General features: G+C 40.8%; 3 protein-coding genes across 3 annotated transcripts in view; 2 read left to right on the top strand and 1 right to left on the bottom strand.

Annotated features, from left to right (window-relative positions):
• The window catches only part of dennd11 (DENN domain containing 11), a 51,517-nt gene extending 274 nt beyond the window's left edge, over positions 1-51,243 (top strand). Inside the window, exons 1-9 of the mRNA XM_073059394.1 lie at positions 1-20; positions 5,723-5,822; positions 10,122-10,280; positions 16,604-16,766; positions 18,454-18,592; positions 19,151-19,279; positions 30,163-30,313; positions 31,416-31,484; positions 46,166-51,243. The exon at positions 1-20 is cut by the window's left edge and continues 274 nt beyond it. Coding sequence (XP_072915495.1) covers positions 1-20; positions 5,723-5,822; positions 10,122-10,280; positions 16,604-16,766; positions 18,454-18,592; positions 19,151-19,279; positions 30,163-30,313; positions 31,416-31,484; positions 46,166-46,361 — 1,126 coding nt within the window. The 3' untranslated portion in view covers positions 46,362-51,243. The remainder of the gene's footprint in view (positions 21-5,722; positions 5,823-10,121; positions 10,281-16,603; positions 16,767-18,453; positions 18,593-19,150; positions 19,280-30,162; positions 30,314-31,415; positions 31,485-46,165) is intronic.
• A 12,769-nt stretch (positions 51,244-64,012) lies between these two features.
• Positions 64,013-125,907, top strand: LOC140734819 (protein mono-ADP-ribosyltransferase PARP12-like). Its single transcript, XM_073059388.1, has 12 exons — positions 64,013-64,396; positions 69,815-69,950; positions 75,380-75,644; positions 82,081-82,182; positions 85,402-85,525; positions 86,566-86,734; positions 88,842-88,932; positions 100,001-100,097; positions 108,213-108,306; positions 117,030-117,160; positions 120,694-120,848; positions 124,567-125,907. Exons 1-12 carry the CDS (start codon positions 64,062-64,064, stop codon positions 124,839-124,841), a joined length of 1,974 nt encoding a protein of 657 aa, XP_072915489.1. The 5' UTR covers positions 64,013-64,061; the 3' UTR covers positions 124,842-125,907.
• Positions 125,908-129,223: 3,316 nt separating this feature from the next.
• LOC140734035 (lectin-like) lies at positions 129,224-134,995 on the bottom strand. The gene is made up of 4 exons (XM_073057614.1): positions 134,771-134,995; positions 133,161-133,301; positions 130,883-130,994; positions 129,224-129,309 (listed from the first exon to the last, which is right to left on the bottom strand). Exons 1-4 carry the CDS (start codon positions 134,993-134,995, stop codon positions 129,236-129,238), a joined length of 552 nt encoding a protein of 183 aa, XP_072913715.1. The 3' UTR covers positions 129,224-129,235.
• Between the last annotated feature and the right edge of the window lie 9,184 nt (positions 134,996-144,179).

Raw genomic sequence — 144,179 nt, 5'->3', positions numbered from 1 at the left:
CACTTTCGACACCAGAGCAGGTGAGGCCGCCCGGGTCTTCGCGTTAAAATGGCTGCATCAAGCAGCAGGAAGATGGCCGCGAAAGGGTCGGGGGCGTGTGGAAGGGAGGGGAAATTTACGGAACACCTGTAGGGGATACCTGCTTTCAGGTGGGGAGGAAGCAGGCTTGGGAGCGGGATGTGCCGGAGGGTTGGCATCTGAAGGGATGCGCTGGTATTGTGCATATGGGGAGAGGATTCGAGCCTTGGATGTGGTAGGAGGATTTTTTAAAGTTGTAAGTATGACTATATAGCACTTTCTATCTTCATATGAATGAGCCTGTGAAAAATTGGATTGTCAGTCTCGCTGGATTGCCCTTATCGAAAAATGTTGAAAGCTGCAGATCTATCTTTCGCTCCAGATTGTGTCAGTTTGTTATCTGATCATAATCTCACTATGCATGACACATTAGGAATCAACTTAGTGAATCAATTTTGCACGTCCTTCTGGGTAGATCCATCCTTAGAATCCTAATCCAGTGCCTGGGTATCCAATGTCTTCACTACACGCCAACCCGAAATCCTCTGTCTCTTTGCAGTTTTTGTTTCCCACCCTACCTCACCATTTCCTCCTTCTGAGAAGGAGTGAAGAGGGTGTTTCTGATAGGGAAGTAAAGAGATATGTGTTGGCACAGGCACGGATGGTGTTCAAGGGAAGAAGAGTTGCTTGTTAGGCGTAAGAATTGAGTAACAGGATGCAGGGTTACCGTGTCCTGTGGCATTGGGCAATATTGTGATATGGTCATACCGCTGATTGGGCGTGTGATCTTCCTTTGCCAAAAGAAAATACCGCACAGAAGTCAGTTGGATTTGGCTTGGATCCACTCCTGTGCTTGGTAGCAGCAATTGCTTTGTTTGTTCTTAATTTAATGAATCAGACTGGAGTTCAATGGGAAAGGATGATGAAGGGTCTCACCCCAAAACTTTGACTATACTCTTTTTCTATAGATGTTGCCTGGCATGCTGAAGTTCTCCAGCATTTTGTGTGTGTTGCTCGGATTTCCAGCATCTGCAGATTTTCTCTTGTTTGGGAAAGTTTATTGTTGCCATCATTTGTCATTGTAATAAAGTCAAATTTTACTGTTAAGTTAGTGGCTGCCAGTTTTATAAATAGTACATCTCATGTATTAAGGTATTTGCATTACAGTCATAATACTTAATGTAGTGAGAGGGTCTTGGCCTAAAACGTTGACTGTATTCTTTTCCTAGATACAGCCTAGCATGCAGAGTTCCTCCGGCATTTTGTGTGTGTTGCTCGGATTTTTAGCATCTGCACATTTTCTCCTTTGAGACTGTTAATCCGTCTGTTTTCTTCTTTCACTTAGATTTAGTTTTGGATTTAATTTTGTAATAGAACTTCAACAACTTCATTAAAGAACACACACAAAATGCTGGAGGAACTCAGCAGATGAGGCACATCAGGCAGCATCTATGGAGAGGAATAAAGAGTAAATGTTTCAGGCTGAAATATCTTGCTATGATATTTAATTGCTGAATTTTGTCCCTATTTTTCTCCTTGGCCTCAATCTAATAATTGTATTTGTTTCATGTAATATGAAACACGGAGGCAGACCTGAAGGGCAGCTAGAATTAATTGAGGTTGTTGCACCACTAGCTTTCTATTTGTATCCTTGACCACTGTGAAATCAGGCTTAATTATTGATTTAGTATTGTGCTTGGAATTTTTTCTTCCTCTGTTGCTTGAATTTAATCCATTTACCCACTTTGGAGCTCAGGGATGAAGTTTATAACTCCCTAATAAATCAAAATTATTGAATATGTGATTTATTGTACATCAGCTCCAGAGGCATGGAATACTGAGAGGGAATGTGGGAACAAATTTACAGTCAAAATTCAAAGTAAATTTATTATCAAAGTATGTATACTTTATACAACCTTGAGATTTGACTCCTTCCTTACAGACAGCCACGAAAAAGGAACCCCAGTTGAACCCATTAAGAACAGACTGTCAAACACCCAGTGTGCAGAGAGAGAGAAAAAACGAGTAGTTCGTCCAATTTTTCCTAGCTAATAAAGTGGATCGACAGTTGAACCTGTAGCTTCCTCTCCAAAGCCTCACTATAGTATAGTGACCAGAACTGCATACGTTTCTACAAATGTGACTAAAATAAAGTTATGTACAGCTGAAAAATGACTTCCCAACTTTGTTCCTCTGTGCTCTGAGTGAAGAAGACAAGTGTGGTGCATATCTTCTTTACCACTGCCACTTTTACAGAATTGTGGCTTTTAACATCAGGATCTCTGTACACCAATGTTCCTAAAGATCTTGCAACTTGCTGTATATTTTTCTCTTGCATTTGATTTGCAAAATTCATCTGTTGTCCAAATTGAACTCAATCGACTATTTCTCCCCCCAGATTTCCAACTGACATATAATTTCTCAAGTGCCTTCAATAACATAAAGCCCTCATTGCTGGGGGAAATGCTCCATTCCATACAGATTGGCACTTCCATTGTATCCTGGATAATGGACTACCTGACTGGCAGACCACAGTTTGCGTGGCTTCAGAGATGTGTGTCAGACATGGCTATAAGCAGCACTGGGGCCCCACAGGGGACTGTATTGGCTCCCTTCCTGTTCATCCTGTATACCTTGGATTTTAGATAGAACACGAGTCGTGTCATCTGCAGAAATTCTCTGATGACTCAGCAATAGTTGGGTGTATAAAGGGAGGACAGGAGGATGACTACAGGGCCCTGGTGGAGACTTCGTCGAATGGTGCAAGCTGAATCATCTGCAGCTCAACATTAATAAGATAAAGGAGATGGTGATGAACTTTAGGAAGGCTAAGCCCACACTGCTCCCTGTTACTATTGATGGTGAGGACATGGATGTGGTGAGGACCTACAAATACCTGGGGGTGCACCTGGATGAACAAAATTGAGTGGAACAGCAACACGGAGGCTGTGTACAAGAAGGGCCAGAGTTGCCTCTACTTCCTGAGGAGACTGCGGTTCTTTAGAGTATGTAGGCCTCTTCTTCACATGTTCTACCAGTCTGTTGTCACCAGTACAGTCTTCTCTGGGATGGTGTACTGGGGCAATGGCATCAGCGAGGGTGATGCCAACAAGCTCAATACACTGATTAGAAAGGTTGGCTTTGTTGTAGGAGTCAAACGGAACACACTGGTGGCTGTGGTAGAACAAAAGACCCTATGAAAAGTCCTGGCAGTTCTGGACAATGTTTCTCACCCTCTGCATGCCCCCTTGGCTGAACACAGGAGCACTTTCAGTAATAGACTAGGACAAATACGCTGCTCCAAAGAGCACAATATGAGGTTATTCTTACCTTCGGCCATTGGGTTCTATAATGAGTCAACCTACAGCCGGGGAAGTGATGACCTCCTCATGTAAGACTGTTTGTGGTAACTTATATTTTTTTATTCTTTCTACTTGTAATATTTATATCTGTGCGCTTGCAATGCTACTGTGATACTGTAATTTCTTTTGGGATCAATAAAGTATCTATGTATCTACCTATTATGTCCTTTTACCAACTTCATCACTGTTCTTCAATAATGAGGAAATCAACTTGGCCAATGTGTTTCCTGCTTTTGCTAGATTCCTTCAGATCGTTCTGACATACTCTGTTTCCACCATCCTACTGAGTTTTGTTGCTTGCTCATTGTGAGGTATTACCATGTATTTTGCATTGAAAGTACAATATAAATGCAAATTCAATCAAATTACAGATTCAAGTAGGAGGAATTTGTGAACATATCAAATAGGTTTTAAGATAATTCTATGCCAATTAAAGCAATAAAGCCAGGAAGCATTCTCTGGATGTACCCCTACCAGCATAATAGAAATGTAAATTATAAAAGTAGAGAGCTGTGTTGATACTACTTATGGAGTCATAGTGCACAGAAATGTGCTCTATGTCTCGTCTGTACTGATCAAGCTGTCTTCCTGAGGTTGGCCTATTTACATACATTTGGCCTATATCATTCTAACCCTTTTCAATAACTCGAACCTGTCCAAGTGTATTTTAAATATTGTAATTGCACTTGCCTCTACCACTTCCCTTGCAATTCCTTGCATATAAACTTGTTCCTAGGGTCCTCTTTAAATTGCTTTCCTCTAGTTTTAGACTCCCCTACCCTGGGAAAAAGATTGCAACAGTTTATCTCTTCTGTGCTCCATCATGATTTTATAAAATCCGATAAGGTCAGGACTCGGCCTCTTTTGCTCCCATGAAAAAGGCCTCAAGTGTATCCAGGCTCTCCTTATAACTCGAACCCTCCAGTCCCAGCAACATCCTCATGTATCTTTTCTGTACAATCTACAGTGTGGAGGATCAGAGGGATCTTGGGGTCCGAGTCCAGAGGACACTTAAAGCTGCTACGCAGGTTGACTCTGTGCTAAGAAGGCATACGGTGTATTGGCCTTAATCGTGGGATTGAGTTTAAGTGCAGAGAGCTAATGTTGCAGCTATATAGGACCCTGGTCAGACCCCACTTGGAGTACTGTGCTCAGTTTTGGTCGTCTCACTACAGGAAGGACAGGGAAACCATAGAAAGGGTGCAGTGGAGATTTACAAGGATGTTGCCTGTATTGGGGAGCATGCCTTATGAGAATAGGTTGAATGAACTTGGCCTTTTCTCCTTGGAGCAACGGAGGATGAGAGGTGACCTGATAGAGGTATACAAGGTGATGAGAGGCATTGATCGTGTGGATAGTCAGCGGCTTTTTCCCAGGGCTGAAATGGTTAGCACGAGAGGGCATAGTTTTAAGGTGCTCGGAAGTAGGTATAGAGTAAATGTCAGGGGTAAGTTTTTTTTTATGCAGAGAGTGGTGAATGTGTGGCATAGGCTGCTGGCAGTGGTGGTGGAGGTGGAAACAATAGGGTCTTTTAAGAGACTCCTGGATGGATACATGGAGCTTAGAAAAATAGAGGGCTATGGGTAAGCATAGGTAGTTCTAAGGTAGGGACATGATCGGCACAGCTTTGTGGACCTCAGGGCCTGTATTGTGTTGTAAGGTTTTCTATGTTTCTATGATCTGTAGTAAATTAGATTAAGAGAACTCCATAGCTGTAAATACAATCAAGGTCTTTTGAAGAGAATTGCCCTTCATGTTCAAGTTTGTCATTCAATTGTACAGGTGAATAAAACAATTTTCCTCAGAGACTAAAGTGTAAAACTGTACATATATTACATACAGGCCTAAAGTAAAATTAATACAATAATATTAACAGTTAAAGTAGTTTGTAGATGCCTTTAGCTGCTAGTTTTTATTTACACAATTAATAACTGTCAAACCATGATATGTATTGTTTTAATTTCTGGAAAGTGTGATGGTTGCAATGTAATATAACACATTTGAAGAACTCTGTTAACAGGCTTTAGCTCTTTTCTGCTCTTATTTTTAACCCTATCTACAGAAGGAGAGTGATACATGAATATTGTTGTCAAATCTCTGCTGTTGTAACTGTCATACTTTTGGCATTCTCAGGTGTTTTAACTCCCAACACAGTGTGAACAATTACTCTCAAAGATGCGCTAAAGGAGATGAGTGTAATTATTGAGCTTACAAATCATTAATAAGTAACTGCCTTCCATGAATTCAAGTTTTTCTGTAGGCTGGAAAGGAAAAGACAAAATTTGTGATGTAAGGTGATTAATTCAATCTGCTGTCTTGATAGTTAATATTTTTCTCCACAGGTAACATTGTTGAATGGCGTTTGCCACAAGAAGTGGACTTGGAAGGAGTGGAATTTAAATCCATGGCGAGTGGATCTCACAGAATTAACTCTGATTTTGTGTAAGGAGATTTCTGATTCTTATTTTCTGATGTAAACTTGTGTAAACATGGTTTATAACATGAAATGCATCATTTGGAGTCAGTAAATCATAATGGTGGCTTTGTGAAATGTTTACATTGTGCCAGTTTGAATTAAAACAGTAGGAAGAACTTCAGATTTCCATTTTGTTTATAAACTTGTATTCTGGTTGGTAATGTAATGCACTGTGGTAACATTATTAGTATGTAATCCAGAGGCCTCTAGCAATAGTTCAACAAACATGACTTTAAATCAAACATGGCAGTTCGAGAATTTCAGTTCAATCTGTAAATAAAGAGCTGACATTATTAAAAATAACGATGGAAATGCAGATTATAAGCAAGCTGCTTTTGTAATCACATAGCTATTTGAGTAATGTGCTATTTGGTACAGAAATGGCTATTTTTACCATTCTTGTTGGGGACATTCCTCCAAACCCACCCAGTTAACATCTGCCTGAAATAGCTAGTTCTTGAGCAAATAAAATCTGACATTGATGGTGGGAACGGCTTAAGATGACTCATTTGGTGGGATTCACCTCTGATATGGTTTTATGCTTATGTGTTCGTTAAGACTTGGAAGAGCAGGAAATGAGGGCATAAGATTTATTGTTAGTGAGAAACTTCAGTTTTCATCACGAGAATGACTGGGTAGTACCACTGTTGGCATATGGAATTACAGCAGGATGTGTTCTGCTTCTCTAAGCCTTCTCTGCCAATCTTCAAAATAATTGCTGGTCTATTTTCTTCATGCCACTTTTCTAGCAGTATCACAATTTCTCTTACTGCCTTTGAACTATCTTGAACGAACGACTGAGTCTCCACAGCCTTCTGCAGTGGACATTTCCTTCGCTTTCTGTTTTAAGTGGTTTACCTCTTTTTCTCAAACTGCCCCTGGTCCTAGGTTCTTGAGTCAGGAGAAATGTGCTTTTTGCAACTAGCCAGTAAAACCCTTTAAAATTTTTTTTTTTTTTTTTGAGATCTCTTTCTTCTAACTGCTGGAGAATATAGTTCAATATTCTCAATCTCTCCTCTTTGCATTCTCCAAATCTTCATTTTCATTATAACATTCAAGAAAATTGTATGCATTTAAATTCTTTGTAGTTCTTTAACTTGTCGAAGGAGTGAAAGTGTTTCAATTTCACTTCCGCCCATTTCTGGCATTTCCAAACCTGAATGCTTGAAACTGCAGTGAGCAAAACAGTTCTGAATTATCTTACTGCTTATTTCTTGCTAACCATCAGTGACAAAATCATTACTTTTTGAGCACAAACATATGCAACTGACTATTTAAAAACTGTTCTCCTCAAGCATGGTGTATTCTAATGGGCGCACAAGTGCACGCAACTGACACTAGATAGAAACTTCGTCAACAGTCTCCTGTCCCAATTAAGTGGTATAGTGTCCCAAGTAAACAAAGGGAATCTCAACTATTTTCTGGATTAGTTTTTGTTCTTTAAGAGTTGTCCCAAATAGACAGCTGTCCTGATTAACCAATGGCTCAGTTATTCAGAATGTACTGTACTTCCATTTCTAGCCTTGTTCCTTCATGGTTAACTTTTGATGTCCTTTTACCCTAGCACTCTGCTATACACCTGCAGAATACTGTGCACCTGTGTGGGGCAGATCACCCCATGCAAAGAAAATAGACCTGTTGCTTAACAAAGCCTGCTGAACAATCACGGGCACACTGCGCCGCACACCCTTTAACATCATTTACAGACTTGCAGGCATTGCTCCCCCAGAGATCCGAAGACACACTACAACAAAAATTGAAAAAGGTAAACAGAACTTGGATCTACGGCACCCACTACATCATCATGTGCCAGTTTCCAACCACCTAAAATCGAGGAAAAGCTTTGCTACAGTGGAGGACCTACCGCACGGAACGTCCCCCCAAACATACAGGATTGACCTCTGGCAACAAGCAGAAGCCAGAACCCCACCAAACAATACAATGCAAGACTGCACAGAAATGTTGCCAGACGGGGCACTGCTTGACAGACGGAAGTGGTGCACTCACAACAGAGTGAGGACGGAAGACAATATGGTGAAGTGGCGTTTAAAGACCAGCAAATCCTGTGAGTGTGGCAAAAGGGTGCAGAACGTTGAACACGTTCTGCATTACTGCTCACTCTCACCTGATTTAGCTGACACTGACCTGCTCAACATCAACCAAACAACACTAGAGTGGCTGGCTGTCTGGTGTGACAAGCTATGATGATGAACTTTTGATATAAAACCTTAGTTTTGCATTGAACTTTCAAACAAAGTAAAATTCTCTCATGTTGTGGCTGTTCCTTCTCAGAAGCCCTTCAGCACAAGATCATTAATCAACCCTTTCTCAATACATAAAACAAGATGCAAAGTAACCATTTCCCATGTTTTTTTTTGTCTATATATATATATATTGATCTAGAAAAACACCTTAGAAATGTTCCATGAATTCATTTTCCTCTTTATTACAGGAAATTTTATTCATGCATCCCACATGTAGGTTAAGGTTTCCTGTAATCAAGGTATTACTTCTATTACATTTAATTTTGTAATTTTAATATTCCTCTTACCTTGTTGCCCACCCTTTACCTTTTTTGTGGCCTGACTTTGTTCTTGATATTATATATTTCAGTTCTTACTTTTGCATGTTCCATGCCCCGGAACCATTTCAGTATCTAGTTATACTTGAAAGATCATTACTAATGCATCCATTATTTCTTCAGCTACCTCCTTCAGAACCCTAGGGTGTAGTCCATCTGGTCCAAGTGACTTATCTACCTTCAGACTTTAAGTTTCCCAAGCACATTCTCCTTAGTAATAGCAACGACAATTACTTCTGCCCCCTTATACTATCAAATTTCTGGCATACTGCTGGTGTCTTCCAAGGAAAACACTGACACAAAGTACTCATTAAGTTCATCCGCTGTTTCTTTGCTCCCCCTTTGCTGAGCTAAAAGGTTGGTGGGAAGGAAACCATAACAATGGGTAAACATATTTGATCTCATTTTTGGATTCTTCATTGACAGTAATCCTTGTAGGGACAGTAGTAATGCTACTGGTAACTTAATTTCTTTCCACATATGCTGCTTTACTGGCCGAGTTCTGGTATTTCTGTTCTTGTGGAAACGGAAGTCCAGTTTTTACCCAAGGTGCCCTGCATCATCTCTGGCATTACTGTTGGGCTAAATGGGATAGCCTCAGATCTAGCAGCAAAGCTGAGCATTCAGGAGGTGCAGCGTGCTATCAGCTCTGATTTCTTTTCCACTATAACTTTTTGGTCTGTTATTTCTTTTGCCCTCCTGATCAAGATAGGGTACCAACCATAGTTCAATGAAGGTCATGCCAAGAATATATCTAAAATGGAGTGTCAACTTGGTGGAGTAGTAGCGCAGAACTACATGTTCTAAACTGCAAAATAAGAATGCAGTAGGTGCAGCTAAGAGATGTCACAGCCAGTCCTATTGCATTCATTTGTAATCTGCAATTCCTGTCTACAAGCTGCTTCATTACAGTTAAATCACTTCTATTCATTTAACATTGGCATATTAGTTTATTAACCTTGTTAATCACAGCCCAATTGGTCTATTCTCAATTGTTAGACAAATGCATGTTTTTAAAGCAGTATCTGTTCATCTCTGTTCTGGTGAACTTTCTGGCGATCGCTCTGCCCAGGCCTAATTTGTTCCTTGGTCCAATCTTGGATAGAATGGTGAATTCCAAACATGGAGTGCCTTGTAAAAATACTACACATTGACATCGAAAGGAAAACAACAAAATGGTGGATATTGTGTGTTTATCAAAGTAAAATTTTTTGGGAGATTTTTGTCATTTCAAACTTGCTTTGTCAATATCCTTCCTTCAATCATAAGATTAACGGTGGGTATAATTGCCTTTGATTGTGTAATGTTGAATTCTAACTGCAGTTTCTCAGAAAATGTAGCAATCTATATCTATGTGCAGCAAGACGGATATTTGAGCATAGACTGATCAGTGACAAATGGCACTCATGCTTATTATCTACTATTGTATTTTAGTCAATATGGCCTCTTGGGAAAGCCCGCTTCAATTGTGGTCTAGCCAATGGTGTACTTGGTTTACAAATACTGAACTGCTTCAGAATTGAAGCTGTCAGTTGTGTCAATGAAGCCTGAAATAAACTCTGGTTATTATCCTTATTGTATATTTTTGTTATCTATAGACTAGCTCTGAGTACTGCTTACAGGTAAAATACTACTTCTGTTCCTATGTATTCCTAATCAAATAGCTATCATTTCATGTTTCTAGCTACTTTCGGAAAGGTAACTACTTTGGTATGGCATGTTTTGCCAACATGCCTGTCGAGAGTGAACTGGAACGAGGTGCTCGAATGAAGTCTGTTGGAATTCTTTCCCCATCGTATACACTTCTGTACAGATACATGCATTTTCTGGAGAATCAGGTCAGGTGAGAGCTCTTATGCTAGTTTCTCTTAATATGTGATGAATCAGCTTAACACTTAAAGGGTGAAAGTGCAATTTTTTAATTAGATTTCCTCTGGTAATAGGTATTAAAGATCTCTTACTGATTCTTAAAAGTGCCACTTGTGTTCATAATTCATCTCAGGAACCCAATGTTCTTTAACTCGTACTTCTCGGTGTAATTGTTGTTCAAATCAACACCAATAGATTTGATTTTATAGAGAAAGATTAAAAGCTGTTGTTGCCTGATTTGTGCTGATGTTGCTCTCTAATGACGGTTATTGGGTTTTCACTTTACTTTGCCCTTGTGCCATTTGCTTATGATTTTGGGTGCCTGGTTCTGTTCATCTTGTCTTTTCACCAGTTAGTTACTTTTATGACTGATTGTGGCTTATCCTGTAGGGTGAAGGCAACCATTTTCATACTGCCTTAGTATATGAGGGAAAAACAAACATGGCAGTGCTTACAACTGAGCATCTATTTCTCCTTCAAAGGCCTTAGCTTCTTGCTAAAATGCTGACTGTTGTGCAATACTTTCTGTCGATTGTACTTTTAAGACAGTAAGATCAGTATTATGTTTCAACATTTTACCACAAAATGGTGTTCAGTTAAGTCAAAATTTACCATCGAACAAAATGGTCTCCATTGTAGAATTGCAAAGAAATTATCTTTCAGATGACCGGATTGAAAAGGCTTGTTTAATAGAGACTGGGCTGCCAGGCAGATACAAGATTTGAGTGCTCCACAGCATTTCTACCCATCTGAAAACCATTGCACCTTTCAGAAACTAGTATTTTCTGTGTGTTACAGTCAGACATTAGTTTTATGTTTGCCCATTCATTAAAAAGATCATTCTTGTCTGTTAATCTTTGGAAGATAACTTGTTGGTAAGTAGCAAAGCTATTTTAAACATCATTCTATTTGGGCATGTTTTTCAACAAGAGTTGTTCTGTGCATTCAAAGGCTAGTTTACATGGAACCAGTTTCTATATTCCTCCTTGCTAATTAACAGACCATCACTTAATACCACAGGGATATATTTGTGTCTAATGTAGTAAATATTTCTCCAAGTCTCTGTGCTAAGTTTCCTCAAATGTCACAGATGTATGGCGCAACTTCAGACACTGACAATTCAGTTTTCTCAATAGTTTCTCTTCTGAATAGAAGCTGTTTGGTTACAAGAAAAGCAAACCACAAACAGGTGCAAGGATCTATAAGGATTTTTTTCAAAAGCTTTGAGTACTTCCCTTGTAATAGAAAATATTCCCTCATTGTTCCTAAAACATGCTTTCATATTCCTCATAGAAGGAAGCTATTCACTTTTGGGCTCTTTCAGCTGTAGAGGTAATATCTGGCCCCCCATCTATTTCCCTGTAATCACTTCTGTCTTGCGTGAACACCCGTTTCATTTATCTCCTACCAAAACTGGGGACAATTTATTATGCCTAATTAACAATAATCATCAAACTTTCACTGGCCCCTCCCTCAACCCCAGGGTGCAAGAGGAACATTGGCCACAGAGAGAATGTGCTGACTTCATACCGGCAGCACACAAGGTCAGAATCAAACCTGAGCTATTGGAGCAGTGAGACAGCTGAATTCCCTGTGCCACAATTGCACCACTCTCTCTGTGCATCTGCACTGTCCTAAAAATCATCAAAATTCTCTCTAGGGCTAGTCCAAGAGAAAGGAACTCAATGTTTTAGCTATTAAGAATGCTCAAGGCTCACAGAACAGCCAGAATTTTTTAGGCCTTCTACACAAATAGTATTATAGTGGAACATTTATAGTCTGTTTTAGTAGAGAATGGAATTGGCATTGAATGGAAGACAGTGAGCTGTGAATTTTATTTAATTTAGAGATACAGCATGGCAACTATGGTCTTTCAGCCCTGTGCCACCCAATTGCACCCATATGACTAATTAACCTACTAACCACCATAACTTCGGAATGTAGGAGGCAACGGGAGAAATCAGAGGAAACCCACATGGTTACAGGGCAGTTGTACTAACTCCTTACAGACAGCAGTGGAATCGAACCCGATCACTGATGCTGTAATAGTGCAATGCTAGCTGCTACACTACTGTGCAGCCCTTGATATATGAACCATATAAATAGCAAAATAAGTAACAAATGTTTCTCTCCGTGGTTTGCCCAGTGATTATCACTGTGTGTTTTCTTCAACTCCTTTTAACACCAGCAAATTTGTTTTGGTGTTGTCTGCCCTGATAACAATCACTTCATGTGGATGATTTCCCAACCAATTGAAGAAAATAATGTAGCAAAAGGGAGAACAGCTTTCGGTATTGTTTAAGGGATCCAAGCTAACTGAAATAAATGAGCCCTCCTTTAAATCACATAGTAGACCTTTGTTTAACATTGACACCAGTACATTGTAAACGATTGCCTCAAATTTTATGTAGATCAAACTTCTCACTGGTAGAAATATTTTAATGAACTATAATGTACAGCTAATGGATTGAGAACCATTTGTGACAGGCAGAAATGAATGTAAACAGTGGTCACTCACTTAGCAAAACTATGAAATGCCAGGAGTTGCACATTTTTATTTTACAACTCCTGGCATTTCATATTCTTTGCAAAGTGAGTGAGCCCTGTTCCTATTCATTTCATATCTTTAAAGATTTTGAGCAGTATCGTTTTATGGGCCATGAAAGATTAAACTTTTCCCTCCATGTGTTGAATGACAGTACTATCAACAGAATAGAATAGAATTTTATTGTCATTTAACATTGTAGAACAATTCAGAGTGGCAGAGACAACTCAATGTGAATTTCGTGGACTTTGAAAAGGCTTGATACCATAGGGAGAGTCTCTGGTGGATTCGCAAATGATACAGGATACCTTCCAAAATTGTCTAGCTTATTCAGAGTTTCTATGCTAATTTCACCTGCACAGTTGGGGACTGCAGTTTACGCTTTGAAGTCAAGACAGGAGTCGGGCAAGGCTGCATCACGACAACGATATTGTTTAACCTATTGACTGGGTTATGAGGCAAACAACGAAAGATAAGCAAAGAGGCGTTAGGTGGACTATTCTCTACTTTAGAAGACTTTGACTTTGCAGATGGCCTTGCATTACTGTCACATACACACCAGCACATACAAGAAAAAAACTCGGTGCCTGTGTACCTTTGGTGGACAGGTTGGACTCAAGAGTTAGCCAGAGAAAGACTGAGACCCTAACCCTCTAAATTTAGAGTTCTCCTCCTGTCAAGGCATATGCCATTGACTTACCCAGCATCTACCTGGGCAGCATCATTTGGCAGGATGGTGGGACCAAGGATGACATCAATGAAGACTCAACAAAGCTAGAAATGTCTTCAGATCAATGAGCAACATATGGGGATCAACCAAGGTGAAGCTGTTCCAGAGCTGTGTTCTGTCCAACTCTTGTACGAGTCAGAATGCTGGTGCACGACAGAGTGCAACCTTGCCAAGCTCTCATCATTTTAGGGGACCTTCATTGCTCTCCTAAACCCCAGCAGCATAACGTGCAGCAAGTTATTGCCATTGCTCAAGATGACAAGTTTGCAATGCTACTCCAGTCCGTGCAACACAGATATTTACAATGCATGCAGTCAGGCTTAATTTTTTTTAAAAATCACTTTTATGTGCAACAAGTGACTTCAATAGTCCATTAACACTCAAAGGCCATGGGCACATTAGGGTGTAGTGTTATTCAGCTGCACAACAGCCTTCAGGAAGAAGCTGTTTTTCAGTCTTATTGTCTTGGCTAAGATGTTTCTGTATCTCCTACCAGATGGTAAGAGATTGAACAGATGTTGTCCAAGATGGTATGGGTCCTTAATGATGTTAGGAGTGTGCTGTAGGCGTCGAAAATTGTTGATTTTCTCCAGGTCTTGCCTAGTTTCACTGTCTGTGTACAATTAGTGAGAGGTCCAAGATCCAATTACAGGTTGTTGTGCCGAGACCTAGATTGTGGAGCTTGATAGTCAACTTGTTTGGTAGTATGGCGTTAAAGGCGGAGCTGTAATCAATGAGAAGCATCTTGAAGTAGGTATCTTTGTGCTCCAGGTGTTCCAAGACAGTATGAAAGGTGATAGATCAACTGAAGACGCCATTTCTATTTGCCTTGTAGGCAAATCGAGGTTGCCCGGATTACCTCTTTGATGTGGGACTTAATCAATCCTTCTAAGCACTTGGCAACCATGGATCTGTAATCATTAAGACATGTTGCAGTTGACATCTGGGGGATTGGTATGAAGATTGATGCTTTGAAGCATGCCGAAACCATAGCCTGGCACATCAAAGGCTTGTGAATACCAGTCTGAACTTCCACCAACTGGTCAGTGCAGCCCCCGAGGACCCATCTGTCTGTGCTCCCTGGTGCCGCTGCTCTGTGCGTGCTGACTTTATGGACTAGATGCCTCACCTCTTGTATGTTCCTCTGTCCAATCTTAAGGCTCTCATCACTGGTTCCTTGTTGTCTTTATCAAAGTGAGCAAAGAAGTTGTTTAGCTCTTTTGATAGTTTGATGTCACTATGAGCAGAACAAGAAAGCTTTCCGTTGTAATCTGATATCTTCCCCAAACACATCGGGGATCGGTGGCATTACAGGAATATGTCTCAATCTACTTTATGTCTACACTTGGCAGTCTTGATGTCTCTGTTATGATTTAATTTGTAAGTAGTGTCCCGGATTTGTAAGTAGTGTCACAAACTCTGAGCAGGTTTATTCTTCGTTGTTCATCCATGGCTTCTGGTTCGGGAATGCCTGAATACTTTTGGTACTGCTACTGATGTATCTGAAGATTTCTGTGTTTCTTGGCCTTACTAGAGTAAAGAAAAGTATATACCGTAGATTTCGCACTACAGAGCGCACCTGATTAAAAGCCGCTGGCTCTAATTTTAGAAAGAAAATCAATTTTGTACTTGTACAAGCCGCACCGGATTTTCGGCCGCAGGTGTCCCACGTTGTAATATGAGATATTTACACAGAAAGATATTACACGTGAGAATTTTTTAACTTTTAATTAAATCCATATGGTAACATAAACAAATACATATTGCAAATGCTTTTTTTCGAACCGTGCCTGTAACGCGGCTACTTTTAAATATACGTTGCGTATACTTTTTTACTGAACAACATTCCAATATCTCCTAACGACTGGTAAAAAATATATATACTGCAGCCTACCAGGAAAAGTTATTGATCGCCTTTAACTTAAAAGCAGCGTTCGCTCAGATCTAATGCCGCTCGCCCCCACCTTCCCGTTTATCGCAAACCGGTATTTCCCACAAGACGCGGCGAAACCGGATGTGACGTCATAGCATCCCGGGATGTAGTACAGAAAACAAATATAGTTAAAACACTTCTAACTTTAACTAGAAATTACTAACAAATGAATTACTAAGCGAAAATATTATAAACTAAATAACTGCCATAAAGGCAGCACCATGCTTTTCTTCGAGTGTTTTCCATGTTGATGTGGGTGAGTACAAATGACTGATTTACAATAATTTAATTGTGAAAGTGCGCTTGATTTATCGTACAATTTCATTGGACCTCTGTGAACTACTCATCAATTTTATTGGTCTACTGTTACGAGGCAAAATGTTTTTGGCGGCATGAAAAAAAATCATGCATTAGCCGCACCGTAGTAAAGGCCGCAGTGTTCAAAGCTGTTCAAAATGTGGGAAAAAAGTAGCGGCTTATAATCCGACATCTACGGTAACTTTTTATTTGTATTGTGTCATCAGTTCATGGTTTAATCTTAATCTTGGTGCCAAAAAAGTCCTGTTGACAGTCAATTCACAACATGTATATGCATATTCTGCTATACTGAGTGATTGTTAATGTTGATTCTTATGTTTGCAGAATTGGTCAGCCTACTGTTTAATGGCTATGGATTACATTAATTAGAAAACAGAGAAGAACACAACCAAAATCCTGAAATTTAATACTTGTGCAGAGAGAATAGACTTTCATCAAATATTCCCTTGATTTTGATACAGAGGAACATGTGACCATGAATGAGTCAGATGTTTTGCTGTGATCTCATTCCGATGAGAGTTGTTTGCAAAATCCAAGCTCTAAAACCTTTATCTAAGAAAGGAGCATTATAAGCCTTTTTTTCCTGTGACTTTTGGTTAAAACCTGGACCCATTTGTAAAATTTCTCAGTTGGAACTCTGAAACGAATTGAGTAATTTTTTTTTTACTGGCAAAAGAGACAGAATTTTTTTAAATAGTCTGAGCCAACAGGCAAATTTCACAAAATGGTAGAATCTTGAAATACTCATGGAATATATTGTAACTTTTACAGACATCAACTTGAAATTCCTGGACATTATGCACAATTAGAAGCTTTTTATGAAGACAAGAAAGGTATTTTACCTGTTGGATTGAGCAGCAAAGGAACCCCTACATCCATTCAGCCCCTTCACTGGTTGCCATCAGTTAACAAGTACATGTATCCAGAGATGAAGGTAACAAAATATATAGCTATTTCAAACATTTAGATAGGTTATTCCAAGGTGATGGAAAAGTAAATGGCTTGAAACATTTAAACAAAACAAACCTATTAATATACCAACTCCTTATGTGAGACATTATTTATCATACTGGTGCACGTAGAGGAATGACACTTTAATCATTTGAAATTTAAGCCAACCCTGACCCAAGTGTGTTGCATTTCTATTCCATCAATAAAAGACTTTTTATACTAGTTCATACTAAAACTGATTTATCCCAAAAAAATTGTGGAGAATTTATATTCTTTCTCAGTGTTTGTGAGGAAAGGGTTTGAATGGTTTAAAGAATATTATAACTTGGCCATTTAAGGTGACAGATAAATTTAGCACAACAATGCAGCCTCTGGGTTTTGCTTTAAGATAACCTTCATGTTTTTCTTTAACATGAACAGTAAATTGCATCTCTCATAGGCAGCAGATTTATTCTCCATATACTTTTCTTTAAATGAGAAGTCTTAGAATAAAGAAAAAAGATGTATCAGAGCCATATTAAAAGGATAAATCTAATCCTACTGGAGGTTAATTACAAGTGAGTTTAAAGCAACATTCTGACATGGAGATGAGGTCTGGACACTTGAGAGGAAATAAAACAAGAAGAGATCAAATCTGAAAATTCCCCACGCTTAAAGCTATTTATATTAAAATATTTGTTTATGCCATCTAAGACAATCTATAATGGATATGAATAGGCATTCCAGCCTTTCCAGATCAATCTGGAGTCTCCTGGAATTGAACAAAAAAAAAGACAATCCTGAAGTTATCATAAATAAAACATTCATAATAAGATAGGAGTTAATAGCAAAAATAGAGATAATTGGACATGATCTGATAACCATGGTTGATTAGTTTAATAGTTTGCATTATACAGGTAGTCCCCGAGTTACGAACGTCCGACTTACGGACAACTCGTACTAACGAACGCAGTGGTTTAATTATTGGAATACATACGTTTCTTAAGTGTTTTATATGCATAGAAAGGTAAAATATATACTATCTACTAAGACAAATGTTTGACTGATGCTAAATAATACTGGATGTACTTGTTCTGACTTCCGTACAAATCCGACTTAAAGACGGACTCAGGAACCGAACTCGTACATTACCTGGAGACTGCCTGTAATAATGTTCAGTGTCTTAGTGAAAGCATGTTAAACTCCAATTATTTAAAAGTTTTTACATGTGCCTTAATGTCAGAGGGGGAAAAACCTTCAAAAATCACTCTCGACTCTCATTCGGTGATTTGAAGCAGGACTTTTCAAGTTATAAGAATTTTCATGTGAGTTTTACAGCTCATACTATTCATATTACCACTCAAGAGCCTGTTTTCATTAGTGTGTTAAACATTCCAGTGCTGCCAGGTTGGCCACCACTTCTAGATTAAGAAATGCTGGCATGGGGAAATAAATCATGGGTGGTTATACCAGGCAGTGTTCTCCAGAGCCGTGGAATGTGGCCCATAGTGTTTAGCAAATTGATTGTATTTGGAATCAATTGCAATCTGTAGAGGGAATTTCTACTCCAACTTTTGAGTATAAACACAGGTTCCTACTTAGAACATTCCTAGTCTATCCACGTTATCTATAAGTTTTATTCATTTCATAAAATATCAAGTAACACTGCTGAAATTCTTGTCTTCAAACAGATCACACACCCTGCAGGATGCATGTCACAGTTCATCAAGTTTTTTGGGGAGCAGATAATGGTCCTTTGGAAGTTTGCACTTTTAAGGAAGCGGATCTTGATTTTTTCGCCACCTCCAGTTGGAGTTGTCTGCTATAGAGGTGTGAGTTTTAAATAAGTTTGTCTTTTAATATAACTTATATTTCATTTTTCTTCAGCAATACAGTATCTATGAACAGATTAAACACAGACCATTTTACTGTTGTTTGGTCAATGTTTCTCTAGTGCCAGTTATTGACAGGAAGACACATAATTACTACAAGGTACCTGACAACTTAATTTGGCAGAAACTTGGCAAACTTAAGTATGTCATGTTTAAGTAAGGCTGTCAGTTTTATGCAGCTAAATTGAGTCATTGATTTAATTTTTACAATAACTGGTATGCAATATTGTAGAAAAAATGTAATTCCTGGTCCTGATTTTCATTGAACTAAAATGCTTGGATATTGTTTCACATCTAAGCTCACAGCTGCTCAGAACCATCAGGGAGCTGAAAGTTCATGTTTTTGATGGCCTTTTAGTGTCCCCTTTTATCACTGAGTACCTTTCAAAATGTATGCTGCAATGTTTTATAACCATCCGTTCTTAATCTGTTTTAACTAACTTAACCAAGTTGTCTCATAATTCTGTATTTGTTTTCTCCCAAAATTCCATTCTAGTTTACTGTTGTTGTTGTCTGGCGAATGTTTCACTACCTGGGATTGGTGGCGTTCCTGAATCCAAACCTTACTTTTATATCAGTGTAGCAGACATAGAAACCCTGGAGAATGAGATGTCCTATGTAGCCTGTAAGTATTAACAAATATTCGTATCTGTCGACAGGCTATAATATTGTATAACAAGTGAGTAGTCGAGGAGCTGTAAAGAACAGGAGGCAGGGATAAATAAGTGATGGGTCTGATCTCAACCTGTTCCTGACTCAATGCCAAATAAAATGTAATATGCTAGAAACACTCAGCAGGGCAAGCAGCATTTGAAAAGAGAAACCGAGTTCCACTTTCAGGACTAAGAACCGTCACTCAAATAGTTCTGGTGACGAGTTTTGGGTCTGATCAGCTGGTTGTTTCTAGCGATTTTTAATGTCAGATTCCAGCATTTGCAGCTTTTTAAAATTAATTTTGTGGATATTTCTTCCTGGACCACCTTATTGCCCAAGTAATTTAAAATGGAATGTCAGTCTAGCTAAGGAGTGCATGTTTAGAATAATTCCATACTAAATGGTGTGCCTCAGGGATCTGTACTGGGTCCAATGTTGTTTGTCATATACATTAATGATCTGGATGATGGGCTGGTAAATTGGATTAGTAAGTATGCAGATGATACTAAGGTAGGTGGCATTGTGGATAATGAAGTAGGTTTTCAAAGCTTGCAGAGAGATTTAGGCCAGTTAGAAGAGTGGGCTGAACAATGGCAGATGGAGTTTAATGCTGTTAAGTGTGAGATGCTACATTTTGGTAGGAATAATCCAAATAGGACATACATGGTAAATGGTAGGGCATTGAAGAATGCAGTAGAACAGAGTGATCTAGGAATAATGGTGCATAGTTCCCTGAAAGTGGAATCTCATGTGGATAGGGTGGTGAAGAAAGCTTTTGGTATGCTGGCCTTTATAAATCAGAGCATTGAGTATAGGAGTTGGGATGTAATGTTAAAATTGTACAAGGCATTGGTAAGGCCAAATTTGGAGTATTGTGTACAGTTCTGGTCACCGAATTATAGGAAAGTTGTCAACAAAATAGAGAGAGTACAGAGAAGATTTACTAGAATGTTACCTGGGTTCCAGCACCTAAGTTACAGGGAAAGGTTGAACAAGTTAGGTCTTTATTCTTTGGAGCATAGAAGGTTGAGGGGGGACTTGATAGAGGTATTTAAAATTATGAGGGGGATAGATAGAGTTGACATGGATAGGCTTTTTCCATTGAGAATAGGGGAGATTCAAATAAGAGGACATGAGTTGAGAGGGGGCAAAAGTTTAAGGGTAACACGAGGGGGAATTTCTTTACTCAGAGTGGTAGCTGTGTGGAACGAGCATCCAGTAGAAGTGGTGGAGGCAAGTTCGGTATTGGTCATTTAAAGTGAAATTGGATAAGTATATGGACAGGAAAGGAATGGAGGGTTATGGGCTGAGTGCGGGCCAGTGGGACTAGGTGAGAGTAAGCGTTCGGCATGGACTAGAAGGGCCAAGATGGCCTGTTTCCGTGCTGTAATTGTAAAATGGTTATAAATAACCAAATAGAGCAGAGGTAGCTGAGAAGTGATGTGTTGTAGCTGCAGCACGTGAAAGCTAATGGAATCTGTTGTGATTTATGATGATCATATCTGCAGCAACTGTTGGCTGCCTGAGGAAATTTGTTTCAGAGTTCTTAAGCTGGAATCCAGACTTCATTCACAGTGATATATCAGCAAAGGCAAAGGTGTCCTTTTGGGTTAATTATGTTGAATATGATCATTGGCCAGGAAAAGAAAGGTGTGACTGTAAAAGAAGTAAATCGAAGAAATTGGCATATAGTTCTGAAGAAGCTTTACACCTTGTCCTTTCATGAAGTTTGATGTTTTTGCAGTCTTGTTTGACCAAGACTGCGGGAGGGATGTGCAAACTGTTTTGGGGAGTGATGTTGTGATTGAAGTTGGTGGAGAAAAGAGAAATGTTATAGGCAATAGTATAGTTAGGGCTAGGTGCTCTTTCCTCTGCTGCAAAGTAAAATTACCAAACATTTTGTCCCTAGCACACTGCCCAGTTTAGGACATCTTTTGCAGGCTTGTGAAGAACTTGGGAATGGGGAAGAAGGATCCATTTGTGGTGATCCACATAAGCACTAATGACATGGGTAGGACTGGCAATGAGTTTTTGTTGAGGGATTATGAACACTTAGGGCAAAATTACAAAGCAAATATGATGAACCCTGGGTCAATAATTTAGCCAAGTGTAAATTGGCAAAAGGTAATTAAGATTATAGAAATGTTGGTGCTAAGATTTTGTAAGGAGAAATGGATTCTGATTTTTTTATTGGGCATTGGTGCCAGTACTAGGAGAGGAGAGAACAGTTCTATTAGAATGGGCTGTATTTGCATCATGTTGTCACCAGTGTCTTGGTGAATCACAAAACTAGGGTAATAGATTGTGTTTTTAAACAACTGCAAAGAAAATGGGAGGGTTAATAATTAAAAAGAAGTGTATGAACAGTAATACAAGTGACTGAAGGTCAAAGCATGACGCGTAAGAGGAGAAATATAAGCAGAAGATTGTAGTAGGAACAGGAACTAGAGTAAGAATCTTAAACTTCAGGCCTTAACTTAGAGTACATGTCATTTGTAACAAGATAGATGAATTGTTTGGACAAATCAAATGAGTAAGTTGAGCTAGTAGCTGTTATAGAGAGATGATTGGGCACAAACTCAGTATATAAGGTTCTTGGACATTCCAAAAGAAAAAAGCAGGAAGAGTAAAGAGAGGGGGGTTTGGTTCTTAATTTAAAAAGTGGTGACCAGATACAATGGATCATGATGTGAACTCTTTTTGGGTATAAATAAGGAAGAGTAAGGGAAAGAAGAGATCGTAATGATCAGTGGGACAGGCGGGGAAGTATGAAAGGTGAGAAAGAAGGTAATCACAGTTAATATCGGTGGTTTTTAATCTACATATGAATTGGATTTATTAAACTGATGCAGGAGCTGGAAGAGGAATTTATAGGGTGTATTATGCTTTTTTTTTGGAGTGATAAATTGCAGGGCTCATCAGGGCACAGGGTATTTTAGAATTTTTTGTATGTGATGAGGTAGGATTAATAGATTGTATACTTAAGATTCTTCCAGGAATTAACAAACATAACACTTTTATTCCAAATAGAGTTTGAAGCTGAACACCTTGGGTCCTCAATAAGCGTTTTCAATTTATAAAGACAATTTCAGGAAGAGTTCCTTTGTATCACTGAAATTGTCTTTATAAATCAGAGTGGACTAGGAAAATAGTTAAAAGAAAGGTCTGGATCAGTGGCAGATATTGGAACAGCTGTTTGTAATAGATTTCTGCTCAACATTTCAAAGTTTAGCAGGAATTTATCACAATCAGAAAGGACTTGATGAGAAAGATAATGGATTGTTGGCTTTTTTGCAAAGTTTGCAGCTGACATGAAGATAGACAGAGGGGAAGGTAGTTTTAAGGAAGTAGGCTACAGAATGACTTGGACAAGTTAGGAGAATGGGCAGATGGACTACAGTGTCGGGAAGTGTATGGTTATGCACTTTGGTAGAAGAAATGAAAGGGTTGACTATTTTCTAGTGGAGAGAAAGTACAAAAATCTGAGGTGCAAAGAGATTTGGAAGTCCTTGTGCAGGATTCCCTAAAGATTCATTTGCAGGTTAAATCTGTGGTGAAGAAGGGAAATGCGATGTTAGCATTCATTTCAAGAGGACTAGAATGTAAAAGCAAGGATATAATATTGAGACTTTATAACTCACTGGTGAGGTCTCACTTGGAGTACTGTGAACAGTTTTGGGCCTCTTAGAATGGATGTACTAAATCTGGAGAGGGTTCAAAGGAGATTTCACGAAAATGATTCCAGGATTAAAGGGCTTGTCATATGAAGAGCACTTAATGGCTCGGGGCCTGTACTCGCTGGAATTCGGAAGAATGGATGGTGACCTCATTGAAACTTGATGAATGGTGAAAGCCCTTGATAGAGTGGATGTGGAGAGGATGTTTCTTATAGTAGGAGTGTCTAACACCAGAGGAGACAGCTGCAGAATAGAGAGGTGTCCTTTTAGAACAGAGATAAGGAGTGATTTCTTTAACTGGAGAGTAGTGAATATGTGGAATTTGTTGCCACAGGCAGCTGTGGAGGTCAAATCTTTAAACATATTTAAGGCGGAGGTTGATAGGCTTGATTGGTCAGGGCGTGAAGGGATATGGGGGGGGAAGCAGGAGATTGGGGCTGAAGGGAAAAAAATGGATCAACTATGATGAAATTGGGGAGCAGACTCAATGCCAAATGACCTAATTCTGCTCCTGTATCTTATGGTCTTATAACTATCTACGGATAGCAGAGTAGGTCAAGGAAACTGTTAAATCTAAAATCTAAATATATTAAGTGGCAAAGGCTAGTAGTAGATCAGAGGATTGGGATATTCTTATTTGAACCAGCATTTTTTTGGACCAAAAAGTTAATAAGATTGAAGAAATTAATAAAGTACATTTGAATAATGGCAAGATCTTCAATGTGTGCAACTGGGAAGATTAATGATGGGAAATGGCAGATAATTTACACTAATAATTTGGATCACAGTGGAGAATTTTTTTAGATATTGCAATGATAATTGCTGGGCTATTTTCAAATTGTAATAATCCCCGTGGTAAGGGACAAAATATTGAAAGAGTAGGAAACTAGTTTCCAACACCAAATGGCTCGCATCCAAAGAATTAATGGAAGGCCCATTGATTTGAAATTTTCCAAAACACATCGAGCTCTAAGAGGGTAGCAGTGAATTGCAAAACACGATGAACAAGAAAGGACAAAGTAATAAATGGGAAATTAAAAGAACAACAAAAGGATCAAGTTTAAGCTACCCAGCTTCTCAAACCTGTTCCATCATTCAGTTTAATCATGACTTGTATGCTTCAGTTGTCAAGTCCTCCCAGTTCCCTGGTCTTTCAGAAAATTATGTACATCTATTGTAAATAGTTCTGACGATCTAGCCTGCACAAATCTCTTGAGATATTTTGCATACTTTCTGCACAAGGAATTTTTATGCATCTTGGTTTTAAATAAATTATCCTGTAATTTTGTCCTCTCATTTGAGATTCTATTAGTAAAAACATTTAAAAATATTCCATATTGTGCCCCATAGGGATCCTTTGTTTCAGTAAGATCACCGTCATTCTTCTAAACAAATATATATAAGGCAATCCCTTCATCCCAGAATATCAGACTATACTCTACCATTGATATATTAACTTATTTTTCAACTCTTACCTTCAAGAAAATCCAATATCTTATTTGCCTTCTTAATAACTCACTATGCCTAATTTGGAATTTGTGTGCAAGAACCCAGATTACTCTATACTTTGATCTGTAGATTTTATGCCTTATGGTAGATTCTTTTGCTGAAATTCATATCCTCCCTTTTTCCACATTAAACTTGATTTACCAAGTTTTCACCCACTCTCATATATATGCCAGTTAGCTGTTGTAGGGAAGATGCTGCAGTAAAATAGCTAGTCAGTTTAGAAAAGTTTAATGAAATCAAACCAAGTCAACATAATTTTATGAAAGAGAAATCGTGTTTGCCAAAATTGCTAGAGGTCTTGTGAGGATATTACAAACAGAGCTGACAGAGCAGAACTAGTAGATGTGCTGTATTTGGAAAATCATCTTTGTTGGACTGGAGTGCCTAAATATCTGTTACAGAGTTGTAGAGTCATAAAGCAGAGAAACAGGTCCTTTGGCCTAACTGGTCCCTTTTGACCAAGTTTCCCATCTGTACTGGTCACATTTTCTTGTGTTTGGCCCTTACCCCTCTAAACTTTTCTAATCCATTAGGCTTGTCCAAATGCCTTTTGTACTTGTCTCAACCACTTCCTCTGACAGCTTGTTCCATATTGAGCACAGTTAGGGGTAAAAATGGGTGCCCCTTAGGTTCCTATTACCCTCTTACCTTCAGCCTATGCCCTCTAGTTCCTGATTCCCCAGAGGGGAAAAAAAAAGACAAGGTCATTAACCCTATCTGTGCCCCTCATGATTTTATCTGCTCTTGATTGGAATTTACTTGCTGTCATTGTTAATAACTTGTGGAGGTGAAAGAGTGTAAGGTATTCAAATGTTCGTGATGAAATGAAACTAGGTGGATGGCATGCTGTGAACAGAGTATTTGCACTATGGACCATGTTATTTAATGAGTGCTCAAAAACTTGGCATGTGAAGTTCTGTATAGGAAAATGATATCATGCACTTTGGTAGGAGGAATAAAAAGATAGACAATTACCTCAATAGCGAATTGTAAGGAAAGAATTAAATGTGATTCCTCCTTGGTATATACTAAAATAAAATGGTAATCTTTAAGACAAAATGGTGTAGGCTTAGAGTGGGATTGTTTTGAGCAATGCAAGAGAACCAGTCCACAACAGTGTTTTGAGAAAGTTAAGGGAATAAAAGTCTGCACCACAATAGTGGATAATGATGAGAAGTGTGTTTGCAAAGGTGAGATCATTGTGCCGGTGCTGTTACCAAATGCATTGGAAAGTACTACGTAAGGGGTTTTGAAGGGTATAAAAAGGAGTGATTCCTTTGTGAGAGAGATAAAAGAGAAGGAGGGTGAGGAAGAATCCTCTAGACTAGAGCTAAAGTTGGAGAAGGTAGGGACAAATATGTCAAGAGGGTAAGAGTATGTCGAGAGAGAGAGAGAAAAGGCTGTGTGAACATTTGTCAGCATTCTGCAGGTCTGCTCATTCAGTGGATAATAATTATTAGTTACTTTTTTGTCCTATTTATTAATTATTTGTTTTCCTTTTTATATTGCATGTTTTATATAATTTTAATATAGTGATATCTTGTAATTTAACACGTGGACAGTGTCTGCTTTGTTTGCAAATGCATATGCAGGTGCCTGTTGCTGAATCAGGGAAGAAAACAGAACAGATTTTTAAATAATTTTTGTTGTACATTTGGATTTGTTGGCAGGATTCAGCACAATGGGTACTCTGTTTCACAAACAACATGATGTACCCATAGGCATGAACGGGTATAGTTTTGTGGCAGTGGCCAGTGCAGCATATTGTCCACGTTACCCTCCCACTTGTTGGAAGGCTGAGATGGAAAACAGTTGTGGTCATGGTAGCCACTGTACTAATTAAGATAGGATTTCCAGAATGTGAGGAGAGCAAGGCTAAGGCTTGTTGAATCTTGCTGTGTGCTTTGGAAATAGTATTTGACAGGTATTGGGCTGCAGAGCAAAAGAGAGTCTACCCTTAATGAGGAAATGGGAATTCTAAAACTGCAGAATGGCATCTTAACTGAATCAGTTAAATCGGCCGACAAATGAGCTGACAAAGCTGAAACCCAGTAAACCACCCCAGCATGTAAACAGCTTGAAGCACAGCAGGAAGATTGGGCAAAGATGTTGGATCGTGTCCTGGATCCCATCAAAGTGAGCCTTTTAATGGTGGGTTCTCGACAGCTGGGATGATGATGTATGGTATTGTGTCAACAGTCAGCATGGTGATCTCCCACCAAGGTATGAACAGAATCTTATATGTGAGAACCCAAAAGTATGGACTCCCAGTAACAGTCCATAATCATAGGATCACAACAATGCCGGGAGGTGGTAGGATGTTACAGGAGGAAATAGTAACTAGGGCAGGGAAGTGTGGAAAAGGGGTCCATGTTAGATAAGTATGTGTAAAGGAATGAAGAATGGAAGAAAATTTTGCTGCATTGTTAGCTCAGTTGCTGGCATGGTGCATTTGGCTCCTTTCTCAACAGAAAGTGTTATTAGTAATAAAATGCAGAACAATAATGATGACCTTACAGATTTGTTCTTGTGCGTTCAACTTGTGTTGATGATGGAGTTCAACCCAGATAAGTGTGAAGTGGTTCATTTTGGTAGGTCAAATATGATGGTGGAATATAGTATTAATGGTAAGACTCTTGGTAGTGTAGAGAATCAGAGGGATCTTGGGGGTCTGTGTCCATAGGACACTCAAAGCAGCTGCGCAGGTTGACTGTGTTGTTAAGAAGGCATACGGTACATAGGCCTTCATCAACCATGGGATTGAGTTCAAGAGCCAAGAGGAATTGTTACAGCTGTATAGAACCCTGGTCAGACCCCACTTGGAGTACTGTACTCAGTTCAGGTCACCTCACTATAGGAATGATGTGGAAACCATAGAAACGGTGCAGAGGAGATTTACAAGGATTTTGCCTGGATTGGGGAGCATGCCATACGAGAATAGGTTGAGTGAACTTGGCCTTTTCTTCTTGGAGCAATGGAAGATGAGTGGTAACCTGATAAAGGTGCATAAGATGATGAGAGGCATTGATCGTGTGGATAGTCAGGCTTTTTCCCAGGGCTGAAGTGGCTAGCATGAGAGGGCACAGTGTTAAGGTGCTTGGAAGTAGGTACAAGGGGATGTGAGGGGTAAGTTTCTTACGCAGAGTGGTGAGTACGTGGAATGGGCTGCTGGCGACTGTGGTGGAGGCGGATACAATAGGGTCTTTTAAGAGACTCCTGGATAGGTACATGGAGCTTAGTAAAATAGAGGGCTATGGGTAATCCTTGTACATGCGCTTGCAACACTGTGTGTCAGACAGAGTGGTCAGCAGCACTGGGGCTCCACAGGGGACTGTCCCGTCTCCCTTTCTCTTCACCATCTATACCTCGGACTTCAACTACAACACAGAAGCCATCTTCAGAAATTTTCTGATGACTCTGCCATAGTTGGATGCATCAGCAAAGGAGATGAGGCTGAGTGCAGGGCTACAGTGGGAAACTTTGTCACATGGTGGGAGCAGAATCATCTGCAGCTTAATGTGAAAAAGATTAAGGAGCTGGTGGTGGACCTGAGAAGGGCTAAGGCATCGGTGACCCCTGTTTCCATCCAAGGGGTCAGTGTGGACATAGTGGAAGATTACAAATACCTGGGGATATGAATTGACAATAAACTGGACTGGTCAAAGAACACTGAGGCTGAAGGGTCAGAGCCGTCTCTATTTCCTGAGGAGACTGAGGTCCTTTAACATCTGCCAGATGATGCTGAGGATGTTCTACGAGGCTGTGGTGGCCAGTGCTATCATGTTTGCTGTTGTGTGCTGGGGCAGCAGGCTGAGGGTAGCAGACACCAACAGAATCAACAAACTCATTCGTAAGGCCAGTGATGTTGTGGGGGTGGAACTGGACTCTCTGACGGTGGTGTCTGAAAAGAGGATGCTGTCAAAGTTGAATGCCATCTTGGACAATGTCTCCCATCCACTCCATAATGTACTGGTTAGGCACATTCAGCCAGAGACTCATTCCACCGAGATGTAACTGAGCATCATAGGAAGTTATTCCTACCTGTGGCCATCAAACTTTACAACTCCTCCCTCGGAGTGTCAGACACCCTGAGCCAATAGGCTGGTCCTGGACTTATTTCCACTTGGCATGATTAATGTATTATTTAATTATTTATGGTTTTATATTGCTTTATTTCTTCACTATTCTTGGTTGGTGCTGCTGTAATGAAACCCAATTTCCCTCGGGATCAATGAAGTATGTCTGTCTGGTAATTTCTGAAGTAAATACATATTCAGCATGGCATTGTGGGCCAAAGGGCCTGTATTCTATGTTTCAATGAGGGTTGATCCCTTTGTGGTAGACTGGGGATAGCAGGGTACACATTAGCACACTAGATGAAGGAATTGCAATGCTTCGAGTTATTGTTAATCATATGGGCATTTATCATAGAATGGGGTTGGATCGTTTGGTTGAGGAGATATCCAGTCAGGGGCATATAAGCAGAATGGTTTAATATGTGTCCATACATTTAAAGAGAACCTTCCGATGGCATGTGGGATAGACCATGGGTGAGTCACTGGATAGGATGGAGGTATTGAGGAAGATTAACAACATGAAAACAAGTGTCAAAAGTTTTGAAGTCGAAGGGATGGGGCAAATGTGGAAAAGGAGACTTGGATGCTACTGTGCATAAAATAAAACACATGCAGACAAAGCAGGTAATTAAGAAAGCATTTGGCATATTGACCTTTGTAATTAGGGATTGAATCTTAAAAATTGCTAATCATTATTGCAATTGTATAAATGTTGGTGGGGTTATGTCTGCTGATTTAAGAAAGAATATTCTAGCAATCAGAAGAAATTCTAGGTTAATTTGTAGGATGAGAAAGTTGAATTAATCAGTGCCGTATTTTTGAAAGACATACAAGATCCTAAGTAGGTTTCAGCAGGTTAGATGTGTAATCTTTTAAAATTAATGTACTTGGAAATTTCTTCTCAGAGTGTGGTGAATCTCTGAAATTATCTACTCTAGAGTGCCGTGAAGGTACTTAATGAGGAGAAAGATAATTTTTTGGAAGATTAATATGTGAATTAATCACATATTAATTGTGAATGCAAGCAGGCTTTTTCCACTGAGGCTAGGGGAGAAAAAAAAACAGGACATGGATTAAGGGTGAAGAGGGAAAAGTTTAAAGTTTAAACATTGAGGGGGGGCTTCTTCACACAGAGTGGTGGGAGTGTGGAGTGAGCTGCCAGATGAAGTGGTAAATGCAGGCTCACTTTTAACATTTAAGAAAAACTTGGACAGGTACATGGATGAGAGGGGTATGGAGGGATATGGCCCAGGTGCAAGTCAGTGGGATTAGGCAGAAAAATGGTTCAGCACAGCCAAGAAGGGCTGAAGGGCCTGTTTCTGTGCTGTAATGTTCTATGGCTCTATTAGGAACTGAGAGCTATGTGGAACTGGCACAGAAGAGCAGATGAGGTCTGGAACAAATCAACCATGATCAGATTTGAATGGTGGAGCAGGCTTGAGTGGCCAAGTGGCTTCTGCTCCTATTTTCTTGCATATAATAACATTTATTTTGCTTTGTTTGATCAGAAACTGAATTTGATGAAGAATTTAAGTATCTTGTTCTACAAGGACACCACTTTATATAAGTCACTTGTGTTTTCATGTTTTAAGGCACAACGGAAAAGATATTTGAAGAAAAGAAGGATTTGTATGATGTTTATATTGATAACCAAAATGTGAAAACTGACCATGAGCATCTACAGCAACTGCTGAAAGTTAACAATGCTGATAAGGACAAATACCGGAAGCTCAATGACCAGAGGTAAACTGAGTACTTTTGCAACACCATCTTCATGCCTTCCTTTTCTTAAATCTGAAGCATTGGGAAATTTTAGAACTGTACTGCTGCCCACGTGAAAGCTGGAGGTTTATATGGATACTGTTAATGGGTATTTCCCTCATTGGACAAAGTTGTGATTAACTGTTTTTTTGAATGGCTAAAATCTTTGTGGTGAAGATACATTAAAGGTATGCTCGGCAACAATGAAGAACAAGCACCTCCATGACAGGATCATGTATCTGGAGGAAAACACAAGAAAACAATGTTGGGTTTGCTGTTCCATCCTTTTAGCTGGAGACTTGCATTCTGGCATTCTGATTATTGGCAGAGAAACCTTTGAGAATTGCTGTAGGGCATCCAGAGATTGGACACCCTATATCCACAAGGTGGACAGTGTCAGTCTTCTGTAGTGCCTCTACTTCATCAAAACTACCTGCCCCTCCACCTATCTTCATATCATCTGCAAACTTCATATCATTTGCATCAGTCTTCACTGTGGAAGACACTGGCAGTATGGTGGAAGCTCCAGGTGTCAGGGAGGATGAAGTGTGTGAAGTTACCATAGCTAGAGAGAATACTATATTCTGACATCATATTTGACCAATCAGAATGAACCACCTCACACTTATCTGGGTTGAATTCCATCTTTGTCCACATCTTAATTAAAGCTACACTGAAGTCTGGACCCGAATTGTCATGATGTTATCCTTGTGTGCCATTTAATAGTATTGTCGGTGACCCCTTCCCCTTGATGACAGATGGTAGGTGGATTGAACAGTAATTGGATGAAATCATTGTCCTTTTTTCTAGATTTTTAAAAATTTTTGTAGATGTTTTTGTTGTAGCTGTTTATAAATGTCATATTAAGTGAACTGAATTAGCTGAAGATTGGGTGATGGTTGTATTTAGGACTGGGCTGAGATCCATTATTCATATGACTAAAGATGATGCTGTAATTCATGCAATAAATTAACTTTTCCATTTGAAATCTTGTTTAAGTTTATCCTGCCAAATTAGATTTTGCATGTGCGTGTCTGCTAAGTGAATTGTGGTAGCTATAAGCCATTTTAAATCTTTCCAACAGACAAATGCTGCTTTATTCTCAGGAGGTGGGGGGAGATTGCAGCACCAATGAAGAGGACCTGTTCATTATGTAAGTAATTATCTTTGCATTGGGGGAGAGTAAAGAAATTTTAGACCTAATAGAGCTTTGACCAGCAACCAATCTGGACATTAGAAGTTTGAGAGGAGATGATTTCATTCAGCTCCTCTGCCCGAATAGAAAAAGGGAGCAGTGTGTCGCTGCAGTGAAATTGATCTTTGACCAGCAACCAATCCGCATTTGAGATTGATTAGCAACAGCAAATTAAAGGAAGGCAGGGCAACTGCAGTGGCCATCATCTGAGTGGATAGAGTCCGAGTGGAGAACTTGAGGCTTTTTCTCTTCGAGGCTACAGCGAAGAGAGGCTTCAGTCAGAGAAATCAAAGAAACAAAAGTATCTAGGTTTTCTTCCTTCCCTTCTTTATTACTCAGCTATGACAGTAGAGAGTCCAGGCAAGATAGTGGAATGCTCCTCTTGTAGGATGTGGAAAGGCAGGAAGACCTCCTGACCACTCAAACTGCAAGAAGTGCACCCAGCTGCAGCTTCTATTAATAAATATGTTAAGGAGTTAGAGCTGGAAGTAGTTGAACTCCAGACTACTTAGAGGCAGAAGGGGTGATAGATAGGACATAAAGAGAGGTAGTTACACTCAACGTGCCAGACACAGGAAACTAGCTGACAGTCAGAAAGGAAAGGGGTTAAGGAACCAGTACAGAGTATCCCTGTGGCCATCCCCCACAACAACAGGTCTATCACTTTGGATAACGTTGGTGGGTTTGATCTGACAGAGGAAAGTCACAGTTGTCAGTTCTCTGGCACTGGGTCTGGCTCTGTGACTCAGAAGAGATGGTGGGGCGGCAGAAGAAGAGGCACACTTTGGTGATAGGAGATTTGTTAGGGTGGTGGGAGGTTCTGTGGATAAGAACAAAATTTCCTGATGGCATGTTGCCTCCCAGCTGCCTGGGTCTGGGACATCTCGGATCGAGTCCTGACCATTCTTAAGTGGCAGGGTGAACAACCAGAGGTTGTGGTCCACTTAGGTACCAATGACATGGGTAGGACGATTGACGAGGAGTTCAGGGAGTTAAGTGTTAAGTTAAAGGGCAGGACCTCTGGGATTGACTGGATCGAAGTGGCTGGATGGGAGATGCCAGAGAGTAGTGGTGGATAACTGTTTGTCAGGTTGGAGGCCGGAGACTAGTGGTGTGCCTCAGGGAGCTGTACTGGGTCCAATGTTGTTTGTCATATACATTAATGATCTGGATGATGGGCTGGTAAATTGGATTAGTAAGTATGCAGATGATACTAAGGTAGGTGGTGTTGTGGATAATGAAGTATGTTTTCAAAGTTTGCAGAGAGACTTAGGCCAGTTAGAAGAGTGAGCTGAAAGATGGCAGATGGGAGTTTAATGCTGATAAGTGTGAGGTGCTACATTTTGGTAGGAATAATCCAAATAAGACATACATGGTAAATGGTAGGGCATTGAAGAATGCAGTAGAACAGAGTGATCTAGGAATACTGCTGCATAGTTCCCTGAAGGTGGAATCTCATGTGGATAGGGTGTTGTATGCTGGCCTTTATAAATCAGAGCATTGAGTATAGGAGTTGGGATGTAATGTTAAAATTGTACAAGGCATTGGTGAGGCCAAATTTGGAGTATTGTGTACAGTTCTGGTCACCGAATTATAGGAAAGATGTCAACAAAATAGAGTACAGAGAAGATTTACTAGAATGTTACCTGGGTTCCAGCACCTAAGTTGCAGGGAAAGGTTAAACAAGTTAGGTCTTTATTCTTTGGAGTGTAGAAGGTTGAGGGGGGACTTGATAGAGGTATTTAAAATTATGAGGGGGATAGATGGAGTTGACGTGGATAGGCTTTTTCCATTGAGAGTAGGGGAGATTCAAACAAGAGGACATGAGTTGAGAGGGGGCAAAAGTTTAAGGGTAACACGAGGGGGAATTTCTTTACTCAGAGTGGTAGCTGTGTGGAGCAAGCTTCCAGTAGAAGTGTAGAGGCAGGTTTGGTATTGTCATTTAAAGTAAAATTGGATAGGTATTTGGACAGGAAAGGAATGGAGGGTTATGGGCTGAGTGTGGGCCAGTGGGACTAGGTGAGAGTAAGCATTCAGCACAGACTAGAAGGGCCGAGATGGCCTGTTTCCGTGCTGTAATTGTTATATGTTTATATGATTGTGATCTCAGGATTGCTACCAGTGCCACGTGCTAGTGAGGCCAGAACTAGGAAGATTAATACGTTTAATATGTGGCTCAGGAATTGGTGTAGGAGGGAGGCCATAAGATTTTTGGATCATTGGGCTCTCTTCCAGGGAAGGTGGGGCCTGTACAGAAAAGATGGTTTGAACCTGAACTGGAGGAAGGTCTTTTAATACTGCATGGTGGAGTTTAAACAGAGGGATGGCTGGATCAGTTAGTGGAGAGGTAAGGCAAAGGTTGGTAAGACCTCCAACAAAGTCAGAAATCAAAAGGTTAACCATGGTGTGACTAGTGTCCTGAGCTGATTATATTTTAATGCAAGAAGTATCATAGGAAAGGCAGATGAACTCAACTAGTGAGGCATCATGGGTGGAACTGAGAAATAAGAAAGGCATGACCACATTAATGGGCTTATATTACAGACCACCCAGCAGTCCTAGGGATTTAGAAAAATAAATTTGTAAAGAGGTCACTGACTGTTGCAAGAAACATAAGGTTGATATAGCAGGTGATTTTAACTTTCCACATATTGACTGAAAATCCCACACTGTAAAAGGATTAGATGGGATAAAGTTTGTCAGATGTGCAGGAAAGTTTCCTTAATCAGCATGTAGAAGTTCCAATGAGTGAACATGCGGTACTGGATCTGCCATTAGGGAATGAGATGGCAGGTGACAGAAGTTTGTGTAAGGGAACATTTTGCATCCAGTGACCACAATGCCATTAGTTTTAGACTAAATATGCAAAGAGATAGGTCTGGTCCATGGGTTGAGATTCTAAATTGGAGAATGGCCAATTTTGATGGTATTAGAAAATGATCCAGCAAAGGTGTACTTGGAAAGTGAGAGGCCTTCAGAACGAAATTTTGAGTACAAAGATTGTATGTCCCTGTCAGAATAAAAAGCAAAGATAGTAAAAACAGGAAACCTTAGTTTTCTAGAGGTATTGATACCCTAGTTAAGAGTAAAAAGGAGGTGCATAGCACATATAGGCAAGTAGGAACTGTTAACGTACCCCGTAACTGGGTCACTTACCAGCAAAGATAGAGAGGTCCGTTGAAGTCTGATGGTACTATTTTTAAAAGTCTTTATTTATAAAGGGGCACAAAAATAAGGTTAATACAAACATTCAGATAATATACGTCGTCAATACGCAATCTAAAGCGCGGGTATAGTAATCATCAATAAGAAATCGCTCTATCATTTGTCTAGGGGATAAAATATTGTCCGATGGAAATATAAAAGTCACTCAGTTTCTGCAGGCTTCAGCCTTTGGGGACCGCTGGGTTTTCACTTGTTGGAGAGAGAGAGATTTGTGAGAAAAGAAACTTGCCCGGGTCTTTTGATGAGGCCAATCCGTTGAGTCGGGGGAGTTGGTTCCCCGTTATTAGTTCAAGAAAATCGTTTCTGTGGTACCCGCCACCGGCTCCCAGGCAAAGGGAAGCAAACGCACGTGGCTTCCTTCAAATGGCTGCCCGCTATTATGGGATCGCTAGCGTGTCTACTGCTGCGTCTGAGGGGGCTGTCCCTACAGCCCCTCTTTTATCCTGACTTGCAGGGTTGAAGATGTCAATCAGGTTGGTGGATGATGCAATCTTTCCCCGTCACCCAGCCCACTTTGCCCTGAAGGCTGTCACGTAGTATAGGATCGCAATCCACAAAGGTGTCTCCAAGAAACATTGGATATGTCCCGGGATTTTACATCGCCGGGGACGTGGCATCTTGCACGTCCCTCTCTCATTTCCTGGGTCTACTGACTCACCCTCCCTTTAGTGCTCTTGCGATTCTCACAAAGGAGGGGGCTGCGGTCATAACACCTCCCCCCTTAAAAGCATTTTTTACCAGCGGTTAAAAACGGAGTAGTACAGAGTCTTACAGGATTTTAGAATCTAACACAATACAAAAGCTTTTCTTTTCACTACAGAGCAATACAGTTATACATTTAATTCAGCTTCTAAACAGTTAACGATTACAGTGTCACTTCCTTTACTAGCTTAACATCTTGTACCTTACTAAAGTCTTATAGCATCAGACTTCAACTTAATAACCACCTATTTTTTTTTCTTCAGCAAACAAAACTAACGAGTTGTGATCCCCAACGGGGAGCCAGGCAGGCTTCCAAGGGGTTTGTCTTTATTATTCACATGCTTTGCTGAAATCCCGTACAACCGGCTGGGCTATTTAAAAATGGTGCCCTTCATTTGGCGTCTCTTTTCCAGTGAGTTCCTACGGGAGGAACTCGGGTAGTTTGGCGAGGTAAACTCCCGCCCGCCTCGTTCATAGGGGTTATTTTATCAACACCGTGTCCCAAACTTAGACCATTTCCACCCAATCCTTTAATTTTACACAGGTGGCTAGCCCTCTCGTCAGGACCCTTCAGGCGATTGGTTTTTAATTTGAACTCTTTGTTCAAGCAGCATTTCAGATTCTGCCTTGTCACACCCCATTCTGGAATAACAATAGGGTGGGGGGCCCCGGCATCTGTAAGCGATATGCAGGGTTTAAAATTTCTTCATTCGATTTGGGAACTGCAGATTTCCCGTTTCCTTCACTAATAATATTTATCTCCCCAGTTTGGAGCTCCGCATTAAGTTTCACCACCCCTTCGAGCACAAACCTCGGGGAACCCTCACTTCCCACGATTACCAGGGTTAACCCCTTTTCCACTGAACCAAGTCTATCTGACCCAAAAGGACGGCCGTCTCGTTCAGCTGAATCAAATACCTCAGACTTTTTCTGAGCTCCGTGACTAGGTTCAGGACCACGTGCAACCCCATCTTGGACACACTCAAACGGGACATTGACCTCTTCCAGGCTTTCAATACCCGTACCTTTTTCAAATTCTAAACTCCCCTGATCCTCCCAGTTTCTCTCTGGGCAACTCCCTTCCGGAGTAAACTCAACCCCATGGGCTGAAGCAACCTCATCTGCCAACCCAGCAGACTTCTTCAAGGCAAGGACACTCTTTTCATCTAGGACTGCCCTCATTTCATTGTCGGGAACACCTTTAGAATTTTCAACTTCGTCAAACAAGTCTGCCACACCAGACAGATCATCCATGTCCAACTCTGGACCTCTTAACCGCTCTAACGGTTCTTCATCTTTATTTTCTGCCTCTAGAACCTTGCCCCTCATTAAGGGAAGATCTACCTCCTCTCCCTTACCCTCTTTCACTTTGCTACTCTTCACTTTACCACCCTCTAAACCCTCGTGGCATAGGGTTAGTACAAACGTCTCAGCCAAATCGAAACTGGCCAGATTTAGACTGCTCTCGTTCTCAGCTGCCGCTCTCAACAGGCTGCGAGTGACTGCGCATGCGGGATAGCTCTTGGAAGCTAGGGGCGGAGCCTCAACACTCACAGGCGGTTTTATCAGTGTCATGGCTGCCCAAACCTTACCCCCGGCTAAATCGTTACCAAGAAGGACGTCCACGTCAGTTCTCGGGAATTCTGATGGCACCCCTATTTCAACTCTCTCACCTAGAGGGGGTCAGTTGTGCTGTGAGGATTACATTCCTTGACTTCTCTAGTGCCTTTAACACCATCCAGCCCAAGATCTTAAGGCACAAACTAACGGAGATGGGAGTAGACTCTCACATGGTGGATTGGATAGTGGACTACTTGACAGATAGACCTCAGTATGTGCGGTTGGGAGACTGTAGGTCTGACACGGTGGTCAGCAGCACAGGAGCGCCGCAGGGAACCGTACTCTCTCCGGTCCTGTTCACCCTGTACACATCAGACTTCCAATATAACTCGGAGTCCTGCCATGTGCAGAAGTTCGCTGATGACACGGCCATAGTGGGGTGTGTCAGGAATGGACAGGAGGAGGAGTATAAGAAACTGATACAGGACTTTGTGATATGGTGCAACTCAAACTACCTGCGTCTCAATATCACCAAGACCAAGGAGATGGTGGTGGACTTTAGGAGATCTAGGCCTCATATGGAGCCAGTGATCATTAATGGAGAATGTGTGGAGCAGGTTAAGACCTACAAGTATCTGGGAGTACAGTTAGACGAGAAGCTAGACTGGACTGCCAACACAGATGCCTTGTGCAGGAAGGCACAGAGTCGACTGTACTTCCTAAGAAGGTTGGCGTCATTCAATGTCTGTAGTGAGATGCTGAAGATGTTCTATAGGTCAGTTGTGGAGAGCGCCCTCTTCTTTGTGGTGGCGTGTTGGGGAGGAAGCATTAAGAAGAGGGACGCCTCACGTCTTAATAAGCTGGTAAGGAAGGCGGGCTCTGTCGTGGGCAAAGTACTGGAGAGTTTAACATTGGTAGCTGAGCGAAGGGCGCTGAGAAGGCTACGGTCAATTATGGATAACTCTGAACATCCTCTACATAGCACCATCCAGAGACAGAGAAGCAGTTTCAGCGACAGGTTACTATCGATACAATGCTCCTCAGACAGGATGAAGAGGTCAATACTCCCCAATGCCATTTGGCTTTACAATTCTACCGCCAGGACTTAAGAACTTTTTAAAAGCTATTATTAATGCTTTTTGAGATAGTGATTTAGATGCATATCATATTTTTTACTGAGTTAAGTATTGTATGTAATTAGTTTTGCTACAACAAGTGTATGGGACATTGGAAAAAAGTTGAATTTCCCCATGGGGATGAATAAAGTATCTATCTATCTATCTATCTATCTAACTGGTCCGCACACCAGCTCACAATCCATAATGACCTTGTGTAAGGACACCATTTCTATCCTTTTATTTATCCCCTTCACCGCCACCATTCTCGTCTTGCGACCAAACTCGAGTACCTTACTGCTGATCAACGACAGCTCAGCCCCCGTGTCTCTCCAGATTCGTACGGGAATTGGTGGGTCCCCCTTCCTCAAAGACACGGTCCCGTGTGACAGACAGGTCTCAGACCCTTCTCGTACTCTGTCTACCCAGGGCTCTCTTGTCGATTTACTGATTACCACGGCACATCCGATAGGGACCGCTGCTTTCCCTTTTCCCGTCTCCCTCCTCGAAGCAAAGCACCGAGACGCAACATGCCCGCTCTTCCCACAATTAAAACAGGTCAAGCCCGGAAATCTCTGGCCGTCTGGCCTTTCACCCTCAACCTTACCACTAGCTCCCGGCGGGACCTCTGCCTCAGCCGGCGGACTTTCTCGATCGTTCCCACGGTCTCTCGGGTAACTTTTTGTCGAGGAAAACTTTGTCTTGTGGGTTAGGGCATATTCATCTGCGAATCTAGCAAATTCTGATATGGACTTATTCGGCCTCTCATTCAAATACATCCGGATCTCCTCCGGAACACAACCTTTAAATTCCTCAATCAAAATTAACTTCCTGAGACGCCCATGATCCTCGCCCACTATTTCTGCGGTGCACCAACGGTCCAAGAGCACCCCCTTCTCATGGGCAAACTCGGTATACGTCTGATTCCACCCTTTCCGTAAATTTCTGAACTGTTGTCTATAGGCTTCAGGTACTAGCTCGTAACCACGGAGAATGGCCGCCTTTACTTGGTCATAATTCTCGTCCCCTTCCGTGGACAACGCCGCATATGCCCGCTGTGCCTTCCCTCTTAACACACTTTGTAACAACGCCACCCATTGTGCTCTGGGCCACTTCTGATTCACTGCCACCTTTTCAAAAAGCAAGAAATAACTATCAACATCCGTCTCCTCGAACGGGGGTACCAACCTCAACGCCCGACTAACATGAAACCGCTCCTCTCGGTCCGACCCCTGACTTCGTGGCTCTTGCTTTAACTTCTCCATCTCCAAGGCATGTTTCCTCTGTCTCTCTGCATCCCTCTCCTTCTCGGCCCTTTCCTTCTTCTCAGCTGCTTCCAGCTCTTTTAGCTGAAGTTCATGCTTTCTTTGCTTCTCAGCTCTTTCCTGCTCCCTGTCTTTCTCTCGGCTGCTTCCAGCTGCTTTAACTTAATTTCATGTTCCCACCTTAATTTCTCCAACTCTAACTGAGCCATCCCACTAGCTGGTACCTTTTCAGGGATATTTTCCAATACCTCAGCTGCAAACACCTTCTTCTCAATGTAATACTGAGTCATGGCCCTTCGCACCTCCTGCTTTTTCATTGACGACCTCAGCTCTGTGAGGTTTAACCCCTTCGCCAAATTTTCCAAGTCTGATTTGGTGGCTGCCTCTAGCTGGGTTTCCCCATAAATTCATCCACGTCCATCTTAGCTGGTTTCCCGTCTGGCTACCCGCGTACCAGATCCAAGTTTGGACTTACAATCCCGATTCACTGGCCCTCAATTTTGGTATCAAATCCTGAGAGGAGATCCCCAAGTTGTTACGTACCCCGTAACTGGGTCACTTACCAGCAAAGGTAGAGAGGTCCGTTGAAGTCTGATGGTACTATTTTTAAAAGTCTTTATTTATAAAGGGGCACAAAAATAAGGTTAATACAAACATTCAGATAATATACGTCGTCAATACGCAATCTAAAGCGCGGGTATAGTAATCATCAATAAGAAATCGCTCTATCATTTGTCTAGGGGATAAAATATTGTCCGATGGAAATATAAAAGTCACTCAGTTTCTGCAGGCTTCAGCCTTTGGGGACCGCTGGGTTTTCACTTGTTGGAGAGAGAGAGATTTGTGAGAAAAGAAACTTGCCCGGGTCTTTTGATGAGGCCAATCCGTTGAGTCGGGGGAGTTGGTTCCCCGTTATTAGTTCAAGAAAATCGTTTCTGTGGTACCCGCCACCGGCTCCCAGGCAAAGGGAACCAAACGCATGTGGCTTCCTTCAAATGGCTGCCCGCTATTACGGGATCGCTAGCGTGTCTTCTGCTGCGTCTGAGGGGGCTGTTCCTACAGCCCCTCTTTTATCCTGACTTGCAGGGTTGAAGATGTCAATCAGGTTGGTGGATGATGCAATCTCTCCCCGTCACCCAGCCCACTTTGCCCTGAAGGCTGTCACGTAATATAGGATCGCAATCCACAAAGGTGTCTCCAAGAAACAATGGATATGTCCCGGGATTTTACATCGCCGGGGACGTGGCATCTTGCACGTCCCTCTCTCATTTCCTGGGTCTACTGACTCACCCTCCCTTTAGTGCTCTTGCGATTCTCACAAGGGAGGGGGCTGCGGGCATGACACCTGCGATTCTCACAAAGGAGGGGGCTGCGGTCATAACAGAACAAATGAATTGCTTATGGACTACTAGAAATACAAGAGAACATTTAAGAAAGAAATCAGGAAGACTAAAAGAAGGAATGAGGTTGTTCTAGCAGACAAAGTGAAGGAAAATCTTAAGGGATTCTACAGGTATGTTAAGAACAAAATGATTTTAAGGGACAAAGTTGGTCCTCTGGAAGACCAGAATGGCTTTCCATATGTGGAGCCAAAACAGATGGGGGAGATGGCAAATGCATTCTTTGCATCTGTATTTACTCAGGAGACTGATACAGGGTCTATAGAAGTGAGGCAAAGTGGCATCAAGTTCATGGACCTTACAGAGATTACAGAGGAGGAGGTGCTTGCTGTCCTGAGGCATTTCAGGGTAGATAAATCCCCAGGGCCTGACAAGGTGTTCTCTTGGGCTCTATTCAGGAGGCAAATGCAGAAATTGCTGGGACCCTAGCAACAGGACAGGGATAACCAATAATTTTCTGCTGTTTAAAAAAGACTCTGAACAGAAACCAGGAAATTATGGGCCAGGGAGTCCAATATCAGTTGAGGGAAAGTTATTGGAAAGTATTCTAAAGGACCGGATTTAAGACCATGAGATATAGGAGCAGAATTAGGCCATACAGCCCATGGAGTTTGTTCCACCATTCCATCATGGCTGATCCCAGATCCCACTCAACCCCATACACCTGCCTTCTTGCCATATCCTTTGATACCCTAGCCAATCAGGAGACTATCAACTTCTGCCTTAAATATACCCAGGAACTTGGCCTCCACTGCAGTCTGTGGCAGAGCATTCCACAGAATCCCTGCTCTGTGGTTTAAAAAAAAATCCACTTTACCTCTGCTGTATGAGTATTTCCGATATATGAGTATTTGGATATTCACGGACCGATTAAGGATAGTCAGCATGACTTAGTGCATGGCAGGTCATGTCTAACTAATCTTAGTTTTTCGAGAAAATTACCTGGAAAGTGGATGAGGCCAAGGCAGTGGATGTTGTCTTCTTGGATATTTGACAAAGTCCTACATGGGAGGCTGGTCAGGAAAGTTTGTTCGCTCAGCATTCAGGATGAGGTAGTAAATTGGATTAGCTATTGGTTTTGTGGACAAAGCCAGAGAGTGATAGTGGAGGGTTGACTCTCTGACTGGAGGCCTGTGACTAGTGGTGTGCTGCAGGGATCAGTGCTTTGTCCATTGTTGCTTGTTAGCTATATCAGTGATCTGGATGATAATGTGATTAACTGGATCAGCAGATTTACGGATGACACCAAGATTAGGGTTGAACTAAACACTGAAGAAGGCTATCATGGCTTGCTGAGGGAAAAATAGATGAAAAATGGCAGATGGAATTTAATGTAGGTACAGTGGCATGCAAAAGTTTGGGAACCCCAAGAGCTTTGAGCACTCATAACTTTTACCAAGGTCTAAGACCTTAATTAGCTTGTTAGGGCTATGGCTTGTTCACAGTCATTGTTGGGAAAGGCCAGGTGATGCAAATTTCAAAGCTTTATAAATACTCTGACTCCTCAAACCTTGTCCCAACAATCAGCAGCCATGGGCTCCTCCAAGCAGCTGCCTAGCACTCTGAAAATTAAAATAAATGATGCCCACAAAGCATGAGAAGGCTATAAGAAGATAGCAAAGCATTTTCAGGTAGCCGTTTCCTCCGTAATGTAATTAAGAAATGGTAGTTAACAAGAACGGTGGAGGTCAAGTTGAGGTCTGGAAGACCAAGAAAACTTTCGGAAAGAGCTGCTTGTAGGATTGCTAGAAAGGCAAATCAAAACCCCTGTTTGACTGCAAAAGACCTTCAGGAAGATTTAGCAGACTCTTGAGTGATGGTGCACTGTTCTACTGTGCAGCGAATCCTGCACAAATATGACCTTCATGGAAGAGTCATCAGAAGAAAACATTTCCTGCATCCTCACCACAAAATTCAGCATCAGAAGTTTGCAAAGGAACATCTAAACAAGCCTGATATATTTTGGAAACAAGTCCTGTGGACTGATGAAATTAAAATTGAACTTTTTGGCCGCAATGAGCAAAGGTATGTTTGGAGAAAAAAGGGTGCAGAATTTCATGAAAAGAACACCTCTCCAACTGTTAAGCATGGGGCTGTATTGATCATTCTTTTGGTCTTGTGTTGCAGCCAGTGGCACAGGGAACATTTCACTGATAGAGGGAAAAATTACCGTAGATTCCGGATTTTAAGCCGCTACTTTTTTCCCACATTTTGAACAGCTTTGAACACTGCGGCCTTTACTACGGTGCGGCTAATGCATGATTTTTTTTATGCCGCCAAAAACATTTTGCCTCGTAACAGTAGACCAATAAAATTGATGAGTAGTTCACAGAGGTCCAATGAAATTGTACGATAAATCAAGCGCACTTTCACAATTAAATTATTGTAAATCAGTCATTTGTACTCACCCTCATCAACATGGAAAACACCCGAAGAAAAGCATTGTGCTGCCTTTTTGGCAGTTATTTAGTTTATAATATTTTCGCTTAGTAATTCATTTGTTAGTATGTTTTCTGTACTACAGCCCGGAATGCTAGACATTACATTTGGTTTCGCCGCGTCTTGTGGGAAATACCGGTTTGCGATAAACGGGAAGGTGGGGGGGGGGGGGGAGCGGCGGAGCCAAAACGCTGCTTTTAAGTTAAAGGCGATCAATAACTTTTCCTGGTAGGCTGCAGTATATATATTTTTACCAGTCGCTAGGAGATATTGGAATATATATGCAACGTAATTTGTGTGTTACCGATACGTATGTATATTTAAAAGTAGCCGTATTACAGGCACGGTTCGAAAAAAAACATTTGCAATATGTATTTGTTTGTTACCATATGGATTTAATTAAAAGTTAAAAAATCCTCACGTGTAATATCTTTCTGTGTAAATATCTCATATTACAACGTGGGACACCTGCGGCCTAAAATCCGGTGCGGCCTGTACAAGTACAAAATTGATTTTCTTTCTAAAATTAGAGCCAACGGCTTTTAATCAGGTGCGCTCTGTAGTGCGAAATCTACGGTAATTCAGTTAAATACCAGCAAATTCTGGAAGCAAACATCACATCGTCTGTTTAAAAAAAAAAGCTGAAGATGAACAGAAGATGGCTTCTACAACAGGATGATGATCCTAAACACACATCAAAATCCACAATGGACTACTTCAAGAGGCGCAAGCTGAAGGTTTTGCCATGGCCCTCACAATCCCCGACCTAAATATCATCGAAAATCTGTGGATAGACCTCAAGAGCAGTGCATGCAAGACGGCTCAAGAATTTCACAAAACTAGAAGCCTTTTGCAAGGAAGAATGAGCGAAAATCCCCCAAACAAGAATTGAAAGAATCTTAGCTGGCTACAGAAGGAGCTTACAAGCTGTGATACTTGCTAAAGGGGGTGTTACTAAGTACTGACCATGCAGGGTGCCCAAACTTTTGCTTCGGGCCCTTTTCCTTTTTTGTTATTTTGAAACTGTAAAAGATGGAAATAAAAAAGTAATTTTGCTTAAAATATTAAATAAATATGTCATCTTTAACTTTATGCCTTTTGGAAATCAGGTCATCTTTTACTCGCTTAGCTATTCACAGTAACAGAAATTTTGACATGGGGTACCCAAACTTTTGTATGCCACTGTAAGTGCAAGGTTTTGCACTTTGGTAGAACCAACTATGGTTGATTTTACACAATGAATGGTAGGGCGCTGAGGAGTGTGGTGGGATCTGGGAATATAGGTACATAATTCATTGAAAATGGCATCACAGGTAGACATCGTCATAAAGAAAGCTTTTGGCTGAATGACCTTCATAAATCAATGTATTGAGTACAGAAGATGGGATGTTATGTTGAAATTATATAAGATGTTGGTGAAGCCTGATTTGGAGTATTGTGTGTAGTTTTGGTTACCTACCTATAGGACAGGTGTAAACAAGGTTTGAAAGAGTGCAGAGAAAATTTACAAGGATGTTGCCAGGTTTGGAGGAAAGGTTGCGTAGGTTAGGGCTATTCTTTAGAATGCAGAAGATTGAGAAGAGATTTGAGAGGTATACAAAATTATGAGGAGTATTGATAGGGTAAATGCAAGTTGGGTTTTTCAACTGAGCTTGGGTGAGACTACAACTAGAGTCATGGGTTAAGGGTGAAAGGTGAAAAGTTTAAGTGGAACATGAGGGGGAAACTTACTCAGAGGGCCATGAGAGTGTGGAATGAGCTGCCAGCATAAGTAGTGCATGTGGACTTGATTTTAACGTTTTAAGAGAAGTTTGGATAGGTACATGGATAGGGGTATGTCCAGGTACCGGTTGTTGGGAGTAGGCTGTTTAAATGGATCGGCATGGACTAGATGGGGCAAAGGGCCTGTCTGTGCTGTACTTCTCTATGATCTATGCAATTCAGGAAAGTTAGCATAAATTAATTCTCACAAAACATACAGGCTCGAATAAATTTGATCAGTGCCATTTTATTTTTAAAAAATGGCATGGCACTTCATGTTTTATGGCACAGCTTTGTAAGACAATTAGTAATGCAGAATTGCATTTAATTATGTTATTTTGCAGAAAGTAAATAAAAGGTTATTGGAACCAATATGAACTTTCAATAATGGAGAATATAGGTAGATCAGAATATTGCCTGTAAGGTTGAAAGGTAAATAATACAAATATCTTGGAGTGAAGCAGAGCTCCTCTTTCAAGATTTTCTGAGAATTAATCCTTCCCTATGTTGCTGGGATTTTCTGGTGAACCAGATTTTTTGTCAGTGAGATGTTGCTGAAGCACTTGCACATGGCCTGTATTGTCGAAGCCACACTCAGCTTGGACAAACACCTTGTATTCTGTCTGGGTAACCTCCAACCTGATGGCATGAGCATCAATGTTTTGAACTTCCGGTAATGCCTCCCACTCCTTCACCATTCCTCATCCTCTTTTCCCTCTCTCATCTTATCTCCTTGCCTGCCTATCTCCTCCCTCTGGTGCTCTTCCCCCATCTTTCTTCCATGGCCTTTGGTCCTCTCCTATAAGACTCCTCCTTCTCTAGCCCTGTATCTCTTTCTCCAATCAAACTCCCAGCTCTTAACTTCATTCCTCCCTCTCCTGGATTCACCTATCACCTTGTGTTTCTCTCTCCCTACCCCCCACTTTTAAAATCTACTCCTCATCATTTTTCATTCAGTCCTGCCAAACGGTCTTGGGCCAAAATGTTAACGGTACTGTTTTTTCACAGATGCTGCTTGGCCTGCTGAGTTCCTCCAGCATTTTGTATGTGTTGCTTGGATTTCCAGCATCTACAGATTTTCTCTTGTTTGTGTAAGCACTTGCACACATTTGTTGCCTTTAAATCATTTGACAAGCAAGTTAATCCATTTTATTTTTGATAATTTCTTGCAGGTTCTTCATGGAACAGAATAATCGCATTTTTCAAATGTTGTTGGAAGTTTCAGCATGCCAAGATAAAACACTAACAGCTGACCATGTAAGGAGTATGGGGCTGGACCCCCAGGGGGATCGCATCTTCTTGATGGACCTGCTTGAGGTTTATGGGATTGATGTAATGCTGGTTATTGACAATCCCTGTTGTCCATGATCCAGGACTTGTGAACTGCTGTACAAACTAGACGGGTCCAAGATACTAATTGAATTGATATGTAACATTTAAAAAAATATATAGAAACCAAGTGCAATTGTACCATGGCACACAACAATTTCTTGAGCTATGCCCAGGGCAGTTCACAAACCACTAGTTTTCTCCCTTTTCCATTGTCAAAATACTTAAAGACTTTGAAGAATTAATCTATGGGATAAATCAGGATGGCTTCACTGCAAGAAAAGCTCATTTGAAGGAGTTTTTTTATATAGCAAGTGTTCTTGATTATTGCCTTCTGTTGACAAAGGCTAATGTGATTTTTTTTTTGGTTGCCATTTTGTGACTTGTACAGTAGCAGTTATATGGTATATGCACATGTGGACTTTCACGCACATACAGAAATCCATTTCCAGTGCACAGAGACACCGTACTTTTCCACTGAATTGCAGGGAGATGCCTTTTTGTATTGCTCTTCAGCCAAGATTGGATTCTACTTTTTGGAAAGTTGTTTAGTTTGATTTCATATGGCCACCACTAAGCTGTGTTGACTAGTTACATGGTATTGGCAATCACCCACTCATTCTTAAAGTGAAGATTTTGACCACTAAATAATGAGGTGCACTGTAGCATGATAATTAAGAAAGAAATAATTTCATTGAGCTTCCATTTTAAATATTGTACCATCAGACTTTTAAATTGACCCTGAATATAGCCTCTAGTTTTGTTATCATTACTTCACCTGTTGCAGGTAACTTTATAATGTTACGTGCAGGTAAATTTCACCAATTACCACATTTCAAAGCATTACAAATTATTGTTCTGAATGCGATTTGAATCATACCATTTCAGAGATAAAGAACGGAAGACATTTGGTGTCACAGTCCAGTTGTCATTAAACATCTGTTTAGTAATTGGTTTATAGGTCCGGTTAAATCTTGTAATTTATTATTGAATAGAAGCTGCAAGGTAATATTGGAGCATGTTGGCAAAAGGTTCACTTAATTGATCAAGTTGGAAAATGTTTCTCAGTATTACTTTTAAGGCCATTAGGAAAGCAAGTAATAAGATTCATTTTTTTAAACTAGTATTAGCATCTTTGTTCATTTTGTATGAAGGCATGTTCAGTATTGTGCTAGAAGTTATCCTCCTGTTGGTAGAGTTGTTTGCAATTTTTTGCTGCTTTGACATTGTTTATTGGATGAGTAATAAAAGTGACCAAGTAACAAAGCTAAATTATAAATGATTTTATAGCAATTGAAGGAATGATGAAGCCTTATGTCAGGAAATTAAATAAGGTGTGATGGAAAATGCCGGATGTCAATTGTGAGTGTGCGCTCATCTCTCCTCAGTGTATTTTTGTAAGAATGAAAACATGAAAATTGGAACTGATGGTTGAGGAGACAACTTCACTTCAGCAAGTACTAAGAAACATTAGTGGAACTCCAAATTAAACAAGGTAAATTATAGGCCAATTAGATTAAAAGCCAAAATAGCTTAAAATTATTTCTTGTCCAGTCTGATTACAGCCTAGTTACTGGTTACCTAATTTTAAAACCAATAAACAAATTGATAATGTGTTAGAAAGATTCACAAAAGTAATATCAGGAATCAGAGATTAATTATGAGACTCAAGAAATTATTTTCTCCTCCCACCGGGAAGCAAAAAAGTGCAAAAGAAAGTCTGATAAAAGTACTTAAAATTAAGTGATAGTGTTTATTAATAAATCAGTTTAAGATCATCACAGAAGTGTCTGCAGGCAGTTGCTAATAATACAAATAATCAGAAACGTTCAGAATGAGAATAGAAAATACAGTAGAAATGAATAAATTTGTCAAATGAATTGGATGTAGTGGATAAACAACTGACATGAGAATAGTTTTCTTTGGTGTGAATAGTTTTAGCAAGGACATTGGTAAAAGCTACTGCAGTGATTAAATTTTCCAGATATACAAAGCAGTATGGTAACAGCTTATAAAAGAATTGAACCTTTAGATGGAGCTCAATTTAAAAATTTGATCACTTTCATTAATTTTATTGTTACTGAAGCAATACACAGTGGATCATGGGAAATGTATTAGTAAAAATGTAAAATGAGTATTTCTTGTGTGGTTATCAACCACCTTTTTGTCTGTCAGTGTGAGACTGTCAATATAGTAAAGTGCAATAGACTTATCAAAGGTATTTGTATAATTTAAGTTCATACCTAAAGTATTAATTTACATTCCCCATAACTGCTCAAAATTAAATTAGTCTTTCGGATTTTTTAACTGATTTTTGTATTGGTTACTTTTACTGAAGGATGTTGACACCACCTAAAGGTTCAGAAAATATAAACCTGCACTACTACATATGCTGCTGACCTTGTATAAAAACATAATTTTAACAATTTACCATTGATGTTGAATAGTGTATAGCAGTTTTTTTGTTATCTATTGAGTGCAAGCTTCACATTTTCCATATTTAGAATTGTTTCTATTATCCAATAAGTTTGTTTGTTTTTTGAAGTGAAATTTTACTTCAGGTGTGCAATCAAGGTTATGTTCTCTTGTTTGAAGTTGAGATAAACATACTATAAAATAAAGATATAGGTCCATTACAGATATGTTCCAATGGTGAGCCACACCTGATGCATTTTTAAGTGTGCAATAGTAAAAGTGGGAGGACGTTACTTAATGCTGAACTGATAGTACATTGAACATTGCTGTGCTGCACTTTGAAATGACTACAGGACTTGACACCTACTTGTGCATTTAATCCTTGTAATTCTTATGATTTTGCTTAATTCATGGTTGGCCTGTTTCGCTAGGTCTGAAGGTAACTTTTGGAAATATTTAGTTAAACTTGTGTATGCTACTGCCTCACGCATGGGAGAGAATAGACACCGAAAGTTTTATCCATCTGTGCTGTGGTGGCATGGTTTATCTGTGGGTCTGTTCTGTTAAATTAGTTTTGGGAGCTATAGTTAAGCATTGCACGTGCTTTTTTAAATGATACCAGTGGTGATGTTTACATCTATCAATTCAGTTCAGCAACCAAATTAGCTATTTTGCTGCCTTATTTAAAAATTACTTCGACAGCTGGCTATATTTTTTTAATGCTAATATCAGTAAAAGCAAAGCATTAATTCTTTATCACTCCATTGTTTTAACATGAGCCAACACTTTTTGATGTCAAAATCATGCTATTAAGCAGTAATAACTAACATGTAAATATGATCAGTGATGTGAGGGAGTGAGAGAGTGCAAGTTAAGCCTGAAGTGCGACAATTCAGTTGGAGTAAGTGTGATGTTGCATTTAACCTTCCAAAAATCTGTCCTTGCAAAGCAGATACAAGTTCTCATCATCTACTCAGGTTTTTTATTTTCAGTGATATTCACCCTAAATTTAGATCAAAGATATACAGGAGATTTATAAGATAAGACTTGATTTGGGCATGAAGATTGTTTGTACATTCTTTTTCATTTTAAATCTTTTTGTTGCACTTCTCTTTGGTTTGTCTATGGATGTCAGTGTCCTTTTTCTGCATTTGTAGATGTTTTTCCATCTCATTACACTGCCCAGATGTATCATTATGCCCAACCATTGTGCATCTGCAATAATACTGAATCTGCCTCAGGCACTGCCTAAGAGATAAGCAAAGAAATCTAATTCTATGAGGTAATATTGTAATTCTTTTCCAGATATGGTATGATGTAGACATCAACATCTTTAATAAAACATTCCTAAAACTGTATAATACTAAACAGTTAATATATTATTTTAAGTTGCTTTATTCTGAACTGTAAAATGTGTTATTAAATAAATCCAAGAAGCTGAGGTCAGTAAATAATTCTGTGACTTTGTAAAGTGTTTCTGTCCAGTACTAATAGATGTAGTTTACGCTAGATGAAGCAGAAACATTTAGAATTGATGCACCAGTCTGTGCTATTGCTTTGTAATGACTTCTTTGTTGAGGAAGCTGTAAATCTTCAGCCTTTGTCCAGTGTGGAGACTGCTTTGGTTCTTGGATATCAGGATCTTGATTAGGTTTATTATGGCAGACTTTAATTTGTCTTGGGTTATTAATGAGGTAAGAAAAATTTGATATTTAAAATAAATACTAATTATCAATGTATTCGTGTGATAATCGGCCCTCTTTCACTCTTGCCTCCACTCTTTATATGCACTTGTTACAGAATGATTAGTGGTGATAAATTTGCTCAACAGGTTCTAAAATATATGCTTGTTGAAATGCGTCAGTTTTAATTTGTGTTAAACATAATCAAAGTGCAAATGGCATTTGATGAAAGAGACTGAAGTAGGGGAACATCTATATTGCCACTGGCCTGCCAGGAACATGGTGGAAATTAGGCTCTTGATCTATCTGTTATGCACTTAAATATAAAGTTTTGAAGAACTTTTGTTAATCTGCTTAAAACGCTGGATTCAGAATTGTTGTATTAACCAGTGATAATGTTCTAAAGCTAAATACTGCAGATGCTGGAAATCTGAAATAAAAACATTACCAGATGCAGTCAGGTCAGTCAGTATCTGCAGAGAAAGGACTTGTTGGATCCCTAATGTTTCAAAAGAAACTTGTTTAGATCTGTTGAGTATTTTTAATATTTTATACATTTAGATAAGAAATGTAGAGATCTTTGTTCAGTTGTTGCATAAAACACACTGTGAAGATTGTGTGTTCTTTACTGATGGGAGTTGAGAGACAACGGACAATTTGGACTTAAAAAGAAAACTGCTGTCAAGGTTATTAAAAATGTACTTTTAAAATAATAGGTATATGTGAAGGAATGTAAATTTCTCACTGTCTTCTGTTAATTTTGTACTCTGTAAATCTGAATAGATGTGCCTAATATATTTTCTAATTAAAAGTTCTGTAGTAAATCTTGTCAGAAGTGATGTATTCTTGCCACACTGATATTTCTGTTTGAGCCACATTATGCACTTGTAAAAGAGCCCCAGTTTTAAGTGGGCCTGTTACAACATGCTGTGAATGTATAGCACTATATTAAAATATACTTCAGCTTTAGTCTACTTACCATTTGTGTGCCTTTAATATATTCGGAAACAGTTGGTGAGGATGACTCCAAAGATAATGCAGATCGGAAATCTTCAATGTTTGATTCTGTTAGACTATTAGTGTTGTACATCAATACCATGAGAATGAGCACCACCCTAATTTTTGTTCTCTGATCTCATTGGGACTTGAGTCTGTGAGATTCAGACTTCATTGGGAATGCTATCAACCACAAATCTGGCAGGTTTCTATCAGATGGATGTGAGTGAAATATCAACTTCAGTTTCCCTCTTTTTTTAAAAAAAAAAGTGGGATGGGGAAGGCAAGACGGTATTTACATAGCCATTTGTTATGAGATGCTTTGTGATCATGGAGCTTTATTGGTGTTACATGAGGATTGTAAATGCTTTGAAAATGCATCTAAAATGAGTTTGCAGATGCCAGATACTTTATTAGAAAAGCTACATTTTAGGTAACAAGGTTGTAATGAGGATTCATCTCCATTTTTCAGAAAATTCCATTATGTTTGGAATCTGGAACCATTAGCCTGAGGGAATGGTGGAGGCAGATACTCTCACAACATTGAAAAATTATGTAGTTGAGTGCTTAAAACACCAGGTCAATGAGGGTTATGGGCCAAGTGCTGGAAAATGAGACTAGTATTGAGAGGAATACACACAAAACATTGGGGTATTTATGAAAATTTAAACAGTTGATGTTTCGGGCTGAGATCCTTCAGGACTGGAAGGGAAGGGAGAAGATACCAGAATAAAAAGAAGGAAGGAGGACTAGCTAGAAGGTGATGGGTGAAGCCAGGTGGGTGAGAAAGGTAAAGGGCTGGAGAAGAAGGAATCTGATGGGAGAGGAGAGTGGACCATAGAAAGGGAAGGAGGGGCACCGGGCGAGGTGGTAGGCATATGAAGAGAAGAGGTAAGCCAGAGTAGGGAATAGAAGAGGTAAGGGAAGAATTGCCAAAAGGAGAAATTAATGTTCATGCCATAAAGTTGGAAGCTACTTAGATGGAATATGAGCCATCCTGAGAGTGGCCTCATTGTGGTAAAAGAGGAGGCCATGGACTGACATGTCAGAATATAAACCATTAGCCACCAGGACATGGCACTTTTGGCAAATAGAATGGGGGTGCTCAACAGAGCAGTTCCCCATTTTATATTAGGTTTCACCAACGCAGAGGAGGCTGCATTGCGAGCACCGGATACAATAGATGAACCCAAACAATTTGTAGGTGAGGTGTTGCCTCACCTGGAAGGACTGTTTGGGGCCATGATGGAGGTGAGTGGACAGGTATGGCATTTCTATTGCTTGCAGGGATAGTTGATGGGGGGAGATTGGTGGGGAAAGATGAATGGACAAGGGAATCATGGAGGGAGTGATCCCTGTGGAAAGCAGCGAGTGGGGGTGGGGTAGGTAAAGTTGAGTTTGGTGGTAAGATCCCATTGAAGATGCTGAAAGTTATGGAGGCTGATATGTTGGATGCGGAGGTTCATGGGGCGGTAGTTGACTACAAGAGGAACTTTATCCCTGTTAAGGTGGCAGAAAGATGGAGCAGGTACAGATGTTGGGAAATGGATGAGATGTGGGTGAGAGCAGCATCAAAGATGGAGGAATGGAAGCCCCGTTCTTTGAAGAAGGGGGGCATTTCTGATATCCTGAAAAGGAAAGCCTCAACCTGGGATGAAGGAACTGGAGGGAAAAAAAGGAATGGCATTGTTACAGGAGACCTGGTGGGAAGAGTTATAGACAAGATAACCATGGAGACAGATCAAGAAAGGGGAGAGAGGTGTCAAAAATGGAGTAAGTGAATTTAAGGGGCAGGGTGAAAGTTGATGAAATTGACAAGCTCAGCATGGGTGCGTGAAGTCAATATAGTGCAAAGAGAATTAGGGAGCATTGCCATGGAAGGCTTGGTACATAGACTGTTCTACATAGCCAACGAAAAGACAGGCATAGATGGGGCCCATGCAGGTACCCATGGCTACCCTTTGTGCTTGGAGGAAGTGGGGAGGAGCTGAAGGAGACATTGTTGAGGGTGAGAACCATTTCTACCACATGGAGGAGGGTGGTGATGGAGGTTACCTAGTTAAGTCTTTTGTTGAGAAAGAAGCAAAGAGCTTTAAGGCCTACTTAATGGGGGATAGAAGTGTATAAGGACTGGACATTGATGATGGGGGGAAAAAAGGCGGTTTGGGTCAGGGAATTGAAAGTTGTTGAGATTGAGAGTATGTGAAGTGTCATGGATGTAGGCAGGAAGGGATTAAGCCAAGGGGCAGAAAGTAAGTGGACACAAGTTCAGCGAAGTAGGAGTAGGGAGAGACAATGAACCTACCCATTCAGGTTTATAGATCTTGGTTAGGAGGTAGAAATAAACTGTGGGGGGGGGTAAGGGAACTATGAGATTGACAGCTAGTATGAAAATGGTGGACTGAAGGGCCTGTGCTATGCTGTACAACTCTTAATTCTTAAAAGCTGTTTCTCGTTATTGTTTGAGAACTATACACAACCCAATTATTTTATAGCTGTGAACTCTTAATTTATAGAGTGACCATTCAGTGTATCGACAGCTAGTTCCTGTTTATTGCCAAGAATGGGATTTTAAGTCAGTGGATGTGGAGGTTAAGGGAAGCTCAACCTGAGGCTGGCCCAGGCAGCCATTTTACAGTGGATCAAACTGGGGTCAGGACTAGCATTTACAACTCCGATTACATTTGATCTGAATTCTGATTTGATCATACTTTTAGTTACATGTGCTGCTGACATTAGTCACTGAAAATATTAATTGTATTTCCTTTGGTAAACACGACATTAGGCTCTGAATAAAATATTTCAATTTTGATCTGGAGTAAATTGGCTATCATTCATATAATTCAAAAACACAATGCAAATATTTAAAATGTTTATTAATATTTAATAAGTTTGGCTATGTTGAAGCAACTATATTAATACAGCAACATGTAACTATTATCCTGTGATGTATTCAGTACAGTGAGAAGCAGCAAATGTTCTGCTTCAGCAAAAGCAATATAACTTCTAACTAAAGTCTTTATACAATTTCTCATTTTAACAATGCATACAGAGGTGGTGTTTTTTTTTAAAAAAAAGCTTTTCAGCTCACTGACTCATAACACAGTTGAAATCCAGGCTCTGTGAAATGAGCTCAATCCACACAGCAGTATCAAAGTCGCCCAGCTGTCATCAGGAAGTACAGGCACACTTTAATTCTTTTCCTCCTGTATTGCATTATCTTTGCCTCCTCACCAGTTGACGTTGCTTTGCTCTCATGTCACCCCTCCCAGTTTGTTTCTCTCCCTCTTTAAGGGAGGAAGGCTGGGAATATTGGCTTGAACAGCAGGAAGAGTGATTTCATTACTTTTTAATGTTGATGTACTGTATAGATAATAATAGTTACAGATACCACCATGGCCTTCTATTTTGAATCAACCATGTATTAAAGCATTAATGCATTTAATAAACATAATAAAGCTTTTAAATACCTGAAAGAAAACAAGAATAGCTAACAAATAGATAATGAGCATTGATTAGTTAGAAGATCATGTATTTCAGACTGGACGCCAACCCGAACATTATCCCTCCCCTTCATCCTTTCCTTCAACCTCTCCACCCTCCCCCTCTTCAGGTTACTAATGCCTCAATAATGAGCTGAACTCCTGCGCCATATCCCATGTGACTGATAAGAATTTAATGTTTGTACAAGCGTCAGTGTAGAAACAAATGAGAGATAACAGTAGTGGCAACGCTAACAACACAATACCACAGAGAATTGCTCCCATGGAGTTTCTAGGAATATGGCTGCTCCAATAGCAATCGACTATTGTTGATTTCTAAGCCAAGGTATCTATCCCAGACTTCCTACATTCCCTGGAGGTTCAGTGACTGGGAGACAGTTAGCATGTCTCATGTTTTTATCTCATTTTCAGACCTCAGACAGTCAGATTGGCAACAAAATCTCCACAATCTCCTACAGCATAGGTGCTCCATAAGGCTGTGTGCTTAGCCCTATTCTACTCTCTTTACACTTGTAACAGCTCCAATGCCGTCTTCCAGTTTGCTGTGACACCACTGTCATAGGGTGAATCAAAGGTGGTGACAAATCAGCATATAGGAGGGAGACTGAAAGTCTGGGTGAGTGGTGCCACAGCAGTAACCTCTTAATGTCAGCAAGACTAAGGGGCTGATTATTGACCTCTGGAGGATGACACAGAAGGTTCATGACCCAGTCCTCATTAGAGGTGGAGAGGGTCAGCAACTTTAAATCCCTTAGTGTTATAATTTCAGCAGATGTATCCTGGGGTCCAGCACTTGAGTAAAATTCAAAACAAAGCACGGCAGCACGTCTACGTACCTAGAAGTTTGCAAAGATTCAACATGACACCCAAAACTTGAAAGAAGTTCTATAAATCCTGGTGGAGAGTATATGGACTGGCTGCATCACAGCCTTGTATGGGAACACCAATGCCATTGTATGGAAAATCCTATAAAATTGTGGATACAGCCCAGTCCATCACAGGTAAAGCCCTCCCCATCAGTGAGCACATCTACATAGAGCATGGTCTCAGGAAAGCAGCATCCATCATAAGTGACCCCCCACCACCAGGCAATGCTCTTTACTCGCTGCTGCCATCAGAAACCTCAAGGTACAGGACCTCTAAGACTATCAGGTTCAGGCAAAATTATGGCCCTTCAATCATCTGACTCTTGAACCAAAGGGGATAATTTTACTCAATTTCATTTGCCCCATCACTGAAATGTCTCCACAACTGATGGACTCCCTCTCAAGGACTCGTCATCTCATGTCGGTCTGGTCCGGTCCAGGTATAGTAGGCTAAGCATACATCCTTGAGGTTTTGTCAACGAGGAGGAAATGTTCATAACAATCTGCACTGACTGGGATCTGCTGATGAGGAAGTCTGAGATCCAGTTGCAGAGAAAGGTATAGAGGCCTGGGATTTAAAGCTTGTTGATTAGTATTGAGAGGAGGATTATGTTAAATGCTGAGCTGTACCAACTTCTGTCTGAAAAATATTCAAAAGCTCTACTGTCTCAGCCCTTTGCAGGAGTGTTGGAAACTCTCTTCAGAAGGAAAATACTCACATTTCTGTTGGTATTATGCTTTTCCTGCAACATTAGGCAAGGGACATAGGTTAAAATACCGGATGAATGGATCAGGAAGCGATGACTTAAAAGTACAGCAGTGCCATCTAGTGATGAGAGTGCACCAGTGGTTTTGTAGAGTGAGGCTTTATATTCCTCCAGCTCTTAGCAATTTGTTGGTTTTGAGGGTGACTCGCTTACACTGAAGTTCTGAATTAACTGAGACCATTGTAGTAACTGGCATAATTTGGGCACCAGGTGCCCTGTGGGGTGAATGGGTAGATAGTTTAAAAGGTAGTGTCCTACTTTTGCCATTTTCATGAAATTTCAAGTTCAAGTTTATTGTCATCTGAGTACACATGTGCAATCAAACAAAAGACTGTCCCTCCAGACCACAGTGCACGCACAAAACATGTATCACTAACTGCACATAAAACAAAATATTACCACATAAGTTAATAAAATATAATTCAGAGTGCAGGTAGTGCAAAGCACAGGTAAGTAGTAATAGGTTGCTTTCCTTTTAACGAGATGTCAGATGCAGCAGTGTTTGAGGGAAGGAGTCTGGCTATCCTAGTCCTGATATTCGTGTACCTCCTTCCTGATGGTAGTGGGCTAAAGAGATTGCGGGATGGGTGATAGGGATCCTTGAAAATGCTTCAGGCCCTTTGTACACAACACTCCCAGTAAATGGCAGAAATAGGAGGGAGGAAGACAAGATGGAGTGGAGGGCCAAGGCTATGGCATCATCAGTGTGCTAGGTTGAGTGGTGGGCAAATTGGAAAGGGTCCAATGTAGCTGGAAGGTGGGATGTTATATGATCCATTACCAGCCACTCAAAGCACTTCATGATTGTTGAGGTCAGTGTCTCTAGGTGGTAATTGTTTAGGCCAGTTACCATCACTCTTTTGGACACCGGAATGATGCTGACTGTGTTGAAGCCTGCAGGGACAGTGGACTGTTGCAAAGAGATATTAAAGATGTCTGTTAGTTAAGACCTGTGTTAGCTGAGCCGCATATTCTCTCAGCACCCAACCAGGTATGTTGTCTAGCCCCGCAACTTTGCGTGGGTTTACTCTGGCTAAGATCCTCCTCACCTTGGCTGCTCCTCAAGGAGAGAGGAGGTTTCCCTCACGTGTGACATCATTCATTGCATCAAATCATGTGTTAAAGGCATTCAGCCTGTCAGGATGGGAGGTATTGCTGTTGTTATTGCGTAGGGTGGATTTGTAATCAGTTATGGTTTGTATATCTTGCCACATGTGCCTCAACCCTGGTGTCACAAAAGTGCCTGAATTTTCTGTGCGTGCTCTCTCTTTACCATCTTGATGGCACATAAGAGTACAACTTTTGCTGACCTTAGAGTCATTCTGATCCCCGATCTGAAAGCAGCGTCCCAATCCTGAAGCAGTACACAAACCTCTACGGTCGACTAGAGTTTCCGGTTTGCCCTAGCAGTGTAGTGCTTAATCACAGCCACATCCTCAATGCATTTTACTGTGTACAGTAGTCAGTTCCCAAACCTGCATTTTCATCAATGTTGATGTGATGGTCGTAGGTAGCCACCTTCTGGCCAGATCCTGGTCTTCCTGCAAACTGGTTTGATTCACTTAACCAATGGTCTGTATGCAGAGATTAGCAAAATGGATATGTGGTCAGAGTATCTGAGATGAGGGCAGGGGGGCAGCCTTGCAGGCTTCATGAATGTTGGTATAGACAAGGTCCAATACTTTTTCTCCTCTGGTTGTGAAGTGGACATGCTGGTAGAACTTTGGCAGAACTTAAGTGTACTCTATACAAATGGACTTAAAGTTCTCAATGTCATCCCAAATGTTCCTCTGTTGTGAACAGTCATAAGGTACACATTCCCAAATTCAGGAGGGGCATATCACCTTTCTCATGGATAAAGGCAAGCAAACAATATCCTGCCCACGTGAAAAGGCTGAGTATATTTGAGAATGTTGATCTTTGAGGGAACATGAGTTTGCTTATCTTGCTAGGCGTGATCTGGAGGATTTTGCAGAGGCAGTGTCGCTATTATCGCTCCAATCATTTGAGGTACTGTATTTCTTGTAGGCATTCCACAACTCTGAACTACACAGGCAGACAAGATTATTCCTGCCTGGTATACTAGGAATTTGGTTCAGGTTTTGAAGTTTGAACTTCTTTTCCTTAGTGGGCCAAAACTTGTCTCAGCACAGTCAAGATGATGGTGAATTTCATCATTGATCTCTATCATTATTGAAAAGTAACTTCCAAGATATGGGAAGTGATCCTGGTGTTCTTCAGTGACTTGTTCTGGGAGCTGTGTTGTATAACAGTAGTCAGATTGGTAGATTACCTTTATTTGGTGAATATTACATCTTTATATTTTCTGCACTTCTCTTTAGCCTCCCTTCATATAGTTCATCAATGCAAGTAGACATGTTTCAATAGTAATTCTGCAGCAGGGCAGAAAGTTGGTTTGTTCATTTCAAATGAATGATCCATACGCTTTCTTAATTGTATCAAGTCTGCCACTGCTGAACATTTAGAAATAAGCTTTATCACTTCACTAAAGTACATATATTCATTTGGTTATCACCTACTGACTAACCCAAACAGGAGGCTGTATGATCTGACATCACTGTCCCTTGCAGGTTCTTGCCATAAAACCATTAAAAAAATAGGAGCAGAATTTGGCCTTTTTGCTCTTTGAGTCTGCATCGCCGTTTCATCGTGGCTGATCCAATTTTCCTCTCAGCCCATTCTCCTGCCTTCTCCCTGTATCCTTTCATGCCTTGACCAATCAAGAATCTATCAACCTCTGCCCTAAATATATATAAAGACTTGGCCTCCACAGCTGCCTGTGGCAAAGAATTCCAAAGATTCATCACTCTTCGGCTAAAGGAATTCCTCCTCATCTCCATCCTAAAAGGATGCCCCTCTATTCTGAGGCTGTGTCCTCTGGACTTGTCCACCTTAGGAAACTTGCTCTCCACAGCCACTTTATCGATGCATTTCACCATTTGATAGGTTTTAATGAGGTCACTCCTCCTCCTCCTGAATTCTAGTCAACACAAGCCCAGAGCCATCAAATGCACTTCATATGACAAGCCATTCAATCCTGGAATCATTTTCGTGAACCTCCTTTGGACCCTCTCCAATTTCAGCACATCCTTTCTAAGATAAGGGGCCTAAAACTGCTCACAATACTCCAAGTAAGGCCTCACCAGTGCTTTAAAAAACGCTTAACATTACATCCTTTCATGTAAAGTCTAGTCCTCTTGAAATGAATGCTAACATTGAATTTTCCTTCCTTGAAACAGACTCAGTCTACAAATTAACCTTGAGGGAATTCTGCACAACTATTCCCAAGTCCCTTTGCACTAATTTTTTGTGTATTTTCTCTCCATAGCTTAGTTAAGGCTTTAGATATCATAGTAGCAATACTGAATGCAGGCCCATTAGCTCCAATTAGCCCATTCCTTCAGGGGTCTTCTAGTATCTCCTGCCTCATTCTCTGTGAGTAGCGAAACCTTCACCGACTTTCACTCGATACCACGTATCCACTATTACCTTGCAGCATGCTGTTACTGTATGCAGACATGATTGCTGGTTATCATGGAGGCACCCTTGGAACAAGCTCCATTATCTTTCAATAGATTAATACAAAAACACTTAATGATCTTGTAAATTACTGTGATGATAGCTATCTCTGAAGACCCACAGCTTGTGTCACCATGTCATCATTTTGCTACACGTCAGGTTACTTGATGGAGTAGAAACGCATGTGTCTTGCACAGCTGGCAGTCATATATGGTGTTTTATGTCATATTTACTGCAGTTAGATTAACCCTAAATCCAGATTATCCTGTGTGTGTGATCTCACCACCTCATGGGGAAATTCTCAAAGTGAATCAAGGTAAAATGTACTATCGAAGTGCATATATGTCACCATATACAATGAGATTCATTTTCTTGTGGGCATACACAATAAATCTATAAAATAATAACCATAACAGAATCAATGAAAGACAGCCCAACTTGGGCATTCAACCAGAGTGCAATAGACAACAAATTGCAAATACAAAAAGAAAAAAATAAAATAAATAAATAAGCAATAAATTTCAAGAACATGAGATGAAGAGTCCTTGAAAGTGAGTCCATGGGTTGTGGAAACAGTTTAGTGATGGAATGAGTGAAATCATCCTCTTTAGTTCAAGAGCCTGGTGGCTGGGTGGTAGTAACTGTTAGTGAACCTGGTGGCCTGAGTCCTGAGGGCAACAGTGAGAAGCGAGCATGTCCTGGGCGGTGGGGGTTCCTGATGATGGATGCTGTTTCCCTGCAGCAGTGTTTCAAGTAGATGTACTCAATGGTGGGGAGAGCTTTACCCATGATATACTAGGCCGTATCCTCTACTTTTTGTTCGATTTTCCATTGAAGGGCATTGGTGTTTCCATACCAGGCTGTGATGCAGTCAATATACTCTCCACTACGCATCTATAGAAATTTGTCAGCGTTTTAGATGAAATGCCGAATCATTGCAAAGTCTGGAGGAAGCAAAGGCACTCCTGTGCTTTCTTTGTAATTGCACTTGCGTGCTGGGCCCAGGACAGGTCCTCCAAAGTAATAACAAATTGTATGCTGCTAACCCTCTCCACCTCTGATCCTCCGATGAGGACTGGCTCGTTGTCTTCTGGTTTCCTTCTCCTGAAGTCAATACTCAGCTTCCTAGTCTTGCTGACATTGAGTAAGAGGCAGTTGTGATACCACTCAGCCAGATTTTCAATCTCCCTTCAATATGCTGATTCGTCACCACCTTTAATTCGGCATAAGACAGCGGAGTCATCAGTAAACTTGAATATGGCATTGCAGTTGTGCTTAACTATACAGTCATAAGCATAAAGTGAGTACAGCAGGGGGCTGAGCACACGGTCTTGTGCTGATGGAATTCTAAAGTAAATTCTAAACCAAGATGTACCAACACAGTTGTAGAATGCATCCAACAATTCCCTCATTGTCCTCCTTATGAGCTACCTTAAGGAAACCTAGAATTTTATATTATTTTCTCTTTGCTATGTTCATTTTGGTTTGACTTTCACTTAAAAAAAACTTCTTATAAGTTTATAAATAACTTCTTATAAATCTATATGCGTGCAAGCTACAGTCGGTATTAAAAAAAACTATCACCAATGAGCAAAGCTTTTGTAATACTTCTGCTCATATGGTAAAGAAATATAATTATTCGCACAACACACACAAAATGCTGGAGGAACTCAGCAGGCCAGGCAGCATCTATGGAAAAGAGTATAGTCAATGGTTCAGACTGAGACCCTTCATCAGGACTGGAAAAAAGGCAGTCAGAGAAAGAAAGTGGGGGAGGGAGGGAAGAAACACAAGGTGATAGGTGAAACTGGGAAGGTGGGGAGGGGTGAAGTAAAGAGCTGGGAAGTTGTTTGCTGAAAGAAATATGGAACTGCAGAAGGGGGAACCTATTGGGTGAGGACAGAAGGCCATGGAAGAAACAAAATGGGGAGGAGTGCCAGAGGGAGGTGATAAGGTGAGAGAGGGAAATGGGAATGGGGATTAGTGCAGAGGAGGGGTGAATTACTGGAAGTTCATGAAATCTATGTTCATGTCTTCAGGTTGGAGGCTACCCGGACAGAATACAAGGTGTTGCTCCTCCAACCTGAGTGTGTCCTCTTTGTGACAGCAGAGGAGGCCATTGGCTGACGTCAGAATGGGAAATGGAATTAAAATGGGTGGCCATTGGGAGATCCTGCTACTTCTGGTGGATGGAGGGTACATGCTCGGTTAAGTGGACTCCCTATCTGCATTGGGTCTCACCAATAGACAGGAGGCCACACTTTGAGCCCCGGGTACAGTACATAACCCCAACAGACTCACAGGTGAAGTGCCACCTCACCTAGAAGGGCTGTTTGGGGCTCTGAATGGTAGTGAGGTAGGAGGAGTGGGGTAGGTGTAGTACTTGTTCCATTTGCAAGATTAAGTGCCAGGAGGGAGATCAGTGGGGAGAGACGAATGGACAAGGGAGTTGCGTAGGGAGCGACCCCAGCGGAAAGCAGAAAGTGGGTAGAGGAAAAGATGTGCTTGGTGGTGGGATCACACTGGAAATGGCAGAAGTTATGGAGAATTATGTGTTGGACGTGGCGGGTGGTGGGGTGATAGGCGAGCTCAAGAGCAGTCATAACCTTGGGATAGCAGGAGGATGGGGTGAGGATAGACGTGTATGAAATGGAAGTGATGCGGTTGAGGGCAGTGCTGATGGAGGAAGGGAACCCCCTTTTTAAAAAAAAGAGAATGCCTCCTTAGTTCTCGAATGAAATACCTCATGCTGAGAGCAGATGTGACAGAGGTGGAGGAATTAAGAGAAGGGGATGGAATGTTTACACTGAACAGAGTGGGAAGAGGTACAGTTCAGGTAGCTGTAAGAATCAGTGGGTTTATAATAGACACTAGTAGATAAACTGTCTCCGGAGATGGAGACAGTGAGATTGAAAAAGGGGAGGGAAGTTTTGAAAATGGACCAGGTAAATTTGAGGGCAGGGTGGAAATTGGAGGCAAAGTTGATGAAATTGACAAGCTCTGCATGGCAGCATCAGTGTAGCGTAGGAAAAGTTGGGGAAGTGATACTAATGTAGTCTTGGAACATAAACTGTTCCACATTAGCCAACAAACAGGCAGGTATAGCTGGGACCCACACGAGTGCCTATGACTACATGTTTTATTTGAAGGAAGTGGGAGGAGCCAAAAGAGAAATTATTAAGAGTGAGGACGAGTTCCACCAGATGGAGGAGAGTGGTGGTGGTGGGGAACTAATTAGGGCTGGTGTCCTGAAAGAAACTGCGAGCTTTGAGGCTTTTTTGGTGGGGGATGGAGATGTATAGGGACTGAACATCCATAGTGAAAATAAGATGATCAGGACCAGGGAGCTTGAAATCATTGAAAAGATCAAGAGTGTGTGAAGAAGTGTCATGGATATAGGTAGGATGGGACTGGAGCTGGGGGATAAAGTACAAACTTTGTAGATTTGAAGTATGCATATAAATTTAGTGGGACAGGAACAAGCCAAAACAATAGGTCTACCTGGATAATCGGATTTGTGGGTCTTGGGTAGGAGGTAAAACGGGGGAGCGGGTTAAGGGAACTATGAGGTGGGTGGCAGTGGATGGGAGATTCCCAGCGTTAATAAGGTCTGTGATGGTGTGGGAGACAGTAATTATTCACATAGCTTTTACAGCCTGTAAGTAACTGATAGAACAACATAAAGCAGGCCAGATATACTCATACTCAACTAAATAGCTATCCCCATCGCCTATATTTACAAGTACTCAATATAAGAAGTATTCATCATTACCTCCCAATGTACTGCTGCTACATACAGACGTGCTCCTGGAATGAATATGAATGATTTAATTAACCTTCAGCTGGTGGCTGCATAGTCACTCCCATTAATCAATTATACTATTCCGTCACTGAAATAGTTTCACTTTCATTTCACACGTTTCCGACTAAATTGGACTTCCTTTATTTTGAGTTACAAGTAGGAGAAGCAATGTCTCTCTCAAAACTCTCTAAGATTATCTTCAAAGTTCTCTGTTCAAATAATGGGTCTTTGGATTATGAGGACCTCCTCAGTATAACGACTAGCATCTCTACAGTGTCTGATTTGGATCTGAATAGAGTATTGTCAAACCACCAGCTTTTCCTCGTCGTCCCAGGAACAGGGAGTGACCCTTCTCCATCTGGGATAACCTTGGATAGTCGAATAATTTCCACTTCCTCCGTAAGGCTGTGTAAAAAATATCCAAACAAGGAATGCCAAGATTGTGGAATGCTTCACCTCTGCAGGTTTTTTGTACTTGGCAATTGCAAGTTTGGAGTAAAAAGGTAAATTATGTTGATAGTAATGTACGGATATTGAACCAATATGAGTTTCTAAGGTAATCTAAAACAAAGTAACAAAGTTACCGATCATAGTAATAAGCGATAATTATAGTTCTGCATTATCGACTTCCTTACAGCGTGAGTTATAAGTAAAACGTTCACCTGTAGAATCAGCTGGAAATCTTTCAGTTCTTTGTGAAGCCAGTGGTGATTGGACCCTGCAGTGAGGGTAAGGAAGCAAGATTACCTTCACTAGCAAATAGTTTACTGCGGCAAGTAGCAGTGACTGCAGGGGTGACAATCACCTGCTCTATTCTGTACGTCAGCACAGGACTGTATCAACGCCCAACAACAATAATAGCAAACTACCAACATACCGTGACTGTATTTGCACCATGAACCAACGAGGTGATAGGAAGTTCCTCCATTTGCATTCCATTCGGAGGACAGCACAGTGACAGTTCTCGTAAAACTGCGGCTTGACGATCCAGAGACCCCGGTTCACTCCTGAGTTCGTCTCCCCCCACCCCCACCATTCTAAAGATGTGTGTTGGTAGGTTAATTGTCCATTTGCAACTAGTGTAGTGATTAGAGGTAGAATCTATGGGAACGTGGGGAGAGCTAAATAGGATTAGTGCAGATTAGTATCGATGGGAAATTAATGGCCAGTTCTGATTTGATGAGCGACGTGACTGTCTTTATTATGGTTTTATAAAAGAAGCATTCTGCACGGACAAATACTGTTCTTGTATCTGCCCTACCTACTCGCGGAACTTTGCAGCTTTTGGACATTCCATTATTTAGAGAGTGAGCAAGTTCCAGCAAGGTTTGTTTTCCCTAAGTAAAGTATTTTCTTTAAAGCACTTGCTTCAACTTCGCTATAATGTTGGTTTAGTTCGCTGGTTTATTGTGGTGGTGTGGTGAACTGTGGCTCCTCCCACAGACCCCTGCTGACTGCTCCTGTGGCTCCTCCCACAGACCCCCGCTGACTGCTCCTGTGGCTCCTCCCACAGACCCCTGCTGACTGCTCCTGTGGCTCCTCCCACAGACCCCTGCTGACTGCTCCTGTGGCTCCTCCCACACCCCCCCTGCTGACTGCTCCTGTGGCTCCTCCCACAGACCCCCCGCTGACTCCTCCTGTGACTCCTCCCACAGACCCCTGTATACTTGGCGTGGCCTCTCAGTCACCAGGATGTAGTGTGGTGGTCAACCACTGCTTGTTCCTTCTTCCAGTCAATAAAAGCCGATATCTCGTTTTTACGCCTCAGAGTGAGTTATTGATGGTGCATCAGGTGGTACCACAATACAGTGAAAAGTTTGTCTTGCCAACTGCTTATACAGATGAAATCAGTATTGGGAGCTTCCAGTAACTGCTCATAGCCATTAGCACGATAGTATTACAGATCGGGGCGTCGGAGTTCCGGTGTTATCTGTAAGGAGTCCGTACATCCTGCCTGTGGACGGACTGAATTTTCTCTTGGTCCTCTGGTTTTTCTCCACAGTCCAAAGACGTACTGGCTAGACCAGAGGGTTAATTGGTCATTACAAATTTTCCTGCGATTAGGGTAGGGTTAAATCGGGGGTTGCAGTTCGAAGGGTCGGAAGGGTCTATTCCGCGCTATGTCTGTAAATTTTAAAAAGCGCATTGAGCTCGAATAGGGTATAAATAATAGTAATGCGGAATAAAGAGAAAAAGCTACTGAAAAAAATTCAGCGCAGGTAAACGACAAGTGCAAGATTATAATGAGGTAGATTGTGAGGCCAAGGGTCTATTTTTATTGTACAAGGGGTCCATTCAAGAATCACAGAAACAGAAAACCTACAGCACAAAGCTGTGCCAAACATGTCCTTATGTTAGAAATTACCTAGGGTTACCCATACCCCTCTTTTTCTAAGCTCCATGTACCCGTCCAGGAGTCTCTTAAAAGACCCTATCGTTTCCACCACCGTCGCTGGCAGCACTCACCACTCTGCGTAAAAAAAAACACTTACCGCTGATATCTCCTCTGTACCTACTTCCAAGCACCTTAAATCTGTGCCCTATCGCATTAGCCATTTCAGCCCTGGGAAAAAGCCTCTGACTGTCCACATGATCAATGCCTCTCATCGTCTTGTACTCCTCTATAAGGTCACCTCTCATCCTTCCTTGCTCCAAGGAAAAAGGCTGAGTTCACTCAACGTATTCTCATAATGCATGCTCCCCAATCCAGGCAACATCCTTGGAAATCTCCTCTGCACCCTTTCTATGGTTTCCACATCCTTCCTGTGGTGCAATGACCAGAACTGAGCACAGTACACCAGGTGGGGCCTGACCAGCATTACCTCTCTATAGCTGCAACCTTACCTCTCGGCTCCTAAACTCAGTTCCACGGTTGATGAAGGCCAATGCACCATATGCTTTCTTAACCACAGAGTCAACCTGTGCAGCAGCTTTGAGTGTCCTATGGACTCGGACCCCAAGATCCCTCTGATCCTCCACACTGCCAAGAGTCTTGCTATTAATACTTTATTCTGCCATCATATTTGACCTACCAAAATGAACCACCTCACACTTACCTGGGTTGAACTCTATCTGCCACTTCTCACCCCAGTTTTTCATCCTATCGATGTCCCACTGTAACCTCTGACAGCCCTCCACACTATCCACAACACCCCCAACTTTTGTGTCATCAGCAAATTTACTAACCCATCCCTCCACTTCCACATCCAGGTCATTTATAAAATCATGAAGAGTAGGGGTCCCAGAACAGATCCCTGGGGCATTCCACTGGTCACTGACCTCTATGGAGAATTTGACCCGTCTACAACCACTCTTTTCCTTCTGCGGGCAAGCCAGCTCTGGAACAGTGTAGCACTAGTAACAGTGGGATAGAAGCCTCTGGCACATGCTTTCGGGGTTTTGTATCTTCTGCCTGATGGGGGAGGAGAGGCGAATGTCTGAGTGGGTGGGGCCTTTGAGCTGGCTGCATTACGAGGCAGTGAGAAGTTTTACCAGATTCCATAGAGGAGAGGCTGACTCCTATGATGTCCTGCGATGTGTCCTCAACTCTGCAGTTCGTAGCAGCCGTGTGGAGATCAGTTGGGATATCAAGCTGTTATGCATCCAGACAGAATGCTTTCTGTGGTGCATCAGTCAAAATTAGTAAGTGTTGATGGAGACATGTCGAATTTCTCTAGCTTCTTGAAGAAGTAGATCCACTGATGAACTTCTAAAAGAACTGAGCAGGTCAGGCTGCTATTATGGAAATGAAAAGAGTCAACGTTTCAGACCGAGACCCTTCATCAGGACTGGAAAGGAAGGGGTTGGGGGGTGGGGGAAGAAGCCGGAATCAGAAGATAGGGAGAGGGGAAGGAGCTCAAACTGGAAGGTGATAGGTGAAGCCAGGCAGTGGGGGAGGGGGGAATGAAGTAAGAAGCTGGGAGGTGAATGTTGGAAAAGGTAAAGTGTTGGAGAAGGAATCTGATAGTAGAGGAGAGTGGACCATCAGAGAAAGGGAAGGAGGAAGTCTGCCAGGGGAAGGTGATAGGCAGGTGAGGAGAAGAGCTAATGGAGGGCCAGAGTGAGGAATTGAAGAAGAAGAAGAGAGAGGGAATTTTTTTTGCACTACTTACTTTAACTTAACTATTTAATAGACACATATACAATTTAATTCAGTTTTTTTCTATGTTTATTTATTGTGTATTTCATTGTGTTGCTGCCATAAAATTAACAAATTTAAAGATATATGCCGGTGATAATATATATATATTTTTTTTACTTGAAGTTGGGGAAATTGGTGTTCATGCTATTAAGTTAGAGGCCACATAGATGGCGTATGAAGTGTTTGCTCCTCCAACCTGACAGTGGCCTCATCATTGTTGTAGAGGAGGCCATGGGCATACATGTCAACATGGGAATGCGAACTGGAATTAAAATGGGTGGCCACAGGAAAATTCCGCTTTTTGCAGATAGGGTGGTGCTGCTCGACAGAGCGGTCCCCCAGTCTATATTGGGTCTCACCAATGTAGAGGATGCTACATCAGGAGCACTGGATAGAATGGATGACCCCATCTGATTCACAGGTGGTGTGTTGCCTCATCTGGAGGGACTGTCTGAAACCCTGAGTAGAGGTGAGGGGGGACATTAACAGGCAGGCATTGTACTTCTGCTTACAGGGATATGTGCCAGGAGGGAGATTAGTGGGGAGGGATGAATGGACAAGGGAGCAGTGGCTGCAGAAAGCTGAGAGTGGGTTGGGGGGGGGGAGTAATGATGAGATGAGTTTGGTAGTAGGGTCCTGTTGAATGTTCAGGAAGTGGAGGAGATGCAGTTGAGGGGAGGAAGGTAGAGGGAGGGAATCCCTGTTCATTGAAGGAAGAGGACATCTCTGATATGTTCTGATGTTGAGTACCTTTGCTTTATCCACACAAATAAAAAATACAGGATTTCCCAGTGGCCAACCATTTTAATTTCTATGCCCATCCCCATGATCAGGCCATTTTCAGGCTGGAGAAGCAATGCCTCATATAACTTATGGATATCCTCCAACCTGATGGCATGAGCATCAATTTCTCCAACATTCGGTAATTTTTCCCTTTCCTCTTCTTCCATTCCCCACTCTGTCTCCCGTTAGCCCTTCTCTTCTTCTCACCTGCCACTGGTGCTCTTCCTCCTCCTTCTGTTTCTTCCATGGTTCACTCTCCCCTCCTATCAGATTTCCCCTTCTTCAGTCCTTTACCTTTTCCACCTACCACCTCTCAGTTTCTTACTTCAAACCCCCTCCCCCACCCACCTGGCTTCACCTATCACCTTCTGGCTTCTACTCCTTCCCCTCCCCCCTTCCTTTCCAGTTCTGATGAAGAGTCTCAGCCCGATAGGTTGACTGCTTATTCATTTCCATAGATGCTGCCTGACCTGCTGAGTTCTTCAGGCATTTTGTGTGTGTTGCTCTGGATTTCCAGCATCTTGAGAATATAATAAATGTGTTTATGAGGGATTAGTGAGCCTTCTTGGCCGTGACATTGATGTGGTTGGACCAAAATAGGCTACTGGTGATGTTCCCACCTACAAATGTTCATTGAACTGAGCTGGAGTGAAAATGCAAAGTGGTAAGCAGGGACGGAACCCTGGCTTGTCAGGAACAGTGCAGGAGGACACATCTGGGCACATCTAACCTCCAGCACGTTCCACACATCTGCTGCACTCTGCAGGCTATAGAATGCAAAGCACAGTCTAGGAAGCAGTGCCCCATGGACCCAATGGTCAGCCATCAGCACACTGTCTTAACCAATGAAATCATCTCTCGTTCTCCTAAACCTCCTCCTTGGACTGAGTGGGTTTCCCACCAGGAATGAAAGTTAGGCTATGATCTCTTGGTACAAAAGTAATTGAGTAGACCAGTTTTCTTTCTCCCTTTATTAATTGTTCCTTATTTATTTCAGCAATTCTTGCAAACATTCTCATGACATCCATGATTTCCACAACTGGAAAGTCATCAGCATGAATTCCCTCCAGGAACTGAGTGTGAATGAATTGCGCATTCTTCTGCTTCAGAATGACCCATCGCTTCTACCTGAGGTAAAGTCATAGAACCACGTGTGCTCTTCAGCTCATTGTAACTGTGCCAACCACCATGTATGGCAGTCTATGCCTTAGCTTTTCAAGTGTTTATCTATATACCTTTTAAATAATGTGTTCCCGCCTCCACTCCTCCACCAGAGGTCTATATTCAAAATTTGCTACACTCTACATTTGACAACTGAGCAATTCATGCCTTTCTAAAAATTCCAATTACTAAATATGATGAAATGTTTTCTGTCTTCTTTAATGTCTATATTCTGTGTTATTATGAAGAGGCGGAGGGGTTGGGACCATTTTAAAGTGATTGGGGTAAGTATAGAGAGGGGGTCAGAAGAAAGTTATTTCCACAGCGTAGTGGGTGCATAGGGCATCCTGCCAGGAGTAGTGGTAGAGGCTGATATGGGGATTTATGAAAATCTTAGATAGGTACACGAATGATAGAAAAAAATGGAGGGTTATGTAGGAAGGAAGGATTAGATTAATCTTATAGTAACTTAAAAGTTTGGCACAGTATCATGGGCTGAAAGACCCTTTCTGTGCAGTTTTGTTCTATGTCCTATATCTATTGGATGCAAATGTTTATCTATTTTAATATCTTTGCATGTAGAGCTAGGGGTGAGAGTTATAAGTTAGATGATGGAATCAGACAATGGAACATCTGAAGTGACAATAATCAGTACAACTTAGTTTGAAAGGCTATAAATATTAGGTGAGGCAATTGAGCTTTATTGAATCTCTTAGATACTGATTCAGTTTGATCCCATCAGACCCAGCAGTTTTTTAAAACTCAAATATGAGGTTAACACCTTTTCTTAAACAAGGCTAATGAACTTGATTTGAGGTTATTCTACCACCAACGTAGTGCCTCTCTGACAGCCTGGATCACAACATAGAGCTCTGTTCTCTGAGGTGAAGTTGCTGATAACTTAACTCCGTATTGGGCATGGAGCTTTGCCTGGCACATGCAGAACTTGGAGAGTATATCTCTTATCTACTGATCAGCTTTCAGTGCCATTGATGGAGCTTCAAGAGATTATTGATTTCTTGTTGCCATTGAAAAAGAACATTGCGTAGATCAAACCACTGTTTGATCTACAGTAGTCAGGGTTCCTACTGGCAGTTGTGGTGTGAAATTACTAGAGAACTTGAATCATATTTCATCCCCTATCTCAAATCCTTCCTATTCCACCTTCGTAGTCTCCAGCCAGATAATCTTTGATTTCTCTACCTTCCAGTAAGCATTCTCCACCTTTATCCCTTTATTTCTTTTCATTTCCAATCCCTTGTAAAAATTCTGATTTACATTTTAGTCCCGATAAAGGTTCTTGGTCTGAAATGTCGACTGTTAATTCCTATCCATAGATGCTGCCTGACCTGCTGAATTCTGTCAGCATTTTGTGTATGGTTGCTCTAGATTGCCAGCATCTGCACAATCTCTTGTGTTTCCATTTTAGAATTTCCCAGTCAGTATCTGCAGAGGGAAATGTTGAAGTTTTCAGTAGAGACTCTTCATCAGGATTGGAATTAAAGGGGGGAGAAGCTGATATATAATGTAGGGGGAGGATGTGGAGCAAGATCTGGCAGGTGATAGGTGGATCCAGGTGAATGGGGTGATAGGAAGGCAAAGGAGGGGGCAGAGACGGAATGACGTACACAGCTGGGAGGTGACAACGGATTCTCATAGGAGAAAACAATGGAACAAGGAATAAAGGGAAGGAGGTGGGGGGAGGATCCAGTGGGGAAAGTGTCATGTTGATGGACAGATTGATAGAACATGAGAGGAAAGAAGTGGCGTTGTGGGGGCTAGTTGGAGGGAAAAAATAAAGGAGGAAAGTATTTACTGGAAGTTAGAGAGATCAATGTTCATCAGGTTGGAGACTACAAAAGCGGAATATGAAGTGCTGGTCCTTTAACCTGTGACTAGACTCAACTTGGCAGTAGAGGAGGCTATGGAGGCTGTGTCAGTGTGGGAATGGGCCATGGAATTAAAATGGTTGACCACTGGGAGATCCTAGCTGGTAAGGCAGACAGAGTGAAGGCAATTGGTGAAATGATTTTCCCCAACATGTGCACGCTCTCAGTGATGTAGGCAAGGCTGTACCAAATACACTGGATGCAGCAAACAACCCCATTGGATTCACATGTAATGCAAGGACTGGTAAATTACCTATCTCCCCTCTTCTTTTCCAGTCCTGATTGAAAAGACTTGACCTAAAACATCGCCTGACCATTTCCCTCCACAGACGCTGCCTGACACACTGAGCTCCTCCAGTTCCTTGTGTGTTGCTCCAGATTTCCAGCATCTGTGGACTCTTGCGTCAGGCCCTTTATGTTAAGGTTCCCATCCTAATCCAGTTTTATATCTACTGCTAGCAATATTTGTAATGGATCCTGTTCCTAAATTGAGCCAGGATTAAATATACAAAAGGGCAGCTTCTATTCACAACAGGAGGTAAAAAGTGAGATATACCAGGCAAGTTTGCTTAACAGTTGTCACTGGGAAAAAGCTGGAATCTATTATCAGGGAAGTAATAGCAGGACTTTCAAAAAATCCTGGTACCACCAAGCAGTTGACGTGAGAAATTTATTTGAAAAACTTGTTAGAACTCTGGATATATAACAAGCAGGATGGATAAAGGAGAACCAGTGGATGAAGTGCATTTATACTTAAAAAAAACATTTGGTAAGTATCACATATAAGATTATTATGTGCTCTTGGTATTGGCATAATAAATTAACAAAGATACAGCAACAGAAAACAGAGATCAGTGCAAATGTGGTATGTTCAGGTGAGCAAGCTGTAATTAATGAGCTGCCACAGGGAACAGACCATGGACTTCAACTAGACACATTTCACATTAATGACCCAGATGAGGAGACTGAATTTATTGCGGTATGATTTACCAAAGAAGTACAGGAGGAAATATTATGAGGAGAGCACAAAGCCACAATTACACACCGATGGTGAGAGGCTAACTGCTAAGTAGGTAGCTGCGGCACAAGAATCGGCCCATTCACAACTTCCATATGTGAACCAGTTCACCCTAAGATGACAGACCTGATACACTTTATACCTCTCCCCTCCACTTTGGGCCAGCCATGTCAGCTTTTTCATTCATTTGAAAGGGTTACCAACCTGGATGGATATTGTCAGTGAAATTCTCAGTCTTCTTTAATGCTAATTAATATTAATGTTCTTAATTAATTTGTTTGAAGAAATTATTTAAAGTGAATGTATTCTTGATAAATATTCTGTTTTACATTTCAATCTGTTTCAGTTGATTATAAATGCCTCTGAATGTCAATGATATTTAGAGGCAATTGAGCAGGTTTTTGATTGATTCCACATACAATTCCGGTGGTTAGTTGGCAAATAAAAGCTTGTGGCAGCAAAGGCTAATTTCAAACTAATCTACTTCCTAAGAGGGATGGTACTGAAAAGATGTGAAGATTTTAATTAAAATATGTATGATGAGTATAAACTCACAAGAAAGTAATACAAAATATAAATGAACTGTTCTAACATTCTAGATTTATACCATTAATATAAATATAATTGGCATCTAGTTTGCAATAAAATTATTCACACCATTTATTTTATCTGATCTCTACTGTCTCAAGGGGGATTTGTACTGGCAATGGTATAAGAACTCAGATATTTTGCATATGATGAAATTATTTAACCACACACATATATAGTAATCCATTCCAGTCATAACTGGTGGCCAAATATATTTTTCCATCTTGAAGGCTGAAGCCAATTGCGGTGGCTCTCCTCCCATTCCAGATGAGGTCATCTAACCTCATCCAAATGAAGTGTTGTTTCCTAGTCCTTTTAATGGGTTAGAAACCAGCTATTCAGAAGTAAATTCAGACAGCTACAGTATATGCCTACAGCACATGACCTCAGAGAACACACATAATATAAATTGCACGTAGATTAGACATGAACTTGAGCTATACAGTGTAAAAAAAAACCACTGCACGCACAAGACCTTAGTGCAAAAAAGGGCAATCAAAGTCACCTTCATAGTAGTGTAAGAGTTTGCAGTGTTTTGCGGCTGATTTGGGGTTAGGGTTTAGAGTTAATTCTAGGAAATAGCTGTTTCAGAATCTGGTGCTGTGGGACTTCAGGCTTCTGTAACTTCTCCCTGACAGTAGCTGTGAGAAGAGGGCATGACGCAGTTGGCGGGGGATGTTTGATAGATACTACTTTCTAGATACAGTCAATTTATCCTAAGTTCCCCATCAGTCTAAACTGCACAAAATGTAGGGAGCCTGAATATAAAGCATTTCCTTCTTTCCACATTACTTTATGACACAGAAAGAAGCCACTTCAACGTGTCTAGACTCGGCTGTCTCATTTAGCACTATCATTCCCTACTCATATGTCCTGTGACCTATTCCCCTAGACTCTAACATTCACCAACAAACGAGAAACAAATCACAGTGACCAACTCATTTACCAAACTACAAATACTTGAAAAGAGGGAGCCACCAAGAACATGCTGGTTTTCAGAGTGATCCTGCAAGCTGCTGTGGAGTCAATAGAACATCAGCTGCACCAGTGGTACTGCCGTTCTCCCCTTACAGCAACTTTCAATAGGTTTCAAAGGTACATTTAATATCAGAGAAATGTATACAATATACATCCTGAAATTCTTTTTCTTCGCAAACATCCACCAAAACAGAGGAATGCCCCAAAGAATGACTGACGGTTAAATGTTAGAAACCCAAAGCCCCCCCAGTTCCCCCCACCCACGCATAAGCAGCAGCAAAGCAATGATCCCCCCTCACCAGCAAAAAGCATCGGTGCCCCCCACCGAGCACTCAAGCGTGCAGCAAAGCATCAGTAAAGACACAGACCCAAAGGACCCCAAAGACTACTCATTCACCTGGTAATTCGCCATACCACAGGCTCTCTCTCCCCCTAATAAGGGAAAAAAAGGTGTCTCCGTTTCACAGCGAGAGGGGAGACGTAACAAAGCAACTTTCTGACAGCAGCCAACTGGCTGCTTTCGATCTTCTGTCTCCCACGATGCACCAGGTGGCGGCACTGACCTTGGGTCCACCCGCCTCCAGAGCCACGGAAGTCCAGCGCCCTGAGGCGCGCTAGTCTTCCTGGGCCACGTCCTTGGCGTATCAAAAAACGCCAGCCGTGAGACCTCGAGAGTTGGTCCCATTCCTGTACAGAACCAGTCAGTGCGTAACTCCAGGTCAGGGACTTCAAAAGAATCCTGAAATAGAAAAATAGAGGAATTAAAGATGGAAATAGAGCTGTTTCTGAAGATGCAAGCAAAGGAGTCGCCGTTAGGCACCATCGTCCTCCTAAGCTCTGCCTTTCAGTTGCAGGGAGTAAAAAGTCTGAAAGCAGCAAAATACCTTTCACTACAGTTCAAGCTAATATTGAATTTGAACTCTTCCAGATCTGCTTGCATTACAATAAAGGAAGTGAAAACCTTCACTATGGTATCTGTTCCCGTAAAGAAGCCTGTAATAAACTCCACATCTGCTCTCACTACGTCTCAGGAAGTTGTAAATTTGGGGATCAGTGTCGACGTTCTCACAGTTTCGATGATGATGACGTTAGTGTGCTACTCAATAAATTATGTTTGGATGAGCATGTGATGCAGAATCTGCTGAAGATATATCAGAACAGGAACTACATTAAGCAGGTTAACAGCACTGTTGGTAAGTGTGGGACATTTCTAATCTTTTTTGCATGTACATTGGAGCACATCTCTGTGCTTCCAAACCATCCTGCAGCCTTTATTGATGTCAGTTTGAGCCCTAGGTTCAGGCAGTTTCAACTCGGACAGGGCAGCAGGGCAACAGGGTCCTGACGAAGGGTCTTGGTCCGAAACATCGACAGTGCTTCTCCTATAGATGCTGCCTGGCCTGCTGTGTTCCACCAGCATTTTGTGTGTGTTGTTTGAATTTCCAGCATCTGCAGACTTCCTCGTGTTTGCAGGGCAGCAGTTGACAGATTTGCTGTTCTCCGCTTCCTGGTTGATGAGTATGGAAGTGTAGGGGGCAGCTGATGACAGGATTGAAATAGAATCAGAAACTACTCAGCAGCTCAGGCAGCAACTCTGGAAAGAGAAACAGAATTCTGAAGAATGATCATGGATGTGGAATGTCAACTCTGTTTCTCTTTCCGCAGATATCGTCTGACCTGTTGGGTGCCCCCATCATTTTCTGTTTCTTTTCAGATTTCCTGCATTTGCAGTTTATTGATCTTTGTACTCAAGTGGCCTGGTTAATTATACCACAACATGGCTATAAAGTGTTTGTAAATATGTAATATTGGATTTGAAAATACAACGAGTCATTTTCATGTCAATCCCACCACTCTCTACAATTGCAATTTCCTTTGTCTCGGTTCTTGGTTCATTGTAAACTACCGTAGATTTCGCACTACAGAGCGCACCTGATTAAAAGCCACTGGCTCTAATTTTAGAAAGAAAATCAATTTTGTACTTGTACAAGCCGCACCGGATTTTAGGCCGCACCGGATTTTCGGCCGCAGGTGTCCCACGTTGTAATATGAGATATTTACACAGAAAGATATTACACGTGAGGATTTTTTAACTTTTAATTAAATCCATATGGTAACATAAACAAATACATATTGCAAATGCTTTTTTTCGAACCGTGCCTGTAACGCGGCTACTTTTAAATATACATACGTATCGGTAACACAAATTACGTTGCGTATACTTTTTTACTGAACAACATTCCAATATCTCCTAACGACTGGTAAAAAATATATATACTGCAGCCTACCAGGAAAAGTTATTGATCGCCTTTAACTTAAAAGCAGCGTTCGCTCAGATCTAATGCCGCTCGCCCCCACCTTCCCGTTTATCGCAAACCAGTATTTCCCACAAGACGCGGCGAAACCGGGTGTGACGTCATAGCATCCCGGGATGTAGTACAGAAAACAAATATAGTTAAAACACTTCTAACTTTAACTAGAAATTACTAACAAATGAATTACTAAGCAAAAATATTATAAACTAAATAACTGCCATAAAGGCAGCACAATGCTTTTCTTCGAGTGTTTTCCATGTTGATGAGGGTGAGTACAAATGACTGATTTACAATAATTTAATTGTGAAAGTGCGCTTGATTTATCATACAATTTCATTGGACCTCTGTGAACTACTCATCAATTTTATTGGTCTACTGTTACGAGGCAAAATGTTTTTGGCGGCATGAAAAAAATCATGCATTAGCCGCACCGTAGTAAAGGCCGCAGAGTTCAAAGCTGTTCAAAATGTGGGAAAAAAGTAGCGGCTTATAATCCGACATCTACGGTAATTGCGATGAACTATCAACAACTCCACTGTCATTGAATCACGTCACTATGAGGAAAACAGAAGATAAATCATCCTAATACTGCTCAGCTTACTGCTCCTTCCATGACACAAGGCAGATCAGGCTCTGAGCAGTGGAGAGTGAGGCGCTGGCTGTGTGCCTTGTTAACGTTACCTGTTTACTTTGCTCTTGAGAAAAGAGTTTGGCTTGCCCTAAGTGAATAATAATTTTAAATAATACGTTTCCTTTCCTGAACTGCGGTCTCCTTTATTTGCTACCTTTTCCCTCTGCTTTGTCACCCACCCAAATGCCAATATTTTGTTATTGAGTAATGCTTTTGTAATGCAAGCAATGAAATAGTTCAGAACAACACCCCCAAAATAAAATATTAACTCAGCAGGTCATGCAGCATCTATGGAAGTGAATAAACAGTCGAGGTTTTGGGCCAAGACTCTTCAGGACTGGAAAGGAAGGGGGAGGACGCTAAAATAAAAAGGAGGGGAAGGAGGACTAGTTAGAAGAGGGTGGATGAATAGATGTGGTTGGGTAAGGTAAAGGGCTGGAGAAGGCGGCAACTCTCAGCTGACCTCTAACTTGCTGAGGCCAGGGAGCAACTCTCGGGCACCTTCTCTTTCTTACCCATCGAAAAGGACCCCAGAAAATTGTCTTTGACACCATCACTAACCTCATCAATTCTGGAGGTCACCCATCCACTGCCACCAATGACATAGTTTCCCCTTAACCCACACTGCCTGTTTTTACCACCTACCCAAGATCCACAAAGCTGACGTCCAGGTAGGTTCATTGTCTTTGCTTGCTACTACCCCACTGAACTCGTGTCTGCATTCATGACCATTCTGTTCCCCTTGGTTTAGTCCCTTCCCACCTACATCACATGCTCTTGATCTCCTCAACAACTTTCAATTCCATGGCCCTGCTGCCTCATTTTCACCATGATCCTCGGGTCAAGAATGATGAGTTCGGAGAAGGACATAAAGATACTGAAGGCACTAGCGTGGAGGGCAATGAATGACATGAAGGAAATCTGGAGGTCGAACCTGACCAGAGGGCTCAAAAAGAGGATCTTCATAGCAGTCAGAGAGTCCATTCTCACATATGGATGCGAGACGTGGACACTCGCCAAGGCCATGTGAAAGTCACTAGATGGTTGCTATACACGAATGCTTTGGATGGCTCTTGACATGAGTTGGCAACAGCACATAATGAACGTCGAGCTCTATGATGACCTACCGATACTCAACACTAAAACTGAGGCGAGAAGACTGCACCTAGCGGGGCACTGTCTACGCCACCCTGCCAGCTACCTGCCAGCCTAGTCATTGCATGGGAGCCCAAGCATGGGAGGATGAACCCTGGGCACCCTCACAAGACTGTGGTCAGCACGCTCCTAGAAGATAGCGGTGTGGGCTAATGTAGATGAACTGAACATACTGATGAGGGAGAGAGAGGAGTGGAGAGTTTGTCATCGTGTCCAACGCCAGCCCCTAGGACTGAGTTGATGTAACTATCCCCTATCAAGAAGGCCTGAATACTTTCAGCTTCTTTCTCAACAAAAGACCCTACTAGTTCCTCTCCACACCACCCTCCTCCGTCTGGCAGAACAGGTCTTCACCCTCAACAATTTCTCTTTTGGCTCCTCCCACTTTCTCCAAACTCAGGGGGAAGCCGTGGGCACCCAAAAGGGCCCAGCTATGCCTGGTTTTTAGTTGCCTATGTAGAACAGTCCATGTTCCAAGCCTTCCCTGGTAATGCTCCGCAACTCTTCCTGCCTGACATAGACAACCGCATTGGTGCTGCTTCACTGACCCATGCCGAGCTTGTTAATTCATCAGCTTTGCCTCCAACTCTAACTTCCACCCTGCCCTCAAATCCACTTGGTCCATTTCTGCCACTCTCTCCTTTCGTGATCTCTCTATATACATCTCTGGAGGCAAACTGTCAACCGCCAACTTTTATAAAACTGCCAATTCCCACAGCTATCTTGATGATACCTCTTCCGAGCCTGTCTCCTGTACAAATGCTGTTGCTTTTCTTAACTCCTTCATCTCCAATGTATCTGTTCCCAGGATGAGGTTTTCCTTTCCAGGACATCAGATCTGTCCTCCTCCTTCAAACAATGTGGCTTCCCTATCTCCACCATTGTTGCTCGCTGCCGCTTACACGTGGGAGGGGGAGCTCAGGGGGACTTTGGGGTTCTCACGTGTAACTGCTGTTCATTCTTTGGGGCACTTCTCTGTTTTCGTGGATGTTTGCGATGGATGTTGTATACATTTCTCTGACATTAAATTGGACCTTTGAACCTTTGCCCTCACCCGCAACTCCTCCATTTCCTGGATGTCCATGTTCATCTCATTTTCCCACCGCCTTAAAAAGGATAGAGCTCCCCTTGTCCTCACCTACCACCCCATGAGCCTCCGCATCCAACACATCCTCAATTTCTGTTACCTTCAATGGGATCCTACCATCAAACATATCTTTCCCTCACCCCAACTCTCCGTTCTCTGCAGGGATCACTGTCTCTGTGATTTCCTTGTACAGTTGTCCCTCCCTACTAATCTCTTTCCTGGCACATGACCCTGCAAACAATGGAAATGCTACATCTGCCCATTCACCTTCTCCCTTACCTTCATTCAGGGCCCCGAACAGTCCTATCAAGTGAAGCAACACTTCACCTGTGAATTTGTTGGGGTCCACTATTATATTCAGTGCTCCTGAGGCCACCTTCTCTACATTGGTGAGACCTGATGTAAATTGGGAGATTGTTTTATCCAACACCTTTGCTCCATCTGCCAAAAGTGGAAATTCTGGCAGGCCAGCTTTTTTCGTTTCTACCGCCAGTCCAGTTCTGACATGTTGGCCGTCTTTTGTGTCAGTGAGGCCACACTCAAGATGGCAGAGTCACACTTCGTATTCCATCTAGGTAATCTCTAACCTGAAGGCAGGAACATCAATTTCTCCTTCGGATAATTTTTTCCCTCCTCCTTCCCTCTTCTATTCCCATCTTTGGCCTTTAATTCTTCTCACCACCCACCTTTCACCTTCCCCTGATGACCTTCCTTCTTCCCTTTCTCCCATCACCCACTGTCATCTCCTAACAGATTCCTTCTTCTCTAGCCCATTACCTTTCCCACCCACCTGGCTTCACCTATCACCTTCTAGTTAGTTCTCCTTCATCCCCACCCTCCAACCTTTTCATTCTGGCAGTTTCCCCTTTCCTTTCCAATCCTGAAGAAGGGTCTTGAACTGAGAGGTTTCCATAGATCCTGCCTGACCTGCTGAGTTCCTCCACCACTTTGTGTGTATAGCTCTGGATTTCCAGCACCTACAGAAGTCATGTTTATAATTACCGGTACCTAATTCAGTAAAAGCTTCTGCATCCTCTCTGAAGCCTCTACATCCTTGCTGTAGTGTGGTGATCATAACTGCACACAATACTTCAAATGCAACGTAACCAAAGTTTTGTACAGAGGTGGTATGTCTTCCAGATTCTCATATTCAGTGTTCTGACCCATGAAAGCAAGCATGCCATTCACCTTCTTTACCGCCCTACCTACTCGAGTTGCCTCTTTCAAGGAGCTACAGACTTTTCATGGAAACGGTTACCTCTTCCTGCCTATATCATTAGTAGCAAAATGGACCACGACCTCTGGCTGTTCGCCTTCCTCTTTTGGAATGAATTGTGCCCACTCAGAGACATTCTGGTCCCTCACACCAGGGAGACAACATATCCTATTAATGTCTCGCTTACAACTACTCTCGTCTGTGCCATTGAATGAGGAATTCCCATCACTATTGGTCGCCTGGATATTGCCCTGTCCTGCTGTTGTCATTTTCCCCGGTAAGAGGCTAACCCCACAACTTCAAACAGTACCTAAAACGGTACACTTGTTCGAGAGGGGAGCAGACACAGGAAATCCTTGTGCTGCCTGCCTGTCTCACCTGGCAGGTTCCCACTTATGTGGCTGAAACTTTGGTGTAACCACTTCCCTAAAGCTCATATCACTTTATGCCTCCTGTATCCTCCTGAAAAAGTCAAGCTGCCTCTTCAGATCCATGTAGTCAGAGCATCTAACTTGTTGGTAATTTCTCCCCTTCCCACTTCTCTCTTTTCCTAATCCCCATTCTGGCTGCCCTCTTACCCCTTGTCTACTCCTCACCTGCCTATCATGACGCTGGGGTGACCCTTCTCTTTTTCCCAATGTCCACTGTCCTCTCCTCCTATTACATTCCTCCTTCTTCAGCCCTTTACCTCTTTCACCTATCTCCCTTCTCACTTCACCCCTCCCCCATCCTCGCTGGCCTACCCACCTTTCCCCCTCCCTGGTTTCTCCTATCACTTGTCAACTTGTATTCCGTCCCCTCTCCTCACCTCCTTATTCCCCCTTCCTTTTCAGTCCTGATGAAGGGTCTTGGCCCAAAATGTCGACTGTGTATTCCTCTCCGTAGATGCTGACTGGCCACCTGAGTTCCTCCAGCATTTTGGGTGTGCTGTTTTTCCTCCTCACTGTAGCCTAGTATTCACCAAATCTTGATTTAACCTACCAGCATCACTTCCACCTCAAAGTAGTCCCTCCTGAAATAGCTATCCAAGATGTCCTTCCACTGTGACTCATTTATTTCCAAACATCTCAGACCACAATTTAACATGCAACCATAATAATATAGGGCTTTTTGGTTCCTTCATGTGCACAGGTTTCATTTCAATTGAGCAAACTGTTATTTGTCAATAGTTATTTCTTCAAGAGGAAAGTACCAGGGTTACGACTGTTTGTGATTTTTTTTGTAGGAAATGATGCTACCACGGGACTTGCTTGCGCAGGTACTAAAAGAAACACAGATGCTCAGGAGATCTGTCTCTATTTCATCAGAAAACATTGCAGCTTCAAAGGTACCTGTAAAGGCTGTTTTAGTGATATATTTTGCCTCTGACTTTTAATTAAATCTTTAAGATTTTTAAAAAAAATCACATTGCTTTGTACTTGTGTTGCAATATCATATCTAATGTTTTCTTCAAAGAGAGCAGCAGCAAGAGGGCAGTGTGTTCAGGACCTTGAGACAGTACTGTTTCCATGGCGCTCAGGCCTGTAGCCAGAGATCTGTTTTCTTCAAAAAGTCTGGAACAGGCAGCACATTGATGTTATTGAAAATAGTGCTTCTGGAAAAATATATCATATCACTTCTGATTCATTCAAGACAAACTGAATCAAAACCATTATTGCCCTGTTTGCCATTTCAGGCTATTGCGATGGATCAAAAATTAAAAAAAAATAACAAATTGTCCTCAAACTCAGGAATGTGTGGTTACTCACATGCTGAGCGTTACTCACATTGTGGTTACTCACATTGCTTGTTATGCAATGCAATGTAGACACTTTCATATAGATCTAACAGCTTTGGACTATAATTCAACATTTAAATATAAGCATTTCTGTGAACTCGACAGAGCATTACAAGGGCTACATAAGATAAAAAGGCCAGAGACAGATATCTCAGTGAGACGTGGGATTACCTGAAGAACCTGAATACCTACCCAAATTTGGCATGTAGGTTTGACACTTAACTGTTTAATCTTAATCGCACTTTGTTTTTATTTTGTTTGTGTAGAATGAGGTAAACTCATAATGTTATAGCTGCATAAGTAGTTATCAAATTTGCACATCACAGAATTGATGGCCAATTTATATTTCAAATGAAATAGCAGATATTGGTTGCTTATTGAGATAACTACCTTTGCTACCTAGACTAACTTATTTCTCTCTTTCTCATGTATAATCAACAGTCCCATATTTGAAATACTAACTTCTTGCCCTTCCACAGATGCTGCCCAGCTTGTTGGGTTTTTTTTAAATAACATTTTCTCTTTTTAATTCAGATTTCGTGCCTGCAATATTTGTTAAAATTTTAATTCCAGTCTCCCTGAGTTACCCCCAAAATTGTGTGTGCAGTTCAAGGCTCTAATCAATAGATCTTTAGCACCTGCAGGAGAACAGTGAGAGGACTGCACTCTATCTTATAACAGGAGCGAGAATACTCTATCGAGCTCTTGAAGCCTATTCCACCATTCACCAAGATTTTGTTTGATCTAATGCCTCAGCCCCATTTCCCAGCACTTTCCCCATATCCCATGAGTCCCTTAATGTTCAGATATGTACATCTAGTGGTCAAATGTCATTCATTTTATCTGCCGAGGGAGTTTTCTGCCACCATCCTGGTAGTAGTGTACATTCCAGCTCAGGCCAACGTCAGGCAGTCACTGGAGGAGCTGAGCACTGTGATCTGCAGTCACCAAACAGTGCACTTGATGTCTTTCCTATCATTGTGGGCAATTTCAACCAGGCCAGCTTGAAGAAGTCTCTGAACTACTACCACCAACATATGACCTGTGAAACCAGAGGAGTCAACACACTTGACCACTATAATACCACCATCAAGAATGCTTACCGTGCCATCCCATGCCCATACTTGGGAAAGTCTGATCTATTTTTTCCCATATATATCTTATTGTAATATATAGTTTTTAAAATTTTTATCATTATGTATTGCAATGTGCTGCTGCTACAAAGCAACAAATTTCATGACGTATGCCAGTGATTTATCTAATTCTGATACATATTGATTCTGTTTTGAATGAACAGACAGTTGAGCTTCCATAACCCCTCTGGATAGAGAATTCCAAATTTTCACTACCCACTGAATGAAGAAAATTCTACTCATCTTGATCCTGCCCTTAAACTGTTTCCGTGGCCCTAGGCTCCTCAGCTATTGGAGCTCTGCATCTACCCTTAAAAGCTTTTTAAGAAGTTGTTATGGTTCAATGAGGTCTCCTCTAAATTCTAGCCCCAGTTTATTTAGTTTCTCCTCAAGAGGCAACCTGCTGTTCTTGGAACCAGGGACTCCCTCTATAACAAATACATATTTCCTTAGATAAGGAGATAAAACTGTACTGTGAAAAGAATACAATCATATCAACATGCATTGGCCTTAGGGAAGTGGTACATATTTATCAGGATGTTAACAAGATTTCAGACTATGAGCATACAATGTACAGTGGATCCCAGATCATTGGGACAAATTTGCATATTTCAAAATATGCGATGAATCTAAGTATCACCAGGAAGTAAACCAATTAGTGTCCTGGTGCGATCACATTAACTTGGAACTGAATGCCCTCAAAATCGTGGAGGTGCACATGAGACTTCAGGAGAAGTAGGTCTTCTCTCCACCCGCTCATCATCACCCTATCGATAGTTAGCACCGTTCCAACATTCAGGTCCCTGAGCGTCATTATTTTGCAGGACCTCATACGAGAGAACCACATCTCCTTCATTAATAAAAAGCCTTGACAGTGGATATACGTACTTCATGCGGTAGTCAATAAAATTCCATCTTCCCCAGAACATGCTGATGCAATTCTACACAGCCAGCATAGAGAACATCTTCACACCAGCCCTCATTGTCCAGTTTGGTGCAGCATCTCCTCACAATATATGAAAGCTACAGCAAACTGTCAGGTCAGCAGGAAAGGTCATTGGCTGCAGTCTAATATCACTGCTGGATCATCGTGTGTGCAGGACCAAGAAAAGGGCATGAAAAATCATTCTGGGCACACCACCCTGCAAACTGCCATTTTCAAACACTCCCTTCTGGAAATTGCTATAGGCTATTAAAACAAAAGATTCATGCCATAACCCTGGCAGCTAATCTGGTCAACCATTGAATTAGCCCCCTGTCCCATCTCCTCTATGTGTTACCCCTCTCACTGCACTGTAAATACTTTAATCCACTTTACATAATGTTTATATTGTAAATACATGCTGGTATTTATTTATGCACATTTTATTCCATATCTGTGGGTTAACTTTACTTTTACCTAATTCTTTATAATTGTTGAATGTAATTTTTGTTGCACGTCATGCCAATGCACCACAAAATTTCCTAATTCATGTAAATGTATATGGCAAATGATTTTTGCTGCCTTTTTGTCTTCAGATTACAGTCTCTAATAATCTGTTTTCTTGACATCAATGGATTCAAGAGATCACACATTATGACAGAATGAACCAGCATGATGAGTAATATCCAATTTCATCCCTTTGCTTTTTTACAGAAAGGTGCATACGAGCTCACTTTCACCTGCCCTACAGGTGGCAGATATACAAAGAAAAATGGGAGGATTTGCCAAACATGGAAGAAATTGAAATGGATTTCTGTGACCCAAACAACATCACCAGGTAGCTTTTTCATTATAATTTAACTTGTAATTAAAATAAATTGTAACTTCAATGACTTTAAAATGGAATTAACTGTACTCTTAATCTCAATTAATTAGTGTATGTCATTCCTTGTTTTTCTGTAGTTCATGATCTACAAGTGAAAAGTTCTGAAAGTTTGGTTTAGATCAATACTGCCTTTTGAAACTAAATTAACCTATGAATGGTGAGGGAAAAGGCTTGTGGTAAACTATGTATACCTGTCTGGACATGCCCCTCTGCTGACTGCTCCTGTGGCTCCTCCCACAGACCCCTGCTGACTGCTCCTGTGGCTCCTCCCACAGACCCCTGTATAAAGGCGATTGGGGCACTGCTCCTCCCTCAGTCTCCGAGATGCCGTGCTCCCTTTTTGCTGCTAATAAAAGCCTATCGTTCACTTCCAGTCTCCGAGAGTTATTGATGGTGCATCAAGGCTACTTATTCCTTTCCCAGTTCACACACGATCCAGTCCAATCCAGAGTTACTCAGTGGAAGTTCATCAGGACATTTGAAAGTAGTTTTAAAAAATCAGGAAATCCTCATTGTGCAAGTCCTGCAGCACTATACAGTGTGTCAATATTGCCCCCTCAATGTGAATGCAACAATCAGGCATATGGAATATTTGGTAAATACCATTCATCATTTATTCTTGTACTTACCTGTCCTGTCACATCAACAGATGCTGGAGATATGTCAAATTGTCAAACAGAGCATTGAACAGTGGGCACAGATAAAACACAATAGGGACTTTAAGGAAATGGTTAGTTTTCATCCCTGTCGACTCCACAGTGGTTAGAATTGTAAACCAATTTGTTACCAAATTTGCTGCAGTAGTGTTACTTACAAGACACTAAATGTGCTTGTTAGTGCCCTGTTCCACATATACATTGCACTGCCAGGAAATAGAGATTCTAATCATTAGATTAATCTTAGATTGGTTAGTCTTAACTATATAACTACTAACATTTTAAAGGTTTGGATCATGCCTCCTCAACATTTACTTTTCCAAATTATTTTAACAGTTCAGGGAGTCCTCTCATTAACTTTGAGACAATGATGTTTGGGCCTTACAAGGTGAGGCGACTCTCCACTGCATCTTCTGTAACTAAACCCCCGAACTACATCCTGACCACCGAATGGCTGTGGTATGCGAAGGATGCTTTTGGAAAATGGACTGAATATGAGAGTCAGGTAAGTTTCCTTTTCCTTTGATTTTTTTGATCTTGGATCAGTTTAAACAATTCAAAAATGTTGTATACTCAGACATAATCGAAGTTGTAACTTTTGAGTAGATTTTCACCTTGCTACCTGAGCATAATGATGGTATTGGAACTTCAGTGAAGAGCATGACACTTGATGATTAATAATTTTGCATTCACAATAAAATGTAAACTTTTTTGACATAACTTTTACATTTTTTGGTACCCTTGCCATTTATATTGTTAGCTTCCATACAAATATTGATTGCTCTAAAATATGTGTTAAATTCTTCAAGATTCTCCTTCATTGTACTTGTCAAGGGCATTTCAAAGTCAAGTCAAGTCAAAGTACATTTATTTATTTGTGCAGCCTCAAGGTTTGTCTGTTTACAGGCAGCCATAAAGCACGAAAATCAAAAGAACCCAATTTTAAAAAAAGACAAACGCCCAATGTGCTGAGGAAGAGAAAAAAAACACAAATCATGCATACTATACAAGCAAGCAACAGCATTCTGAACCAAATTAAGTCCATAGTCCCATACCCCAGAGCAGCTGGAGTAGGCCGTTAGCCTCAGCCTCAGTTCATCATATAGTGGAAATAGCCATGATGCTCGCAGACACAAAGTGCATAGCAGCCAGAATAGTCTCAAAGCCTTAGTGACGCAGAGAGACAAGTGAACATAGCAGAAGAGTGAGTGGAATCAGCCCAACCATTACCTCTGACCCAACATTCTGCCTTCCCAGTCTATCTGGGCCAGCATTTAAATCGTCCAAACACTGGATCGTGCTGTGCACTAAGAGCCGGACCCTGCTGCAGTGACACACTCTGGGCCTAGACCTCACCTCCCAACCCAAAGCCATTCTCAACCTTCCCAAACTGGCTTGGTGCTGATCCAAACTCATTCCCAGTTTAGATGGACAGGCATCAAAAACTCCGCCTTGACTCCTCTCCGAACCAATTGCTCCAACTCCATCTCCAACTCCGACGCCGTCTCAAACACATTAAGCTCTGACTTTGCAACACACCAGCACAGCGCATCCCTCAAGAGAGCTTCGCCTTTACTCCCCTCTTCATTGTTTGTGGTGATATTCCACCACAATGTACCTCAAAAATGTTGTTAATAATGTTGAGTTGAATTCCTTTCCTTTTGAACTTATTGTTTGACTTCCGTAGCTCCATCTTAAACTGGCATTTCATGGCCCCTTCTAGCACTCTTAATTTCTAGTTTGTTCTTTCCTATATATTCCTAAGTGGTCTTGTTGAATTTCTGCTTCCTAAACTTACATTTGCTTCATTTTTAACTTTCACTAAACTTACAATATCTCCTGTCATCCAAGGTTCTCAAACCTTACCATCCTTATCTTTTATCCTTACAGGAATATGCTGGTCCTGAATTCCAACCAATTGGCCTGAAATCTATTTTCCTTTGGCTAAGTCATACTTCTTGATCTCAATTTTAGACAATAAGTTTTTATGTTTCAAATGTCAAGGGGCAAATCACCTCTATATAATTATATCCCATGTCATGTGGCTATATATGCACTAACATTCATTTTTCCCCTCCCCCCATCTCCATGCATACAGTATATATGTGTATATACTGTTAGGTTTGGTACATGGAAATGTACCTGAAAATACAAGCTACATGGATCTTACTTCTTAAGAACCCCTACGTATACCACAGCTTGTGTTTCCTCCAGAGGTATATCTAGCTGCTTGACTCCTATACTGTTTTAGTTTCTTTGCCCAAAAAATACGTCCCTTTCCTACCCTGTGTGAAACAAAGGCCTCTGTTTCTGTATATCTTATAGTTTTTACTTTTATTCCTTGTATCTGAACTCTTGAACACATTGAACATTTTTTTTAGATTATCCTCATGACTATCCTTTATACATTTGAAAATATCAGATCATAATTTTTCAAAGGAACCAACCAAGTTTCTTTAATCTTCTATAATCTAAATCTTAGATTTCAAAGTTGTCATGTTTGCTCATTTCTGTTAAAATCGGTGTCCAATGTGTTGATAATTAATGTTTTTAGTGTAGTGCAAAGCTTTAATAACCAGTGAGCCTAATGATCTGATTGATATATTTAACAGGATCAAGTGTGTTCGGCGGACCTTGAGAAACTGTACTTGGCTGAAGTCAGTGAAGTGTCTTCAGAATCCAGTGCAAAACAAAGTTTTAAAGGTATAGTTACTTCATGGAAATCTGTTATTTGTATTGTTTTATCACCAGAGAACTCACACACAATATTACGGAAAACTACAGAAAAGAATTTTGGCGATTGTAGGGATGACTTGCCGCAGACTGAAAAGCTTGTAGATATTAAAGAAGAGGATTTGCTGGAGCTTTTGGAAAGTATCAAGTTGGATAAGTCGCTGGGACCGGACGAGGTGTATCCCAGGCTACTGTGGGAGGTGAGGGAGGAGATTGCTGAGCCTCTGGCGATGATCTTTGCATCATCAATGGGGACGGGAGAGGTTCTGGGGGATTGGAGGATTGCACATCATTTTCCCTTATTCAAGAAATGGAGTAGAAATAGCCCAGGAAATTATAGACCAGTGAGTCTTACTTCAGTGGTTAGTAAGTTGATGGAGAAGATCCTGAGAGGCAGGATTTATGAACATTTGGAGAGGCAAATAGGAATAGTGAGCATGGTTTTGTGAAAGGCAGGTTGTGCCTTACGAGTCTGATTGAATTTTTTGAGGATGTGACTAAACATGTTAATGAAGGTAGAGCAGTAGTTGTAGTGTTTAGGGATTTCAGCAAGGCATTTGATAAGGTACCTCATGCAAGGCTTATTCAGAAAGTAAAGAGGCATGGGATCCAAGGGGACATTGTTTTGTGGATCCAGAACTGTCTTGCCCACAGAAGGCAAAGAATGGTTGTAGATGGGACATATTCTGCATGGAGGTCAGTGACCAGTGGTGTACCTCAGGGATCTGTTCTGGAACCCCTATTGTTCGTGATTTTTATAAATGACCTGGATGAGGAAGTGGAGGGATGGGTTAGTAAATTTGCTGATGACACAAAGGTTGTGGGTGTTGTGGATAGTGTGGAGGGCTGTCAGAGATTACAGTAGGACATTGATAGGATGCAAAACTGGGCTGAGAAGTGGCAGATGGAGTTCAACCCAGATAAGGGTGAGGTGGTTTATTTTGGTAGGTCAAATATAATGGCAGAATATAGCAGTAATGGTAAGACTCTTGGCAGTGTGGAGGATCAGAGGGATCTTGGGGTCCAAGTCCATAGGACACTCAAAGCTGTTGTGCAGGTTGACTCTTTGGTTAAGAAAGCATATGGTGCATTGGACTTTATCAACCGTGGTATTGAGTTCAAGAGCCGAGAGCTAATGTTGCAGCTATATAGGACCCTGGTCAGACCCCACTTGGAGTACTGTGCTCAGTTCTGGTTGCCACACTACAGGAAGGATGTGGAAGCCATAGAAAAGATGCAGAGGAGATTTACAAGGATGTTGCCTGGATTGGGGAGCATGCCTTATGAGAATAGGTTGAGTGAACTCGGCCTTTTCTCCTTGGAGCAACGGAGGATGAGAGGTGACCTGATAGAGGTGTACAAGATGATGAGAGGTATTGATGTGTGAATAGTCAGAGGCTTTTTTCCAGGGCTGATATGGCTAGCACGAGAGGGCACAGTTTTAAGGTGCTTGGAAGTAGGTACAGAGATGTCAGGGTTAAGTTTTTTTTTATTCCAAGAGTGGTGAGAGTATGGAATGGGCTGCCGGCTACCTGGATAGGTACATGGAGCTTAGAAAAATAGAGGGCTGTGGGTAAGCATAGGTAATTTCTAAGGTAAGTACATGTTCGGCACAGCTTTCTGCTGTAGGTTTTCTATGTTTCTATGTTTTTTTGTTTCTATTATACAAATCTAAATGCAAGAGATACTGCCGATGATGCAAATCCAGAGCAACACACACCAAATGCTGGAGGAGCTCCACAGGTCAGGCAGTATCTAAGGAAAGGCATAAAAAGTTGATGCTTTGGGCCAAGGACAACTTTGCCAGGACAAATCTGTCCAGATTTGAGTGCTGATGAAGGGTCTTAGCCCGAAGTGTCGACTCTTTATTCGTCTCCATAAATGCTGTCTGACCTGCTAAGTTCCCCCAGCATTTTGTGTGCATTAGTGTACAAGTATGGCTTGCATCTTAATTTCATGTTGTCTGCAGTAGCTACATTTCAGCTATTAGGGTAATGTACACATTCTGGCTATCTATTATTAATACCCATGATTACTGGGATGGTTAAATATAGACAATATTTCCTAATGCCTAAAAGCAGCCATATTAGCTCATCGAGTTGTTACAAGAATCATCCCTTGTAATAATGATCAGGAGGCGCAGAGAGAATCTGTAATTACCAACCAGTAACTATATTGTCTCAACAGTGAATTGGCACAACTGAATACTTGTGTGCACACCTACTAAGTTTTTCTGGCCTTCCATGAACAGTCAAAGAACACCTCATAAACAACTTATTTGGAAATGATCCCTAGTCCAGCAGATCACACTGATTAGGCCAAGCAACTTAATCTCACAAAATGGAAGAGTACGAATCTCTTCATAAAACAGCTGCCTTCATCTCCTTCCTTATGGTAAGAACAAGGACAATTGGTCAGTCTTCTTCTATTGTCCTTGATTCATCTGAATTCACTAGTCTGTAGACTGTAGTTCTTTCTGGCCAACATCTCCCTCCTCTTGATCCAAAGGTATTTATCTTAGGATCACTATCCTCCTATATTCTGTTGACTGTTCGTAGGACTGCCATGAACCCCAAGCAGGTGTGCAGCACTTATACAAAGATAAAGTTACCATTTACTTATTGAATTCATACACTATGTATACAGACAAACGCTCACGCAGTATTACAGAACCATCATTATCTTCTTTTTGCATTAGTTCAGCCTTCCACCTTCTAAGGTGATACACATTAAACAATACAATTACCAGGTACATAAAATTGGTATTACAGCAGCATGTGATATTGTCCTCACCCATAGCTGTATTTGTACATTTGATCCCCAATTCCAGAACTTACCCAAGAGTCTGAGTTACTCATTTTTTCATTTGCTTTATCACTGTGTCTCAGTAGCTTTTGTATGTTTAATCCATTGATGGATTATCTCCTTTGCTTCCGCCACAACTCGTGTCCAGTCTATAGTCAAATGAGGAATCGGCAGCAACTCGGTAAAAAAATAGTCCTACAGACATCGATCGGTATCAATTTGTTGGATCGTGAGGCTCTCTTTCGTTACCACATTTATTGCTAGCTGAGGCGAAGCTCGTTCTCTATTAGTCAAATCAGTAATCATGCTCCCAACTACATCAGTATGACTTTGCCAAGGACACTATTTTCGTCCCTTGGTATAACTCGTTGTTGCTATTGCTATATAATATGTCTATCCCACCAGTGCATATTGTGATAAAAACTCATTATATACAAGCAGAATGGAGAATGTAGAATTCTCATAAATACTGAAACTACAATTCAGAAGTCTCTGTCATGCAGTCTCTTCTGGATGAGCCCAGTGGTTTCTCCTTCGATGACATCTTGATAATCCTATCAATTTCCTGATACCATTCAGAACCGTAACCTGTGTTTGCAGTTTACTTAAGTATATCCAAGTCTTCTTATGATATTTGCCCACCTTGTGAACTCTCTCAAAGGGTAAGTTAAATTATTTCCATGTCTGGGAATCTGAAATATGGCACTGATGTGAAAACCTCCCTTTACCGTGATCACAGTACCCAGTATTCTATTGGTTAGTGTAAGCCTTCTAATATGACACAAGGGTACCTTTCCCAAACCCCTTGATACCCAGTTTGCTACTAGATGTGCATCAAGTTGCAATGCATTCATACCAGTCATGGTGGACAACAAACTAACATATGTAGCACAGATCTCAGCTTTATGCATTTCCTTAGATATGAGGTCTGTGCGGTCAATATTCAGATTTGTTTGTATCTTGAAGGGGCTTCAGAAATTTAAGTGAGTCCAGAGTTACCTGTGATACACTCTGACCAATTTGATTAGTCTGTATCTGATCCCAATAATTTTCTCCAGTAATATCCCACATTTTCTGCTGAAGGGAGTGTATCTAGCTTCCTAATTCTGCTATGCATAACCTGCTCCCAATAGTTCCAATAGTCCTCCCTTTTTTCCCATTTTTAGTTGACTTAAACTGCTTAGTTGTCTCCCAAGAAGATAAGTAAATAACTGTCTCGTTGTAGAGGAGCACCATTCAAGCACCATTATTTTATTTAGATTTAAAAGTTACCTGCAAAGTGACAAACTTCCCCCGTATTCTCTGACACTATTCCTGCCCTATCTGTGTTACATTGGGTCTCACTACATTTAGGTTCTAGTGTAGTTCCGGCTATTTGAAGTTATGGGGTAGTTGATTTTACATTATTCTCATCATATTGAATTAAACATGTAACACACAAATGTAATTTCTGCTCTTATTTCTGCTTTCAAATTTCAATCATAAATCATTGTCAGTCCATATTTTCTATCTGTCTTTCAAGCTTGTCCAATCCATGCTCCCAATTGTCTTTGTACTCAAACCATCCATCTTTTTCCACCCAATTTCATTTCAAGATATGGGAGGCAGGAACCAACAAGTTTTCCCTTTTCTTAATTTTTTTTGACAAAACTTCCCTGATCTTCACACTCAGAGAACATGCAAATTTCTCCTCAGTCAAATGTTGATATCTGCTTGGAGCAGCTTTTCCAACCCCAAATCTTCCAGTTCAGGATTATCGTGTGCATCAATTGGTACATGTTAGTGGTGATAACATTCCTGTTTTCCCCCCACCAGTTTCAATTAGTTGATGTGGTACCATCCACTTTCGTCTGGAGAAATCAGTGCCCTGACTCCTGAGGGGCTTGCCTTGTCTATAGTTTCATAGGGCCCTCTAAATCTTGGATTTAAAAAAAGAGGTGGGTTAATGTATTTGAATCATCACTCTTTGTCTTGGACTTAATTCTATGGGACTGACTTTTGAGTCAAAGTAGGCTTCACTCTGTTGCCTTTTCTTTCTTAGTTGATGAGCTACCACATAATGGGCCTCCTTTATGACACACTTTATGACCCCACTTTATTGACACAATCCCATTGATTTCAGGTTCTAACAAGTCTAATCCTAACAACTCCCCAAAACTTCTCATGTCTCTTCCAGTCATGAGTTTATAGGGGGTGTAACCCGTTGATGATGCTGCTGCATTCCTTATATTCATCAGTACACAGGCCCAAACCATCTGTCCTGTTGTTCCACCATTTTGGCAATCATACTTTCTTTAGCATTGGGTTCATTCTTTCCACAATTCCACTAGACTATAGAGCATATGAAATCTCTGCTTGATTCAGGTCATCTTGCATTCTCTGAGGAGGTTCATGAGGATGATTCTGGGAATGAAAGGGTTAACATTTGAGTGGCATTTGGCAGCTTTGGGCCTGTACTCACCAGAATTTAGAAGAATGCATGGTTATTTCATTGAAATCTACCAAATGTTGAAAGGACCACAAAGGGTGGATGTGGAGAGAATGTTTCCTATGGTGGGGGTATACAGAACTAGAGGGCACAGCCTCAAAATTGAGAGGCAACCCTTTTGAGCAGAGGTAAAGAGGAATTTATTTAGCCAGAGAGTAATAAATCTGTGGAATGTGCTGCCACAGCCTGCTGTGGAGGCCAAGTCCATGCGTAATTTTAAAGCAGAAGTTGATTATTTTCTGATTGGTCAAGGCATCAAAGGATATCGTGAGAAGGCAGGTGTATGGGGTTGAGTGGGATCTGGGATCAGCCAAGATGGAAAGGCAGAGCAGACTCGATGGGCTGAATGGCCTAATTCTGCTCCTCTGTCTTATGGGCTGTAAAATACATGCCTTAATCTAATTCTATATTCTGAGTTAATCCCCGGTGAATGAGGACTCTTTCCATCAGATTTTTGCAGTGGTTTTGGCTGTATTTATCTTAGCTAGGAAAGCTATCCACCCACTTGTCTACCACTACAAGAATATATTTGCACCCTCCTGGGGTAAATTACCAACATAATTTATCTGCAAATTAGTCCAAGGACCTTCCACCGGTCTGGTATGTCGGAGGGCTCCTTTCTTTACATTCCTTTTTAATTCTCTATCTTCCTTCTACCCCTCAGTTAAATCCATAATCTTAACCTATTGCTCCTTCTGTCATCCCTTCTCTCCAATCTGTGGCTGCCACTCCTACCCATTTAAAGCACCTTGGTTCACTAACTCAACAGGCTTCTTATTCCCCTCGGGATAACATAGACTGGGCTTTCACCTTTATGGCTCCGCATTCTTTCCCCTTGGCTTCTTCAAATACTGTATATACCACAACAGAGTAGCATATCGGAGGGGCTTTCCATCAGCAGAAATAAAGCCTCTTGCTTCCCTCAGAGGCATATGTTTTGTAAGGCTATTACAAACATACATACTATCAGAATGTATGACTGATCCTGGGTAGAAACCATTCTCGGTGGCTAACCACATATGCCACAGCTGCCACTTCTGCTGTCTGTGCACCTGTAAACTTTAAAGCTATATCATACCTTCTCTGGCCATGTTCATCCTCTACATATATATAATCACGCCCAGTTCTCCTCCTGCCCATCTGCACTGATGAGGAGCCATCTACAGAAAAAAATTAAAATAGGCTTTTTCCTTTGTTTGTGTCTTTTTCTCAGGTATTGCTTTCTGATCTCCTTCTACCTAATAATTTGTATTATTTTAATACAAATGGTCCTTTGGGATCATTTGATATCATATCCTGACGCCCATACAGTTCTCCAGTACAATAAAAATTATCTGCAAGGAAAGTAGAAACTTTATTATCTCATATCCGGAATAGAGTTGTACAAATTTCATTCTCAGCCCACATTTGACCTGGCCAGTGTGGAATCTGAGTTTCTCTAAATTTACTTCCACGGAAAATGAATAAAGAAACACAAACCAAAAACACAGACAGGATAAACAAAAATCCATAGACTGTGGGACAACCATGAAAAGCTTTTCAAAGAACCAAGGAAGAGTGAAAATAACTGCTGCGTGGGGACATCAATACATTAATGCAAACTCTTAAAGGCATGGTCTTTTAAACAGCTCTCTCTCAGTCACACTCACACACGATCTCTTTTAGATATAGCCACACTTTACACACTTGAAACATGCAAACCATTTACACTTTAAACCATTTTAGAAATCTCTTTTTCCTAAGAGTTAAAACATTACCAAAATATCCAGTTACAATTCGATAACATTAAGGAAATGTTCTACTTTAAGCCTTTAAAACAAAGAAATGTTGGAAGTTATCCATCACATACAAATAGAGACACTTTGTTGATCCCAAAGGAAATTACAGTGTCACAGTAGCATTAGAAGTGCAGAAATATACAAATATTAGAAGGAAGAAATAATAAAAATTAAGTTACCACAAACAGTCTGACGGGGGGCGGGGGAGGGGGTGTTGGTTATGACTCATTATAGAGCCTAATGGCCGAGGGTAAGAATTACCTCATATAGTGCTCTTTGGAGCAGTGCAGTTGTCTTAGTCTATTACTAAAAGTGCTCCACTGTTCAGCCAAGGTAGCATGCAGAGGGTGAGAAACATTGTGTAGAATTGCCAGGGTTTTCCATAGGGTCCACAGCCTCCAGTGTGTCCAATTTGATTTCTATAACAGAGCCAGCCTTTCTATTCAGTTTATTGAACCTGCTGGCATCACCTGTGTTGATGCCATTGCCTCAGTACACCACAGCATAGAAGATTGTACTAGTGACAACAGACTGGTAAAACATGTGAAGGAGAGGCCTGCATTCTTCAAAGGACCTCAATCTCCTCAGGAAGCAGAGGCAACTCTGGCCCTTCATATATACAGGTTCTGTGTTGGTGCTCCACTCAAGTCTGTCATCCAGGTGTACCCTTACAACATTCAACAAGTTTACAGCATGAAATCTCCATTAACCAAAATTACAACATATTCTAGCCCTTCTATAGGTCCAATCTCTGATCTTTGTTAGGATTTAAATTACATGAACTGTTTGCTATATAGTTCCAGGCATAATGACCCATATAACCACAGCTGATGTGAGCTGATTGTGCAAAGGTGCACTACATTGCTGTTTTATTTCCATTCTACAACTTCTCTGCTGGCTTCCCCCTGACCCGCATTTCCCCACATTATATCCTGGTTGTATGTTGGCAGGGTATCCTTGAGTGGAATCTCCACATTATGACCATTTCTGATCGCCCTACCTATAAAATCATGCCTATCCACAACTTCATTTTCATACTCCTCTGCTCTTTCAGATCCAAAAGCACACATTATTCCTCTGTGCAGTAAGCTGGTCCTGCAGATTTTGTATCTGCTTTAAACACTTTGTATGAATGCTAGTATTGCATTCCTTCTCATGAACAGATTTCTGTTTTGCATTTGTAGCTGCTTTTAAATCACTGCATTGTTTATTTCATTTCTCCTATTTGTTCTTGGTTAAATTGGCTCCTACCTCCTGCTTACTCCTTTCTTTAACCAATTTCTCAGATTTCAGCTGAAATCGGTTCATGTGCACCAAATTCATACTTCTCTATCCCTGCAAATGAACAACCATCTACTACCACTATCTGGCTCCTCCTGCAAAGCCAATGTCTAATCCAATTTACTACCTCACCCTCCCACACAGGACTTTGTCAAAGGCCTTGCTGAGGTCCCTGAAAACAACATCCATTACCTCGCCTTCCTCAACTTTCCTGGAAACTTCCTTGAGAGATGCTAAGATTAGTTAGAAATATGACCCCTACCACACACAATACCACTTTGATTATCCCTAATCAGTCCCTGTTTATCCAAATACTTATATAGCTGGTCCCTTAGAATACCTTCCAATAACTTACCTGCTACTGACATTAGTTTCACTGGCATATAACTTCCTGGCTTATTCTTAGAGCCCTTCTTAAACAACGGAACAACATTAACTATCCGCCAATCCTCCAGCATCTCATCCATGACTAAAGACATTTTAAATCTCTCTCCTATTTTTGGGATATGCCAGGAAAACTGAGCACCTGGGGGAAACCTATGTAATCTCAGGGAGAAAGTGCAAACACCACACAGACAGAACTAGACATCAGGACTGAACCAAGTTAACGGAGCTGGAAGGCCGCAGCTTGCCAGCTGTGCCCCTGTGTGAACTGTTATATGAGTACTAGTTAGATACTGAACCATGCAGCAAGTTTCCAGGGCAGAAGACTGGAAGCTCAAAGAGGCAGATTTCAGCACTACCTTAGTAGGAAGTTTAGGAATATAATTGCAGATCTTAGGGCTTAGATGGCTGTAAGAAAAGTGACCAATCGAAAGCAAAACTAGCTGATGCTGGAAATCGGAAATAGAAACAGAGAATATCGATGGTACTCAGCAGAACAGTCAGCATCCGAGGTGAGACAAAGTGACGTAATGTAGCAGGTTGCTGATCCACCTTCAGAACTGGGAAGTTTTTATGATGTAGAGAAGGAAGAGGTTAGAGAGAATATTGGGGGTGACTGCAATAGGGTGGAGACCAGGAGTTTGAAGGTGACATAATGCTGCTAGTGAAAGTGGTGAATATTTGTTGATTGTAACTGATCTGTTAGGTGGAGTGTTATTAGAGGCAGATGGATAAAAAGAGAGAGCAAGCAAAATGCTGGAACAATTTGATGCAGAACACAACAGTTACTGGGAATCTGAGATTAAAAAAAAGAATGCACAAAATATTCAACAGGTCAGGCAGCATCTATGGAGAGTGAAAAACTGAATTAATGTCACAGGTGGATGATTTCACAATGGAACTGGTCAGTTGTGTGCCACACAAGAATGGGTGGCTATTCAGAAGGTGGAAGAATTAAAGTTTGTTGATAATCAAGAGAATTAGAAGAGAGCAGAAACCTTATGGCTAACATTCCCAACATTTGGTTTTAATAGCAGTGCCTTTCTTTCCTCTAGAGGTGTGTCAGTAATGGAGTAATTATTCTAATACAGGTCCTCCCTAGGTTAAGGCAGAGTTCTGATCCTGTGAGCCGTTTGTAACCTGAACTGTCCCCAAGTGGGAAATTCAGCTGCAGACCGAGTTCCTACATGACAAGAGATGCCTGCAGTCCTGCTGCAGTCAGCAAATCATTCACCAGTCTCCCAAATGAATGCTTATATCTATGGGTTGTACATACATGGGCAGACATAAGCTGGGTAAGAGCTGTGACTGAAAATTTTGTTTCCCATTGAATTGTTACACGCCTATTTTCAAGCCTTGGGTAAACTGAGGCAGAGAGAGGCGAATTCAGATTGGTTCCAGTTGAAGGGTTAGTCCAGGTGAACAAAGGGAATGAAGTACAAGAGAAATCAGTCCAGATGAAAGGTCTTGATCCAAAATGTTGACTGCCCAATTCCCTCCATAGACACTGCCTGACCTGAAGAGTTCCTCCAGCTTCTACTTTGCAGTTCTAGTGTTGTTTGCATGTCAGGAGGAGCAGCAGTGTTTCCTTCCACCCCCATATTGTCTCTCCTAATTCCGTCATCTGAAACACATGCCCAGATCAATTTATCTTCCCATCTCACCTCATTTTCTCTCGGACTCCATTCCTCAGCTGCATCTTTAGGCCAGAATCTCAGATTGCTGGCTCCTGCTAGAAATGGGCAAAATGTTGAACTGTAGTTCTAATGTAGGAGTCTTGTGAGAAAATCCAAATCTGCCAGCTGCAACAGGTGAATAGGTAATCTTCTGTTGCCAAAATTATTGGCCGTATCCTTAAGTTCCAAGTAGACCTTTCGAGAAGTTCATTTTCAAATTTTAAATAGAAAATAAAGGAATGAGAAAAATGTTTCCTTTGAATACCTTCAATAAGAAAATAACCTCAAGGAGATCAGTAGATATTAAAAGAAAAGTATGTGCATATCTGAGCATTGCTCACCTATATTCCAAGTTAAAGAACTATGAGATAAAAGGCCATCTATATTCCTCTCTGGATGTTGTTTGATAAGGAAATTTGAATTACTTGGTAGTTGCCTGGTGCTAGGTGGAAAGAGAATCCCTTGGTTAAGTTATTTTAAGTCCTGAATATTTGTTTGGAAACCAAGAGTTCCCAGATTATCTGCTACATCCTCTTTACAATGCATTTTGGACATTAAGTAATTTCCACGTTGGGCTTTGTTATGCGTTAATTATTTTTGAAGTACTAAAGCTTTTTTCCTTTCAGAAATGTGTCAGAAGTTTATACGTTTTGAAAGTGAAGACGATTTCCGCAGAAGGCCGAGATTTGTCTCGAAGCAAGATGTGGAGAAAATAATACAGAGGTATTGACGTATAAATTATCTCCTAAATAACAGCAAGAACTCTTCTTTGCTACTGCTTCTGGCAATTCAACTTCTGCTTCTTCAATTTGCATTAGTCCTTATGAAGGTGCATGGTTGCAGTGGAGACAAATGTTGCACTTTCTAGGTGTTACGTTCCCCAGTAACCAGGTAATTTACCAGCAAAGATTTTTGGGTCCACTGAAGCCTGATGCTACTATTTTCAAACGTTTTTATTTATAAAGGGGCACAAACGTATGGTTAATACAAAACATTCAGATCATATACGTCATCACAACTCAATCTAAAGCACAGGTATAGTAATAATCAATCAGAAATAAGCTCTATCGTTGTCTAGGGGTAATGTAGATATATATTGTTTACTGGATATCTAAAAGTCTTTTGCGGTCACTGCAGTTCCACCCGCTGCCGTCGTTGTGGTGTCGCGTTGGTGCACTTTTGTTAGTAAGAGAGAGAGAGATGGGGATGAAACAGTTACCCGACCGGTTTTCCAACCTGGAAGAGTTCAGGTTGTCCTAGCCTCGTTGGGGGAATGAACACTCGTCTGTGGCCTCCCCTGTAGCTAAGCCATTCTTCCGTTGTGGGGTCGCCAATCCCAGGCAAGGAAAAGACGCACACGAACCCCACCACCGGCTGTCGCTATCAAAACGCTGTCACAGGATTTCTTGTGTGTCTTCTGGTGCGTCTGAGGGGGTCCTCCCCCCCCCCCCAGACCCTCCTTTATACTTCCTCACGGGATCGCCGGTGTCAATCTCTCTCTCAACCAGCCCACTTTGCCCGAGGGCTTTACACGTGGTCTTCATGAGACAATAGTCAAAGAGTCGCTTTATTCTGCTTCCTGGGGGAATGTGGTCTTCAGCACGTCTCTCTCCCTCTTGGGTCATTTGACCCCCCCTTGACTAGGGCTCTTGCGATTCTCACAAAGGAGGGGGCTGAGGTCATAACACTAGGTCACTCAATTAGTGTTGGGGATAAACATGCCCGAGGAAGCTGCTACAGGGAGAGTTTTCAGGTAGCCTAGAGTATTTTGCCCCACAGCGTGCCTTTGTCCAATATTTGCAACAATTTCCAGTATCTCTTTCTTCACAAGTATATCTGTGCATCCAGGGTCTTAAAGAATGTTGTTCTCATTTTTTTCAGCTAAGCCAAATTTGAATTACTTGAAACAGGCTTCCACATCATGACAGTGGCTCCAAAACTTTTTAAAGAAGTCATCCTCTATAATATTAACTGTGCTGGTGTATCTCTTTTATGTCTTCGGCAAAGTTGATCAGTTCCTGATGACCTCACCTCATCTTCCTCATTGTCCACCTCATATCTGTTCTTTTGAAAGCCAGGCCACTAAAACAAATCCTTTTCCTGCAATTACCTTAAACTGTTTGCCATTTCAGCTTCCCAGTAAATCCCAGGCCAAGTCCTGGAGATGTTGCTTATTGACCCTCTTTCATCTTTCATAAGTTAGGCATGATTCGGAGCTCTGACTTTATAAGGGTGATCTTTAATACTTAGAGTGAAATGGAGTTGAATCCTGTGAAATCACAAACACATTGAAATGTTCATTCCAAACTGTCTTCTCCTTTTAATTGCTATGTGTTAGGCTGTGCACAAGCAGTGTTTTTGGAGAGGCTGTTGTCAGTTTTAATATATTAGCGATTCATTTGGAGGTGGATTAATTTATTTTAACTTAAATGTGACTGCATGGTTTTCTAGACATAATAGAAATTGTTAGTGAGCTACTGACGAGAAGACCAGTTGAGGGGGCTTAAGACCTGACAGGGATAGACAGCATTAAGTAGCAAACCCCTCCCAGTAGCTTTCTCAACTGGCCTTGTGGAGGGCTTTGTCCTCGTGCCTCATGACAGCTTTGGAAGGTTGAATACCAGATTTCTACTTTGTATCAGCGCTGGTCTTGTTCAACAACAAATGAGACTCAGAGGAGCTGCAGCAACCTGCCTCTCTCGGTTTGCGGGGAACCTTGGTGAGCTTTAGTGCTCTACACAGCCTGGGTTTAACACACCAACTAAAGGTACTATTGAATTTCTAGGCAGGTGTATCAGAGGCTTAGACACAACCAACTTATTCGTGTCTGAATCTGTTCCAGTGCTTTGCAGAGATATTTGTAGCATCTTGTAGTTGACTGGCTGCAAATCGAGGAAAGAGGTGGGTAGTCTTTGGAGTGTTTGCCAGAGCTGCCAGGTATGTGAATTGTTATTTTAAGCTGAGCTCTATTGTTTCCCTGGGTTGCAGGGTCATTAACTTCAGGCATATACCAGAAGCAATGCATTGAATGCCATACGATGACCAGCTATGTCACTGATATACCCAGGATTATATTAAGGTACCTTGAGAGGTTTGGAAGCTCCCTTCAGCTTCCAGGGTCCCCAGGAGGGTAGTGATGAACTGCCCTCTGCACAACTTTGCACATTGAGCTTGGAGCACATTAGTGATTGGGCTGTCTTTTACTGAATCAGTCCCCTTCTGACTTTCATATTATAAAAAGTCTTGCATTTCCCCCAACTAGGAACACCTTTATAAAGACCCGAACATCTCTTTTGAGCCCTCCTCTCCATTGCTGGTTCGATTTATGTCTCATCAGTGGTTAAAAAGTCACTTACTAGCTCTGATCAAAAATGGGTTAAAAGAACAAATGAAAGAATTAATTTACATTTACATGGATCAAAAATAGCATTGAAATTTACCAGCTTAATACTGGGTGGAGGGGTGGAGATATGACTCTACCAAAGGAGGTGTAAGATGCTCCTTCCTTCCACTGCCCTGCAGGTCACCCTTGGGCAAGGTGTAGCACCTGCTTAGCCCCGGATCAGGGTCACATGAAGCTGTGGGAGCAGGTGGTGGACATGGTCGTATGAGCAGCTGGTGCATATCACAAGTCTTGGTTACGCACATAATGATGATGTCATATGACACACCACATAATGGTGATGATAATGATGATGAATGAAGATTTAGTAGTGCTACCCACTATGCTTCTTCAAACTTTATTATTCTTACTTTTATCACTGCTACCTCTGGGGCTTCATCAGTGATCGAGGCAGATGATCTAAAACCCTACTCTGATTGCTGAGACGCTCTTGCTTCTTGGATGTCCTCTGGGTTTTGGAATCCAGCAGAGACAGCTTCGCTTGCACCCATGAAGTGCAGCCTTGGCCATCGGGGTCTAAAGGTAACACACACTGACTGAAGGAATGGAGCCAAGATGGGCAATATTTAAGAAATGAAAATGTTTTGAGCTAAACCCACACTTCTATTATCCTTGAGCCTAAAACGTCTCTCACACACATCCCTTCTTGAAATGAGCAGCTTGGTACCTTGTTGTAGATCAGTGGTACAATATATTCTGTAGAAGAATCATTGATAGAAAAGGATAACCCTGTTTCTCTCTGCACAGATTATATGTGACCTGCTGAGCATTTTCAGTATTTTGTTTTATTATTGCAGCAAATAGCAAAGCCTAGGATCCCATGTATCTCACTTAAGGTACCTTTAATACTCTGCAAGCCATCTATGTAAGCCTTTGCCATTTGTTTGATTGCCATATTTGATACTCAATGGAAATAGATAATCTTATCACAACGGTTTACAATGTAATCCCACTCATGTTTGAAATGGATTTTCTGAACAGAGGCTTGGGAACAATAAACTCTGTAACTAGAAGTATAAAGCCCTGTGACAGCTGCCGATAATTTAACAGGTCCCAGAAGTTTAATCATGATAGGAAAATCTTAGTCAAGAAGGCACACCAGGGAGATCAACTAACAGGAGAAGGTGCCTCCTCAAATAATTAACTTTACCCATACATGGTGCTGGGAGGCAAGGCTCTACCTATGAGTAATATTTATGGAAAATGCAAACCCTTCACTACTGGAGCATCTGCCAATCACCATTAACAGTGTCGTTTACTCTTCTGTTTGACTTCATTTTTTTTAGGATGTGGCTGTCACTGACAAGTCAAACATCAGTAATTATCTATGAGAAAGGACTTGTGAACCATTATTTTTTTGAAACTCTTCAGTCTACCATGCAGATGTTCTGATTTAGCAGAGTGATAATTTTGCTAGGCCGTATTAGGGGGCAGGAGTGCATTAATGCTGTAGGACTGGACTCACAGAAATGGTTTTTGCTACAATTCAGTACTAGTTGTATCATGGTACCCATTATTCATTTTTACAATTTTCAAATTTTATTTCCAGATTATTTAATGAAATGAACTACAATTCAGCTGCTTTGATAGGATTAACTCTGGCTTCACAGTTTTTGTTCTGGGAAGTTAACTACGATGCTCCAATTTTAAGGGTAGTTTCACTGTTCTACCATCAGTCTTGTTAGCACTCTCTAAGATGGGGACATTACCATCACTAGTAATCTCTTGAACTTTGCAATGATCTTAGCCTTTCCAGCTTAGTCAATCGTCCTCTCAACCCACACCCCACCTCATTAGTGCAACACCTGAAGTAGAGTCACTTTTTAAATCATTTGTTGGGATAAGTTTCTCAAAATTACCAACAGATAGTTCCAACAGGAAATTGGTCAATAATTAGCTTGCCCTATGAACAAAACAAAACTCATTAACTTAAACATTAAGATTTGGGTTAATATTGAAGCAGTTCATGGCAAGTACTTTCAACCCAACTATGAGAAAGGGTGAGCAAAACTCCATCTAAATTACATGAGCAAGATAATTAACTAATTATGCATTATTGATAAGGGATCTCTTTCAGTGGACTAGATGTAACAATAACCATTTATAGCATAGGCCTTTCATTAAACCAATACAGAGCTAATTCTAATTTTCCATGTCTTTGCATTGCCAATTTCCTCTCAATGCTTATCCTCTTTACCTTTAAAAGGTATCGCTACATCAGCAAAGCATCTCATGGTCTAACAGTCTATGCTGGAAGAACTTTGTCCTGTTCTTCCTCAACAACAGCAATTATAAACTGATAAACTCATCACAGGAAATTTGTCACTTCAATCAATTTATAGATGATAGCTAATTCTTCCTTAGATGTTTGTGATGATTTGGCATTTCATCTAAAACTTTGACCAACTTCTATAGATGTGTGGTGGAGAGTTTATTGACTGGTTGCATCATGGCCTAGTACACCAATGCCCTTGAATGGAAATTCCTATAAAAAGTAGTGGATATAGCCCAGAAATCATAGAGCACAACTACACAGAGCATTAATCAAGAACACCCACCACCCAGGCCATGCTGCTGCCCTCCGGAAAAGGTACAGGAGCCTCAGGACCCATACCACCAGGTTCAAGAAAGGTTATTACCCATCAATCATCAGACTTTTGTACGAAAAGGGATGACTTCACTCAACTTCATTTGCCCCATTGCTGAAATGCTCCCACGACCTGTGGACTCAATTTCAAGGATTCTTCATCTTGTGTTCTAGATAATACTTGCTTACTTGTTTGTTAATTAATTTATTTTTTTTTCTCTTTTATATTTGCACCATTTGTTGGCCTTTCCACTTTGGTTGTTTGTCCTTCCTGTTGGGTACAGTCTTTCACTAATTCTATTGTGTTTTTGTGAATGGCTGCAAAATACAAATCTCAGGGTTGTATATAGTAATGTATATGTACTTTGAGAATCAATTTACTTTAGCCTTAACTTTGACTTTGAAGCAAAAAAGAAAGCTCATCTCTCTACCTCACCTTTTTGCACCTGCTATATCTCTACACTCTCAATCATTGCAGGATCTCACCTGAAACAATGACTATCCCTTTGACAATACAGCTGCTGCTCCACCCACTGAATCTCTGCCAGTTATTTTTGCTACATATCCCATATCTGCAGTCTCTTCTGCCTCCAAGAGAATTAAATTCTTGTTAATTTTCTGCTGTATCTTCCGCTAGCTACTTTTACTGTAGAGGAAATGGCATTTTATTCCAAATTTCTCCATGTTCTACATGCTTTCAAAGTTTGGGTATATTTTCTACAAAGTATTTCTACAACACAATTTTGGAAATAGTACCTATATTATGTACATGACTTAGTACTCTCTAATTCTTTAGAAATATGCAGAGAAAAGGATGAATGGGAAATTATGCTCCAGTTTTCTGCATCTTCTTTCTGGTTTGGTGATATCTGTGTCAAACTCTGTTCCATCTAAATTGTATGGGTGCACAGTTATGCAGTAACTGAAATGCTCCCATGCGTATAGCCTTTGTCACTGCACAGCTGGGTTTAAAAAAAATATAATGTTAATATAATTTAAATTCTGGTCATATAATTTTTAAATTATGCTAATATATTTTGAAATCTATCTTAATATAATTTTGAAATAGCCTGTAATTAATTGTGTTAATGGACATAATTCATTGTCGTCATTATGCGTCATGTTGTATGACGTGTTCGATCATGGTCTTTCGGTTACCAGGAATGCTCCTGGCAAATTTTTCCATTGCTTTCTTCTGGGCAGTGTCTTTACAGGATGGGTGACCCCAGCCATTATCAATACTCTTCAGAGGTTTTCTGTCTGGCATCAGTGGTTGCATAACCTGGACATGTGATATGCACGACTGCTCATAGAACCTGCTCCCATCGCTCCCATCGCTTCATGTGACTTTGATTGGGGGACTAAGCAAACATTACACCTTGCTTAAGGGTGACCTGCAGGCTAATGGAGGGAAGGAGTGCCTTATACCTCCTTTGGTAGACGTGCATCTTTGCCCCGCCGCCCAATAAACTCTCTAAATAATAAATGCACCATAACCTTTATTTTGAAACATTTTATTGCTTCAATGTATTTACATTGTCAGTGTTTCAAGTTACAACACTGTTACAAATTGTAACAATAAACACAGAATGGAAGTCGGTAGCTCATTGTTAATAAACCACCGGCCTGCTGAACATCAACACCATCTAGTCAAAACACTTTACTTTAGTCATTGTGCCTGTCAGTTGTTTTGACTGCCTGACATGGTTTACTTGTGATGAGAGTTGTGGTTTGTTTCTGCTTGTTGTGAAGAATTCTATAAATGCCGTAATTCTGTAAATTTCATTTTTACCCTTCAATTAATAAAATCAAAAGTATGTGATTTTTCAATTTTTATTCTAAATGAATTGTTGGAAAATCATGGGTAGATAATTGTACAATGTTCTAACATGTCTGGCCAGAAGACCTTTCTGGGCCTCTTTTTGTTGGGAGGATGAGTTTTATGAAAAATGAGGCATAAGGAGTTTTAAAGTTATGATTTTGCAGGATGTCAGCTTAATACTAATATTTAGCATTCCTATTTTTTTTTGGAGAGAGCAGAGTAGGGGAGGGATAAAAACAGGCAAAGCCATCTATCCACTCAGCTTTCCCAGAATTAGTGCTGATTTCAACCATGGTGTCTCTGTGTGGGATTACACACAGATTAGCATGATCTAATAATCCTTATTTTGAGAATGCTGCTGTAATTCACTCAGTGACCAGCAAATGAGCAGGGATATTTGGAGATATAAAAGACAATATAATCATAGAATTATAAGCTAAGAAGCAAAACTGCTGAAGGAAATCAGTAGGTCAAGCAACTTCTGTGGATGGTTGACATTTCAGGTTGTATATTTGTAATAACACAGTCCGGAGGATCTGACTCTTTAAAGACAGATAAAGGCTAGCATTATTTGTCACGTGTATCAAAACATGCAGTGAAATGCATCGTTCACCTCAAATCAAATCGGCGAGGAATGAGCTGGGCAATCTGTGATATCGCTACTCTTCCAGAGCCAATGTATCATGCCCACAAATCACTAACCTTTACTGTATACCTTTGGAATGTGGGGGGAAACACGTGTGGTCACTGGGAGAGTGTATAAATTCCTTACAGACAGCAACAGGAATTAAGCCCCAATTGGTGATTGCTAGCACTGTAAAATGATTGCTCTAATTGTTATGCTACAATGCCACTCTATCCCTTAATGTTTTTATTGAAAGTGATGGTAAAAAAGATGAGATGTTTACCACTTCATCTCATCTATTTGTTCCATAGTTGGGCAAATATGCAAATGTTGCAATATATTGAGTTATTCTCTATTGTATCATATAAAAGAGCTTTGTTTATTTTTAACTTGTCTGGCAGAGCCTCATCAGCACAAGGAGAAACCAATGACTATAATTCGAGAAGCATTCCAGAAAATTGGGACAAGTCAGCTTTGGTGGACGTGGGATTCAGGGTAAAAGCTTTCAATTACTACATTGTAGTCGGGTTCATTGATTCTGAAGAAGGTTATTACTTTACTGCATTTGAAACCTCTGTAAAAAGGCTAACCAAAAACCAAAATACTACTGGTTCTAGACATCTGAATTAAATGCAGAAAATGCTGGGAACATCCAGCAGGTCTGGCCACATCTGTTCTGATTAATAATATGGTCTGATGAATAGTTGTGTCTCACTGGATGAATTGTACTTCTTTGTACGGATACTGGTCATATTCTGTCCAACTTTTCAATATCTATTAATAGATCCTTTTCAGCACTGGGTCATTTTAGAATTGGGTCATTTTGTGTTTTCACACAATATGTCCTTATTAACTACTTTTGATGAATAAGACTTACTTTCTCTTCCAGCATCAGTGTTTTCTTGAAGTAGTTACAACAGAGTGTCTGCCATGGGGTTCGAGCAGTGTAGTGTAGTCTATTGTACAGTAATGCTGTGATATAGGATTGCCCATTGCCCACCTTTGCATCATTAATACTGTCAAGTTCAAGTTTAATTGTGTTCAATCATACATGTACACAGCCAAACAAAACAGTCTCCTCCGGGGCCAAGGTGCAAAACACAGTACCAGCAGCACACAGCACATATAACACATTTAATTATGATAGCAGTAAACATACGGCCACAGAAGAATATAATAATATGGACCAAGTCTCTGATTGTCATGTCCTGTAGATTGATGGTGCATGGGATGTTGTCAGCAAGAACAAACTCGCAGCACTCTGATCATCATACACAAGTGCAGCTGCAGATGAACAACGCCAGCTTGTCTTTCACCACACAAACACTGGAGGGCAGCACTGATGGGCGGGGCCTGCCCCCAAGCCAGCATGGATATCATTCTACATTACAATGTCTAACAGGGTCTTGCGATCACAAGAAAAACGTCAAAGGCAGTCACTCATTCCTTTCGTTAGACTGTGTACCATTTTAGCACAGAAACTCCAATGTCTTTCTGTAGCAGACAGCGACACAGTCTGCACCAAATCCATCTCCTACATTATTGAGCAACTCACTGGTGGGGTAGACCTGCAGAACGTTATGTTCTTAACGTGCAGCAGTGCCTTACAATTGTAAAAAAGACGTAAAAGTTGTATCATTGATTTGGAATCTTTTAATGCCAGTAGTAGCTTATGAGCTGTTATTAGGGTAAAAGATAAACACAGCAGGTTCTTCAGGTGAACAAAACAAGCTTTGCCTCCTAATCTTCTTCTGCAAATGCACTTTGTCACTGCTGGCTCCGTATGCATTTCTCACCCTCTATCAAAATGTGAAGCAGTGGTCTGAACACCACTGCAAGATGTGGAAGGAATTATCTATAAGCCTCCAGCATCCAAGAAACAATCTTCCTTCTGCTATGCTTTCAGAGTTTAGTGATGACTTTTTTTCCCCTTCAGTCACTGTGGGACATTAGCATCAGCTGTATATATTTCTTCTTGCAAAACATTTCTCTTCTACTTCACATTCTGCTCACAGAATCTCCTAAACACTTGTTCCAAAATGAGACTATTTTCTCCTTCTGTGCTTCTGGCAATCAACAGATGATCTTGTTTACGCAGCAATGGTCCATCTTTTGCAAGGCATTAATCATTATGGCTTGGAAATTCTTGGAGTTGTTAGAGTTGTTTCTTCATGTTGATGGTCGGGCACTGCTGACTACTTCCATCAACAAGCGCACACATGGTTGTTTATTTGCAACTATATTCAATCCTGCTGTCACCTCATCTAATGACAGATCGATGAATGATGGCCATTGTTTCAAATGCAACTCACTGAAGTGATCTCACCTGTACTCTGGACTCAGTTTTGCCGCCTTAGTCTCTACAGTAGTTCTTGGACTGTGGACTGCCACTATCCAACTGTTTTGTGGTCAGATGAAATTCTCCAAACATTTAATTTGATGTTTCCATCAACATAGCAATTGTACAAGCAAATTCAGATGGCCAGTTTTGTTTGCTCATCGCCATTGACTGAAATTCATAATTTACCATTTCAAGCACAAGCCTTTTACATTAATTATGATCCAAAATGTCACGAAATTTTTCATTTAAGAATAAATCTTTAGTGAAACAATGTACTCTGAAATTCACACCTGTTTCCAACTCCTTTCCTCAATTCAGTTTTCAGCTGTTTCTAAAGGCTTCAGGTTTAGTAATTCCCAAGTTTCTATAGAACGTCTTTGAACAAAGCATTTTCCATCTTAGCTGCTGGTGTGATTTTTTAGTGAGCCATTTGCTTCTGGCCTATTGTCTGTCAGGATCATCACATTTTTTCAAAGTATATCAACGTAAGTATGAATTATACAACCTTGAGATTTGCCTGCTTACAGGGAGCCACAAAGCAAGAAACCCAAGGAACCCAATCTAAAAAAAACAACATCCAATGCACATAGGAAGAGAAAAAAAATCATGCAAACAATAAAGCAAGCATCAGCAATTAGAACAAAATAGAGCCTGTAAGCCCAAAGCCCGGAGCAGCTGGAGCAGGCCCATATGCTCAGTCTCCATTCATCACACAGCCGGGCAAATTGCCATGAAGCTCGCAGGCACTAAGCCCAGAGCAACCGGAGCATGCCACAACCTCAGTTTCAGAGCTGAGAAGAGCGGAGTAAAAGCATTGTGGAGCAGAAATGGCCCCAATCCTTGGCTTGGGTCCCATCAGACCGTCTGGCTCGGCGCTTAAATTGTCTCAGCACTGGGTTATCCCCCGCACTAGGACGCGGGCCCCACTGCAGCACTACTCTTTGGGCTGGCCCGTACTTGATGTTTCCAAATTGGACTGACACTTGTTGGATCCTACCTTGCTCCTGGTTTAGCTGGATGGGCTCTGAAGCAGCTCCGCTTCAATTTTCCTCCGCTCCACTCTCTCCAACTCCGACTTCTTATCAAACATGTCTTGACCTCGCACCAGAAACTCATACGTACCTCGATCATACTCCAACTCCGTCTCGCACCCACAAGCCTCGACCCTCGGATCAGCCTCACCTTCGATCCCCTCTTCATTGTTTGCAGTGATCGTTTATCACAATTTTCCCACATCAAAATGTTTTTAGTAGAGTATTTAGTCAAATTTCCTGCTTTGAAGATGGCCAGTAAGATGTCACCCACCTTTAGTAAGGTCATCTTAAACCAGGATATCACTAACATCTCACATTTTTTGTGGTCTTGTGTTATTAGTTTTGCATTCCACTTCCAGGATTTTGTTTTAAAGAGTACTTCCACTGCTTTGATAAGAGTTGAATGGTGCTCAGGCTAAGATATATAGAACTACTCTCAATCATAATCTGCCAGAACAGCAATGTTCCCCTTCTGCTTCAACATTGAAGTGCTAAACCCTCTCATACAATGATCCCTGTCCTCTCCATCATGAAATGCTGTCTTTCCATTATTGTGGGTGCACGAGTGCATGGTGAGACACTTAGCAATTAAAATTCCATGTAGATAATTGCTGAAAATGCCCAAAAAAATCCTTCAGTTTCAATACAGCAAACTCAACTAAAATGTGTCAAATAAGAGCCATCAATATCCTATAAACCCTTAAATATCGCCAATCCGAAATTTTAAAGTCTGCAGTATCTATTGAGACATAGCAAATATTGACATGAAAGGAATTGTTTTGGCTATAAGATAGCACACTATTTACAATTTGAGACCTTTGGCTGACTGAATGCCTGAGAAACTGTTATGTTGTTGGAGAAACAGGCACATTATACAACCCTAGAGAGACAGGAGACTGCAGGTGCTGGAATCGGAAGCAAAACAACAAACACCTGAAACAACTGAGTCAAGCAGCATCTGGGGAAGCAAGCAGATGGTTGATGTTACAGATTGAGGCTTGCACCAGCATACGTGACTTTGCTGTCCAGCTGGATCACAAAACATAAGTACACACGGTTACAGACAAAATAGTATATTCCACATTTAAGAATAAATTACAGAAGGCAAAGTCAAGTTGTGTGATGGCTCCGTGCCTGTATATGCTGGAGTTTAGAAGAATGAAGGAGGATCTCATTGAAGCCAATTGAATATTGAAAGGCTTGATAGAGTGGATATGGAGAGGATGGTTCTTATAGTAGGGGAGTCTAGGACCAGAGGACACAGCCTCAGAATACAAGGACATTCTTTTAGAACAGAGATGACAAGGAATTTCTTTAACCGGAGGGTGGTGAATCTGTGGACTTCATTGCCGTAGATGGTTCTGGAGGCCAAGTCAATAGGTAGATGGTAGGTTCTTGATTAATAAGGGAATTAAAGGTTATGGGGAGAATGCAGGTGAATGGGGATGAGAGGGAAATAAACCAGCCATGATGGAATGGTGGAGAAGACTAGATGGTCTAATTCTGCTTGTATGCCTTTTGGTCTAGATCTTCAGTTCAGCTTCAAAGAGATCACTTAGGTTCCTATGGGGAAAAATTGGAACTATAAACAGGAGTAGGACTATTAAACCCTGGTGTCTGCTACACTGTAAATGAGAACATGATTGCTTTCATCTTGGCCTCAGCACCACTTGCCAATTTTCTCCTCGTATCCAATGACTCCCTTGCAGTTTAAATGTCAGTTTATTCTTTGAATTTTTTCAACAATTCTGCTTCCACATCACCATAAGTTCCAAAATTCACAATCCTCTGAAACGTTAAAAAAAGCTATCTTTACTGTCTGCAGTGGGCAGCCCTTTGTTTTGAAGCTTTGCCCTTATGCTTTAGATACATTCACTTAGCATGCTCTCGGCATCTACCTTGTTAATCCTCAGTTTCTTGCATGTTTCCATCAGATTGCTTCCTATTCTTCCAAATTCTAATCAATAAAGGCCTAACTAATCTCAATTTTTCTTCATTCTTCCCAGGATTTATGCTTATGAGGCTTCTCTGCATATCCTCCTTAAATATAGAGACCAAATTTGTACATGGTTTTCCAGGTTTGGTGTTACTGTAAAATTGCATGAAACCTTCTATACTTGATACCTCTTGCAATTAAAGCAAAAATCGATTAGCCTTGTCAATTACTTGTACTAACATGCTAACTTGCATTTCATGTGGTAGGACCCCCAGATCCCCCTGCTCCACGTCATTTTGAACTCTTGATCTATTTAAAAAATAAATATAATTTTTTTTCTTCTGTCCAAGTGGATAGTAGGAAGAAATAATATCCAAGAGCAAAATTCAAGAAACACTTCAGGACAATACAGAGTTTGCAGTTAAATGGCAGGCATTACTGCCTGATTTATTGATTAGATGGCTGTGCTGTTACATGGTTGTCTACCAGGAGGACTGTGCACTTGGAGCTTCAGTTCTTTCCCTGCATTATGCTTGGTGGGGAAGTGAAAAGGCCTGATGCTGCCCTGCAGGATACGGTAACCGATTTAGAGTTTGTACATTTCAAGGGATGGGTGAAATCATTTCACTATTTACTAAATAATCAGTGATTCAGAAAATAAGTATATATTATAAAGTATTGCCTATCAGACAGTTGCTCATTTTACATTTATCCTTGTCAGATGCTCAAAGATTATTTTGTCATTATAGTCTGGTACCGAACTTTGAGTGTTCAATACATCTAAACAGTGGAACATATTTCCCAATTACTGACACTAGGTAAAGGAACTTCTCCCTGTGTATTGGGAAATATACAGATCTGTCACTTGCTTGACCTGTTCATGGACAGTAAGATAGCTGGGCAGCATGTAGCACATGATTTGGTTCTCCTGCCTTCCAGTTTTGGTGAGCTGGTTCAATCCTGACCTTGGATGCTATTTGTGTGGAGCTTACATGTTCTCCAGATGACAGTGTGAGTTTCCTCCAGGTATTCCATTTTCTTCTCACACCAAAATTAGGTTATTTAGCTACAGTCAATTACTCCGAACATAATGCGTGCCAGGAAAATAGGCAGGAGTTGACTAGCATGTGACATGGGAAATAATCGGCAAAATACAATTAGATGACATTCTGTGAAAGATGGCGTGGACCAGTGGTTTCCAAACCTTTTTGGATTAGAACCCCCTTTGTTCCAAGACTACATCCCCAGCAGCCTCTCTCCTTTTCTGACCATTACATAAAAACTGGAAGGAATTTTGATTTATGATGCACAGTGAAAGAACATAGGAGCTGTAAATTCAAAACAATGGCAAATAATTGCAAAGATTGTTCATATCTATTTAAAGCTTCAAATATAATTATTTAATTACAGTAAAAACTATCTTCAACAACTTCACAGTGTATGTTTGTAGTCCAACTATTTACTACTTCATTGCTTTTTCACCTTCCAGTGAGATGGATGGGCTTGGTGCAGTGATATCAGCTTCTCAACATCAGGCTGAATGTCACTCTGAACGAGTCTCAGATCCCCACGTTTCATTGCTTTATTAGAAGTTGGCCGACTACACTGAAACTGTGCTGCGCTAAAAATGATGTTGGAAAGGCAATTAAGAACATCTTTACCTTTTTTCAATGGTGCAGGATATCATTCAAAGATTGCTTTCCGCTTGCAAAAGTCTTGATATGATTTTTTGAACCTCGGCTTCAGGTCAAAGTCATTTTGTAGCGAGATCAGTTCTTCCTCCATCCTTCCTGTCAATTCCTCATTACAAGTGTTCAGGAATGGTTTTATTGCCTAATCTGAAATTTGGATCAGGAAAAGATCCTGAAATCACTTTGGCATGTCCTTATGCAGCTCACCTAGGTAGGTACAGTAAACTTGAAGATCATCATTTAGTATTCTTTCTTCCTCTTCCAAGTGGCAGAAATTGAAAAAGGTTGCAATGGCCAAAGCTGCACTTAAATAGGTTAACTTAGACAGAAATGTGGAGATGATTGATTTGACTTTAATAAGGTTCACATCATTTCCTTGTAATTGAAAATTGATTTAATTAAACTTTGCAAACATTTCTGACAGTTCTGTCATGCATAATATTCTTGAGTTGATTACTCAATGAAGTACTTGTCTTAAATGAATTTCATCACAGTTTCAATAGTTGAGAATTGAAAGCATGGGACTTGATTTTATTTGCTGCTGTGATAACAGTATTTAATGATTGTCCTGATCATTTAAGTTTCTTGTTACAAGATGTTAATTGTGACGCAATCAATGGTAGTTACAACTTCTTTCAAGAAAGTAATAATGATGACAGGTAGTGTCCTGTCATTGATGGTCCTCCATCGGTTACACAAGCAAGAATGCTGGTGAGTGGGATGTCCTTCTCTTAAAAAAATTATTCAGCAACCCAAAATATTGACTTTTCCTTCAAATCTGTTTCCAAGTAACAACTTTTCAACCATGCTTTCATCTTTTATGAAGCATACATAAGCAAGAAGCAAAGATTTATTGCTTGGCAAAATTGACTCATCCGACTGCAGAACAGATTCTGCTGTTCTAAGTACGTTGTACAATGTGTCTTCCACATTCTCAGACATTTCATCTATTTGTGGCTGAGCGGAGTTTATTTAATCATTTGGTCTGGTGGGTTATTCAAAACCATACTCAGAACCTCCCTTACTCCTGGCAGTGTCAGATCTTCTCTACTTGTATGGGGCTTTCCAGATTTAGCAATGAGCAATGCAATGTTGTATGAAGCACACAAACCATCACTGTTCTGTTGTGAAGTGCAGACAAATGTTTTCTGTTTCTGAAGGTTTTCACAAATCGGCTGAAATTAAGCCAAGTTTTTATTGCTTTATCAGACTGTATTCTCTTCAAATGTTCAAGGAACCTGGATGGTTTCATTGCTTCATTTGAAATAACTTTTTCACACAACCAACGGATTGGCTGCTCTTTGTAGCCTGGCGCTGCTATAAATCCATATTTCAGATACTCGACACTATACTGTCTATACTTCTTTTTTGTTTGGTTTGCTTCTGCCATTTTTGTTATGGATTAACAACCACGGTCAACTGCCTGTTGGTTAAATCCAACTTAAGCACTGCAATCAATAAAGAGGAACGTTATGGTGCCATCATAGCTCAGGTAAAACTGGACCCTCTGCCTGAAGGACATGAAGTGGGGCAGCGATATCTCAGTTGGGTAATTGGTTAAAGAAATGTGGTCAAGACTTTACTCTATTGAATGCTAATTCACTGGAATTACGTCACTGCGTGATTAGAGTGTGGAAATCATACTAGCTGACACTGTACTACAGTAGTGAATGGCAATAATGTAGAATTAACACAACCTCTTCAGTTCAGATTTCTCATTACATGCCAAACACCAAAGTGTCACATTGCATTTTAACAACTATAATGTGGTTTGACCAAATCTACGAGAACAGTGGGCTAGCAACATATGAGGTAAATATGTGATCATTGTAATCAATTATGAGGCACTAAGGATAAAATGCATATAATTAGTAACTCATTTCTTAAATTAACCCTGTAATCCTTCAGCTGCTCCATTTGCAACCAAGTGCCCCCCATCACCCTATTTATTTTCACTGCCCCCTTAGAAACACCCACCACCCCCAGGAGGGGCTGAAATTGCCCACTTTGGGAATCACTGGCGTAGACTCAATGGGCGGGCTGACTGAAGTAGAAATGCAGTATTACTGGAGTGGCATGGCTTTACTGACTGTAAATAACAGGCTGTCAGTATGTCTGCAGTCACTCCTCCTGGCGATGTGAGATTACAGAGTGAAGTTTACTGTTAAGTTTGGTGTTATTACATGTTCTCTGATGATCCGGATTCTTTTTCGCAGCGTATTCAACTCTTACCATCATCTGAAGAGTATAAGAAAATCCAGGCCCTCTTCCGGAGCAGTATGCAAGCCAGCAACATCCAGAAAATGTACAGAATCCAAAACGTTGGACTTTGGGAAATATTTCAATGGTTAGTATATTGTTGTCATGTTACTCAGTGGTGTCTGTCTGCCTATACAGTATATATTTCTTATGAGAAATGTACAGTACAGAGTGTAGCAAAATGGGAATTAGACATTTAAATGTGGTATAAAAGGAGTTGAAAGACAGAAATAACAAGCTCTCACAAATATCTTGAGCATAGCACAGTGATGAAGGTAAATATTTATCAAATTTTTACTGATTTTAAAGATCAGAGTAAATGGAAAAATCAGCACATTGTGTGGAAGAGAAATCATTGCAAGTGTGAAAAGAAAATTGTACTAAGTATGTTAACATAAATTGTAATGCCCAATGTTTCAGCATTGGAGCTGCTATACAAACTATATGTAGGTTGTAACTATCATTTTTGGGAAAGCACAGGGTGGCTTACATCTGGGATAGGAAAAGGCTATTTCAGCAAGTTACAAACTAGATGATAAACTTGCATTCATATTTATGTAAACTTCTATGATTAAGTTTTTAAGAACTTGTGCTGGAGGCCTTTGGAGTTGTTTGTGACTTCTCATTTCAGTTCTGGGAAGTAGCCATCCAAAATTTTCCCTATTTTGTGCTTATCCCCAGTTTGAAATCTAATCCAATTATGATTTTCAGATTTCAATATCGATAATTAGGTTTCTGCACTGCCATATAATTAAAAATGAACTCATCAAAGAGGCATTAAGTTGCATCCAGACTGAGTGGGGCAATGGTAAATGATCCTTTTTAACTTCATTGCAGTATTTGGAACAACTGGCTAATTGATAGCTCTCTACTACCTTCTACCTTTGCCTGATTTTATTCTTATCGAAGCAGTTTTAATCAAAGAATCACCTAGTATGGCTCCAATGATATTATTTCTGTGACTCTTTACCTCATCTTCTTACAACCTTATTCTGCTCTTAACATATTAAGTTAGTTTGCATTTTCCCAAGTGTCTCGGAGAACCTTTCCTCCTTTCTCCATGCACTATGTCCACTCGTCAAATATCCTTTTAATTTAATTTTGTTCCTGAATTCACTAGAGTCCCATTTGCTTAGCACTTGCATGTTAGCTTTTGGAATATATTTATCCTGAATGCTTTTTATTTATCCTGCTTTTCTTTGCAAAGTGTGTTCTTATTAAATTTATCTTTAATATAACCTATCAACTTTTGGTGTGTAGAAACATAGCTGTTTTTAGTACTGGTAGCCAGTTAGGTCAGCCACTACAAAAAACAGCAAAATTGACAGCTTTAAGGTCATTTGCAGCCACAAACAAACAATAAAATAAGATCTGCATGATTCCTGACAAAACCTCAGCCAATCTCAAACAAATATGAGCAGCATACTAGTGTAGCGATTACATAGTGCTATTGCGGTGCCAACCTGGGTTCAGTTCTGACACTGTCCATAAGGATTCTCCGAGTGAACATGTGGGTTTCCTCTCAGTGCTCTGGTTACCTCCCACGTTCAAAAGGTGTACAGGTTAGTAGGTTAATTGTTCACATGTGTGTAATTGGGAAGTGGCAGCACTATAGGAAGAATGTAACTCACAGTGTCGTCAGCATAGAATACACCGGGTCGTATATGGGCAATGTATCTGATTAATGCCTCCCCCAGCTGAGGAAGCAGTGCTCCTCCAGACTGAACAACCCTTGGATAAAGGACTGAAAGTAGTAAGGATACAAAATGTTGCACTACCACTGACTAAATTGGGTGGGCTCTGCAGATTCAATAGTAAGTGAATCAATGCAAGTAGATAAACCTACTTGACGTTCTCATCTACAATCTACCCAAGCAAATGAATCTGATCATGCTAGCATTAATTAGTCACTGATTTATTATCGTCACATGGACTGAGACAAAGAGACAAGCTTTTGTTTGATTGCCACCCCGATAGATGATTTCATAGATCAGCACATCCAGGTAGAGGAAAAGGAAAACAATAACAGAATACAGAATATGGTGGTTGGCATCTGTCTGTCTCGAAGAACAATAGATGATGGTGACCATCATCACCAGCCTATCCACATGAGATTCTACCTTCGGGGAACTATGCACCATTATTCCCAGATCACTCTGTTCTACTGCATTCCTCAATGCCCTACCATTTATCAAGTATGTCCTATTTGGATTAGTCCTACCAAAATGTAGCACCTCACACTTATCAGCATTAAACTCCTTCTGCCATCCTTCAACCCACTCTTCTAACTGGCCTAAATCTCTCTGCAAGCTTTGAAAACCTACTTCATTATCCACAACGCCACCTACCTTAGTATCATCTGCATACGTACTAATCCAATTTACCAGCCCATCATCCGGATCATTAATGTATATGACAAACAACATTGGATCCAGTACAGATCCCTGAGGCACACCACTAGTCACTGGCCTCCAACCTGACAAACAGTTATCCACCACTACTCTCTGGCATCTCCCATCCAGCCACTTTTGAATCCATTTTACTACTTCAATATTAATTCCTAAGGATTGAACCTTCTTAACTAACCTTCCATGTGGAGCCTTGTCAAAGGCCTTACTGAAGTCCATATAGACAACATCCACTGCTTTACCCTCATCAAATTTCCTAGTAACCTCTTCAAAAAATTCAATAAGATTTGTCAAATGTGACCTTCCACACACATTTCCATGTTGACTGTTTCTAATCAGACCTTGTCTATCCAGATAATTATATATACCATCTCTAAGAATACTTTCCATTAATTTACCCACCACTGACATCAAACTTACAGGCCGATAATTGCTAGGTTTACTCTTAGAACCCTTTTTAAACAATGGAACCACACGAGCAATACGCCAATCCTCCGGCACCATCCCCGTTTCTAATGACATTTGAAATATGTCTGTCAGAGCCCCTGCTATTTCTACACTATAATATCCAATGTGCTTGCTTACCTATTATCACAAAGAAGGAAACCACTCAGCCCATCAGATCTAAGCTAGCTCCCAGCAGAGCAATCCTCTATAATTAATTTTTTCTCACATGCCTCTCCTCTTACCATTTATCCTTCACAATGGGGTAATTTACAGCAGACATACAAGCATGCCTTCGGTGTTAGACTAGTGTAACATTATTTTTCTTGTACTTTACATTTTTCTGTGCTTGCTTATATTTAATCTATGTCATCTGTATGTGTGTATTTATCGTATATTTTAAAGAGAACTTTCAGTAATTGTAGTATAGCTGATTTCATATTTTGCTAGAAGTTTCCCTGTAGCCTGTATCATTCCGCTGAACCTGACTATTTCATGGTCTATCTCTTGTCAATGGAATGTGCTTTATCTGTCTAACTTGTATAAGACAACCACAACTTTTGTTTTCTCCTTCTTTCTTAGCTTTTCTTTGTTTTTATAAAACCTAATATCACAGTGGTAATCAAAACAACTCCAAATCCAACACTGAGAAAGTCAAGTTCAGTGTGATTGCAAAAGATCTGGTACTTCTTACTAAGAGCCTCAAAATGAATTTCTTGGAAATAACTTCAGGAAATTTATTGCATTGAATTTGTATTTGGCTTCTCAGGAAAAAGGAGCAGATGAGGAAATTGAACGGAGCTCGGAATGTGAACGAACGCCTTCTTTTTCACGGGATCACTACTCCTGCAATTGTTGATGCCATTTGCTCCCAGAACTTTGATTGGGGAATCATGGCAGAAGCTGGATCTCTATATGGCAAAGGTTGGTACTGTAGCATTCCTTTTTTGTTACATTTCACAATTAAACCTACAAAATAATACTGGATATGTCAGATATATAGATCTGGCTAAATTGTAATTTAACCTTCACCATTGTGATTTTCTTGAATCATCTTAGAGTAAAGGCAGAGAATACTGCACAAAGCTAATAATAAATGACATAAGACAATGCTCATTCCCAGTGAACATATGATTAGACCTTGATCAGTTTCAATAGGTTTGTTAATCCCTACTGTAATTACATTTGCCATTGTAGGACTTGAGGAAAGGAAAGTTTAGTCTTGATTCTCACCCCACGTCACTAATGGAAGCTAGAATAATGATGGAGTTATTTTTATTTCCTGTGTTTCCAGGCTTAAATTTCTGATTGGCACTTACTGTTAAGATCATACCTAAATAACTGGGAGTGAGCCTGTTTCCATGTGATAGGTCCAAAATAAAGCAAAGCATTAGATAATGTTTTGGATAACAATCTGTATCTTTTAGAAGAATTGCATGATTTGACAATGATTCACAGACATCATTTAATAATATTGCTGTCAAATCTAGAATAAAATTATATGGGGTGTCTCAACCCAGATCACTGCAAACATGGGTCTTCGGACAAAACTGTTCCAAGGTGGTGCTAGAGCCCTCCAATCATGTGGCAGTTTATATAGGAAGCGCTCTTCTCAAGGCAAATTTAGAATGGCTTGCATTTATTTCTGCTTTGCTTAACCTGGGAGAACTCAGTGCCAGAAGCATGATGCCCTCTTGATGCACCATCAATAGCTCTCGGAGACGTGAGGCGAGATATAGGCTTTTATTGGCTGGAAGAAAGCACAAGCAGCAAGCGACCACCACACAACATCCTGGAGACTGAGGAAGGGGCAGTGCCTCCAATTGCCTTTATACTGGGGTCTGTGGGAGGAGCCATAGGAGCAGTCAGCGGGGGGGGGGGGGGGGCGTGTCCAGACAGGTATATGTAGTTCACCACACCTCTATTCTCCACCGTTTACTCCTAGGTGAGCAGAAAGGGTCATTAGTGATGTCATCACACAATTGTGAGCAGGAAGAGTGAAGCCATCCCAATGTACTGAGCTGACCTCTCTCCACACTGTAACGTAGGTGTGACCAAGGGTGCAGGAAGTAGGAATCTGGCATCTCCTGCAGCACTCCAGATATGAAATGATGCTGGTTCCAAATGCCCCTGTGTTTGACAGATTCAATTGTGCTGGAAGCTATTCTTTTATAGAAAATATAATTATAATCTTTTTAATATCTATATATATATAATCTCTCTCTCTCTCCTACTTCTCGCTTCTCTCTTCTCTCCCCCCACCCATTCTGCCATTGGTATTTAGGGCTGCAATGAAGGTCCTCCATCTCTATCTGTCCTTGGCCACTCGGATATAGAAGGGTAGAAAGATTCTTTATTGGTGTTTCTGTAATATATAGACATAAATATGTATATTCTGGAGTTTCATTTTATTGCCTGCAGTAATCTAAGTGGTTCTGCCAGATTTTCTTTCAGGAAATTAAATATTGGTTTAGGAATTAAATGTGAACAATAAAATCTTCAAGAGAGTAGGAGCATGGAAATTTAATTTATTTTCACTCCAGTAGCAGGCTATATGTCTTCTCAAGTCTTCACCCAATCCTACATAAGTTCAGTGACTAACCACAAGGGATTCTGCAGATGGGCACACGCACAAAGTGCTGGAGGAACTCAGCAGGTCAGGCAGAATCTGGGGAGAGGTATAAGCAGCCAAACTTTAGGTCCAAAACCCTTCAACAGGACTGTAAAAGATGGCTAAAGAAGCAAGAGTGAGAAGGCGGAGATGGGAGGGAGATCAAGCTGGCAGGTAATAGGTGAAACCAGTTTGGGAGGAAGTTGGGTGGGTGGGGCAAGGGGAATGAACTTCAGTGACTGAGCATCAACTTCTCTCTGAAATAAAATATTACAAATATTCACTAGGTTCCGCATAAAAGTCAGCCCATCTCCCAGTGGCCAACCCTCTTTCCCTAAGTTCTAAGCACCCAAAAAAACAACAATCCTGCCAAATTCCCTTGGAATTGTGTACATCTCAAGGAAACAAACTTTCACTCTTCCAAACTCATGTATACTGGGAAATCTCCAACAAGCGTGATAGCACAGTCCTTTAACACAGGAAATTAACAAACTAATCTGGAACCTGTGTAGCGGAAGTTGCAGCAAGGCAAGGGTGTGCTGATAGAACAGAGTGCAGACACTGTACACTCTCAAGCTGAAGCAAACCTTTGAGAGCTGGACTTCTCTTTGATCAACCTTCTCTGTGTGATGAGCTGACTGAGACAGTATGCAGAATAGTACAGCTGCCCCAGCTGAACACAGCACTTGAAAGCCCAACTCTCCTTTGTACAGCCTTTCCATCCAAACCTGGGAACCAGGGTCACCAAGCATACCAAGACAAGATAAAGATGTAAATGAAGGATCCTAGGGCAACACTTACTAGTGGACAGTTATCTTACTAATTCTCAAGTATTATTGGCCTTTAACATGTAGAGTTAATTGGTTATTAAAACCTGAAATACATATTATGATTAATATTTAAATATGCAAATGATGGGATTCAGAAGTGCACAAAGTTGCTATTGGGTCAATATCTGTATCTACCAAGTCAATTTCTTTGTAAAACGGCGGACCTGTTCAGACATCAGACACCTTAGTGACAGAGTCGGGACTGTTATCTTTGTGCACAAGTACAAACGTTTGTAAATTAAGTGTGAGTGACAAATGAGTGTGGGTTCTTACAGTCCATTTAATAAGTGACAACAGTGTGATAACAGATTGGTAATAGAACAGAATATTGAGAAAAGCAGTAGATGAGTCATTTTCAAGTTCTCACACTGTTCCTGGTGCTTACTTCAAGATAAGTACACTTGTGCCGACAACTTCATGGTATGATCTAACCAAAATCCCATACAATTTCAGCGCGATTCTATAATCCTTCTGTAATCCCACATCACTGCTCACCCGTAGCCCTCAGAGATAAAGGCCAACAAACCATGTTCTTTCCTAACAGTTCGCCACAAACCTATGATTATTTTCTGCAGTCTCTGATCCAGTGCGCAGAATTTCATCTATACGCACACACTCACTACATTCTCAGCACCTAGATGTATTCTTTTTAAATAAATATTCCCCATACAAAGTGAATAACTGTATTTTTGCCACTATGTATTCTGTCACCTTATTCATTCACTTCTACCTGTGTATATTTCTTTTGCAAATTCTTACTTAAAGTTCACTTGAACACCAAGCTAACTTGGATATGACGGCATCAGTCTTTTCATATATGTCATGTGACGTGAATAACTGGGATACCACAAGTAACAATGTGCCAACTTGAAAGTTACAAGCTTATATTCCATTCCTCTGTTTTCTGTTAAAACAATTACAGTAAATGGGCACGCAAGAGAGAATAAGTTGCAGGGCTACAGGGAAAATAAGGATTGATTAGATTGCTCTACAATGAGATGGCACAGAGTCAGAAAGATGAATGGTGTCCTTAAGTAATTCTGTTGTATAACCAATTTGTTATCATGCATATCTCCCAACCTCATTAGTCTTTATTTACTTACAGGCATTTTGTAGTACCTTATCAAAAGCCCTTTGGAAATCCATTTCTTTCCATTCTTTGACTTCAACAACAAATTTATTAATTTATTTTCATCTACAGGAGTACATTTTGCTGAGAAAGCATCTCGCTGTTTCTTTGACATGTACTCGGGATCTGCGACAGAGCACAGCATCATGTTTTTGGCACGTGTGCTGGTAGGAGTGTCTGCTCAAGGGCACAGAGCTTGTAATCAGCTGCCGTCTAAGGATGGCAAGAGGCTCAATCTTTATGACAGTTGTGTTGACGACGTTAGTGATCCCTCGATCTTTGTTATATTTGAGAAATATCAGATTTACCCAGAATATGTCATAGAATTTGATAGTAATTTAACGTAAAAGTCAAATGTTTCTGCAAACTGACTGAAATAGAGGGTAATTCTCAAAAATGTGATGCGACCGGCGTTCTCTTCACAGGAATTCAAAGCTTTCTAATTTTCACAGTTGTAGTTAATTGGCACTGTTGTGCACCTTATTTATTAACCTGTGTTACTGCTGCCATAAATCAGAAACTACCTGTCCCAATGCTTCCAAATGCTGGGGTAATGGCTGGTGATTATACTTATTCACATACTCTTTCACTGACTACAATTGAACAGAGGGTGAGAGAATCTGAACAAAACTCCTACATGTTTATTACTGGCAACTAAAGATGAATCCCTTTTCTGATTTCCTACCCATGCCACCTGCCCCCTCCCCAACCCCCTTTCTCCACCGCCATTCACCAATTGAACGGCTGACCATCTAGAAAAGGCAGCAGGGTTGGAGTGGCAGCCCCACATTTGTTTTACTCAGGTCCAACTTTGTTCTTAGCCAAACTTCCTTTAGTAAAATGCATGAGCACTAAAATTCATCAATGTCCTGTGTAGCTGGATTTACTCTGTTATCTGCAATGTGCCTTTAATTAGTGTCAAACCTTTCGATCTTTCTCACAGGATAATATTTATTTTGGGGAGCAACGAAGAGTTATTAAGTTGAATAATTTATCTTTGGTGACAGTTTGGTTTTGATTCGGGGAGAGAGAATCTTTAATACTATGGATGACTTTTAAATTGGCATATGTGACTTCCCATTTGTTTGTTTGATTTATTGCTTATATTTGCTGTTGAAAATTTTTACTGATGTGTAACCATGTTCAGTGTATTGGAGTGGTTTTATTGTATAACACAATTATCATTTCCTTCACAAGTCTTGGAATGAAAATTATTTGACTGGTATTTCTGGCTGTGAAAATCTACTAAATATTCTCCTCCATCTGATGGGGTCAAGATGCTGATAAAGAGACTGTATTTGTTTCAATTTTACATTTTCACATTATGATTTTACTGTCACCTGTAGAGTTCCGTGCATTTACCGCATCTTGGTGAAATATTTTTAAAGAGTTCAATTTGGTGCTGAATGTTTGTTACTTTATTAAAGTATTTAAAAAAATGGAAAATGTTCTTGGATTACCATCAGCTGATTTGACTGATTATCAACAGGGTACTACGTTCTTGTATATTATGGAGTTAATCTTTCAATGCATAAGGTTTACAGGCATAAAATATGAATTGGTAATTGTAAGCTGCTTGACTAAATAATTATGTCGCAATTCACAGTTCCTCCTTCGGGTCTTGATTCAGGTGCCTTTGGTTGCAATGGTGCAACCAGTTTACCATGCGGTTCGTGACTTAGGATTGTAACAATATCTGCATGGTCTGTGTTACTACAAAAGAAAAAGAGAAAATGCTGCAGATACTTAGTGGTTAAGCCACATCCATGGGAAGGGGAACAGACTCAATGCTTGAGGTCAGAGACCCCCGTCAAAAATGAAAGTGAGACACTAGAAGCTTGTGAAGCTGAGAAAAGGATGGGGTGACTGTGGGAGGAAGCTGTAAAGTATCTGGTCACTGAATGAAAGGGAGTAGTTAGAGGGTGAGAACATAGACAAAGGAATGTGGGAGTTGCAAGGTGCAGATCATCTCCTACTCCCACAGAGTGGGGGGAAGAAAGCTAATATTACAGACTACTGACTGATACCGAACAAGAAATCACATTACCTGAAGAAGTAGAATTCAACAATGAGTCCAAGAGGTACTCACTTGGCAGAAAATGAGGTGGCTGTACCAGAGTTGACAGACCAATATGTCAGAGAGAGTGAGAGAGAGAGTGGATTAGAGAATTAAATTGCAAGTCAGTGGGAGTCACCCCTGTGGACTTAGCACAGGTGGTCTGCAAAGTGATCACCCAATCTGTGTTGGGTTTCTCCAGTACAGAGGACAGTACATTGTGGACACGAGTAAAGTGCAGCGGATTGCTGCTTCAACTGGAAAGATTATTTTAGTCCCTGAATGGTGGGAAGGGAAGCAGTGAACAAATTAGCACAACATTAAAGGTTCAAGGGTTCATTTATTATCAGAGTAAACAACTCCGAAATTCTTCGTTTCTCCTGGTAGCCATGAACTGTCGTTGCAAGGGAAATTGCCTTAAGAGGGGCAGTGTTGCTTGGAGGCAACAGCAGAGTGTACCAGGTCAGCCCTCTGGACTCACTACAGAATTTTATAGCTTCAGATAACTTTGTCTGTATTGGTCAGCCATCTGTAATGATAGCCCACCATGTTTTCTGTATTTCCTTTTTGTTTCTTTCTCTAGGAGTGAAGGAGATGCCCAGCCGGAACTGACCTGCATTTTGCAATTCCCACTTTTTGTCTGAGTTCTCACCCTCTGCATTCACTGAGTGAACAGATAACCTGTTTACAGCATATTCCCAGATTTAACCTATCAGCTACATCCCACCATCCCCACACACCCCCCTCTCCCCACCACATAAACTTCCAGTAAGATGGTCGAGCATTCAGACGCACAGCCTCTCGGGGTTCAACCAAAGGTGCTTTTGCCTTTTTTTACGATCGCAAGATAATGCTGGACATTAAGAACTTAGATACTGCAGGTCTAGATCATCAGTGAGCTGGACTTGGTGTGGACCGTGTCATTGTCTGCTACAGGAAGGCGTTGGAGTCAGTGTGCGAAGGTGTATGCAGTCTAACAGCCACTTGGACGTGATTGTCTTGGACATTTCTTCTGCCATCACAAGACCCTGCTGGACATTAGTAATGCAAAATACAGCAAGTTTGTTTCCCTTGTTTATTGGAATGACTGGTGGTGGGAGAGCTGCGTGGCCTCAGTTGTAGCACGGACTAGGCCCCAAACTGTGGGCTTGCCTGTTGCAGCCGCCCAGGAGAGGCGATGCCTGAGGCGGTGTGGCATGGCATTTACTTTACTTTATTGTCACCAAACAATTGATACTAGAGCGTACAATCATCACGGCGATATTTGATTCTGCGCTTCGCACTCTCTGAAGTACAAATCGAAGTAAATATAATAAAAAATTAAATTATAAATCATAATTAGAGGATAGAAAAGGGAAAGTAAGGTAGTGCAAGTCAGGTCCGGATATTTGGAAGGTACGGCCTAGATCCGTACCAGGTTGGGGGTAGGCCCCTCACATCAGTGCTGCCACCCAGTGTTTGCTTGGTGGAAGATAAGTTGGATTGCGTACATGTGAACATTCATCTGCAGACTGCTGAGGACTATTTATTCTTGCCGATAACACTCATGTAGTATCTATTTACATGGACATATCACTCAGGGACTTAGTATTTTCTTTGTGTGACTATGTTTACTTGCTATCGTATATGTGCTATTTGTGTCTTGTGCTGTGTATGACTGTTGGCTCTGTGTTTTGCACCTTAGCCCCAGGGGAACGCTGTTCTCTTTGGCTGTATTCATGTATGATAATTGATTGATAATTAGACTTGACCTACTAAGTTTATAAGCTTCCTTTTCTCCATTTCCATTTTGCAAGAAGGACTTTGATCCAGAACATTTTCTTTCCACTATTATGGCCTGATCTGCCTGGTATTTACAGCATTTGTGTTTAAATATTTGTGTTTGAAATGTTTTTCTTCAATCTCTCAAGGGACAGCAGCAAGCTCTGAGAAGACAAGACCAGCAATTAATTGTTCTGCTCTTTTGTTTCATAGTGAGCATACATTGGAAACTGTTACAATCAAGTTTAGTTCAACCTATACAATCCAACCTTTGTATAACAATACAAAATAATGAATACAGTATTTCCCACGTCATCTTACTTAACTAAATTTATAATCACTCCACTGCACCAGTCTTTTCTGGGCATGACTTCATAGAATCCTGCAAGGAAGGAGGTCTTTCAGCCAATTGATTATCCAATTCATTCTTACCCAATGACTTATTTATTTTCTTTAAAAATAAACTCCATTTTTAAAGCTTCGTTAACGTTCTTGCCTTTTCTTGTTTATAGTACAGAAAAGTTGGAGCTTTCCCAACATCATGAGTTCAGCCTATGCAACAACTTCTCAGGCAGGGCGCTGAACTATTTACCTTTAATGGGACAAATGACACCAAAGGTGTTTTAATCACCTTTCGTTTCCTGTTTTCCTATAAAATCATGCACATCAAAATTACATTATTTTACAAATTTATAGGAAGTGTCAAATAGGTCTGAATATATGCCTGGCATTTTGTTGCTGATTCAATACTTAAAGGGAATTGGGTGCAGCTGTATGCCAGAAAATTAAACTAAAACAAAACAACTTATTTTGCATTTCTCTTTATTAAATTGGTGCTGAGAAAGTGAATTCTAATTGCTACAAATTATGTTATGAGCATTGCGGTAAATCAGTCTGATTCATGATCCACTGAGTATTTTGACTTCAAAGGAGTTTGTAGCCACAAACAAATGGGAGTTCATCTGAACAGACTCTGTCATCCCATGTGCCTCCAATGCCTGAAAGAATAATTTAACATTTTGTCACAAACATGGCTCAGATACTCCTTCGTGTATGTGTTGCTTTTCAATCTCCCATTTACATATACAGATGTCTTCTGTTGTAAGTGAATACTGAATTAGGATATTTGATACTAGGTTTCTGATAGGTGAATGGAATGTACTTTCTACCAAGTCCAACGAGTCATCTTTACTAGATTCTATGACATAATTCTTTTGCATTCTAACTCCCTAACAATACTCATTTGTCCTGGATAAATAATTGGAAGTTGCGAAGACATTGCAGGGAAGGTTCTAAAGAAAGTATCATTTTGGTTGACTGTGCTTCACTGATCTGGAGGAAAACAGTATGGACTCGCTATCACAAACAAGCCAGGCTGGATTGGGGCGATGAGGTTAAGGGTTGCTGTGATACTCCTCAAGGAATCCTTATCCTTTTGCAGTATACATTAGCTTACTGATAGGTCGCCTTAAGCAACATAGTTTACATGGATGAAGTTCTAGGCTTGAGATTTCTTTGATAATGCTCCTTGTAATTTTAATTACCATGTTATAAACATGATTTATGTTCCAATTTCTTGTGGAATTGTGGTCATGAGAAGTTCAAAGTCAATTCCCACAACTAATTTTCAACTGATTCAGTCTTTCTATCTATGCTCAACCTCAGTGGAGGGTCTTTGTTAGTCTAGCATTTTTGCAGGTTCCTGGAATGCCAAAGCATCAACAAATATTTTACAGTATTATCTTGACTGCTCTCCTTAAAGTTCTGAATACCATTGGTTTATGGCAGCATATGCTTCGGAACATGACCACATAGTCCTAGGACTAATGGAATAGATCCTGCAGTAATTGCAGAGATCTTTAATTAAAATAAGAAACTCATCACAACTGATAACCACTTTTTGAATAAATGGTGATTTGGTACAGAAAGTGTCAATACTTTTGAAATGAGAAGGATTACTAGAACATAAACACACAATAAACCTAATACAGAATCTTGTCATTATATTGAATGATAGCAAATGAAAGGAAAGACCCTGTAAACAACACACCCAAAATGCTGGTGGAACACAGCAGGCCAGGCAGCATCTATAGGGAGAAGCACTGTCGACGTTTCGGGCCAAGACCCTTCGTCAGGAAAGACCCTGTAGTTGGCCTCAGTACTGAGCAGTTGAAGAGAACTATTTAATAAAATATTGTGTAATGTTCTGCCCTCGGTACTGGTGTTCCAAAGAGTCATATTAATAAGGACAGATCAACTAATTTAATTATGCATCTACCATAAAAGTAGCAACTCGATTTTTCAGGCCAATCTATGAAAGATAATGTCCTAAAGGTATGATAAATTAGATTCTAATGCTCAACACTATCACAGCAGAGTTCGTCAGTTCACCTCCTGTTGTTGAGGTCAGGTGTATTTAGCCTTAAAGTTCCTGCTGTGAAAAACTCCAGTGCCTATCGAGAGAGAGGGTTCATTTGTTTTTGCCTCGCTTATCGGTTACCCTCCTCCAAGCTTTTGAAATTTACTTGCGTATCCATACACACATCAACAAAAATCACGACTGCAACGTACCTTCAGAATTAGTGATTACACAGTTTTCCCTCTCTTCTTTACCCTTAGGTCGGTCATGCTTCCACTTTGTGAAACCAGTTGCCGATCCATCAGTCCAGAGATAAACACCCTCCTTCATTAAGCAGAAGGATCATTAATAATGTAAATTTTCATTAGCATGCCATTTGTGTCGCATTTAAAGTGGGATGCTCAGGATCATCGATGCCACTTGGAGGGGTAGGGAGTCCTCCTACAGTGACTATTATAAGAACGAGGTGGAGGTATTTAAGGAGGGAATCCCATGGTGTGGATTTTAACTGGGCGAAGGACAATTTTGAGGCAAAGTAGACAGAGCTAAAGGTGCTAGACAGAGGTTGAAGAACATACTGTGAGATTGGGCATAGTTGTAGGAAAGATGGTGAGCATAATCTTTCCGGTAGAGAAGATAGAATTGTAGAACAGATCCTAACACATGTACATTTCTATCTCGTGTCATTTAAAACCACAAGTTCAAACTAAAACTGAGTAAACATAGAGTCAAAGTGCATGCTATTAGATAAAGTTTATGTCACAATTACATTCATTGGTGGTAGTTCAAAGAAAGCAACTGTGACTCACCCTGGTCTGATTGCAGGCAAGCAATTGATCAGTACAGTGGTTGAGTACAGTACAACTGGACACCGTCAGTAAACATTTGAGGAGAATCAGCAAGCGGGCCAGTCAGAAGAGGAAGATGAGAGGGCAAAGGATGGATGAATGAGAAGTCCAGCAGCAACTGGATGGGAAAATAAGCTGTTGCCATAAATTATCTGGGTATGATTCATATAAGAAACTAAGGGAGTAAATCTTAAATTCTCTCAAGCTAGCTTGGCCACATGCTACAATAAAGACTGATCCTAAACCTTGAATCCCCATTCCCTACACATTTTCCAAATCGTGCCCAAATTGCTTAATCTTGAAAGTTCCCAGTGGGAGATAACCCAACCCTTGAACCCAATTCTTTTAGTCAATCCTTAATGGCTGATCTTCACCTGAAGTCAAGAACCCCTGATTCTACATGCTCCAGCTAAATGGCAGAGGCTCCTGGCATGTTCCCTGTCAATCTCTCTGTCTTCTTTGTCTCAAAGTGATCCCATTTATTCTAAATTCCAATCTTTAGTGGCTCCTCAGTACAGTAATGAAATTCTGCCGCACAGATTCAAAGTCAAGATCATACAGATTACTGCTGGTGTTGTCCTACCAAAGGACAAATCCCAGCCGCGTGGCATTGCAAGCAGTATCCTGACAACTTGAAAATTGCCCATTTGTTCCCATTCTGTTTTCTGTTCTTGAACTAAACTTCTATGCATGATAGTATCCGGTGATCCTGCATTTTACCTAGGAAAGTTTTACATGGTATCCGATCAAATGTCTTTTGAACATCCAGATATAATATATACTGTTTTCCTCTTCTCTACTCTGCTGATTATATTAATAAAGAAGCCTATAACTTTGTCAAACAGAATTCCAGTTTAAGAAAAACGCTTATTTGATTTGAGTATACTCTCTTGTGTTATAACTTTTGAATTAATGTCCTTCCACACCTATCAAGTTGCCATTTTATTCTATGACCTACCCCTGTTATTCTTCCTTGGCCTATTCTGTGCCAGCGAGAATGGGAAGTCCTTTCAAGATGGAGACAGGCAGGTGAGGTTTTTGATGGGTGAGTACGTGAAATTTCAGATCATTAATTCAGTTGTTTTATTCAACATTTTCTTGCTCACTGAACATCAAAGATAGTTTTTCCCTTATGAGAGTAGGTTGAGTGAACTCGGCCTTTTCTCCTTGGAGTGAAGGAAGATGTGAGGTGACCTGATAGAAGTGTATAAGATGATGAGAGGCATTGATCGAGTGGATAGCCTGAGGCTTTTACCCAGGGCTGAAATGGCAAACACAAGGGGGGCATAGTTTTAACGTGCTTGGAAGCAGGTATGGGGGGGGGGATGTCAAGGAAAGTTTTCACACAGAGAGTGGTGGGTGTGTGGAGTGCACTGCCAACAATGGTGGTAGAGGCAGATGCAATAGTGCCTTTTAACAGACTCTTAGATAGGTACATGGAACTTAGAAAAATAGAGGGCTATGCGATAGGGTAATTTTGGGCAGTTTCTAGAGTAGGTTACATGGTCAGCACAACATTATGGGCTAAGAAGCCTGTAATGTGCAGTAGTTTCTAGGTTCTATGTTCTAGATAATAAAGTACGTTCAGCTGAACTACTACTGAAACTAGACCATTTTGCTACAATAACACAATCACCTTTACCTTGTGGCAATCGCTTAGACCAATCCAAGTGCTGGTCTGTGCTGGGTTGTTACGTTTTATCAAATCCTGAATGAACTGATTGTGTTCTTCCCGGTGTATGGAGGCAAGGTGACCACCCGGTGCATACATTTGGCAATATATCTTCAAGTCAAAAGAAAATAGTTTCAGAACTTTCCTTTCCATTGATTATGTTAAGCAACGTCAATCGTTTACTGTGCTTTGTGCTACCTAAGACAAAACCAGTAATACAAGAAAGATAAATTCTTTAAAAAGGGCTTCTCATGAAAATAAAATCATGGGAATAAAATTGCTTAATGGAAATGTACGTATGGATGGCAACTATACCCTTCATTCTGTCCTTCAACTAGTCTTGCTGCTGAAAACTTTGTACTAACCTTGCCCCTTATTTCCCCTTCAGCATCAGAAGGGATTGATGGCTGTGACTGGGATTACAGTGGAATTGTCTGAATGACCCTAAAGCACTCCCCCTCCCCCTCCCTCTGCCATCATTGACCCCTCATTCTGCTCCTGCTTTCATGGATCACTGTCCCCCACCAGCTGCTGCCCTTTTCCTGGTGTTGTCAAGCTTCTGTGATAGAGAGCTTCCCGGGACAGCCAGCAGGTGCCTCTGGTTCAACGACCTGATATTTAATTTCTTACTGGACAAAAATTAAGACAAGATACCAGGCCAAAGAGTTGTAGTGCTCTATGCTTTACTCAAGTCTCCTTCCACCCTTATGAGTTCATCTGCCTAACCCATTGTTTTGCTCCCAGGGGTTAACCTAAAACCTTTCTTGAAAGCATCTGTGGTGCTTGCCATGTCTTAACATATTCCAAGTTCTAATCTCCACATAATCTCTCTCCATGTAGATGTGTATTTCTTAAATTTTCAGATGAATTTACTTAGTACCAGTATTTTAACTGCATGTAATATTGGTCTCCAAGTATCCACTGCCCCTTCATTAAAAAAGTTCCTCAACACGTTAACAGCTAATAATACCTTTCAAGAATAACTTCTTTGCTTTTAGGAATTGTGTAATCCACTTCAAAAACAAAACTCTTTGTTGTTTTAAATGATCCCAAACTCTGACCTTACCAATGGCTAATTTGTTCTATCAGTGGCCACTCCTGTCTGTTCCTTCCTCTCCTGTAGGTGTAAACATGTCCCTCGTGGTCCACTGTACACCAGTTTCACTAATTATTCTTTGCAATGGACCCAAGCAGCATTTACCACTGGGCTCATTGTTCCCTTGTCCCCACTGTGGGGACCCCATCCTAAAAATGGGAACTGAATCTTCAACCTTGCCAATCAGCATTATTTAGCCTTGTATTAACAGCATGTTCAGTCTTTTTACTTTCCCTTGGTGAAAAAGCCTACCATTAGACTTGCAATCTCTGTTCTCCATGGGTGTGGGGATTGGGTTGGGTTTCAGGCCCATACAAATTCCAAAATTTTCCTTGTTTCTAATAATCAGCATAACGGCAAGATAATATTGCATGTGTTTTTGACATGAGCTATCTATATAGACATAAATACGATTTTCCCGTTAGAATGAACAGATGAGCCTTTTCTTTTAAAGAGGAAGCAAATGAGTAGTTGTGGCTCTTACCTCAGCTTGAATCCAGTTCTTTTTGGTATGGTAGTATCTGTAACAGGTAGATAAGTCACGGTTATAAACCCACCCTACTAAGCAAGGTGTTTGGAAGATCTGGGCATCATGTGAAGACTTCTTTGGTGTCTTGTTCTCTGAAGAATTTGCTTTTTCTGTTTCATCCTCTGCGGAACAATCAAATTCTTTTTCTATCTCGTCCTCTAGAGAAGGATAAGCAGCCATTTTTGTCACATAATCTGAGGAATGAGAGAATTCCGTTTCCGATCTGTGTTCTGAAGGGGGATAAAGTTCCACTTCAGGAAAAAGATAAGATGCCTTTTTGTGGTTCTTGGGAATGAAAGCAGGGAAAGGAAAAGAGAAAGGGATCTGGTGTGGTTTGGTGTCTGGTGGGAGTAGATTGCTGAACATTGGATGATTTTGAGTTGATGGTACGAACAGAGGATGGGCAAAATCTCTAGTGAGGGTTGGCTTCTTCTGAGAATAAAAAGGGTGAAGGTGGTGGGAAGGAGATGTGGGATAGGAGTAAGATCCTAATGCCTTGTTTTGAGGTGGAAGGACAGGATAGGCATGAGGTTTCATTAAGTTGTATTTCTCATGGAAAGGAGAAGCACGAGGACGCAACTTCACTTGAGCTTTGTTGTCGGGTAAATGGGGACGACGACTTGGCACTTGTTTCTCGTTCAATCGACTTGCTATATTGTGAATACTGACAGTTGCTGTTAAATAAAATAAACAAATTGAAAAAAAAATCACCAGAAATCCCAGAAGCATTTTGTTACTAAAAGCAACAGTCTTTGTACTTAAGCTAAATTCAAGCTAATGTCAATATTCCATTTCAGAATGCTTCAAAAATTACGCAGTTATATAGTTTAAATTGGAAGAAAAAAGATGTTAAAATAGAAATTATATGAATCATTTGTAAATACTGAGTAAACTAGTATCAAATCAAATAATACAGTAATATAATACACTTTATATTTAATATAATTTAAAAACAAAATATACTTTAAAATATTAAGCAATTTAATAACGTCTGTATGTTCCATAAATGGGATTATTAATGAGCAGAAAGTAATAATGAGAAGCTGCTTATCATGCATGTGAATCACTATTAGAAATTTATTATGGCAAGAGATGTTACAGGATATTCCGATTTGAACATCACCGGGAATATGAACAGACCGGAGATATTTCAAGGCTAACCCAAATGGAAAGGTAATGGGACATATCATTGTTCCTGAATGCATCATGTAGTGACAGAAAGCACTGCAAGCTCAGGAGTGGACCTCCACCTCATAAACTGCCACCCAACAGCCCCCTTGCCCCCTCCTGCCCCAACTGTGGCAATTCCCATATTGAGCCAGCCATTTGAGTTCCCAAACTTGAGCAGCACGCACAAAATGCTGCCTGCCCTGCTGCTTTCCTCCAGCATTTTGTGTGTGTTGCTCAGATGTCCAGCATCTGCAGATTTTCTCTTGTTTAAGTACTCAAACTCAATGGCTTTGTCTGAATTGTTTCTCAGCGGAAGACACTTCCAAACAACTGCTATTCTTTGAAAGAAGGGAAAGGACATTCTAACTATCTTAACATTTCCTTTAATTGTCTTAATCCATACCCTAAATGAAATCTGCCAAGTTTATTTACTCTCAGCAATCTAATAACTTAGTTCTTGAGCTACATCTAATTTATCTTTGCTTACTACCTCTGGCATATTGCAATAGTAGAATCAGAAATCAAAATAATGGAATCAGCTTGAGGTGAAGAAAAAGAAATATATATTTGTATGAACTCCAAGATTTAGGTGATGGAAGATTGCAGGTGACTAGCAGAAATTCACAAGAAAATAAATTTTATTTTGAGGTAAAATGTTATGCAGCAAAGAAATCTTTTTTTTGCAGAAGCACTTCCTTAAGTAAGTTGCAGGGTATTACACTATTAGCCTTTAAATTAAACATTTATTTCCAACTCATAATAGTTGCTGTTACCCATACAACCCAATTCTATATTTACTTTATGCTCTAAGTTTAATACACTGAAGATCACCAACTCCAAGGTCCTTTGTAGCAGTCAGCAAGCCCCAAGCACCATATATATTTGAGATACTACACATTGCTTCTGAAAATTGCTGGAAACTGTCCACCTAAAAAATCAAAGTTCATCACACAAATCATCAATGACACCTATGTTTTGACAGTGGGTTTCTTCCCTCTATGTCAGATTCAAGTCCCAAGCCATATACTTAAGGAGAATATCAAAGTTAACAGGTCCATGCAGTCTCAAGAACATGCTCTAATGTTGGTAGTGCTGCCTTAAAGTGAAGCCGCACCTAGCCTTTCAGATGCATGTAAACAATCCCACAATACCAAAAGAACAGCAGGGTGATTTTTACCTGATGTCCTGGCCAACAATTAAACCTATTTGTGGAAACTGTCACTCTTCCTAAATAACAACAGTGATATAACTAAGCGCTTTTTTTAATTGAATCTGTTTCGGAACATCATAAGGATGTGGAAGGTATTATAGAAAAGCAGAACTCATTTGGTATAAATTCAATGAGTGCTAAATATCTACAGTAGCTTTTTTTTTACATTCTATTGATTTCAATGCAGCTACATTTCAGAGGTGGGGTTAGTTTCTGTCTGGTGATGAGTTTCAATGAGTTTTTTCTCTCTTTTTTTCTGATTGGCAGTCCGCCTGTCACTCATGCTGGGGCTAACAGCTTCAAGCAAAGCTATTCAGCTAAGAGATAGAACTCAAGTTGTGATCACCAGAGTCAGATCTTTAACATTGTGGACTGCTCGGTTTTAAATGAATTTGAGTACCAAATGTCATTAGCTTTCTTGTTTAATAGTCAGGTTGTAACTTATAATTAAAGATACCATAACTTGAGCTTTCACTACGTTTGGTAAAGAGCACTATCAAGTTGCTTCACTAAAACTGACCTGCAGCATCAATGGAAAGCAGAACAGTGATCAGCGAAATCATCCTTAGTCTCACGTCAGAAAAATACTTCTTCTGTTGGCTGAAATTTAAAAAAAAACTAAATTTAATTGCAAACTACTTTTAATTTATCGACACAACACACAAACTGTCCACTTAGATTCGTTCTTCATTCAGCTTGATTATTACTCGTGTGCCAATTATATATGTGAACACAACAGCAGTCCTCTAGAACTGCAACAACTACCTACAATTGGTTAGATCAGTCTTGATGTCAAAATCACTGCTGACCAATGAGTTATTGACAGCTGCTAGCAAGAACTGCAGTGATACAAAAAGTTGCGCTCTTTCTTCTCGTGACAGTCGTCGCCCACAAGTTGAAAAATAGGACTGTCGTGAATATTCATTTCAGGGAAAGACCCCCAGTCAAAGGGAAATTTAGAGTATAACAAATCTGTTTAAACCTGTGCTGTATGTTACCTTCAATTCTAATTATAAGTAACTCATTAACTAGATTTAGAGGGAAAATGCATGTACACATATCAAAAACGGATTCCCTGACCAAAGTATCTTGTCAGTGAAAAAATGTTGAAAGCACATACTGAAACAATTTTCTCTGTTTTGCTCAATTTTGTGGTTTTTTTCAATTGCCAACTTACTTGATAATATTTCTTTCATAGCAGAATCGCAGATTGACTCTGTGTGTGTGTGTGTGTGTGTGTGTGTGTGTGTGTGTGTGTGTGTGTGTGTGTGTGTGTGTGTGTGTGTGTGTGTGTGTGTGTGTGTGTGTGTGTGTACGTGTGTGTGTGTGTGTGTACGTGTACCCTTAACTCCTGGTGGAGTTGGGGTGCCATCATGACAAGCTTTTTGCACCGATCTTTTTGGTGATTTCTCATCGTCTTGGGCATCTGAAACGTGGTGGAGCCCATCCCTCTCCAGGTTTTTGGAGCCGAATGGATTCAAATTGGGGATCTTTTGCTCCAAAGTCCGGCGCTGATGCCACTACACAACCAGCCGGCTCTAGATCGACTGTAGGTAAATACGAGGTACAGGGGTGTATAGTTTCTGGTTTGGGGCAAATCAACAAACCAGGCACCCACATTGTGCTTGGTTAAGCAGTAAGCAGTAATATTTTTGGAAGTTTCCTCTCCTATTAATTCTCATTTCTTAGTGTAAAATCTTATTTATGAAAGTTCTCTTATGGAGCGAGGGCATCTCTGGGCAACAGTCTGAACATGAATAGCATCCAACCCCAGGGAATATGTCATTAGTGCTGTCACTATGCTCAACAAGTAGTTTCCTAGTGTGATGCCATTATTCCACTTTGAGTCGATGCCATGTGATCAGACCCCTGAGATATCTTTGCCCAGAAGTGGCAACTCTTGGGCTCAGGTGCCAAGCTGATTAATGTTTTCGGTATTCTGTCCCACGTCCCAAACATTTCACAACAGTTGCTGCACTTGTGTAGTTAATATTTCACTAATATTTGAGTAATATTGTAAATATATTGTTTGATTAAGCATTCTTCATTGTTTACATAATTCATTACGGGTTATATGTAGAAGTATGTGAATGGCATACGTCATTACATCAGAAGTGAGCGCCTCACCAAAATGTATTGAAACTAAGGAAACACTAAGCCCAGCTGTGTTTTTCTTTTGATTAGTTTTATGTTTTGGAGTTACCCTACATAACAGTGGTGACGAGTAAGTTTTACACTGTACCCGAGACGACTACCGTCTTGTTGAAGCGCAGTGAGACATTTGAGTTTTAAAAACGTGCAACACTCTTTCTTTGCAAGAAAAGTGAAAGGATTGAGTTTTGAAAAAAGGGCAAAACTGGACAATATTCACAAGTTCATAAACAGTGAGTACTGGGTGATGATAATAAATTTTTTAGAAAGCAGAAATGGCTGGTTACATCAGAAAGATAGACACATTCAATTGCACATGAGATAACTGGATATTGTATAGTGAACGAATTGAGCTGTACCTTGAAGCAAATGAAATAGCGAGTGAAAAGCGAGTGCCAATTTTTGTTGAGTGCACTGGGTGGAAAGGCATAGTTTGCTTAGAAGTTTAACTGCTCCAACCATACCAGCCAAAATGAGATTTGCTGGTATCGTGAAATTAATGCAGGAACATTTCAATCTGAAACCATTATTGTTTGCAGAATGCTTTAGGTTTCATAAGCGGAATTGAAAAGAAGGGAAGTGCATTACAGCTTATGTGGCAGAATTGAAGAGATTGTCTGCACACTGTCAGTTCAGTGATGAGCTTACTGAGAGATCAGTTAGTTTGTGGAATCTGACAAGAGAGCAATCAAAAACATTTCCCAACTGAAGCACAACTTACATTTAGAAGAGCGGTTAAAATTGCTATCAATGGAAACCACAGCCAGAGATGCAATATGAGTTGCCGTCAGGAATGAAAGTGAACGGGACTGAGTCTGCATTGTCTAAACAGAAACCTACCTGGCCAAGCAAATTCTGTCACCATTGTGGTGGGGGCACATACACACCAGACCAATGCAGGTTTTAAGGCAAAACTTGCAGAAAATGCAACAAAGTACAACACATACAGAGAGCTTGCTGGGCAGACAAAAATAAATGGAATACACAGGAAAGGGAGGAAGCTAAAATGTCAAGTTGTAGCTTGAAAAAGAGCACTACTGTGCATGCTGTTGATGAAAAATCTGATAATAATGAGAGTGACACTGGTCTGGGTAGCCTTGAGATTTACAATATGAACAAACAATTGAGAAGCAATGTGGCTTTCACCAGAAGTAAGTAACAAGTTAAATAAAATTGAATTGGACACTGGCTCAGCTGTTTCAGTCATTCCACAAAATGAGTTTGAATGGCATTTCAAAGATACTGAACTGAAGCCTCCAGATATCCAACCAAGAATTTATACTGGAGAAAAGGTAAGTCCTGTTGGAATAAAATTCATAATAGTGAAATACAACAACCAACAAGCAACATTGGGCTTGTATGTGGTAAAACAGGAGGTTCAGCATTGTGCAGTTGTGAGTGGCTGAGACAACTGCAACTCAATTGGAGATCCATCCACCATTTGCAGGCCACATCCCCTGCAATAGAGTTAACTGAAAGTGAACTAAGAAAGGTACTAGGTGATGCTACAGCAGTGTTCAAATATGGCACTGAAAAACTCAAACACATCAGGAATAAAATAATGTTGAATGAAATTGCCACACCCAAGTCGTACAATGCCTGTCTGTTCCTTATAGCATCATGATAAAGCAGCCTGTGAGCTAGATTGCATGGAGGCTGATGGAATTCTTTCCAAGGCTGAATGGAGCCAATGTGCAACACTAGTGGTCCCAGTACCCAAGCAGAATGGGTCTGTCAGGATCTGTTTAAGGCCGTGGTCCATCCAGTACTGAAAGTAGATCAATACCATCTGCCCAGGATAAAGAATATCTTTGCAAACCTTTCTGGAGTTCAACACTTCAAGATGGACTTAGCTGAGACCTACTTACAAATGGAGATGGAAGAAGAGTCCAAAGTGCTTTCCACCATAAACGCTCCCAAAGGAATTCATCACTATAATTGGCCTATTTTTTGGAGTAACACCTGCACCTGCACTCTGCCATGAAGCCATGGATCAGGTGCTCAGTGTTAGCTGGATGACATCATTGTTACCAGCAAGTATGACAAGGAACATCTCCAAAATCTCAAGACAGTGTTAAAGATTAGAGGCTCAGAGCATGATGCAACAAGTATGAATTCTTTAAAGCAAGCATCACTTGCTGTGATCACACCACTGACACACAAGAATTACACAAGTGTGTTGAAAATTTACAAACCATGGTGGATACCCCAAGGCCAAAAGACGTGCCACAGTTGCATTATTTTTTTAGGATTTTTAAATTGCTATAACAGATACCTGTCAAATTTGGCTACTGTGCTGCACCCCTTGAAAATTATTACTACAAATCGGGAGTAAATGGCAGTGGACAAAACAATGTGAGGTGGCTTTCTAAAAGGTAAAGAAAATGGTGATGTCACACATTATGATCCTCAGCATCCAGTGAGGCTTACCTGTGATGTCTTGCCTTATGTTACAGGTGCAGTCATGTTACAGGTGATAAGTATTGGAAGTAAACACCCAACATGCCTTTGCATCATGATCCCTTACCCCATGCAGAGAAAAATTACGCAGAGATTGATAGAGAAGCCTTGAGTCTGATTTGGAGTGCAAATTATTTTAACCAGTACTTGTAGGGGGAGAATTTACCCTATTCAACCACTGGTGTCCATTTTCAGTCCACAGAAGTGTGTTCCAGTAACAGCAGCAGTGCGAATGCAAAGATACACTCTGTCTCTTGGAGGACACAATTACAAGACTGAATTCAAGAGGAAAATTTATCATGGAAGTGGTGATGGATTGTCCTGTTTACCCTTGGAAAAGGAAATACTTGAAAAGTTTACAAAAGAGGACATATTTTCTCCAATCTGCAAATTGAAAGTCTCCCTACTACGACAGAGATGATCCAAAGGGAAATTTAAAAAAAACCCACACTGTATCAGGTCTACGTAGCCCCCCAACACATCTGGAATGTGCAACAGGATCTCCATTTTTACCAGTGCCAGGGTGAACTTGCCCTTGATAGGCATTGACTTATGTGGGAATTGAAACTTTTACCATTCAAGGTGAAAGTTAACGTGTTGGAGGAGCTACATGTGATCATCTAGGTGTGGTCAAAATGAAGGCATTGGCTCGAAGTTTTGTCTGCTGGTCTGGGACAGATCAGCACATCAAGCAGTTTGTCAGACATTGTTCAGGATGCCAATACATCCAGATGTTGCCAAGGGCAGCACCTTCCATCACTGGGAATGGCCTGCATTGCCCTGACAGAGGATTCGTGTGGATTTTGCCAGACCATTTATGGCCCAGATTTCTTGTAGTATTGGATGCAGCTACAAAGTGGCCAGAAGGGTTCCCAATAGCCTCCTCTACAGCCTCACACACTGCTAATGTGTTGAGAAGCCTCTCCTGAAGGACTGGTTTTCCAGAACAATGGATAGTGACAATCGATCAGTTTGTTGCAGAACAGTCATTCCTGAAACTGAATGGAAGAAGACATATTACATCTGCACCATACCACCCAGCAACAAGTAACTTGGCAGGAAAGTTTGTCCAGAGTCTAAAGAATGTCAGCAGAACACGCTACACTGACACTGAATCAGAGGCTTACTAATCTCCTCCTTGCATATCACAATGCAGCACACTCCACGATCACCAGCTACCCCGTTCCTGTGCTCACGCTTGGATTTCCACAAACCCAATCTCAGAGGGGTATGCACGACAAAAGCTGAAACAAATTGAAGGCTCCTCAAACAAGGAGGTTCAATGTTTCACTCTTGGACAAGTAGTCCCAGCAAGGGACTGCAGAGGTTGTCAAAAGTGGGTACTTGGAAAGATTAAGGACGGAATTGGACTGCAGTCCTACACAGTGGAGATTGTGTCCGATGTCCTTTGGAGACAACAGATCGAACATTTGAGAAGAGTGGAGCCAATTGTTAGAGAAGAAAGCTGCCCAGAGCTGTCAAACCCCTTTCCTCTAGTCCCAGAGTCAATTCCTACAAGCACCAGAACTGGAGATTTTTTCACAGCCATAAGTCTCACCTGCAATGTAGTGACAGGAAATAAGTTCTCTCACAAGAGTAAGAAATCCTCCACAGCAATTAAGTTTTTAGTCCTGAATTAAACAGTTTAAAATTTACTATGCTGTGGATGCCCATACTGTAGTTGTATTATATAGTGTGCTGTGTATATAAGTTGAGATGCATTCTATATTGAATTGGAGTTTATGGCAAAGCAGGGAGAAGTGTTGTGCATTTAATATTTCAATATTTGCATAATATTGTAAAAATATTGTTTGATTAAGCATTCTTTGTTGTTTATGTAATTCATTTCAGTTATAGGCAAAAGTATGTGAATGGCATACGTCATAACGCCACCAAGTCATAAGTGTGTGCCTCACTAAAGTAAAACGAAACTCAGGACACGTTATCCCCAGTTCCCGTGTTTCTCTTTCAATTAGTTTTATGTTTTGAAGTTACAAAATGTAACAACACTGACCGAATGAATGTTACTCCCGCTAAGTGAGCCCTTCTGTCTCTCATTTTGTGCCATGCGGGGGGGTGGGGGGGTGTGTGTGTGTGTGTGTGTGTGTGTGTGTGTGTGTGTGTGTGTGTGTGTGTGTGTGTGTGTGTGTCTGTGTGTGTGTGTGTGTGTGTGTGTGTGTGTGTGTGTGTGTGTGTGTCTGTGTGTGTGTGTGTGTGTGTGTGTGTGTGTGTCTGTGTGTGTGTGTGTGTGTGTGTGTGTCTGTGTGTGTGTGTGTGTGTCTGTGTGTGTGTGTGTGTGTGTGTGTGTGTGTGTCCTACTTCCCATTTGAAGAGTTTTCATTTTCCACCACAAACTTCACAGCATTTTATTAA

This window comes from Hemitrygon akajei, chromosome 10, assembly GCF_048418815.1.
Source record: "Hemitrygon akajei chromosome 10, sHemAka1.3, whole genome shotgun sequence".
NCBI classification, from domain to species: Eukaryota; Metazoa; Chordata; class Chondrichthyes; order Myliobatiformes; family Dasyatidae; genus Hemitrygon; species Hemitrygon akajei.
Note: the sequence above shows the minus strand (reverse complement) of the source record. Positions and strands in the feature narration are given on the sequence as shown.

What these genes read in the sequence shown, in the direction of transcription:
- LOC140734819 (XM_073059388.1), top strand. Translation starts at nt 64,062, where the DNA reads ATGTCTCTCTCAAAACTCTCTAAGATTATCTTCAAAGTTCTCTGTTCA. An exon ending in GCAGGTTAACAGCACTGTTG is followed by an intron (nt 75,645 to 82,080) that starts GTAAGTGTGGGA and finishes TTTTTTTTGTAG; the next exon opens with GAAATGATGCTACCACGGGA. An exon ending in GGACTGAATATGAGAGTCAG is followed by an intron (nt 86,735 to 88,841) that starts GTAAGTTTCCTT and finishes TATATTTAACAG; the next exon opens with GATCAAGTGTGTTCGGCGGA.
- LOC140734035 (XM_073057614.1), bottom strand. Translation starts at nt 134,995, where the DNA reads ATGGCTGCTTATCCTTCTCTAGAGGACGAGATAGAAAAAGAATTTGAT. An exon ending in AGAACTGGATTCAAGCTGAG is followed by an intron (nt 133,302 to 134,770) that starts GTAAGAGCCACA and finishes TTTGACTTGAAG; the next exon opens with ATATATTGCCAAATGTATGC. An exon ending in GTCTAAGCGATTGCCACAAG is followed by an intron (nt 130,995 to 133,160) that starts GTAAAGGTGATT and finishes TGCTTAATGAAG; the next exon opens with GAGGGTGTTTATCTCTGGAC.